The 144,179-nt window shown below is 37.9% G+C and overlaps 3 protein-coding genes and 1 long non-coding RNA gene across 5 annotated transcripts; 1 reads left to right on the forward strand and 3 right to left on the reverse strand.

Annotated features, from left to right (window-relative positions):
* Positions 1–47,071: 47,071 nt before the first annotated feature.
* On the reverse strand, positions 47,072–68,266 carry LOC127098772 (uncharacterized). Its single transcript, XM_051037363.1, has 3 exons — positions 68,107–68,266; positions 65,539–67,893; positions 47,072–47,172 (listed from the first exon to the last, which is right to left on the reverse strand). The coding sequence occupies exons 1-3, from the start codon at positions 68,264–68,266 to the stop codon at positions 47,072–47,074; spliced, it is 2,616 nt and encodes an 871-aa protein (XP_050893320.1).
* A 10,891-nt stretch (positions 68,267–79,157) lies between these two features.
* On the forward strand, positions 79,158–91,758 carry LOC127126906 (uncharacterized). The gene is made up of 3 exons (XR_007805149.1): positions 79,158–79,411; positions 83,646–83,741; positions 91,361–91,758. It is a non-coding gene; the product is annotated as an uncharacterized LOC127126906 (long non-coding RNA).
* On the reverse strand, positions 79,759–86,805 carry LOC127126899 (ABC transporter C family member 10). Of its 2 annotated transcripts, XM_051055930.1 has the most exons (11): positions 84,431–86,804; positions 84,017–84,337; positions 83,846–83,932; positions 82,837–83,421; positions 82,591–82,755; positions 82,115–82,409; positions 81,761–81,975; positions 81,139–81,444; positions 81,003–81,066; positions 80,669–80,908; positions 79,759–80,273 (listed from the first exon to the last, which is right to left on the reverse strand). In XM_051055930.1, the coding sequence occupies exons 1-11, from the start codon at positions 86,468–86,470 to the stop codon at positions 80,161–80,163; spliced, it is 4,431 nt and encodes a 1,476-aa protein (XP_050911887.1). In that variant the 5' UTR covers positions 86,471–86,804; the 3' UTR covers positions 79,759–80,160. The 2 variants fall into 2 exon arrangements, with proteins under 2 accessions (XP_050911887.1, XP_050911876.1); XM_051055919.1 differs by having other exon boundaries at positions 83,846–84,337; positions 84,431–86,805.
* A 46,198-nt stretch (positions 91,759–137,956) lies between the features above and the next one.
* LOC127098788 (uncharacterized) lies at positions 137,957–138,715 on the reverse strand. Its single transcript, XM_051037364.1, has one exon. It carries the CDS (start codon positions 138,713–138,715, stop codon positions 137,957–137,959), a length of 759 nt encoding a protein of 252 aa, XP_050893321.1.
* Between the last annotated feature and the right edge of the window lie 5,464 nt (positions 138,716–144,179).

The raw sequence follows: 144,179 nt of genomic DNA on the forward strand, positions 1-144,179 counted from the left end.
AGAAAAACTATGGCCAACACCAATGAAAGAGACAGCTACAACGCTAAGCCTCCAGTATTTGATGGAGAGAAATTCGATTACTGGAAAGATAGAATTGAAAGTTTCTTTCTGGGCTATGATGCTGATCTCTAGGACATTGTCACAGTTGGATACAAACCTCCTGTAACAGATGCTAGAGTTGCCCCCCAGAAGTAAAATGACAGATGATCAGAAGCGCGAATTCAAAAATCATCACAAAGCCAGAACGATACTTCTCAATTCCATATCCTACAATGAGTATGAAAAAATCACCAACAGGGAAACAGCTAAAGATATACTTGACTCCCTAAGGATGATTCATGAAGGAAACTCTCAGGTCAAAGAAACAAAGGCTCTGGCTCTAATCCAGAAATATGAAGCCTTCAAAATGGAGGATGATGAAGCTGTAGAGGTAATGTTTTCTAGATTCCAAACTCTTATTGCAGGTCTCAAAGTGCTAGACAAAGGATACACAACTGCAGACCATGTCAAAAAGATAGTCAGAAGCTTGCCAAAGAAGTGGAGACCCATGGTCACAGCCTTAAAGCTATCAAAGGATCTGAACAATATCAGCCTTGAAGAGCTTGTCAGTTCACTCAGAAGTCATGAGATAGAACTGGAGGAAGATGAGCCTCAGAAGAAGATGAAGTCTGTAGCATTAAAGTCCAGATCTGAAAGGCGCAAGTCTGACAGAAACAAAGCCTTCCAGGACGAAACAGAAGACGCTGATGACTCTGAACAAGAAGATTCTGACGATGAGGAAGAATTATCCCTTCTGACCAGAAGAGTAAAACAACTCTGGAGAAAGAGGAATAATAACTTCAAGAGACCAAGACCCAGAGGGGACCGATCAAAATCAACCTCAAAAGGTAAATCTAACAAAGATGTTACGTGTTATGAATGTAAAGAAATAGGTCACTACAGAAAACGAATGTCCCAAGTTAAAGAAAGACAGTTCCAGAAAAGAGAACTTCAAGAAAAATTTCCTCAGAACCAAAAAGGGACTAATGGCTACCTGGGATGACAGTGAATCTGACTCATCAGAATCAGACTCTGATGAACAGGCTAATATGGCACTCATGGCTACCACATCCAAGAACACTTCAGATGAAGAATCTGAATCAGAAGAGGTATTTTCTGAACTCTCTCGATCTGACCTAGAATCATGTCTTTCTGAAACTCTCAGCTCATATCAGAAACTCAAACAAAAATTTAAAGCTATAAAAGGCGTTCTTGAAGAAACATTAGAAGAATGTGGCAAACTTGAGATAACAATTTTAGAACTAAAAGATGAAAACAGAACATTGACATTAGAAAGAAATGCAACAAAGAAAAATTGCTCAAAACTTGAAGAAGCGTTATCTCAAGCTCCACAAACTTCAAACACAATAATTTATAAATATGAAAAATATTTTCAAAAGTTTCTGAAAAATGGGATAGGGAGGAGCATAATGGCATCCATGATTTATGGAGTCAGTCAGAACAATAGAAGATGAATTGGGTATGATCCTAGTGAAGATAAAACTTCTAATAATGATCAACCTAAATCTCCATTTTCATATCACCATACACATACACAAGACCAACAATTTAATAATGCTAGAAAACCCAAAGTGTTAAGAAACTCTGGGAAAACTAATCACAAAGGACCCAAAAGACTCTGGATACCAAAGGATAAGATTGTTTATGTTGCAGATATCTTATGCAGCAGAGTTAAAACACCAGTCATGGTACCTGGACTCTGGATGCTCGCGACACATGACGGGAAGAATGTCTATGTTCCAAAGCCTGGAACTTAAAGATGCTGGATTCGTAGGCTTCGGAGGAGATCAGAAAGGAAGGATCAGAGGCTCCGAAACTATTGGTAATGGTACTCTTCCCTCTATATCTGATGTGTTATATGTAGAAGGATTAATGCATAATCTGATATCAATAAGTCAATTAAGTGATAACGGATATGATGTAATCTTTAATCAAAAAACATGTAAAGCCATAGATTAAAACAATGGTTTTGTCCTATTCACTGGCAAGAGGAAAAACAATATCTATAAAATAAATCTTTCTGATTTAAAAGAACAAAATGTGAAATGTCTGATGTCTGTTCACGAAGAGCAATGGGTATGGCATAGACGCTTGGGCCACATTAGCATGAGAAAATTATCTCAGCTAAATAAACTTGAGTTAGTCAGAGGTCTACCTAAGATGAAGTTTTCTTCAGATGCTCTGTGTGAAGCATGTCAGAAAGGAAAATTTTCAAAAATATCTTTCAAAAAGAAAAATATTGTTTCTACCTCTAAGCCTTTGGAACTTCTTCACATTGATTTATTTGGTCCTGTGAAAATAGCATCAGTCAATGGAAAGAAGTATGGACTAGTCATTGTTGATGATTTCAGTCGCTGGACATGGGTAAAATTCTTAAAGCACAAGAGTGAGTCTCACTCTGTATTCACTAGCTTCTGTTCCAAAGTGCAAAACGAATTTGACTCTAAAATCATCAGAGTCAGAAGTGATCATGGTGGGGAATTTGAAAATAAATTTTTTGATGAATTATTTGACTCTAATGGAATATCCCATGATTTCTCCTGCCCTAGAAATCCACAACAAAATGGAGTTGTAGAGAGGAAGAATAGGACACTCCAAGAGATGGCCAGAACCATGATCAATGAAACAAATGTGGCTAAGCACTTTTGGGCCGAAGCTGTAAATACAACGTGTTACATTCAGAATAGAATCTCCATAAGACCTATTCCGGAGAAGACTCCCTATGAACCGTGTAAAGGAAGAAAACCCAACATTTCTTATTTTCATCCTTTTGGATGTTCCTGTTTTATCTTAAATACTAAAGAACATCTGAACAAGTTTGATTTCAAAGCACAAAAAGGTATTATGTTAGGATACTCAGAACGCTCTAAAGGCTACAGAGTATACAATACAGAAACCAAAATTGTGGAAGAATATATTCATGTTAGATTTGATGATAAGCTTGACCCTGAGAAGTCAAAGCTAGTTGAGAAACTTGCAGATCTGGAGATCACTCTTGCAGGTTCTGACGAGAAGATTAAAGCTCCGGAAGCAACTGCCATTCAAACTTCAGAAAGAACTAAATCCCCTGCAATCCCAAAGAAAGCTAAAAGTTGCCTCAACATATATGAAGAGTTGATTCTGGGAAATAAGGACGAACCTATCCGAACTAGGTCTGCCTTCAAGACTCCTGAAGAAACTCCTCTCGGACTAGTATCTCTAATCGAGCCTACTTCACGTGATGAGGCACTTCAAGATAGCGACTGGGTTCTAGCCATGCAAGAAGAGCTAGATCAATTCACAAAAAACGACGTCTGGGATCTTGTTCCTAAGCCCAGAGGCGCTCACATTATTGGAACTAGATGGGTGTTCAGAAACAAGCTGAATGAGAAAGGAGAAGTTGTCAGAAACAAAGCTCGACTGGTGGCTCAAGGTTACAGTCAACAAGAAGACATTGACTACAATGAAACCTTTTCCCCAGTCGCCAGGTTAGAATCTATTCGCTTACTTGTATCATTCGTTATAAATCATTCTATCAAATTGTATCAAATGGATGTCAAGAGCGCATTCCTTAATGGTTATATATCAGAAGAAGTGTATGTCAACCAACCTCCAGGTTTTGAAAACTCAAATTATTCAGAACATGTTTTTAAACTTAAGAAATCTTTATATGGACTTAAACAAGCTCCCAGAGCTTGGTATGAAAGATTAAGTAATTTTCTTATGGAACATGATTTTATCAGAGGGAAAGTTGACTCCACACTCTTTTGTAAAAACATTAATAATGATCTCATGATATGTTAGATATACGTTGATGATATCATTTTTGGTTCAGCTAACGCCTCTGTATGTCAAGAATTCTCTGAGCTAATGCAAGCAGAATTTGAAATGAGCTTAATGCAAGAACGAAAGTTCTTTCTAGGAATTCAAATCAATCAAACTTCAGAAGTCACATACGTTCATCAAAGTAAATACATAAAAGACATTCTGAAGAAATTTGAAATGGCTGAATGCAAACCTGCAAAGACACCCATTCATCCAACCTGCATTCTTGAAAAAGAAGAAGTCAGTCAAAAGGTTTGTCAGAAGCTCTATCGTGGTATGATAGGCTCCCTTCTCTATCTGACTACTACTCGTCCTGATATTCTATTTAGTGTTTGTCTCTGTGTCAGATTTCAATCAGACCCTAGAGAATCTCATTTAATAGCAGTTAAGAGAATTCTCAGATATCTAAAAGGAACTCCTAACCTGGGCCTGATGTATGAGAAAACATCAGAGTATAGACTATCTGGTTTTTGTGATGCAGATTACGCAGGAGACAAAATGGAACGAAAAAGTACATCTGGAAATTGTCAGCTCTTGGGAAAGAATTTGATATCCTGGGCCAGCAAAAGACAATCAACCATAGCCTTGTCTACTGCAGAAGCGGAATACATCTCAGCATCTCTGTGCACTACTCAGATGCTCTGGATGAAGAATCAATTAGAGGATCTGCAAATCTTTGAGAGTAACATCCCTATCTTCTGTGATAATACTGCTGCCATTTGTTAAAGCAAGAATCCTATTTTACACTCCAGAGCTAAGCACATAGAAATAAAACATCATTTTATCAGAGACTATGTTCAGAAAGGGGTAGTAACATTGAAATTCATTGATACAAATCATCAATGGGTTGACATCTTTACTAAACCCTTAGCTGAAGATAGATTCCTCTTCATCTTAAAGAATCTGAACATTCAAAATTGCCCTGAATAAAATGTGCCTCTGAGTTTGTAAAATGAGATTCTGATGTAAACACAATGGATTCCGCCTCTGACTCTAATACTCCTACCAAGTTAGAAGTTATCTGAGTTAGAAATCTCCAGGAACCAATCCCTTGGTATTCCTGAAGATCAGATAAAGCAAACACGTGGAGTACCTTGCGTCTGACCTTGGAACTTCTAGACAGCTGTCTAGCAGTAATCAAGGAACAGTCTCTTGAGATCTCCTCGAGCAGTGTACTGACTGTTGGGATTAGACATCATTAATGAGCTGTAATCATTTTCCCTCTAAACGTGTTGACTTGGCTTTTGTGCTAAACTTTGTTTTGTGTGTCGTTTTGCATGTACCCTAATTTGGGTATTTAAACACCTCAAATCACACATTGCACACTTTTCACTCTCACGCACTCATAAACCTCTGCAAGCTCAGCTCTCTCAAGGCATTCCTGCAGCATTCTTCAATCTTCATCTCAGCTATCAACAACATTCATGGATGCTCAACAACAATCTGTCTACAACTTCTCTCAACAAATGGATTCAAATGAACAAGCTCCAAATTCAAGCAACCCAAACCCAACGGTTACCGGTGTAGTCACAACTCCCATCTACAAAGAGCCTCACATTCTTGATCGTGAGCCTCACATCAATCTTGCAACGCCATTTGAGAAACTGGAAGTGTTATGTGAATCCTTGGTGGATTTTGACAACATGCGAAGAAATGGCATTGACCTCACTGAAGAACTCATAAATCAAGGTTGGGGAAATTACTTCAAGCGTCTGTATGGTCCAGTCTACACAAATTTAGTGAAGGAATTCTGGAGATTCGCTGATGCTGATGATCACTACATCGTCTCCTATGTTCTGGGAGTGAAATGGTGATAACTGATAAGTCCATTGCTGCTCTTCTGGGCATGGAGAAAGATGGAGGCAGAAGGATCTACAACATTAATCCTAGGGCAAAATATCTGTCCCATGAGATTAATCCAACCATCTTCAAACAGAACGCTGAAGGCAACCAATCCAAGAACAAGGAACTACATCAGAACCTCCGGGTCTGGCTGAAGATCATCTTGGCCACCATCCATCATCGTCCAGCTTCAAACTCTTCAGGCTACATCAACACAGACCAGAAGTGCATTCTGTACTGCATCCAAAAGGGTCTGAAGCTCTGCCTTCCAGCACTTCTCTTCAAGTACCTCAGAGATTCTGTACGAGATACAAGAAACAACATGAAGCCCAGAAACTACATTCCTCTCGGAAGGCTAATCTCTGACGTTTTGATCGAAAGTCGTCTCGTGGACCATCTGATAACATTCAGACTCATGGAAGACGTGATGATTGACATTGGAAGAGCTCTCAACGCCAAAAATTAGAAGAGCATGGGGATTCTAGATCAGGTGAAGTTCAAACCTACTATGGACACCTCCTGGGAAGCTCTCAAAGATCAGAGGAAGATCCCACATGAACTTTATCTATTCTCAAAGATCGACCCTCCAGAGGTAATCCTATATTACTTAGATGATCTGAGGAAACAGGGAGTGGATATCTCTGACTTCAACATCAGCCAACTACCAGCTGAGCCCCCGAACTTCATGAAGCATCCACGAGGACCATCTGAGAAGGCGAAGCAAGCTAAGAAGGAAAGACTGGGAGAGTCCTCCGGATCAAGACCTCCAGCACCTCTACCTGGACCTTCTGGTAAGTCCGTTTCACTCGCTCCCTCTATACAAACACATAATATTGCTTCTTCTTTCCCTCAACCCACTCCTATCTATACAAATTCAGAAACCCCTCCTTCAACCACCAGAACATCTCATCAACCATCCCAGAAATTTAACCTTGCCACCACCACCTTACCTCTTTCTGACGCAGAAATGCTGAATGAAACCACCTCACCATCTTCATCTTCTTCTCCAGAATCACCCCCTACTACAACATTTCATCAGACACAGAACACTCTGACCCCTCATCTCCCACTCTGGCCCAACTTTAAGCTCAGACTCTGGCCTCACAACAGCCAACATAAACCACACCTGAACCAGAAGTCACTTCACCACCCACAGAACAACCAAACCCAACACCATCTAACCCTCACCCTTCTGAACCAAATAACTCTGACACACACCCACCAAATACATCCGGTGAACCACAAACTCCCACTCTCAACCTAAGCCCTCCCACTTCTCCACCTCCACCCTCTGAACCAGAAAACACCCTACCAACCCTAGAGGAAGCAATAATACTATTTGCAGGAGCTTCAGTTGACAAGGTCAAAGTCTCTGACCATCAACTCTGGCATCAGTGATGATCCTTCAGCTGTTAGGACACATTGGAACAGAGTTATTGGCTGGATGACTGCTGAAGCCTTCAAGCTGAAGAGCCTCTCTGAGCAAGTCCGAAACGACTTCATTAGAGACGCTGAGTTAAGACTCCAGGAGCGTCTAGCCAGAGAAGCTGAGGAGAGAGCCCGAAAGAAGCAGAAGAGAAAGCCAAACAAGAGGAAATGCAACGGATTAAGGAAGCTGAAGCCAAAGCTCTAGCTGAGGCTGCTGCTGCTGCTGAAGCTGAAGCAAAAGTTGCTGCTGAAGCTAAAGCCGCTACTGAAGCTGAAGCTCGTCGTGATGAAGAATCTGCCAACAGGGTAGAATCGGATGCTCTGACTAAGTGGGAGTCTTCCATCTTTGTCCCTCTGGTTCTCAAGACACTTGAAGATCTTCAGAAGGAGAAGAAAGAAGTCCGAGCCAGATTGGATCAACAGGATTCACTAAATGTCAACATTCAGAATCTGCTGACCCAGCTGCTTCAGAGGATGCCTCCACCTCCAAACCCTTAGGAACCTAGGATTCCTTTTGATTGTTGATTTGTTTGTTGCTATCTATTGTGTTTGTTCTCGCTTTCTGCTGTTTGTGTTGTCTATCTGAATATATATATATATATATATATATATATATATATATATATATATATATATATATATATATATATATATATATATATATATATATATATTTATATATATATATATATATATATATATATATATATATATATATATATATATATATATATATATATATATATATATATATATATATATATATATATATATATATATATATATATATATATATATTTATCTTTCCTTCATTTATCTAAGTCTTTTTTATTCTGACAAAAAGGGGGAGAAGTAAAAATAGCTCTGATGAAAACATATCTAAATCCTTTAGTACTCTGCAAACATTGTTTTAACTGGTTCTATTCCTTTTTGACTTAGAAATTTGCAGAAGAGTATCTAGAAACATCATATCATGGAAGCTCCGGTAAGAACTTCTGAACTCCCAAACTTATCTCAGGGGGAGCTCACGTCTATCTGATCTAAATATTCTTATCTCTAAATGTTTCATCTCTTAAATAAGATTGTTTTGTCATCATCAAAAAGGGGGAGATTGTAAGAACAAAATTTATTCTACAATATAATTCCAGGATTTTGATGATAACAAAGGATGAAACCAAAAATGGCACCCTAACGAAAATTCTCTAAGTGTGCAGGACTCTGAACAACAACAAAGGAATCTGATCGTTTTATCAGATACGAACTCTGATCAGATACAAAGTACTAGAAGATCAGAAGCATCTGAAGAAGAAGTGCGCTCTAGAAGTTCTGATTCTGAGCAAAACAAGACAGTAGAAAGAACCAGAAGCTCTAAACATCCACTGGACTTAGTTCTGATGATCTAGAAGACCAGTACTCTTAGAAGCTCTGATGTAACCTCAACACAATCTCCTTCTGACACAGAAACTCCGAGATAACAAAGACTCTGATGAAGATTCTCCAAATCCAGAAAGAGTAACGGAAAGAATTTCTTCAAATGGAAAGAAAGTATTTTTAGAAAGAAGTTATTCAGGGAGACAAATTGGTTATGGCAAGAAACACAGAAGTAATGACATTGAATGCTCATCAAAGGCCAATATTTTGTCATCACTCCAACGGTCCTTTCACCACTATATAAAGGACAACCTACTTCAGTGAGAGACACAACAACACATAGAAAACTCTTTACATTCTCTCTTAGTTTTTCACGAGCTGCTGCTCATACGTGAAAACACTTGCTTGATTATTCTGCTGTAATATTTGCTTACTCTTAAAAGTACTCTCCATTACAAATTTATTTTTTTCTTGAATTGCTTTTGTTCCTCAAGTGACTCTGCGTAGTCTGTATACTTGGGAGGACTAAGAGATCACTCTCTTAGACGTTTGGTTGTATTAATCTTTCAAGATTAGTGAATTAAGTCCTTTTTGAAGGCAAAATCACCTTGGCAGGGTGGACTGGAGTAGCTTTGTGTTATAAGCGAACCAATATAAAATTCTGTGTGTTCTTACTTTTGAAAAAACTTTTATTTTCTAAAACAATTCAAACCCCCCCTTCTTGTTTTTCTCACCTTCAAGGGTACGCTGGGAGAACTCTTGAGTCTGACTCAGAGATCTATATTGTAGGTTAGGCATCCCAATGTTGAAATAGATCAAGATCTTGGCAATCATGGAGAAATAATGGAATGAAGTTCCTTTGTTGCAGTCTCTAATAGAGAACATTCGAGACACAAAGTAATTATCCTAATTAATCTGAATCTTGTTCAAAAGGATATAGACTAGGTGAATTTTCGCATTTCTATTCTTGAAAACCTGCCATTCTTTGGGTGCAACACATGAGAAACCAGTCACGGAAAAATCCTAGGAACCATCTTCAATTGACCAGTTGTTATAGGATCATAGCAATAATCTAAACGGGGAGCTTTAAGCAGCTCATTCAAATGAATGTTCCACTTAAAGTCATGATGAAGGTTGGTATCCGTCACCAACGGCTCAACATCAGTACCGACAATAATAATACCAAACAAAGACTTCAAAGGATCACGAGTAAACTCATAAATAGTGTTCCCTATGGTAAATTTGAAGGATGAACCACGCCTATCATGTAGCCCAGACTAGAACACACAAATGTGGTCTTCATTGTAGTTGTGTGAAAGCTTCATAAAGTAATTAATTTGTCGACGCTCAACAAGACTAATAACATTTGGAATATCCAAACAACTCGCCACAACAGACTTCCAAACATATTATTTCACAACAAGCCGATGTTGGTGTTTCTCTTTAATTTCCTCAACACACCTAGTTGAAACCAATGAAAATGGAGTTTCTGGAACATTAGAGTAAGTGGTAGCCTTACCCTTACCCTTGGAATCACCCTTAGTTCTTGCAAGCTTAGGTGCCATGGAGAATTGTTCCAACAAATTTCGCATGCCAAGTATTCGACGAAATGTGTGGACGAGAAGTGAAAATGTTTGAGAGATAAATGATTACCCACAAACCTAAATAAGTTAAACAGATGCAAAAACAAACAAATATGTGAAGGAAAACAAAAAATGAGTACAAATTTGGAGATTTGGAGAATTTGGGTGAATGAGGGTTTTAAAAGGGGAAATGATGATAATGAATGAGAATGCTTAATGATATTTTAGAGATTTGAATATGGATAGTATATGGTGAATGAATCTAAGAGGAGTTAATGCCAATTAAATTGTTAAAAGACTCAAGATGAATTGAAAAGTTGAGGAGATGAATTGCATGTATGAGGAGAGAATGAAAAATCAAGTTAAATAACACAAAAACGCCTTATGTGTCGACTTCTTGGAAGCATGTGTCGACCTGAAAAGGTCATGAGTTGACACATACTGAAACAATTTTAAAAATTTTAAAAAGTTAATTCTATGATCCAACCTATACAAACATGAGTCGACACATACTGATAGAAATTTGAAAATTTCTGAAAATTGTTTTCATGAACCGACCTATACATGTGTCGGCACGTGAAGTGCAAAAAGTGAAAAATTTGACACATTTAATTTTGGTTTGACTATGGAATACTCAAATTGATACATGAATAACTAGTGTATGAGAGACACATGCAAATGATTATTTTTCATGATTTGCTAGCCAATAACATGCAAATCCATAAATGTAAGCATGAAATATTAAAAGATATAGAATACATGTGAAGATATTTAGATTGAGGCCACTATAAACATATTAAATGAAACACACAATGGTTATCACTTGAAACTCTTGGAAATGAACACTCATAACATGTATCACACACAATATAATACATATCTTTGAAAAATAAACCGGTAAAAGAGAGTGTTGGTGTAAGCTCTAGAGGCCAATACTTTTGGTACTTGTATCGAATTATTTATTAATAATAAAAGGCTTTTTCTTTATTATGTTTGTCTAATAAAGTCCCTAGAATAGATGAAATTCTGGTATCAGATATGAGATGTCGAAGGTAATGTCACGACACTAATATCTGAACAATATAAACAGGATAAAAGATAAAGAACAATAGCACAAGTGAGACAAGCAATTGTTAACCCAGTTCGGTGCAAACTCACCTACGTCTAGGGGCTACCAAGCCAGGAAGGAAATCCACTAAACAGAATTAGTTCAAAGACTCTCAGTAAACAACTTCAATTTATAGTCTTTTCACCTAATCTCTACCCGTGTGACTTCTATCTAAGAACTCTTAGATAAGAGATCCTACTCACTCCCCCTCAATCACAGCAGTGATGTAAAAACAAATATTACAATGAAAGAAGACACTCTTCAAGAACACATACTTGATATTGCTTAAAAGCTTCAACTAAGCAAACACACACTCATGCTTCAAAGCTTTAGAATGGATAAATTACAACTCAAAAGTCAGTCCAATTCAATCATCAATGGATGAATGAATGGCTCACAATACACACGCTCACACAAGACTAAAACCCTTATTCTCTCTCACTATTTAGTTCGTTATTTCTTGTGTGTTAAAACCAGGTTTTCCATGCCCTTTATATAGAAGCGTTTGACTGGGCTTGGACATCATAAAACCCTAAAACTATTTTCCATTTGTATCTTCTTATGATAGCTGATCATATCTTGTTGGAAAATAAATCAATCTGGTTTTAATTACTGATTGAATGGCGCGTTCAATCTTCACATCAATCACACATAGATTAGCATAAAAAGCACAATCACAAAATACATAACATTCAGACTGAATGTTCTGTATACAGATGTCTTGATATCGGGTCTGACATCTCAGCTAAATCCTGCACAACCATATTTTAAACACCCTGCAGGAACCTGTTATCTCATGTCAAGACAACACTTGTGACAACTTGTGAAAACTCTAGGTTTTACCAAAATTGATGCCAACACATAGAACCAACAAACTCCCCTTTTGGAAAATTTTGGCTAAAACATACATCAGATCATTTCTTTCACAAGAGAATAATCACAGTATCAGTTCAGCAGCAGAAGTAATAAAACACACATTACTAGCTAAAATAGCAACTAGTAAACACATATGCGCTTGTGCTCCTCCTCCCCCTCCAGTTAGCACTAGTCTGCTCAACACAGACATAACACTTCTCCCTCTCTAACAGAACACTTCTCCCTCTCTAACATCACCTTCAACATCACCTGTAATAAACATATTATCTCCAACATCATTTGTAACATCACCTTCAACATCATTTGTATATAGTATAGCATAGCTACAACTACTTTAGCTACTTCTCCCCCTTTTTAGCCAAAAGAGACCAAAGAGACAAACTAAATGTCTATTAGTCAAACAGAATGTCACACAGAATGTCAAAGCAGATTGTTAAGTGTTACAGATCCAAGAACATACACAGCTTTACAAGCTGAGATAAAATCCATCAAACTAGAAAAATACATATTAAAGCAGCAGAACATAACTGCCAAAAAAACAGAACAACCATCACAGCACACCATCAGAAGAGTGGGGGACATCTTCAACAAAACTAGTTAGAGGAGCTTGCATCTTCATCAACATCAGAACCATAACTGCCACTTGTTTCATCTTAAGATTCAGACCTCTCACTAGAGGTTTGGGCTTCTGTTTCCTTGGCTTGTCCAACATTCTCTCTTTCAGCTTGCTCCAATCTTGCAATTAGAGCCTCCAAAGCTTCTTTCCTGGCTGTTGCTACCCTTATCCCTGTATCCAATTCTTTACAAGTTTCTTTCAGCTCAGCAATAAGACCACCTTTTGAGGCTGGCTTTTTCACAGCAGATGTCATGACAATGTCTTCGACATGACTGCCTTCAAATAATTTGTAATGAACTGATATAGGAGGTTTTCTTCTACTAGGAAGATCATTTGTACTCTGAATTCCAGGGTGTTGGCTCAGGATAATCCCACAAATCATTGAGGGAAAAGCTATGGGCACCTTTACTGCATTTGTAGAAGCATGTTTGACAATTTGTTCAAACATAAATCTACCATAATCAAATTTCAGCTTGGTTCCAACAACAAAGATGAACCTTCCAAGGGCATTTGAAATTGTAGAGATGTGGTTGGTAGGCACCCAATTTGCTGACCCTATCTTGTGCAATATAGCATATTTCACAGTCAGCTTCTCAGCAGGGAGATGCTTCTTACTAGGCCACTCCTTCACCTGTCTTGCAGTAATTTCCCTACAGACCTCATTGCCCGTGGCTTCCAGTTCATATGCACCTTCTGTTCCTCTTCCTAGAAACTTGTTAATCAAAGTTGGAGAAAATGTGATACACTCCCCTCTTACAAACACCTTACAAAATTCCTTGTTGTTTTTATCAGCAATGTCTTCAAGAATGTTGACCACAAATTCTTTAACCAATCCTTTATAACACTGAGATAACCCAGCAACAGTTTTCATTAATCCAACATTTTTAATAAGGTCCATGACCTCTTTGACCTCCACAACATCCTTGCCTAATTCTCTCTCCACCGCCACCCTTCTTTGGATTACAAACTTCCATTTTGCTGCTCCATCTTCAAGATGGAAAGAAATATTGTCCAGGTGTACAACAACAACTTTTATAAGGGACTTCCTAATAGTTGTCCTCTTGACAGGGGAGATCTCAGGGACATCTTCTTCAACATCTTCATCTGACTCAGAAATTTCTCTCACTTTTCTCTTCTTCACCTCAACTTTGCTCCAAGATTTTGAGGGGCCTACACCAGTAGTCTTCTTAGCAGTTTTGGCTGACATCATTTCATCCATAAACCTACCCTTTCTAGTCTTCATCCTCTTAGCCACACTAGGCTTCAAGTGATGAAGCAAGCTATCATCTTGATCACCCGAACTATCAACTTCTAGGTCAATCAACTTCTTTACAAAATCACGCTTCTTAGACTGTGAAGCATTGGCAGTAGGTGATGCCACATATTTCTTACCAGACACAGTTTTCCCTAAAGAGCACAAACCTTCAGCAGTCATATCCTTTTCAGACCTAGAGGAATCATCATCCTTCTCATTATGAGGTCCAACCTCAGAAGAGGCCCCCTTCTTGATAGAGGAGTAGAAACTCCCTTTATAGAATGTCCTTCATTGAGAATCCTAGTGACTAGGTTTCTTATGACACGATCAGTGTGATGCATGTCGTCCTTAGAACTAGGAGTATGAGTAGAGCTGGAAGGGATATTAGAACTGTTACCTTGAGTAGGGCATGCAGTGGCAGATGCATCCATGGGATGGTTGGAGTCAGGAGCTTCGCCTGGAATGACAGACAGGGGAATCACGTCTAAAATATGTTCATCAAGAAAGTCCATAGAAGGCGTTCTATCCTTGTGAGTAGGTTTGGTAGTTTTAGAACCAGATGGTGTTGGATGTTGTAACATCTTGTTGTTTTTGTGGAAAGGTTTCAGTTGACCTAGCAGAGGAGTTTGAGGAAGACGCAGGAAGTTGGAAATGTTTGAGTAGAGATTGCGTGTGAAAAGGTAATAGATGGAATTTTCAATACTAGGTGATGATTTTCCATAAACGGGGCACTTTATTTTAAGTAAGCAGACAATAATTTTATTACCTTCTCCACTCCAAATTAATTGCTACAAATTCTCATAAATACAAATTCCTAATTTCCCTCTTAGAAATTCATATTGATTTGCATCCAAGGCTTTTGTAAAGATATCAGCTAACTGCATTTCAGTAGCAACATGCTCTAGGACTATGATTTTATCTTCCATTAGTTCTCTAAGAAAATGATGACGAATATCAATATGTTTTGTCCTGCTATGCTGAATAGGATTCTTGGAAATATTAATAGCACTCAGGTTATCACAGTACAATGTCATGGCATCTTGTGTGACATTGTATTCAGTCAACATCTGTTTCATCCAAACCAGTTGAGAACAACTACTTCCAGCTGCTATGTATTCAGCTTTAGCAGTGGACAAAGACACACAATTTTGTTTCTTACTAAACCATGATATTAAGTTATTCCCCAAGAAGAAGCATCCTCTTGATGTGCTTTTCCTATCATCAGCACTTCCAGCCCAATCAGCATCATAGTATCCAGTCAGCACATATCCAGATCCATGAGTGTATAGCATCCCATAGTCACTAGTGCCATTGACATATTTCAGGATCCTTTTCACTTGGTTTATGTGACTGACTTTTGGTTCAGCTTGATATCTAGCACAAACACCTACAACAAAAGCAATGTCAAGTCTGCTTGCTGTGAGATATAGCAGACTTCCTATCATGCTTCTGTTGAGACTTTGATCTACACTAACACCATTTTCATCTTTAGAGACTTTCAGATGAGTAGGAGCAGGTGTCCTTTTGTGACTTGAATTCTCCATGCCAAACTTCTTGACAATATTTTTGGCATATTTGCTTTGAGATAGAAAGATAGAATCTTCCATCTGCTTAACTTGTAGCCCAAGAAAATAGGTTAGTTCTCCAACAAGGCTCATTTCAAATTCAGACTGCATTTGTTTCACAAAATGTTCAACCATCTTATTTGACATCCCACCAAACACAATATCATCCACATATATCTGAGCCACCATTAGTTTTCCTCCTTCATTTTTGGCAAATAAGGTCTTATCAATGCCTCCCTTTCTATATCCATTGTCAATGAGAAACATTGTGAGTCTATGATGCCAAGCCATGGGGGCTTGTTTCAGCCCATAGAGGGATTTCCTCAACTTATACACATGCTTTGGAAGATTTGGGTCTGTAAACCCTTTAGGTTGTTCAACATACACTTTCTCATTTAAGTAACCATTCAAGAAGGCACTTTTTACATCCATTTGGAACAGTTTAAACTTCAGAATACATGTCACTCCAAGCAATAGTCTAATAGACTCCAGACGAGCTACAAGGGCAAATGTTTCATCAAAGTCAACTCCTTCAACTTGAGTGTATCCTTGTGCTACCAATCTGGCTTTATTTTTAGTAACCACCCCTTGTTCATCAGATTTATTCTTGTAAACCCACTTTGTTCCAATAACATTTATTCCTTTAGGTCTTGGAACCAGTTCCCATACTTCATTTCCTTTGAATTGGCTTAACTCTTACTGCATGGCATTGATTCAAAATTAATCAGTTAAGGCTTCTTTGACATTTCTGGGCTCAATCTTGGACACAAAACAGCCACGTGAGATCACTTCCCTTGATCTAGTTGTGACCCCTTTATTTGGGTCTCCCATAATGAGATCTTTAGGATGATCCTTCTGAATTCTGATAGAGGGTCCCTTATTAATTTTGTCAGCTTTAGGTTCAGCTTGAGTGAGTTCACTCTCATTACTTTTGTCTGGGAAATCAGTTGGGGCATCATTTAGAGATGTCTCAACATCGTCTGTGACATCAGTCTGTTGATCATCAACCACAACATTGATAGATTCCATCATTACTTTTATTCTGGAATTAAAGACCCTAAAAGCTCTGTTGTTTGTTGAGTAACCCAAAAATATTCCTTCATCACTCTTGGGATCCATCTTCCCTCTTTGTTCACGATCAGTCAGGATATAACATTTACTACCAAAAACATGGAAGTATTTGACAGTAGGTCTTCTTCCTTTCCAGACTTCATATAAAGTAGTTGGAGTCCCTTTCTTCAAGGTTACTCTGTTGTGAACATAGCAGGCTGTGTTCATAGCTTCAGCCCAGAAGTGGTAGGGCAATTTCTTAGCATGAATCATAGCTCTGGCAGATTCTTGGAGAGTTCTATTTTTCCTTTCTACCACACCATTTTGCTGAGGGGTAATGGGAGATGAGAACTCATGACTAATTCCTTCAGATGAACAGAATCCAACAAATTTATTGTTCTCAAATTCTTTCCCATGATCACTTCTGATTCTGATAACCTGACTTTCTTTTTCTCTTTGAAGTCTTAGGCAAAGATCTTTGAATACCTCAAATACATCAGATTTTCCCTTATAAAATTGACCCAGGTGTATCTGGAGAAGTCATCCACCACCACATAAGCATACTTTTTCCCACCAAGACTTTCCACCTGCATAGGTCCCATCAAGTCCATGTGGAGAAGTTCCAGCACTCTGGAAGTGGTGTCATGTTTGATCTTCTGATATGACATCTTTGTCTGTTTTCCAATCTGACACTCCCCACAAACTCTTCCTTCATCAATCTTTAAGTTTGGGATTCCTCTGACAGCTTCAACAGATATAATCCTCTTCATTCCTTTAAGATGCAGATGGCCCAATTTTTGATGCCATGGCTTCACTTCTTCTTCTTTGGCTAGAGTACACATTGATGAATAACCAGTTTCTTGAGAACTCCACATATAGAAGTTGTCCTTGGACCTGATTCCTCTCATGATCACTTCATTTTCTTTATTAGTAATCAAATATTCAGTTTTTGTAAAGTTTACATTTAGACCTTGGTCACACAGTTGACTAATGCTGATTAGGTTTGCAGTCAGTCCTTTAACAAGTAGCACATTGTCAAGGTTAGGGACTCCAGGGAAGTTTAGCTTTCCAATCCCCTTGATTTCACCCTTAGCTCCATCACCAAAGGTTACATAGCTGGTGGCATGAGGATGAAGGTCAATTAGCAGGTTTTTTCTTCCAGTCATGTGTCTGGAGCATCCACTGTCAAAATACCAGTCTTCTTTGGCTGAAACTCTAAAGGAAGTGTGAGCTATCAGGTTAGTAGCACCAGTCCTAGGAACCCACTGTTTTTTGTTGACAGGGATGTGGTGTTTGGGTCTAGGTTGATGATGAGAAGGACTAGGATAGCCATACAACTTAAAGCAGAATGGTTTTATGTGGCCATATTTTCCACAGTAATGACATCTCCATCTTTGGTGTTTTCCTTTATGTTGTCTTTCCTTATGATGTTGTGACACATGATGTGACATCTTTGGTTTGCTACCAGTGTGACTGCCCTCAGGTTTGGATTCATTGAACCCAAGGCCAGACTTGTCTCCTGCCATTTTTCCAGTCTGGAGGATTTTGTCTAAGGTGTCAGATCCACTGTTTAGCATTCTGACATACTTTGTCATCTCATCCGGTTTGGAGTTCAAGAACACTGCTTCAATCTTCAACTTAGAGATGGTTTCCAAGTGTTCTGTCTTCTCATCCTCCAGTTGTGTTATCAATTTATTCTAAATTTCCACTTGTTGACACACTTCTTCACTTCTGTAACACAACTTTATGTAGGTAGTGGCTAACTCATCAAAGGTTACTTCATCATCACTTGAGTCTTCATCAGAACCCCATCTTTCATACAAGGCAGTCACAAGATTGGCAGACTCTCCTTCTGTTTCACTTTCATCAGACCAAGTAGCAGCAAGACTTTTCTTCTGTTTCTTGAGGTAGGTCTCACATTCAGCTCTAATGTGTCAATACCCATCACATTCATAGCACTGAACTCCTTTTCCTTGTTTGGACTTTTCATCAGATCTTGTCCTTCTTCCAGCATCATTGGACCTACTGATGTCAAATGAGTTGTTCTTGACATTAGACTTAGACCTTACATCCATCTTTTTCAGGAGTTTGTTGAACTGTCTCCCCGGTAATGCTACATCATTTGCCAGCTCTTCATCAGTATCTTGACCACTTTCTTCCTCTTTCTCTTTAGTGTTTGACATGAAGGCTATGCTTTTGACTTTATTTTCACATCCATCACTCATTCCCAACTCAAATGTTTGGAGGGGTCCAATTAGCTCATCCACTCTCATATTGCAGATGTCTTGAGATTCTTCTATGGCTGTCACTTTCATGGCAAATCTCTTGGGAAGTGACCTGAGAATTTTCCTCACTAGTTTTTCATCTGACATCTTCTCACCCAGGGCTCCTAAGGAATTAGCAATTTCAAGAATATTCATATGAAAGTCATGAATATTTTCATCTTCTTCCATCCTCAAATTTTCAAACTTGGTAGTAAGCAGCTGCAGTCTAGACATCTTTACTCTAGAGGTACCTTCATGAGTGGTTTTGAGAATATTCCAAGCATCTTTAGCCACCTCACAGTTATTCACCAGTCTGAAGATGTTCTTATCAATCCCATTGAATATAGCATTCAATGCTTTAGAGTTTCCAAGGGCTAGTTCATCCTCCTCCTTGGTCCATTGTTCCTCAGCCTTCTTATCAGTTGTAACTTCTCCTTCCTTAGTAATAACTGGATGTTCCCAGCCTGTTAGAACAACCTTCCAAGCCTTATTATCCAAAGATTTCAGGAAGGCTACCATTCGAGGTTTCCAGTAGTCATAGATTGATCCATCTAGAATTGGTGGTCTGTGAACAGATCCTCCGTCTCTATCCATAATACCAGAAAGTAACATCCCAAGATCTCACCCAGAACCAGAGCAGGATGCTTGCTCTGATACCAATTGAAATTATGGTATCAGATATGAGATGTCGGAGGTAATGTCACGACAATAATATCTGAACAATATAAATAGGATAAAAGATAAAGAACAATAGTACAAGTGACACAAGCAATTGTTAACCCAGTTCGGTGCAAACTTACCTACGTCTAGGGGCTACCAAGCCAGGAAGGAAATCCACTAAACAAAATTAGTTCAAAGACTCTCAGTAAACAACTTCAAGTTACAGTCTTTTCACCTAATCTCTACCCGTGTGACTTCTATCTAAGAACTCTTAGATAAGAGATCCTACTCACTCCCCCTAAATCACAACAATGATGTAAAAACAAATATTACAATGAAAGAAGACACTCTTCAAGAAACACATACTTGATATTGCTTAAAAGCTTCAACCAAGTAAACACACACTCGTGCTTAAAAGCTTTAGAGTGGACAAATTATAACTCAAAAGTCAGTCCAATTCAATCATCAATGGATGAATGAATGACTTGCAATACACACGCTCACACAAGACTAAAACCCTTATTCTCTCTCACTATTTAGTTCGTTAATTCTTGTGTGTTAAAACCAGGTTTTCCATGCCCTTTATATAGAAGCGTTTGACTGGGCTTGGACATCATAAAACCCTAAAACTATTTTCCATTCGTATCTTCTTATGACAGCTGATCATATCTTGTTGGAAAATAAATCAATATGGTTTTAATTACTAATTGAATGGCGCGTTCAATCGTCACATCAATCACACATAGGTTAGCATAAAAAGCACAATCACAAAATACATAACATTCAGACTAAATGTTCTGTATACAGATGTCTTGACATTGGGTCTGACATCTCAGCTAAATCCTGCACAACCATATTTTAAACACCCTGCAGGAACCTGTTATCTCATGTCAAGACAGCACTTGTGACAACTTGTGAAAACTCTAGGTTTTACCAAAATTGATGCCAACACATGAACCAATAATAGATGGTTTGTTTAATGTATCAAGTGTGACTTAATCATGAGATCACATTAAACATAAGGACACTATTCTTAAAGTATCCATAGTCGAGCTTTATTGTGAAGTGGGATAACATTAAAGCATTAAGACTATTATATATATAGACTGATGATCACATCTCATGGATCATGGATAAGGAGTTATCAAGTCTTAAACATAGGTATGAATATTAAGAGTAATATTTATACTGGATTGACCCGCTATGAGAATACTATATAGTATTTTATGCAAAGTGTCATAAGTTATTCTCATGGTGATAATGGTGTATACCACCCTTCGACCTGAAACCACTATGGACCCTAGATGTAGAGTCGAGTGCCTTATTGCTGATCAAACATTGTCCGTAACTGGATGACCATAAAGACGGTTGATGGGTACTCCACGAAGCATGCTAAGGGACATGAGTGACCTAGATGGAATTTTCCCATCCTGCGTAACAGGGTAAATGTTTATGGGTGTAATATTGAACTGGACAAGGATGACACGGTCTATGCCTTGTGTTGAATATAGACATAAGGGCAAAAGGGTAATTGTACACATAAGCATTATCACAAAAGGATTTGTCAGATCACATGACATTTTTGTGTCTTGGGTAGCAGTGATATGTTGCTAGATACCGCTCACTGTTTATTATGTTAAATACGTGATTTAGTATAATTGCCAATGCCACGAAAACCTACAGGGTCACACACAAAAGGACGGATTGATGAGAGATAGAGTAACTAAGGAATATCGTAATGTACGGTGCACTTAAGTGAATTGTAGAACATCGTAAGGTACAATGTACTTAAGTAGAATACAAAATATGGTAAGGTACCACGCGCTTAAGTTATTTTGGCATATTATAAGATCTGGGCCACATACACTTGAGTGGGCTTTTTAGCTTGCAGCCCACACAAGTGATTCTATAAATAGAACCCTTGTGTAGAAGCAATGGTGCAGTTGCAATTTCGTTTCTCTCTCTCTCTCTCTCTCTCTCTCTCTCTCTCTCTCTCTCTCTCTCTCACTCAAAGCCTTCATTCGTAGCAGCTAGCACTGAGATTGAAGGAATCTGTTCTTGTGGACTGAGTAGAGGCGTTGTCATTGTTTAACGTTAGTGATCGCTCCGTAGATTTGCATCAAAGGTTACAATCGCCAAAAGAGGTAACGATTCTATCATTGATCATACCCATTCGTAAGGATCACTAAAGGAGAAATTTTAAATTCCGCTGCATTTTGGATCGCTCTTCTCCTACAGTGGTATCAGAGCCACTTACGAAACCATGCATCTGATAGCTGTTTATTTTCTATATTTTCTGTATTAATACGATTAAAAGACAGAATGAATCAAAGAATAAATGAGTAATTAAATTTAGCATCATGTGTGTACGATTTGGATGATTGATGTTGACTATGCTTCGGAATTTGACATTAGTATGGTGAAGCAGCGATACATCGATCGTTCATAGGTTATGCAATTGAGATCGATCAAGTTATATATATGATATAAGTAATCCTGATGCAAAATACGGTATATATGATATACTGTTTCCGTTTCGTTCAATCAAACACTTAATGGTTGTTTTCCTTTGAGCGATCAATGGTCGTTTGCTTCTTGATCTGACATTAGTATGGTGAAGCAATGACGTGTTGATCAATCATACTGAATCAACAATCGAGGTGTGTTTGACGGTCTGAAATTGGTGCATTAGGGTTAATGACGGCATAGGGGTTGTGTTGTCAAAGAGTTATTCGATTAGGGTTGTGACTGCGCAAGAGTTGTACTTTAAAGTATCAAGTGTTGATGCGAAAAACGACGTCAATTTCAAATGAATTGTTCATTAAAAATTTCGGTCAGGGGCGCTGCCCCCTTGACCCCCGTCCGTTGATCGGTCAGCGGAACCACCGTCCGCTAACCGGGCAGCAGAACTCCCGTCCCGCTAATCGGGCAGCGGACCCCCGACTAACTCTGCGTAGTGTGATCGGTCGCCGAAATTTAATTTGGTTTTAATTAATTAAAAGAATTAAAATTAATAATAATAATGTATTTATTATTATTGTATTGTGGTGATCAGTTATAGCCTTAGTTTTTCTTTATTTTGTTTTGGGTTTTTAAAATACGACCTGCATGTCATGCCTCTCTTTTTATCTCTTAATGTAACTTCTTTTCTCATCTCTCTCCCTCGTATGTAAAATGAGTTTCTTTTATGTAATGTAATGTTATGAAGAAAGAGAAGAATTCAATATCAAAGGAGGACAACCTTGAAGATCTTGCTTGGAGAAGCTTAGATCGTTATTAGGTTAGCTTAGGTTCTCTCATTGGCTTGGGAGAAAAATTGTGCTAGGGGCCATAACTGTTTCATTATGTATGTTGATGCATGTGAATGTATATTGATGCATATGAGAGACGATTTATAGGATAAATAAGCCTGTGAGATCAGAATAATTGCAAATTCCCTCAAATTAAATATTAAGTTTATGCTTTCCAAGTTTTAGCAGTCATCAAGACTAGTATCGGATAATGTAGGTTTCGCCTACGCGAGGTGCATGTTCTATATTAGTAAGGTGCGATGGGATAATTGTAATATCCAATTGCTAAACAATGGGTCAAACTTAACTAAACAAATTATAATAAGATTATATATGTTTAGAAGCAAGAGTTGGAAATGATCCATGTGATGGATTGGAATAAGGAGCTATTCACCCAACTAAAATATTCGAGAGTTGTATTAGATACAATTGGAAGGAGTTCCTACCTAAATAACCTAGTTTTGTGTAATCCGCCTACGCGGACTTAAAACAAAGTGAAATGTGGATCTCGACCCACTAGAAAATCTTCCAACGGGATTTTCCGAATCAAATGGTGAGGGTCATTTGTTTTGAGTAAAATAGTGGGAGCATATTTAATTAAAGGCCTAATTAAATATGTTATTGATACTTATATTTTCATTATTTTCATGTAGATTACCATGACAACTAACACCTCTAACAACATTTTGCGATCAATCCTTGACAAGGAAAAATTGTCTGGGACAAATTTTCTGGATTGGCACCAAAATCTGAGGATTATCCTCAAACATGATAGAAAACTGTATGTCTTGGAGAAACCTGTTCCTGAAGAGGAACCTCCTAGTTCTGCACCTAAGGCAGAAAGAGATGCTTATAAGAAACATGTCGATGATGCCAATGAAATTGCTTGTCTCATGCTAGCTACCATGAACTTAGAGTTGCAAAAGCAACATGAAAACATGGCAGCGTTCGATATGATCGAACACCTGAAGATGCTCTATCAAGAGCAAGCAAGGCATGAAAGGTTTGAAGTTTCAAAAGCCCTTTTTCAAGGCAAGTTAGTTGAGGGAGCCCCTGTAGGTCCCCATGTGCTCAAGATGATTGGGTATGTGGAAAACCTTGAGAGGTTGGGTTTTCCCCTCAGAAAGGAACTTGCGACTGATTTGATCCTGCAATCGTTGCTAGATAGATTCAGCCAATTTGTCCTAAATTTCAATATGAATGATATGGACAAATCTCTTCCTGAATTGCTAGCCATGTTAAGAACTGCTGAGCAGAATCTGAAGTCAAAAGGGAAGTCCATTCTGATGATCGTAAATGGAAAGAGACAGAACAAAAGACCCACCAAGCAGGGTGATAAAGGGAAAAGAAAGGAAGTTGCCAAACCCAAACCCAAACCCACTGTTGCTGCTTTGAAGCCTAGTGGAGGCATAGCAAAGAAAGGCACCTGCTTCCATTGCGGTAAGACCGGACACTGGAAGAGAAACTGCCCAAAGTACCCGGAAGATAAGAAGAATGGAGTAGAGACTTCAACTTCAAGTATTTTTGTTATTGAAATTAATTTATCTACTTCTGCATCATGGGTATTAGATACTGGATGCGGTTCTCACATTTGTGCCAATGTGCATGGGCTAAAAAGGAGTAGAGATTTGGAAAAAGGTGAAGTTGACCTACGAGTTGGCAATGGAGCAAAGGTTGCTGCTTTAGCCGTAAGAACTTATGTATTGACTTTACCTAGTGGTTTAATAATTCAGTTAGAAAACTGTTATTATGTACCTGCAATTAGCAAGAATATTATTTCCGTTTCTTGTTTGGACAAGTTTGGTTTTTCATTTATAATAAAGAATAATTGTTGCTCAATTCATTTGAATGATATATTCTATGCTACTGCAAAAATGAACAATGGACTATATGTCCTTGATCTTGAAATGCCTATTTATAACATTAATACTAAAAGGATGAAACCTAATGAGTTAAATCCAACTTACCTTTGGCATTGTCGATTAGGCCACATAAATGAGAAACGCATTTCCAAACTCCATAAAGATGGACTCTTGGACTCTTTTGATTATGAATCATATGAGACATGCAAATCTTGTTTTATTAGAAAGATGACAAAGTCTCCATTCACAGGAAAAGGTGAAAGAGCTAATGATCTTTTGGCCCTGTATACATGCGTTTTTGACGCCATGAGATTTGATATGTAGAATGGTTCTTTCGACAGATGACGACATGAGATAAACGGTTTGGTTGATAAGTGTTGTTCGACACTTCGACAAAATTGAAGCTTCGACATTTCGACAAGGTATCTGCAAGTGGGAAGGCACTTTGACAGACATGGGGGATGTTGTAGTGTTTCGACAATTCGACAAAGCTTGGAGAAAGACGTGAGTTCGACGTAAACTGTAAATTTCAAATTCAGAAGAGTTGTGACGTTTGGCAGAAGACGCGTGGAAACACCTGGCGAAAAGAAAAAAAGCCGTTGTCACAGTTTTAGGATTTAGTAGTTAGTAACGGTTATGTTATTTGTATATAAATAGGGTAGTTGTTATCGGAAAAAGGTGTGAGAATTTACTTGTACAAAATTCCTGAAAACACTCAAAGTACCCGTGTGAGAGAAAAGAGTCATATTTGGAACATGTATGTGTAAACAAACACCAATTCCTTCAAAGTTTATTTCATAAAGTTTAAAGTTCTTTACACATCCCTTTTACGTTTTCCAGTCATTTATCTTTCTGCACTTTCTCTTTTTCGACACTTTACATTTCGTCAGTTATTTTCCGCCATTTACTTTATCTTGTTAAATTTACATCTATTTAACGTTTTAATCAACATATTTCGACGTAAAACACTTAGAGAACAAAAATGAAAGATATGAAAGTGGTTCTAGACATCTTCAAGACCATCTAGATCTGCACATGTCCTAGGATTTGTGTGGTTGATCCTGCAAGTAACCCAATTCTACAAGTTTTGGTAAACCAGAGGTTGTTCGCCAAAATACGCAGCGAACAAATTGGCACGCCCAGTGGGACAGTGCAGAAATCTAGAAATTTAGATAATTACTAGTCAAAGTTTGTTCTTCGTTGTATGAGACTGAGAAGCGGTAAATTAGCCGTATCCGACGTAGAAATACCTAAAAGAGCAAGAGTAAGGAAAATGGCGAACCAGCCAAATAATCCAAACGAATCCATCCCAGTATCCAACCCTGCCCCTTCGACAGAAGGCAATATAGGATCGGTCCGTGTGTCAGAGGTTGTACCTTCGTCAACAGGGTCAATGCCAGCGGTTTCGATATCGCAAAACGCGCCTAGTTCGTCCTTTAGGGCACAACAAATGCCCGTTGGGACACCCCCTCCTATGGGGAACACTTCTAGGCCTTTTGTAACAAATTTCACCATGCCTCCGCCTGGTAGGGAACAACCCTTTGGAATGCCAACTTCGGTAATGGCAAATTTACACAATTCCCCGTTAATATATTCGGATTCGATGGCCAACGTGTCTTCACCCTTACAAGGGTCAGGATATGGTGGAAACATGAGTAGACTGAATCAACCACTTTATGTGCCGCCAATAACAAATAATTCTGCGCAGGTAATTAGGCAACAAATGGACGAGAGTAATCATGATATGGTCCAAATGTTGACACAGCAAATGGGAGCGGTGTTTAACCCTCTAATACAAAACACCACCCAAACAAACCAATTATTGGCAGCGCAGATGACGCGCATTGCTGATTTCTTTGGAGTCCCTCAAACTCGACGCAGAGAACAAGTGATTCATAACCCAGTGGTAGCGGTCCAGGAAGAGCCTACGATAAACCAGATACCGTTGGATAATCCTCAAACAAACGTCAGAAACCAAGAGGATGTAGTCGAACAGCCTCGTGTCGAAATCCCTATTCCACAAGAGCCTAGAAGGATAGTAATCCAGAGAGGCCAAGACGCGGATGCTGTACTGCAACAACGGATACGGTATAATAATCCGCCTGTCGAAAACAATTTGGCAGCCATGGTCGAAACGATAATGGCACAAAATGGGATGAACATGGGTTTACAAAGGCCTAGTTACGCATCCCCACTATCGGAATATATTCTGCAAGAAGAACTGCCACCAAGGTGGAAAGTCCCTAAGTTCACAAAGTTCTCAGGGGACACTAGTGAGTCCACTATAGAACATGTAACACGTTATCTGATCGAGGCAGGGGAAATAGCCCGTAATGAAAATTTGAAAATAAAATATTTCCCTAGTTCCTTAACAAAAAACGCGTTTACTTGGTTTACATCTTTGCCTGCAAACTCAGTATACACGTGGACCCAATTAGAAAGGCTGTTCCATGAACAATTCTACATGGGACAAACAAAAATAAGTCTGAAAGAATTAGCCAGTGTTAAGAGAAAACACTCAGAACCGATAGATGATTATTTAAATAGGTTCAGATTGCTAAAGGCTAGATGTTTCACCCCGGTGCCAGAACATGAGTTGGTCGAAATGGCCGCAGGAGGACTAGATTATTCTATAAGAAAGAAACTAGATACTCAGTATCTGAGGGATATGGCACAATTAGCAGATAGAGTGAGACAGGTCGAAAGGTTAAGGGACGAAAAATTCATAGCAAATAAGAATAAAAAAGAGAGGGTAGCCTACGTAGGGGTTCGCCAAGATGATGAGTACGACGAAAACGAACCAAGTAACTTCGACGAACAAGAGATTGACCTAGCAGAACTAAAGCAAGGCCCACCTTATTCGTGCAGAGTACTAACTCCGTCGAACGGAAACCCAGTCGAAACCAACGATAAGTTCCCCAAAAGGACTTATACGTTCGACATCACCAAATGTGACGAAATCTTCGATCTGTTGGTTAAAGATGGTCAATTAATAAAACTACCAGGCACTAAAGAACAGCCTATGGAACAACAGAAAAAGAGAGGTTTTTGTAAATACCATAATTTTCTGGGCCATAAGACGTCTCGTTGTTTCCTTTTCAGGGATCTCGTTCAAAATGCTATCCGTGACGGAAGGCTGAAGTTTGGTGACAAACCAAAACAACAGATGAAGATCGATTCGAATCCTATGCAGGCAGTCGAAGCCCACTACGCTGAACCATCCATTGTGAACATGGTGGAGGCCGAAGTTGCTCCTGATGGCAATTTGGAAATAGTGGAGGCCCCTGGAAGTTTCGACGCAAATGTCAACATGGTCGAGATTGCTGATGATCTCGCAAGCCAGAAAAGAATGGAAACTACTGAAGGTTTCGACAAGAAGGACGATGACAATGCTGTCGAGAATGAGGAGTTTCGATAAAAGGAGAATTGGGACCGCTTGGGACAGCCAAGTGGGAAATATGATTATCTTGTGAAGTACAATGCGACGGCAAGCTCTCAGATCGACATCAACACAATCCAACCAAGCGGTTGGGGAGATGCTTCTTCAGACGACAACGAAGAAACAGTCGAGGCAATTGAGCATTCCCCTAATACGAAAGAGAAGGTTACTGAAGACCTCATTATTGAAAACAGGGCTGCTGAAGGCCTTGATTCTGACCAAACGAAGAAAGGTGATATCGCCAACTGCGTCAAAACTATGGGGCCTTTCAGTAAAGAAGTCACAAAAATCAAAGTGGAAGCCGCTAACGGCCCTTCGAAGCCCGTGATCAGTGGGATTCTGCGTAGGACAATGGAAGACCCCAGAAGAAATTGGAACAAATGATGTTGCAAACATGGTCCCAGGACCATATCTTGGTGCTGCTGCCCAGAGAAAGAGTTCGACCAAACACCAAAAGGCGTCGAAGGCGAAGAAGAGAGACTCATTAGAAAGATGAACGAATTAAGCATCGCCGACGAACGAAATGTTGGGGTAAATATGGTGGAAATATCTCAGAAGGACCAGGCCGAAGTGGGCGAAGATCGTCGTCGGAAAGAGTACCAAAGGCTGGCGTATCCTAGAGAGGAGGAAAACTTAATAGAATTCATCAAGAGGTGCCAAAGGACGAAAACCGAAGTGATGTTGTGCCCACGCTGCAGTGCAGTCTTCGACAGGAAGGCAGCAACCAACCTGGAAGCAGTAGATAAGGCCAAGAGGAAAGAGAATTGGGGAACAGTGAGATATGACCCAAGGAGAAGTGATCACCACCAGTGGGGGCACGGAGAAAGACGCCAAAACACCTATAAACCATCTGACAAAGCAACGGACGACAAATGGGTTCAACCCATTAGAGACGCCCAGGGGCAGAAGAGATGGGGAAAGTTTGAGGTTCAGAGAGGCGCGTCGATGGAAGGCAAGAAGGAAATGGAAAAACACAAGCCAAGACCATATCCTTCAGAGAATTACAAAGGCAAAAACCCCATGTCCAGATCCCAATGGAGGAGGTTCCAGAGGCAGAAGAAGGCAGAAATAGAGATGGCAAAAAAGAACATGAATGGAAAAGACGAAGCAGAATCTAGCAACAACCGTCAGACAAAAGAGCAGAGGAGAGACTCCCCTCCAGATCAATCCTAGCAGAGATGTCGAACCAGTGGCGTCGAAGCCGAAGATGCAGGAAGATGACGAAGTAACTGACAGTTTCAACTCTGACTCAGAATCATCCTTTAACGTGATCTGCAACGTGGTCTCTGTTCTCCCTAGAGACTATGATAGAGTCATGGAGGTCGAAGACGAAGAAGACGAGATGGAAAAGGAAACAATGGCACACAAGCCCGTCTGTTACTATGTGATGAATAACGGGTGCGTCGAAGAGCAGAACGCTTTCTTCGAAAGACCAGACGACTCCATGAAAGCGCATTTGAAACCTTTGTTCATAAAAGGTAAGGTGTAGAATATCGGTGTGAATAAGATACTGGTGGATGGGGGAGCGGCCGTGAATTTGATGCCCCATTACATGCTGAAGAAGATTGGAAAAGACGATTCAGACGCGAAACCTCACAATATGGTGCTGTCGAATTATGAAGGAAAAGTAGAAACAACTATGGGCGTCATCCAAGTAAACTTAACTGTTGGAACCATAACAAGGCCAACAATGTTCATAGTCATCACTTCAAAGGCCAACTACAACCTACTGCTTGGAAGGGAGTGGATTCATGGTGTAGGAGCCGTACCCTCTTCGATGCATCAGCGAATAGCCATATGGAGGCCAGACGGGATCGTCGAAAACATTGAGGCAGATCAAAGCTACTTCATGACAGAGATAAACAATATCAACAGCCAAAGCTTCGACAAAAACCTGGCTCACATACCTCCATGCAGTCCAGCCGAATTCGATTTAAAGGCGACAGACAATGCCTACTGCTCCATGTACCTTCATCCTACACATGGTTTCCAGTGGGATAAAGAAGTGATTGGCGAAACCTATATGTGGGGAACTACTCACATAGCGCCAACAGGATGGGGAAGCGAATTTGACGATGACGAGTGAACAGTCAGCGCTCGAAAAGATTACGGCTTACATAGCCGAAAACAAACTCAAAGAGGCCCTTGAGGCTGAAGTAAAATACATGGCTGTCGAAGCCAGCAAAGAAAACTCCAACAAACAATGTCCCCAAGAAGACGTTGCAAAAGATCCCGATAACAACCAAATGGGCGAATGGCAACACCAAAAGCTTGACGCCATTTATGACGACGAACCTCTAGGGTTCGAAAAAGATCCAGTATCGACTAACGAGAAGATGGTGGCGCAGGATCCATTAGAAGAAATAAACTTAGGAGTGGGGGCAGAGAATAGACCAACCTACATAAGCGCGAAAATGGACCCCCAGTTCAAGGTCGAGATAGTCCAGTTGCTGAAAGAGTTCAAAGACTATTTCGCATGGGATTATGACGAGATGCCTGGTCTTGACAGAAGTTTGGTCGAAATGCAGTTGCCGATAATGGAAGGAAAGAAGCCAGTAAAGCAAACTCCGAGACGCTTCGCACCAGAAATCCTGTCGAAAATAAAAGAAGAGGTCGAAAGACTTCTAAAATGCAAGTTCATCCGCACAACCAGGTATGTCGATTGGATCGCAAATATTGTTCCAGTAATTAAGAAAAATGGCAAACTTAGGGTATGCATTGATTTTCGAGACTTAAACTCGGCTACCCCAAAGGATGAATATCCTATGCCAGTGGCAGAAATGCTCATAGATTCTGCAGCCGGCCATGAGTACTTAAGTATGTTAGACGGATACTCTGGCTATAACCAAATCTTTATCGCTGAAGAAGATGTTCCTAAAACGGGTTTCCGTTGTCCTGGAGCAATAGGAACGTACGAATGGGTAGTAATGCCTTTTGGTTTAAAGAACGCTGGAGCAACTTACTAACGTGCTATGAATTCCATCTTTCATGACTTTATCGAAACTTTCATGCAAGTGTATATTGACGACATTGTGATTAAGTCTGTTTCAGGGAAAAGTCATATAGATCATCTTCGACAATCCTTCGAAAGGATGAGGAAGTTTGGTTTGAAAATGAACCCACTTAAATGTGCTTTTGGTGTGCAGGCGGGTGATTTCTTAGGTTTTGTGGTCCACAAGAAGGGGATCGAAATAAACGAAAACAAAGCGAAGGCCATAATGGAAGCGAAAGCGCCATCAACCAAAAAGGGTTTGCAGTCTCTGCTAGGGAAAATCAACTTTCTCAGAAGATTCATCTCCAACCTCAGTGGGAAGACACAAGCTTTCTCTCCTCTACTTCGACTAAAGAAGGAAGATTTCGCATGGGGGCAAGAACAGCAAGCGGCTTTCGACAAAATCAAGGAATACCTGGCTAGTCCCCCGATCCTGATGTCTCCTTGCAGAAAAAGAAGTATGAGATTGTACATTTCGGCATCAGACAAAACATTAGGAAGTATGTTGTGTCAAGAAGACGAGAATGGCGTCGAAAGAGCCATTTATTATCTCAGTAGAGTCCTGAACGATGCTGAAACTAGATATAGCATTATAGAAAAGCTATGCCTGTGTGTATATTTCTCTTGTATGAAATTGAAGCATTATATAAAACCTGTTGATGTATATATTTCCTCCCATTTCGACGTAATAAAGTATATGTTATCTAAATCTATTTTACATAGTCGAATTGGAAAATGGGCTTTAGCTTTAACAGAATACTCCTTGAAATATCTGCCTTTAAAAGCTGTGAAAGGGCAAGTGGTCGCTGATTTCATAGCCGACCATTCTATAAACGAAGATGTGGAATACGTCGAATTAGAACCTTGGAAATTGTATTTCGACGGTTCCAGTCATAAAAATGGAACAGGCGTGGGGATGTTGATTATTTCGCCTGACAGAATTCCAACAAGATTCAAGTACAAAATTGAAAGCCTGTGTTCAAACAATGAAGCAGAATATGAAGCTTTGATCGCTGGACTTGAAATCTTGTTGAAATTGGGGGCAACGAGAGTCGAAATAATGGGTGATTCCGAACTGGTGATAAAGCAGTTGACGAAAGAGTATAAGTGCGTGAAAGAAAATTTAATCATGTACTTTGTAATAGCCAATAGACTTCTCAAGGAGTTCGACAATGTCGTCTTCAGGCACATTCCCAGGTTGGAGAATCAAGAAGCGAACGATCTTGCTCAACTAGCATCCGGATATAAAGTGTCGAAGGAAAAGTTAGAAGAAGCCATTGAAGTCAGAGGAAGAGTCGTATCCACCAAGTTGTCCCCATCAGATCTGGAGTCAATAAGATTAGGATACGGTGACGAAGAAAACTTTGAGATATTCAACATAGATGATTCAGGAATTACAGATTGGAGAAAGCCTGTCAAGAATTATCTACAAGACCCAAATCAGAAAGCAGAAAGAAGGATAAAATACAGAGCTTTGAGTTATGTACTTTTGGGAAATGAATTGTTCAAAAAGACTGCAGAAGGAGTCTTGTTGAAATGCTTGAGTGAAGACGAAGCCTACATAGCCTTGTCGAATGTACACAGTGGAGCGTGTGGCGCACACCAAGCAGGTCACAAAATGAAGTGGTTATTATTTCGACAAGGAATGTATTGGCCAACAATGCTAAAGGACTGTGTCGAATTTGCAAAAGGGTGTCAGGAGTGTCAAATACATGCAGGCATACCTCATGTTCCTGCAAGTGAGTTGCATTCAATTATAAAGCCTTGGCCATTTAGAGGATGGGCTTTAGACTTGATTGGGGAAATTCGACCAGCCTCTTCAAAAGGACAAAGGTAAATTTTGGTTGGGATAGACTATTTCACTAAATGGATCGAAGCTATACCATTGGTAAATGTGGATCAAGAAGCACTCATAGACTTTATCCAAAAATACATAATTTACAGATTTGGGATACCTGAAACAATAACAACAGATCAAGGATCTGTGTTCACTGGTAGAAACATGCAGAAATTTGCACAAGAAACAGGTTTTAAACTCCTTACTTCGACACCTTACTATGCTCAAGCCAATGGGCAGGTTGAAGCAGCCAACAAAGTGGTGATAAATCTGATCAAGAAGCATGTAGGGAAAAAACCTAGAAATTGGCATAAGACTTTGGATCAAATTCTATGGGCTTATCGAACGTCTCCTAAAGAAGCAACGAATTCGACTCCATTTAAGTTGACTTACGGACATGATGCAGTTCTACCAGTTGAAATATATTTGCAGTCAGTCAGGGTACAAAGGCATCATGAAATCCCATCAGATATATATTGGAATATGATGATGGATGAATTGGTTGATCTAGACGAAGAAAGACTACGTGCGCTAGATCTAATAAGAAGACAAAAAGAAAGGGTCGAAAAGTTTTACAATAAGAGAGTAAAATTCAAGACCTTCTTAATTGGTGACCTTGTGTGGAAAGTAATCCTTCCTATGGATCGAAAGGATAAGTTAATGGGAAAGTGGTCGCCTAAGTGGGAAGGACCTTTCCAGATTTTGAAAATATTTTCAAATGGTGCGTATGAGATAGAAGAAATAGGAAAGGATGAGAGAATCCTAAGGATAAATGGCAAGTATTTGAAAAAATATAAGCCAATATTGCAGGAAGTAAGAATAATAATGGAATAATTGCAAACATGATTATGATAAAATTTACCAAATAAAAATGGCATTAAAGTCATTACAAAAGCCTTAAACGGCTGAGAATTGTTAAATCAATTCAACTACAAATTAATATTGGCAAATGTTTCCTTCAAAGTGGCGAATTTCTGCCTCTGAAATTGGAGTCGATGATCACAAAGACTTTTGTGAGTGGAAAGAGTCTCAATCTCTTGACCAAGTTGCTGGGCCTTCTCAGCATGTCGAATACCCACTCCCAATTCTTCGTCAATCTCGCTCTGCTTGGGCTGCTGTATGGATGCCTTACGTTTCTCCTCTTGAGAGATCTTTTCTTGGAGTGCTGCTATCTGTTTTTTCCATTTTTGGATATTGTCATCACAAGCAGCAACTTCTTTGACATAAGTTTCAGAAAGCTTTTGCAATTTTGAAACCTTGTCAGTCGAAGTCGAAACGGCATCCCATTCAGCAATTTGAGTTTCAGACTTGGAGGAGATTTGATTGGTGAGATCTCTTTGACGATGAAGATCTGCAGTGGCCAAGTCAATGAGAGTCATCAGCTCCATCACAAAACTTCCAATCTCAGCAGAAGCTTCCAGGACATTCACTTGCTTCAAAATTTTCTTAAGGTCAATGTGAGCAAGGGAATTCTCTTCCAAGACTTTAAACAAATCGACATTAAGGATTTTCGTTTTAATTTTGGTCAAGATGTTGCCAAGTGATGGTGCTTCAGAAGTTGCCCCAGAAGTGGTCGAACTACTCTGCGAAGAATCCTGGAAATTAAAACGGGTGCTAAGCATGGCTTTCAGATACTCCAAAGGTCTTTGCACTTTGAGATTTTCAAGCTCCTCGCGAGAGAAGCTGGTCGAACCAGTTGATTTGCCACTCCCTTGGGTCTGGTCAGGAGCAGGTGGAATGTTTCGCGCCGAAGTATGCTCAGCCTCTGTTCGTTTCGACTGGTTGTCCCCATCTCTGGCAGCTCCATCTTCAGGATCATCTTCGACCCCAACCTCCATGTCAATATCATCACCCTGAGGTGCAACATTTAATCCTGGATGAGGAGGAGATTCATCTTCATAAGCTTCACCCACTGTAGTGTCGAATTCTGCTACAGTTTGCATGTCATGATCACTTGTGGGGATATCTTCTTCTGGGGCTGTTTCCTCCAGAATTTTCTCAGGCGTTCTTTCGACAGCCACTTGTTCCTAAAAATAATTCTAAGATTTAGAAGAAAAGATGCAGGAAAGGTGAATATATGCTGTCGAAATAAAAATTACCTCAGGAATCTCAGTATTAAAGCTGGATTTCCCACTCTCCGTGTCTTTCGACTGAGGCTTAGCAGGAGGAGTACTGGCAGAATCCTTCCTAATTGGGTTAACGATGGATCTTTGGGAAGAGACCTTCGTGAGTTTCTTCTTCTTCTGAGGGGGAGGGATTAACTCTGGAGATTCGTCACCAGACTCTTCATTAGGGACTTTATCCTCGCCTCTCTCCTTTTCACTCTTTCTCTTTTGGATTGTTGGGGGTTTTCGACTTACCTAGTCATGCAGACCAAAGCCAGTTAGTTTTGAAAAAGGGAAGAGGAATAATAAGAATAGAAAAAGTTTTGTACCTTTGTCGAAGGCTTCTTAGCAGTACTGGGCGACGCTTCGACAGCAGCTTTCTTAGCAGGGATCTTCACGGCTAAGGAAAGAAAGGAGATTAAAAAACGAGTGTAAGAGATACATGATAATATAGTTAGAATAACAAAAAAAAATTGTGTTTTTCTGTGAACACCTTCAGGAATGGGATCCTCCACGCGAACGTGTTCTATTCCAATATGAAGGTGTCCTGGGTATTCGCCCAGATGATACTTAGTCGGAACCACACGCTCAGCAGGTTTTTTGTACTGTTGACGGAGAATTTTCATAAAGTCCCCACAAACAAACCAATCTGGAAATGGAGGGCTAAATGCCACCCCAAATTCAGCGGTTGGCAAAGGAGGGAATTTTGGTGGATGACAGCTGAAAGCCAGGTCATAACGCGCCTCTGGTCGAAGGTTTGAAGGCAATGACAGTTTTTCAAACTTCTCCGTCAGTTTGCGTTTCAATTCTGCTGCTGCTTCGTGTATGGTTCGACTAAGATCATCAGGTCTATACGCAATTTCGAAATACTTTTGAAATTTCTGTATTTCCCTAATGTGTCTTTGAATACCTTTTTTGGTCCGATCCTGCACAAAAGCAAAAGCATTTGTCAAATGTGTAGCAAAGGCAGCTACGTCGAAAAATCTGTTGGAGTAATAATCTTTCCACCATTCGTCAAACTCAGGAGTGCATAGGAATGATGGTCGAAATATAACTGGTCGAATGTCGAGAGAATCATCAGCTAGTTTCTTCGACAGCTCTTTGCCTTCGTCTTCAGTATGAAGGGAGTTATAAAAAATGATGGATCCTTTCTTGGGAAATATAGATCGAGGTTTTATCTGGATTAGGCCAAACTGTCTAGAAACAAGGTTGGGTTGATAAACTATCAAAGCAATTTGGTTTTTAGTGGTGTTACGGTAAGAAAAAAGGAGCCTAGGGGTTAAGAATGATTCCCAAACATTCAGAAATATATTTTCATCCTTTTGCATCTCCAAAGGCAGTTGTTGGGTAAACCACTTAGGTCCGATCTTTCTATCAGCAAAAGGTGCCATGGTCGAAGTAAATTGATACCTTTTAGCAAACATCATAACATAACTTTTAAAAGCTTGTCGAAGGCTGATTCCTTCATCAGTTGGCGTTATTAGCACTAACCTTGGCCATTCGACAGTCCTATTTTTTACTTCTTCTTCATCTATTTCTGGTGCTACGGGAAGATTGGCTTCAAATGTGGCATTGAGCCATAATTGCAAGAGCCAGAAAGGTCCTGATAAGTTGATTTTACCTTGGGTTTTGGTGTTTTTTAAAAGATGTACGCTCTCACTCAGAGACTCATAAAGGTTCGCCAGAATCATTTCGCTCAAGCATAGTTTTGTGCCTGCATGAAGCTGATTGGCTATGGTAATGAATCTCTTAGCAACCTGGAGAGAGCGAGAACAAAACACATATTTGGATAGCCACAGTGTTAGAAAAGCTATGTGTTCGACATCTGAAACTTCAGTGGTACTCTTGTCGTGATAATAAGACATGAATAAGGAGTAGGGGGCAAGGCTAGTCTCGAAAGCAATGGTATCTTCATTTAAGACGGTAGGGTCGAAATCTATACCATTGGGATGAAGACCAACAATGGCTGCTGCGTCGAAAAGGGTAGGCGTAACCATCCCACAAGGGAGGTGAAAGGTGTTGTAAGTACTATCCCAGAAGTAGAGGGAAGTTAAAAGCATATTTGGACAAATATTGGGTCCTACTCTCGACAACTGAATAAGGTCGAAAATGCCTACCTCTTTCCAAAAAGCCCCTTTAACTTTTTCGATTTTATCTAACCAAGATACGTAGTCAGAAGGGTCTTTCGACCATGGGCAAGTTCTAAATATCCTGGGATAGTTCAAATAGGCTAAGTCCAACTCTCCAATATCCGTCGAACTCGATGAGTCTTTTTGTTCTACAACTTTCTCTTTAGGCTGAGGTTTTCTTCCATCACCTATGGGTTTTGTGTGAAAGTAAGACGGAAAAAACTCTTTTAAGCGATCTGGTTTAATCTCTAAATTTGGAAGGGGACCTAACATAGCATGACAGTTTCCAGAAATAAGAACAAGGATTAATACCTGGGATTTATAGATGCATTCTTTCTCTTTCTCATTTGGAGGTTCTGGAACATACTGTTGATTTCCAATGGTCATTGGTCCTTTTAAATCATGCACAGGAGAGAAAGTTGAGTCTTGTTTCTTCTTGGAATGTTTGCTGCTTGAAGGTTTTTGAGGCGCCATTGTTAGGAAGAACTTAGGAATTTTTCTCAGAAGAGTATGAAAGCTTAAGAAATGGGTATGAAGAAATAATAATCTGAAGCGGAAAAGGGTTTAAAGAAAAGGTTTATGGGTATTTATAGGAAGAAGATGATGAAGCGCTTTAGAGTAGTAATGATGGTAGTGGGACACGTGGCCGATTCTGAGGGGAGTGTTAAGGAGGTGGAAGTTGAAAAGAAATCATGATGTGAGGTAATGATGGAAGTGGATTATGAACGTGGGCTAGACGTGACATTTTGGAGAAAGTGTAATGATGAATTTGTGTTGGAAATTGAGATTACCAGACTTGGATTTTATAAAGATTAAATGACATGGCATCAAAACACTGGTTGACAACAAATGACTGTTTCTCCAGAAAAACAATCGAAACGTCTTTGCTGGGGGGCAATTTGTATACATGCGTTTTCGACGCCATGAGATTTGATATGTAGAATGGTTCTTTCGACAGATGACGACATGAGATAAACGGTTTGGTTGATAAGTGTTGTTCGACACTTCGACAAAATTGAAGCTTCGACATTTCGACAAGGTATCTGCAGGTGGGAAGGCACTTTGACAGACATGGGGGATGTTGTAGTGTTTCGACAATTCGACAAAGCTTGGAGAAAGACGTGAGTTCGACGTAAACTGTAAATTTCAAATTCAGAAGAGTTGTGACGTTTGGCAGAAGACGCGTGGAAACACCTGGCGAAAAGAAAAAAAGCCGTTGTCACAGTTTTAGGATTTAGTAGTTAGTAACGGTTATGTTATTTGTATATAAATAGGGTAGTTGTTATCGGAAAAAGGTGTGAGAATTTACTTGTACAAAATTCCTGAAAACACTCAAAGTACCCGTGTGAGAGAAAAGAGACATATTTGGAACATGTATGTGTAAACAAACACCAATTCCTTCAAAGTTTATTTCATAAAGTTTAAAGTTCTTTACAAATCCCTTTTACGTTTTCCAGTCATTTATCTTTCTGCACTTTCTCTTTTTCGACACTTTACATTTCGTCAGTTATTTTCCGCCATTTACTTTATCTTGTTAAATTTACATCTATTTAACGTTTTAATCAACATATTTCGACGTAAAACACTTAGAGAACAAAAATGAAAGATATGAAAGTGGTTCTAGACATCTTCAAGACCATCTAGATCTGCACATGTCCTAGGATTTGTGTGGTTGATCCTGCAAGTAACCCAATTCTACAAGTTTTGGTAAACCAGAGGTTGTTCGCCAAAATACGCAGCGAACAGGCCCTCATACATACTGATGTATGTGGACCACTGAACATACCAGCCAGAGGAGGTTTTCAGTACTTCATCACATTTACTAATGATTTCAGTAGATATGGTTATGTGTATTTAATGAAACACAAATTAGAGTCCTTTGAAAAGTTCAAGGAATTCAAGAATGAAGTACAAAACCAACTAGGTAAGAATATTAAAACTCTTCGATCAAATCGAGGTGGTGAGTATTTAAGCCTAGAGTTTGATGACCATCTGAAAGAGTGTGGGATCCTATCCCAACTTACTCCTCCTGGAACACCCCAATGGAATGGTGTATCTGAGAGAAGAAATCGAACCCTGTTAGACATGGTCCGATCCATGATGAGTCACGTCGATCTTCCAAACTCCTTTTGGGGACATGCACTATTGACAACAGCTTACACACTTAACCGTGTTCCATCCAAAAAGGTTGAGAAGACACCATATGAGACATGGAGTGGTAAGAAACCACATATGTCTTACATGAAGATTTGGGGTTGCGAAGTTTATGTGAAACGAAAAATTTCAACTAAGCTTGAGCCCAAATCTTACAAATGCTTATTTATGGGGTATCCTAAAGAAACAATAGGGTATTACTTCTACAATCCTTCTGAGGGCAAAGTGTTTGTCGCTCTAACTGGAGTTTTCCTAGAAAAGGATTTTATTTCCAAAGGAATCAGTGGGAGGAAAGTAGAGCTTGAAGAAATTCAAGAATCACAAAGCATTGATACACCTATGGAGGAATTAGAGCAGGAAACACAAGTAGTTGTGGAAGAGAAACCTGCTCAAGTAGAACAAGACCAGCGTAGGTCAAACAGGATATGTCACCTACCTGAGAGATATGGATATCTCATAATTGATCAAGATGATGTATTACTCATGGATCAAGATGAGCCTGTGACCTACCTATAAGAACAAAATTAGTTCTACAATAGATTCCAGGATTTTGATGATAACAAAGGATGAAACCAAAAATGGAACCCTAACGAAATTTCTCTAAGTGTGCAGGACTCTGAACAAGAACAAAGGAATCTGATCACTTTATCAGATACAAACTCTGATCAGATACAAAGAACTAGAAGATCAGAAGCATCTGAAGAAGAAGTGCGCTCTAGAAGTTCTGACTCTGAGCAAAACAGGACAGCAGAATAACCAGAAGCTCTAAACTTCCACTAGACTCAACTCAGATGATCTAAAAGACCAGTACTCTTAAAAGCTCTGATGTAACCTCAATGCAATCTCCGATTGACACAGAAACTCCGAGATAACAAAGACTCTGATGAAGATTCTCCAAATCCAGAAAAAGTAACGGAAAGAACTTCTTCAAATGGAAAGAAAGTATTTTTGGAAAGAAGTTATTCAGGGAGACATTTTGGTTATGGCAAGAAACACAGAAGTAATGACATTGAATGCTCATCAAAGACCAATATTCTGTCATCACTCCAACAATCCTTTCACCACTATATATAGGACAGCATACTTCAGTGAGAAAAACACAACAACGCACAGAAAATTCTTTACTCTCTCTTAGTTTTTCACGAGCTGTTGCTCATACGTGAAAACACTTGCTTGCTCTTTTTGCTGTAATATTTGCTTACCTTTAGAAGCACTCTCGATTACAAATCTATTATTGCTAAATTGTTTTTGTTCCTCAAGTGACTCTGCGTAGTCTGTATACTTGGGAGGACTAAGAGATCACTCTCTTAGACATTTGGTTGTATTAATCTTTCAAGATTAGTGGATTAAGTCCTTTTTGAAGGCGAAATCACCTTGGCCGGGTGGACTAGAGTAGCTTTGTGTTATAAGCGAACCAATATAAAATCCTGTGTGTTCTTATTTTTTAAAAAGCCTTTATTTTCCAAAACAATTCAAATCCCCCTTTCTTGTTTTTCTCACCTTCAGTTGGTATCAGAGCTTCGGCTCTGTTATTGATTTTCTAATCAAACACTTAACAGTGTAGAGAGATCCAGAACGAGAAAAACTATGGCCAACACAAATGAAAGAGACAGTTACAATGATAAGCCTCCAGTCTTTGATGGAGAGAAATTCGATTACTGGAAAGATAGAATTGAAAGTTTCTTTCTGGGCTATGACGCTGATCTCTGGGACATTGTCACAGATGGATACAAACCTCCTGTAACAGATGCTGGAGTTTCCGTTCCCAGAAGTAAAATGACAGATGATCAGAAGCACGAATTCAAGAATCATCACAAAGCCAGAACGATACTTCTCAATGCCATATCTTACAATGAGTATGAAAAAATCACCAACAGGGAAACTGTTAAAGATATACTCGACTCCCTGAGGATGACTCATGAAGGAAACTCTCAGGTCAAAGAAACAAAGGCTCTGGCTCTAATCCAGAAATATGAAGCCTTCAAAATGGAGGATGATGAAGCTGTAGAGGTAATGTTCTCTAGATTCCAAACTCTTATTACAGGTCTTAAAGTACTAGACAAAGGATACACAACTGCAGACCATGTCAAAAAGATAGTCAGAAGCTTGCCAAAGAAGTGGAGACCCATGGTCACAACCTTAAAGCTTTCAAAGGATCTGAACAACATCAGCCTTGAAGAGCTTGTCAGTTCACTCAGAAGTCATGAGATAGAACTGGAGGAAGATGAGCCTCAGAAGAAGAACAAGTTTGTAGCATTAAAGTCCAGATCTGAAAGGCGCAAATCTGACAGAAACAAAGCCCTCCAGGCCGAAACAGAAGATGTTGATGACTCTGAATAGGAAGATTCTGATGATGAAGAAGAATAATCCCTCCTGACCAGAAGAGTAAAACAACTCTGGAGAAAGAGGAATAATAACTTCAGGAGACCAAGACCCAGAGGGGATCGATCAGAATCAACCTCAAAAGGTAAAACTAACAAAGATGTTACTTGTTATGAATGTAAAGAAACAGGTCACTACAGGAACGAATGTCCCAAGTTAAAGAAAGACAGTTCCAGAAAAGAGAGCTTCAAGAAAAATTCCCTCAGAACCAAAAAGGGACTGATGGCTACCTGGGATGACAGCGAATCTGACTCATCAGAATCTGACTCTGATGAATAGGCTAATGTAGCCCTGATGGCTACCACATCCAAGAACACCTCAGATGAAGAATATGAATCAGAAGAGGTATTTTCTAAACTCTCTCGATCTGACCTAGAATCATGTTTGTCTCAAACTCTCAGCTCATATCAGAAACTAAAACAAAAATTTAAAGCTGTAAAAGGAATTCTTGAAGAAACATTAGAAGAATGTGGAAAACTTGAGATAACAATCTTAGAATTAAAAGATGAAAACAAATCTTTGACATTAGAAAGAGATGCAACAAAGAAAAATTGCTCAAAACTTGAAGAAGCGTTATCTCAAGCTCCACAAACTTCAAACACAATAATTTATAAATATGAAAAAGCTTTTCAAAAGTTTCTGAAAAATGGGATAGGGAGGAGTATAATGGCATCCATGATTTATGGAGTCATTCAGAACAATAGAAGAGGAATTGGGTATGATCCTAGTGAAGATAAAACTTCTACTAATGAACAACCTAAATCTCCATTTTCATATCACTACACACACACACACAAGAGAAAAAATTTAATAATGCTAGAAAACCCAAAGTGTTAAGAAACTCTGGGAAAACTAATCACAAAGGACCCAAAAGAATCTGGGTACCAAAGGATAAGATTGTTTATGTTGCAGATATCCTATGCAGCAGAGTTAAAACACCAATCATGGTACTTGGACTCTGGATGCTCGTGACACATGACGGGAAGAAAGTCTATGTTCCAAAGCCTGGAACTTAAAGATGCTGGATTCGTAGGTTTCGGAGGAGATCAGAAAGGAAGGATCAGAGGCTCCAGAACTATTGGTAATGGTACTCTTCCCTCTATATCTGATGTCCTATATGTAGAAGGATTAATGCATAACCTGTTATCAATAAGTCAATTTAGTTATAACGGTTATGATGTAATCTTTAATCAAAAAACATGTAAAGCCATAAATCAAAACAATGGTTCTATCCTATTCACTGGCAAGAGGAAAAACAATATTTATAAAATAAATCTTTCTGATTTAAAAGAACAAAATGTGAAATGTCTGATGTCTGTTCACGAAGAGCAATGGGTATGGCATAGACGCTTGGGCCACATTAGCATGAGAAAATTATCTCAGCTAAATAAACTCGAGTTAGTCAGAGGCCTACCTAAACTGAAGTTTTCTTCAGATGCTCTGTGTGAAGCATGTCAGAAAGGAAAATTTTCAAAAACATCTTTCAAAAAGAAAAATATTGTTTCTACCTCTAAGCCCCTGGAACTTCTTCACATTGATTTATTTGGTCCTGTGAAAACAGCATCAGTCAATGGAAAGAAGTATGGACTAGTCATTGTTGATGATTTCAGTCGCTGGACATGGGTAAAATTCCTAAAGCACAAGAGTGAGTCTCACTCTGTATTCGCTAGCTTCTGTTCCAAAGTGCAAAAAGAATTTGACTCTAATATTGTCAGAGTCAGAAGTGATCATGGTGGGGAATTTGAAAAAAAAAATTGAGGAATTATTTGACTCTAATGGAATATCCCATGATTTCTCCTGCCCTAGAACTCCACAACAAAATGGAGTTGTAGAGAGGAAGAATAGGACACTCCAAGAGATGGCCAGAACCATGATCAATGAAACAAATGTGGCTAAGCACTTTTGGGCCGAAGCTGTAAATACAGCGTGTTACATTCAGAATAGAATCTCCATAAGACCTATTCTGGAGAAGACTCCCTATGAACTGTGTAAAGGAAGAAAACCAAACATTTCATATTTTCATCCTTTTGGATGTTCGTGTTTTATTTTAAATACTAAAGAACATCTGAACAAGTTTGATTCCAAAGCACAAAAAGGTATTATGTTAGGATACTCAGAACACTCTAAAGGCTATAGAGTATACAATACAAAAACCAAAATTGTGGAAGAATCAATTCATGTCAGATTTGATGATAACCTTGACCCTGAAAAGTCAAAGCTAGTTGAGAAACTTGCAGATTTGGAGATCACTCTTGCAGGATCTGACGAGAAGATTAAAGCTCCAGAAGCAACTGCCATTCAAACCCCAGAAGGAATTAACTCCCCAGTAATCCCAAAGAAAGCTAATAGTCACCTCGACATATCTGAAGAGTTGATTCTAGGAAATAAGGATGAACCTATCCGAACTAGGTCTACCTTCAAGACTCCTGAAGAAACTCCTCTGGGACTAGTATCTCTGATCGAGCCTACCTCCTGTGATGAGGCACTTCAAGATAGCGACTGGGTTCTAGCCATGCAAGATGAGCTAGATCAATTCACAAAGAACGACGTCTGGGATCTTGTTCCTAGGCCCAGAGGCACTCACGTTATCGGAACCAGATGGGTGTTCAGAAACAAGCTGAATGAGAAAGGAGAAGTTGTCAGAAACATAGCTCGACTGGTGGCTCAAGGTTACAGTCAACAAGAAGGTATTGACTACAATGAAACCTTTGCTCCAGTCGCCAGGTTAGAATCTATTCGCTTACTTGTTTCATTCGCTATAAATCATTCTATCAAATTGTATCAAATGGATGTCAAGAGCGCATTCCTTAATGGTTATATATCAGAAGAAGTGTATGTCAACCAACCTCCAAGCTTTGAAAACTCAATTTATCCAGAACACATTTTTAAGCTTAAGAACTCTTTATATGGACTTAAACAAGCTTCCAGAGCTTGGTATGAACGATTAAGTAATTTTCTTCTGGAACATGATTTTATCAGAGGGAAAGTTGACTCCACACTCTTCTGTAAAAACCTTAATAATGATCTCATGATATGCCAGATATACGTTGATGATATCATTTTTGGTTCAGCTAACGCCTTTGTATGTCAAGAATTCTTTGAGCCAATGCAGGCAGAATTTGAAATGAGCTTAATGCAAGCACTAAAGTTCTTTCTAGGAATTCAAATAAATCAAACTTCAGAAGTCACGTACGTTCATCAAAGCAAATACATAAAAGACATTCTGAAGAAATTTGATATGGCAGAATGCAATTCTGCAAAGACTCCCATGCATCCAACCTGCATTCTTGAAAAAGAAGAAGTCAGTAAAAAGGTTTGTTAAAAGCTCTATCGTGGTATGATAGGCTCCCTTCTCTATTTGACTGCTACTCGCCCTGATATTCTATTTAGTGTTTGTCTCTGTGCCAGGTTTCAATCAGATCCTAGAGAAACTCACTTAACAACAGTGGAGAGAATTCTCAAATATCTGAAAGGAACTCCTAACCTGGGCCTGATGTATGAGAAAACATCAGAGTATAGACTATCTGGTTTTTGTGATGCAGATTACGCATGAGACAGAATGGAACAAAAAAGTACATCTGGAAATTGTCAGCTCTTGGGAAACAATCTGATATCATGGGCCAGCAAAAGACAATCAACCATAGCCCTGTCCACTGCAGAAGCAGAATACATCTCAGCATCACTGCGCACTACTCAGATGCTCTGGATGAAGAATCAGTTAGAGGATCTGCAAATCTTCGAGACTCTCTCAAGGCATTCCTGCAAGCATTCTTCATCTTCATCTCAGTTTTCAACAACACTATGGATGCTCAACAATAAGCTGTTTACAACTTCTCTCAACAAATGGGTTCAAGCGAACAAGTTCAAAGCTCAAGCAACCCAAACCCAGCGGTTACTTGTGTAGTCACAACTCCAATCTACAAGGAGCCTCACATTTTTGATCGTGAGCCTCACATCAATCTTGCTACGCCATTTGAGAAACTGGAAGTATTATGTGAATCATTGGTGGATTTTGACAACATGAAAAGGAATGGCATCGACCTCACTGAAGAACTCAGCAATCAAGGTTGGGGTAACTACTTCAAACGTCTATATGGTCCTGTTTACACAAACCCTGTGAAGGAATTCTGGAGATTCGCTGATGCTGATGATCACTTCATTGTCTCCTATGTTCTAGGAGTCAAGATAGTGATAACTGAGAAGTCTATTGCTGCTCTTCTGGGCATGGAAAAGGATGGAGGCAGAAGAATCTACAACATCAATCCTAGGGCAAAATACATGTCCCAAGAGATTAACCCAACAATCTTCAAGCAGAACGCAGAAGGCAACCCCTCCAAGAACAAGGAGCTACTTCAGAACCTCCGTGTTTGGCTGAAGATCATTCTGGGTACCATCCATCATCGCTCAGCGTCAAACTCCTCAGACTACATCAACACAGACCAGAAGTGCATTCTGTACTGCATCCACAAGGGTCTGAAGCTCTGCTTTCCAGCACTTCTCTTCAAGTATCTCAGAGACTCTGTACGAGATACAAGAAACAACATGAAGCCCAGAAACTACATTCCTCTAGGAAGGCTAATCTCTGACTTTCTGATTGAAAGTCGCCTGGTGGACCACCTGTTAAAGTTCAGACTCATGGAAGATGTGATGATCGACACTGGAAAACCTCTCAACGCCAAGAATCTGAAGAGCATGGGGATTCTGGATCAGGTCAAAGTCAAACCTACTCTAGACACTTCCTGGGATGCTCTAAAAGATCAGAGGGAAATTCCCCATGGACTCTATCTGTTCTCAAAGGAAGACCCCCGAGATGTAATCCTTTTCTATCTGGATAATCTGATGAAAGAAGGAGTGGATATCTCAGACTTCAACCTAAGCGAGCTACCAGAAACTGCTCCAAACTTCATGAAGCATCCACGAGGACCCTCTGAGAAGGCAAGGCAAGCGAAGAAAGCAAGACTAGGAGAATCCTCCGGATCAAGACCTCCAGCACCTCTGCATGAGCCTTCTGGTAAGTCTGTTTCTCTTGCTCCCTCTGCACAAACACAACCCATTGCTTCTTCTCTCCCTCAACCAACACCTATCTACACTCATTCAGAAACCCCTCTTTCAACCACCAAAACTTCTCAGAAATTTAACCTTGCCACCACCACCTTACCTCTTTCTGAAGCAGAAATGCTGAATGAAACCTCCTCACCATCTTCATCTCCTTCTCCAGAATCACCCCCCTACTTCAACATCTCCTCAGACACAGAACTTTCTGACCCCTCATCTCCCACTCTAGCCCAACTTCACGCTTAAACTCTGGCCTCACAACAGCCAACACAAACCCAACACCAACCAGAACCTGAAGTCACTTCACCACCCACAGAACAACCAAACCCAACACCATCTGACCTTCAACCTTCTGAACCAATTACCTCTGAAACACCCCCACCAAACACATCCGCTGAACCACAAACTCTCAACTTAAGCCCTCCCACTTCTCCACCTCCACCCTCTGAACCACAAAACACCCTGCCAACCCTAGAAGAAGCAATAGTGTTGTTTGCAGGAGCCTCAGTTGACAAGGTCAAGTCTCTGACCATCAACTCTGGCATCAGTGATGATCCTTCAGTTGTTAGGACACACTGGAACAGAGTTATTGGTTGGATGACCTCTGAAGCCTTCACACTGAAGAGCCTCTCTGAGCAAGTCAGAAACGACTTCATCAGAGATGCTGAAGTAAGACTACAGGAGCGCTTAGCCAGAGAAGTTGAGGAGCAGGCTAGAAAGGAAGCAGAAGAAAAAGCAAGGCAAGAGGAAATTCAAAGACTTAAGGAAGCTGAAGCCAAAGCTCTAGCTGACGCTGCTGCTGCTGAAGCTGAAGCAAAAGCCGTTGCTGAAACTGAAGCTCGTCGTGCTGAAGAATCTGTCAGCAGGGTAGAACCGGATGCTCTGACTCAGGGGGAGTCTTCCACCTTTGTCCCTCTGGTTCTCAAGACTCTTGAAGATCTTCAGAAGGAACAGAAGGAAGTCCGAGCTAGGTTGGATCAACAGGATTCAGTCAACGTCAACATTCAGAATCTGCTGACCTAACTGCTTCAGAGGATGCCTCCACCTCCAAACCCTTAGGCACCTAGGATTTTCCTTTGCTGATTTACTTGTTGCTCTTTGATTATGTTTGTTCTTGCTTTCTACTGTTTATGCTGTTTATCTGAATATATATATTTTTTTCTTTTTTGCTAAGTCTTTTTAATTCTGACAAAAAGGGGGAGAAATAAAAACAGCTCTGATGAAAACATATCTAAATCCTTTAGTACTTTGCGAACATTTTATTCAATAAAATGGTTCTAATCCTTTTTGACTCAGAAATTTGCAGAAGAGTATCTAGAAACATCATATCATGGAAGCTCCGGTAAGAACTTCTGAACTCCCAGGCCTATCTCAGGGGGAGCTCACTTCTATCTGATCTGATAAATTCTTATCTCTAAATGTTTCATCTATAAATTGAGATTGTTTTGTCATCATCAAAAAGGGGGAGATTGTAAGAACAAAATTAGTTCTACAATAGATTCCAGGATTTTGATGATAACAAAGGATGAAACCAAAAATGGCACCCTAACGAAATTTCTCTAAGTGTGCAGGACTCTGAACAAGAACAAAGGAATCTGATCACTTTATCAGATACAAACTCTGATCAAATACAAAGAACTAGAAGATCAGAAGCATCTGAAGAAGAAGTGCGCTCTAGAAGTTCTGACTCTGAGCAAAACAGGACAGCAGAATAACCAGAAGCTCTAAACTTCCACTGGACTCAACTCTGATGATCTAAAAGACCAGTACTCTTAGAAGCTCTGATGTAACCTCAACGCAATCTCCGATTGACACAGAAACTCCGAGATAACAAAGACTCTGATGAAGATTCTCCAAATCCATAAAGAGTAACGGAAAGAACTTCTTCAAATGGAAAGAAAGTATTTTTGGAAAGAAGTTATTCAGGGAGACATTTTGGTTATGGCAAGAAACACATAAGTAATGACATTGAATGCTCATCAAAGACCAATATTCTGTCATCACTCCAACAGTCCTTTCACCACTATATATAGGACAACATACTTTAGTGAGAAAAACACAACAATGCACAGAAAATTCTTTACTCTCTCTTAGTTTTTCACGAGCTGTTGCTCATACGTGAAAACACTTGCTTGCTCTTTTTGCTGTAATATTTGCTTACCTTTAGAAGCACTCTCGATTACAAATCTATTATTGCTAAATTGTTTTTGTTCCTCAAGTGACTCTGCGTAGTCTGTATACTTGGGAGGACTAAGAGATCACTCTCTTAGACGTTTGGTTGTATTAATCTTTCAAGATTAGTGGATTAAGTCCTTTTTGAAGGCGAAATCACCTTGGCCGGGTGGACTGGAGTAGCTTTGTGTTATAAGCGAACCAGTATAAAATCCTGTGTGTTCTTATTTTTGAAAAAGCCTTTATTTTCCAAAACAATTCAAACTCCCCTTTCTTGTTTTTCTCACCTTCACTACCAAGAGGCCATAACTGGTCCCGAGTCTGAGAAGTGGCTAGAAGCCATGGAATCTGAAATGGATTCCATGTACACAAACCAAGTTTGGACCTTGGTAGAGCCTCTTGTAGGAGTTAACCCTATAGGATGCAAGTGGGTCTTCAAAAAGAAGACTGACATGGATGGTAAGGTACATACCTATAAGGCAAAACTGGTTGTAAAAGGATATAAACAAATTCATGGGGTTGACTATGATGAAACCTTTTCACCAATTGCAATGCTTAAATCTGTTCGGATTTTACTTGCTATCGCTGCATATCATGATTATGAAATATGGTAGATGGATGTCAAAACTGCTTTCCTTAATGGGAATCTTCTTGAGGATGTGTACATGACACAACCTAAAGGATTTGACATACCAGAAGAAGCCCAAAAGATATGTAAGTTACAAAGATCAATCTATGGATTGAAGCAAGCTTCCAGAAGCTGGAATATTCGTTTTGATGAAACAGTAAAACAATATGGATTCATCAAGAACGAAGATAAGCCTTGTGTCTACAAGAAGGTTAGTGGGAGCATGATCGTTTTCCTGGTATTATATGTAGATGACATATTACTCACTGGAAACGATGTCCCTACCCTGCAACAAGTAAAGTCTTGGTTGGGGAAATGCTTTTCTATGAAGGACCTAGGTGAAGCAACCTATATATTAGGAATCAGAATCTATAGAGATAGATCACAAAACTGCTTGGCCTAAGTCAAAATACGTACATAGACAAAGTGCTGAGACGCTTTAATATGCATGATTCCAAGAAAGGATTCATACCTATGCAACATGGCATGTGTCTATCAAAAACACAATCCCCTTCAACTAAGGAAGAAAGGGATTGCATGAATAAGATTCCATATGCATTTGCAATAGGATCTACCATGTATGCCATCTTATGTACTTGACCAGATGTCTCGTATGCTTTAAGTGCAACGAGTAGGTACCAATCTGATCCTGGTGATGCTCATTAGGTAGCTGTCAAGAATATCCTTAAGTATTTGAGAAGGATTAATGACTCATTCTTGATATATGGAGGTCGGGAAGAGTTGGCTGTAATTGGATATACCGATGCTAGCTTCCAAATAGATAAGGATGACTTTAGATCGCAATCTGGTTATGTGTTTTGCTTAAACGGTGGCGCTGTGAGTTGGAAAAGTTCAAAGCAAGATATAATTGTTGATTCTACAACCGAGGCCGAGTATATTACTGCCTCAAGTGCATCAAAGGAAGTTGTTTAGATCAAAAAGTTCATTAGTGAACTTGGCATAGTTCCTAGCATTGTGGATCCCATTGGTCTCTATTGTGATAACAATGGTGCTATCGCACAAGCTAAGGAACTTACACCTCACCAACGATCCAAACACATACTTAGGCGTTATCACCTCATTCGAGAGATAATATATAGAGGAGATGTGAAAATATGCAAAGTACCTACACTTGACAATATTGCTGACCCACAGACAAAGCCTCTTGCGCAGCAGAAGGATGATGGCCATACTAGATCTATGGGCATTAGGGGTTTGCCTGATTGGCTCTAGTGCTAGTGGGAGATTGTTGGTGTAAGCCCTAGAGGCAAATACTTTTGGTACTTGTACCGAATTATTTATTAATAATAAAAGGCTTTTTCTTTATTATGTTTGTCTAATAAAGTCCCTAGAATAGATAGTCTGTTTAATGTATAAAGTGTGACTTAATCATGAGATCACATTAAACATAAGGATATTATTCTTAAAGCATCCATAGTCAAGATTTATTGTGAAGTGTGATAACATTAAAGCATTATGACTATTATGTATATAGACTGATGATCACATCTCATGGATCATGGATAAGGAGTTATCAAGTCTTAAACATAGGTAGGAATATTAAGAGTAATATTTATACTGGATTGACCCACTATGAGAATACTATATAAAATGTTATGCAAAGTGTCATAAGTTATTCTCATGGTGATAATGGTGTATACCACCCTTCGACCTGAAACCACTATGGACCCTAGATGTAGAGTCGAGTGCCTTATTGTTGATCAAACATTGTCCGTAACTGGATGACCATAAAGACAGTTGATGGGTACTCCACGAAGCATGCTAAGGGACATGAGTGACCTAGATGGAATTTGCCCATCCTGCGTAACAGGATAAATGTCTATGGGCCTAATATTGAATTGGGCAAGGATGACACGGTCTATGCCTTGTGTTCAATATAGACATAAGGGCAAAAGGGTAATTGTACACATAAGTATTATCACAAAAGGATTTGTCAGATCACATGACATTTTCGTGTCTTGGGTAGCAGTGATGTGTTGCTAGATACCGCTCACTGTTTATTATATTAAATACGTGATTTAGTATAATTGCCAATGTCGCGAAAACCTACAGGGTCACACACAAAAAGGACGGATTGATGAGAGATAGAGTAACTAAGGAATACTGTAATGTACGGTGCACTTAAGTGAATTGTAGAACATCGAAGGTACGGTGTACTTAAGTAGAATACGAAATATGGTAAGATACCACGTGCTTAATTGATTTTGGCATATTATAAGATATGGGCCACATACACTTGAGTGGGATTTTTAGCTTGCAACCCACACAAGTGGTTCTATAAATAGAACCCTTGTGCAGAAGCATTTGTACAGTTGCAATTTTGTTTCTCTCTCTCTCTCTCTCTCTCTCTCACACACACACACACACACACACTCAAAGCTTTCATTCGTAGCAGCTAGCACTGAGATTGAAGGAATCCGTTCGTGTGGACTGAGTAGAGGCATTGTCATCGTTCAATGTTCGTGATTGCTCCGTAGATCTGCATCAAAGGTTACAATCTCCACAAGAGGTAACGATTCTATCATTGATCATGCCCATTCGTAAGGATCACTAAAGGAGAAATTTTAAATTCCACTGCATTTTGGATCGCTCTTCTCCTACAAAGACATCAAGGCTTGTTCTCTATCAAGATATAATTATTTGAGCTTCAAACATGCATCATGGTACCTTCTAATGCAAGACAACTCAAAATGGCATTTTTAGGGCATGATGGTTGGTCTTGTTTTGGCAAGTCTGTCCTATCATTTGGTCTAAACCCCACACCTTCCAACCTTTTTAAGATCTTCTTTGAGCCAAATGTCCTTATTGAATCTCTCTTCAACTTTTTTTCAAGGCCTAAAACCTAAATCATTAAGCAAGGACCTCAAATTTTTGATTGGTCAAGCTGGTCAAGATGCCTAGTCAGGCCTATAAACATGTCCATGACCTCCACTTTACATTAATGCCATTTCCATACCACAACTCCTTCTGACCTGGTTCTTTTTTCAAATTGTTAAGGGAATGGTAAAGATAAATTGTCCTAAGTTTCATGCAAAATGCACAATCCAATTTTATTTGGCCCAAGTTCAAAGTTGATGATTTATCATGGTGCAGACATCAGACCCGTCTTAGTCAAATTTTACATATTCATGCATTAAGTCCTCAAACCTTTTGTTTTCGATTCCTTATGATACCAAACATGTTGCTAACATTACAAGACCAAAAATGCAAGCCAATTGAGATGGAAAAGAGGTCACATGAAGCCAAACCAAGCCAAATTCAAAAAGTGCATTTTCCCCAAATGACACCAAACCAAAACTACATCAACATGTTTTGGGACCACTTTTGTCTCACCTAAATGATGCGAGTTGCAAAGCATACTGAGTGGAGAGGATTTTCAAGAAAAATCTCAACCACACTTGTTCAACAAGCTTCACTCTTTTTCATATTTTGAGCCTCACCTTTTTTTGAAGAAACCACCTCATATCTCCCTCCAAACCATTCCAACACTTTCCCTATAAATAGGGGATAATGTTCCACCATTTCAGCAAGCTTCAAGAGCCAAAAAACCTCTACCTCAAACTCAACTTTCATTCTTCAAAACAAAGTTTCGGCTTTTGAGTTCCAAGCCACTTCAACCCCACTTAAGCATCCCAAAAACTTCACACAACATCCTTCAGGCTTTATGAAACTTGAAAACCACTTGAAAACACCTCACCTGAGCTACATGAACACGTCAGAACCTTCATCAAAAACTGATTCTAATAAGGTAGTTAGATTTATCATTTTCATCAAACAAGTTACCAACTTACTCCATTTCACTCTAAGATGTTAAGCCATATGGTTTAAACCTCGATTGCTCAATGCCCAACATTTAATTTTACTTTTAGGGTTGTGTTGTCGTCTGAGTTCATGTGAAATACTCCACACTCAGAGCCAATCAATGGCTTATGAGTGTGGAGAAGGCAACAATGACATGAGTGGAAGAAGAATCCATGGTTGATTCCTTCAAAAATCTCGAGTTGCAGATTTCAAATTCTGAGTTTCCAAGGTTGAAGACGACCAAGTTTCAGTTGCTTCGCGCGTTTTCATTTTGTTTGAATTCAAAAAATGTGGTTGTCATTTTCTGATTGGTGGGTGCGTGTGATGTGGTATCTGAGTGTTTGAATGCTCTTTGGTCAACGTGCATTTTGGTGTTGCCTTTTAATCTGGCCATCAATCTTGCATACTTTCAATTAAATGAATTGATCTAATGGTTGAGTTTTGTGCGCGTGTTATTACTAATTTATTTATTTTATTTATTTCTCTGAAGCGCATTCACTTTCACTAAGAGGAGCTTGGCCCAGTTAAATAGGGGTTGACTCATGACCCCAAGGTCAGGGGTTCAACCCCCAGTGCCCCTATATGTTTTTCTTTTCTTTCTTTTTTCCCCTTTTATTTTCATATATTCTTCATTTTAACTTATTTTCTTTTCATTTTCATTTCATATTTTCTTTCACTTATTTTATTTTTAATCCAATATTTTTATGAATACCTTGAATTTTTTCACCCATATATTTTATTCACCCATTATTTATTATATCTTGACTATTTTTATTGACTTTTTTATGCCTTTGTTGTTGATTGGTTCATTAAATCTATTGATCATGGTCATTGGATTTTAGGATGGATAAAATCTTCAATACTTCAAATCTATCAATGAATGATCAATGGATCATTCATGATACTTTGGGGTATTGATATATTTCCCCTACTAAACCATATTTAAACCATTTGATGCATAGATGAAACCCTACTTGTGATCCTATCTTGTTGATCCTTTTGATTGTTTTTGCTTTCATTGACCATTGACTCCCTAACACTTACGTTTAAATGCTTAACTTGTACATGAATCAATCTTTAACTTGTAACTATTTGGGCGATATAATCTTCCATTTGTCAAATCATTGATAGATGGACTTGGGGTTGCATAACTTTCTTTGGTTCAAATCTATTGTTAGATGATCATGGATCATCTTCAATATTTTGCATCAATGATAAATTATCCCTTGATGCGCCATATTTTGAGTCCTTTGACTTGTGGATAGATAAGCCTTAGGTAGTTACATTGTATATTTATTTACTAACCACTAACTATTCATTGTTAAACCTTTATTATTGTTAACCTTGTTTATCATCTTGTGATTTACTTTATTGCATTGTCATTTACTTTCAAGCACCATTATCATCATCATTGTATATATATATATATATATATATATATATATATATATATATATATATATATATATATATATATATATATATATATATATATATATATATATATCATGCATATTTTTCACTGTCATTTATTTATTGTCATCATAATCAAAAACAACAAAAACATGATAAAATTATAAGACCAAAAAGATGCATTCATCTGTAACCAACTTTTGGACTTAGAGAATTTCATTTAGGACCCTTGCTTGGAGACCTTGTGCTAATCTCTTGATACTTTTCCCTAACTTGGATTTTCATTTGTAACTTACAATCTTATTGTAGGAATGACATCATGGTACTACCCTATGGAGACATGCTTTGTAAACCCATTATCCACTTGTTATAATAGGTAACTTTGCACACATAAGGTTTTCTCTTGGGCTGCCTTACAATGAGACCCTTTATTTCTTGCTTGGTTACTTTGTATATATTCATGTACATCACAATTTCAAAATCAAATACAATAAATGTAACACCCCTTTTTCTACCCCAAATTATTTAGCATATAATCAAAGTAAATAAACACGCATATAAGAAAAGGGCGTCACATCGATGTTTTCAAAACTTAAAACTTTCGAAAACCAACAATACACCTGGTCAATCAAAGTAACACATTTCAATCATCATGAATATTCAAACATATGCGTTCGCAGCGGAAAATAAAGAATACTCATGTATTTCATGGAATGATTCATGTCCCATACCATGATCATCATAATCACTTCCAAATAAAATAAAACAATTAATGACATAAAGCATGTCAAAATAAGATACGAGTTCAATACCACTAATCTACCCAGTGTTACATGACCAGAGCATTGACTCATTACCAAATTTCAAACTAAATACGGAACTCTCCAGCTAATCTTGAGCGAGCTACCGTCCACCTACTCCAGCAATACTACTCTGTAGTATCTGCACGACACCCATGTAAGGTAACATTCAAACAGAAAGGGTGAGAATTCCAAATCATTATGAAATAGCATAATAAGGCACAATGAATTAAAACACAATTTAAGAATTCATCACACTTGGTATAATATTATATCAATGATATTATCAGACAATCATTCCACATAATTCAAATGTACATCACACTCACATCAATACACACATTCAATGATCACATAACTATAGACGACTCAATGCAAGACAATGTGACTCTATGCATGTGGTACCGCAATGTGAACTCAAAGTTTTACCGCTTTCCGATTCAATATCTAGAATCCAAGCCACACTTCAGATCCGGACAAGACCAAAGCCTACGTTTGTTTCCAATGAAGGATCACCGCTTAATACTACGCCTAATCCCAATCAAGGATTAACGTCTGCTACGTCTGTTTCCAATTAAGGATCACCGCTTAATACTACGCCTGATTCCAATCAAGAATCAACGTCTGCTACGTCTGTTTCCAATAAAGGATCACCGATTGACCATGCTATGAATGAATGCACACATACCAACACATATGCAATTAAGACCTTCTATACCGTCTTAACATCCCACATATCACCATAACTCATATTTGGTACATATACATATTCATCATCACACATCATCTACTATTTCATATACACATCCATAACCATAAATCATTCACAATTCAATAATGGTATACATACACATTCATACAATATTTTATTTTCATCATGATAAAATTCATGGCATTTATAAATCACATAATATCTTATAACAGGGAACAATAATAATAATCCTTTACGTTATCTTTAGTCAGGTTATTTCACAATCAAACATATCAACCATGTTTAACACCCATCAAAATAAAATTCATAGAATTTGTAAGACGCATAATACATTATAATATGATATTATAATAATAGCTTTTTTCATTATCTTACCAATGCATCCGTCCGCATTCAAAACGGAGCTATAATGCCCAATTAATTCATTAATCTATCTTAATCAAGATTTAGATTAATATTTATTCATTGCATAAGTATTCAACAACAACCTCTCTAACCTAGTGGTAAGGCATGTACAGTTTCAGGGAGGTCCTGGGTTCAAACCCCATTGATGACAAATTCTGTACAGTCTTAACGCAAGACAGAACCTTAAAATCTTTTCATAAAACCTTAAAACCTATTATATAGAAATAATATATAATAGACAAAGATAATATATATATATATATATATATATATATATATATATATATATATATTTAGATAAATAATATATTAAAACACATGTCGGCAAGTCGGAACTTTGCCGATTTCAGAGATAAGTGAAGAATATTACCTTGTGTGAAGAGGATGAACTTCTGATCGTTCAAATGATCGACCGAAAGCTGGAAACCGTCACCGACGCAGTGCTGGCTGCCTTCGTGAGTACCTGACTTCAACGTCGCTTTTGATCGGTGAAACGACGCCGGAATGAAATGAACCTTGGATATTTGTAACCTGGACTCAACGAACTTCAAAGATATGAAATCGGTTTTGTGTTTCGGTGAATAATCGGGACGATTTTGGGTTACCGAAAATGAAGAACAAGTGAAATACGGTAATGCTTTTGGAAAAATATTTCTTTTCAATTCTCTGTTTCTCTCACCACACGTTTTTTCCTTACTGATCCACCCTTTTCCCCTTTTTCTTACTAACAACATCTATATATATATATTTAGATTACTTAAACAATAGGAAACCTAAAAAACATCTAACATAAATTAATAATATATATTTAGATTACTTAAACAATAGGAAACCTAAAAAATATCTAACATAAATTAATAATATATATTTAGATTACTTAAACAATAGGAAACCTAAAAAAATATCTAACATAAATTAATAATATAATTTATATATTATATAATAATAATAATAATAAACTAATATAATATTAATCCTAATTAAATAAACTAATTAACAACTAAACACAATTAATATTAAGCACAAATAATTTTAAACGACACACGATTAAAATACGATAAAATCGAGCGACACGAACGCGATAAAAACGATGACAATTTGCACAGCAAAACAGACAAATTGATAAAACCAATAAACCAGTAAACCGGTAAACCAGTAAAATCAACAACACGACTCAAACAGACTCGATTAAATCACACGGCACAACACGTAATTAAATAAACAACCCTAGGCAATAATAAAATCAACACGACATCACGAAAACGCTGACAAACACAATCACAAATAATCGGACAATACGAAAACTCTAATTTATTCGAAATACAGTCAAAATACCGACAAACAAACAATTAAATAGATAAAAACGCACAAAACCTAATCGAAGCGATGCCACGCACAAAAGAGATAAGCGAGATAAATACGAGGCAACGATATCGGCCAGGTTTTGCTAAAACAACGAAATACAACGCGGTAAGCAACGAAAACACACAAAACCTAATCAAACCAGTTGTCATGCGAAGTTTAAGAAATTGAGATGAATACGAGACAACGAGATTAATCAGGATATGGTCAACAAAACCAAAGTCAAATTTTGGGGTGCGACAGATGCCCCTATTTAATTAACTTAGGCCAGATAGCCGGAGGCTATCGAATGGCGTAAGGTAATTAAATATGACAAACGCCACAAAATTTGACCGCAAATGCATGTATGCATGATGCAAAAGACAGACAGACACAGAGACACAGGAGTGCAAACTCTACTGGGGAAGGACATACACCGACTCAATGCATGAAGGTAAACACTGAGAATACTCAGCTGGGGAAGATTCACTACCTATTCATAGATGGAAAATAGGAGGAAAAGAGATATCGACTCAATGTTGACGATACATCACTATCTCATAGATGAAAGTGGGAAAAGATCAATATAACAAGAGTACTGATGTGACAGTACATTACCAACTCAAAGATGGAGGTAACAGAAAAGATGAATACCAACTCAAGGATGAAGGTATAACAAGGGCATAATAAGAATCGAACTGCGTTAACTCATGGTTGACAGCTCACTACCCACTCATTGATGAGGTAAACAAGACATGCCAACTCAAAGTTGAAGGCAAGCTTCAAAAGATTGATAATAACACTGCTAGGGAAATCAAATTCCAACTCATTGATGATGGTGTAGATGAAGAATCAGATCTAAGGATCATTGTGCAGACTTACAGTTGAATGCACACTACCAACTCATTGATGAGGTAGACAGAGAAATGCCGACTCAAAGTTGAAGGCAACCACCGATTCATTGACAAAGGTGTTTAAAAGAATTTAGAACATATTCTCCTGGAGATGTTTATCATTACCGACTCAAAGATGACGGTGGAAGGACAAAATATACCTAACTCATAGATGAAGGTACTCCATCAACTCAAAGACGAAGATGGAATCAGAAGTTATCTGTGCAGACTCAAAGATGAAAGCACACTATCAGTTCAACAAGGATCAAACATACCCTCTCATAGATGAAGGTACTCCATCAACTCAAAGACGAAGATGGAATCACAGGAAAATGTGCGAACTCAAAGATGAACGCATACTACCAGCTCATAGATGAGGGCTCACTATGTACCTAAATCATAGATGAAGGTACTCCATCAACTCAAAGACGGAGATAGAAACATAAGAAAATTGTGCTGACTCAAAGACGAAAGCACGTTACCAGCTTAAAGATGAAGGTAACAAGATAAAGTGTACCTAACTCATAGATGAAGGCATTCCATCAACTCAAAGACGAAGATGGAATCAAAAGAAACATGTGCAAGCTCAAAGATGAATGCACACTACCAGCTCATAGACGACGGTACTTCACCAACTCAAAGACGAAGGTGGAATCAAAAGAAATCTTGCTAACTCAAAGATGAATGCATATTACCAGCTCAAAGTTGCAGGTACTTCACCAACTCAAAGACGAAGGTGGAATCAAAAGGAATTTGTGCTAAACTCAAAGACGAAAGCACGCTACCAGCTCAAAGTTGCAGGTAGAACCATGGAACTTTCTGTGAGGATGTTATCAACTCATAGATGGAGGTAGTAATTAATTTATCCGAGGGATAACAAAGGTTACCACTCATGGATGTAGGTAACTCAAGTTTGTAATGGGTACCAACTCAAAGATGAAGGTATAAAGGACTTGGACACAATATCTGTCATGTCTGTTTTACTGAATGAGAGTCACAAAGACTATATTGTTGCCTTCTTTTACTGGCAATTTCTGAGCTTTATCTGGAGACACGAGGTTCAATCTAGGATAGAACTAGAATGAAATGGTCAAACAAGACTTCAACTGAAGAGGAATGAACTCATCAGGATTTACAACTGAAACAACCATCTTCCACGAGGCATAGATCTCTGTGGGGAACATGACCAATAAAAGGTATTTTGCTGCTTATGAGGATACTCTATATGGAGAGATTGACTCAACCCACAATATAAACAAGGAAACAAGGTGCATATGAATGCAAGCATGATATGTCATAGATATGCATGAATATTTAGTAATGAATGCATGATGGACAGACAAAACTAGGAATAACTAAAAATGTTAACAGCTGCATAAGGATTTGCTGGAGATTTGCACTGAGACTCGCTGGGGAGTAGTACAAAGACTTGCTGGGGAATTGGTACAAGAGCACCATATCCAGGTTTCTTTAAAAGTCTGTCTCTGCTGAGGATTCCGTAGAAGAATGGAGATGCCTTCTACTTCAAAAATGCAGGAGATTCCCTGTGGTTCTTGAATTTGTGAGGTATATGAGGATTGGACCTTTCTGAGGACTCCGCTGGGGATACAAGGTTTTATCCTCTGGAAATAAGATGATATTGTAAGAGAAGTCCTGCAATTCTTGAATTTGCTTAAAATGCAACACACTCTTCTTTACTACAAAACATTACTGAGGAGGAGACATATCCTTCTATTGAATGGACAGAGAACAACATGAGATTCCCTGTAGTTTCTGAATATCAACTTTCTTCACTCGCTGAGGGATGGAGACCTCTGTATTACTCCTGCTCGGGGAAATCAAAGCTTCCTTCTCATCCTCTGCTGGGGACATTGCTGATCCCTCCTTAATAAATTACTGGGGAAATACCTGTAGTAATCCCATAGGCCAAATCTGTAACTTAATACCTGGATCAAAGTCTTCATGATCAATTAACCGGGGAGTCTTCATGCCCCAAGTGAAGGGAACAATCTTCTTGAAATATTTCTTGCATGATCTCTTGAGGAAAACTAGGAAGCAAAACTGGGGATATCCAGAATCACAACCTCTGCTGGAGAAATATTACTGCCAAGACACCTGTGGAGATCTTTTCATCATATACATATGAGGATAGTAACATGAACATGTCTAGTTGGAATCACATGATTTTAGAATTACTGGGACCGCATGTCTCAATCCTTTATTGATGTCCACAAATCAAAGTAAATAATCTTTATAGTTTTCAAAAACTGTTTTTAATTCAAAACTTTTGTTTCAAAACATATCTGTCAAAGTAAAAGAACTTTCGTAAATTGAAATGAAAATTAAGAGTGCCAAGAAATATAGAAAGGCTCAAATTGATTTGATAGGATGGTAATCAGCCAACAGCATGATTCCATATATCTTTACAAATTGGAAAATGGTAATTTCGTGGAAAAAGGGTACGTTGAACTACAATGACATCATTCTTTCTTCCACTTTTGAAACCTGTATTGCAGCCTTAAGAAAGTTGGAGAACTGTTGAAAATATTCTGATACTTCAATGATCTTGTCTCCGTTATGCAGTTACTTGCCTGAAATCCCTAACTTTTGCCTAGATTGCCCTTTCGGGTTTTCAATCTACCGGGATAATATTTTCTTTGTTTTTATGTCTCTAATTTTTGCCTGGACCGCCCTTTCAGGTTTTCAGTCCACCGAGACGCTCATTTTTGCCTAAGCCGCCCTTTCGGGTTTTCAACTTAGCGAGCTGTTCTTTTCATTTTTTAGGCGAAGTATTTCTTGACTGCATCTGTATTCATGGGACGTGGAAGCTCTTCACCATCCATGTTTGTAAGAATTAAAGCACCGCCTGAGAAGGCTTTCTTGACAACATAGGGTCCTTCATAGTTAGGAGTCCACTTGCCCCTAGAATCATTGTGAAATAGTATCATCTTCTTGAGTACAAGGTCACCCTCTTTGAATTCTCTCGGCTTAACCTTCCTATCAAATGCCTGCTTCATTCTCTTTTGATATAACTGTCCATGGCACAAGGCAGTCATTCTTTTTTCTTCAATCAAATTCAACTGATCGTATCTGCTTTGACACCATTCAGCCTCTGACAACTGAGTTTCCATTAGTATCCTCATTGATGGAATTTCAACCTCTATCGGTAACACAGCTTCCATACCGTATACTAGTGAAAATGGGGTTGCCCCAGTTGAAGTACGGACTGATGTTCTATATCCGTGTAGTGCAAAAGGCAGCATTTCATGCCAATCTTTGTAGGTAACAACCATCTTTTGAATGATCTTCTTGATATTCTTATTTGCAGCTTCAACTGCCCCATTCATCTTGGGACGGTAAGGAGAAGAGTTGTGATGCTCGATCTTGAAACTTTCACATAATTCATCCATCATTTTGTTGTTCAGATTGGAGCCATTGTCAGTGATGATCTTGTTTGGAATGCCATATCGGCAAATGAGATTATTTTTGATGAATCTGACCACCACTTGCTTTGTCACCTTTGCATACGAAGCTGCTTCCACCCATTTGGTGAAGTAATCAATTGTCACGAGAATGAAACGGTGTCCGTTGGAAGCTTTGGGTTCAATCATACCGATCATGTCAATGCCCCACATTGAGAATGGCCAAGGAGCAGAAATCACATTCAAAAAGGTTGGTGGTACATGAACCTTATCAGCGTAGATCTGACATTTGTGACACTTCTTTACAAATTTGTAGCAATCTGATTCCATGGTCAACCAGTAGTAACCAGCTCTCAACATCTTTCTTGACATAGAGTGGCCATTTGCATGAGTACCAAAGGACCCTTCGTGAACTTCTTTCATCAACATTTCTGCTTCCTTTTTGTCAACACATCTGAGTAAGACCATGTCATAATTCCTCTTATAGAGCACATTCTGATTAAGGAAGAAACTGCCTGACAATCTTCTCAAAGTCTTTTTATCTTTTTCTGTTGCTCCAAGAGGATACTCCTGAGTCTGAAGGAAATGCTTGATATCGTGGTACCATGGTTTATCATCAAAACTGGCCTCAGCTGTAAACATATGTGCTGGTCTATCAAGTCGCTTGATCACAATTCTGGGTACTTCGTTTGGAAAACCCACTTGATACATTGAAGACAACGTAGCTAGAGCATCCGCCATCTGATTCTCATCCCGAGGAATGTGATGCAACTCAACCTTGGTGAAGAAAGTCAACAATCTTCTTGCATAGTCTTTGTATGGGATCAAGCCAGGGTGGCGTGTTTCCCATTCTCCTTTGATCTGATTGATAACTAACGCTGAGTCACCATAAACAGTAAGATTTTTGATGCGGAGGTCAATGGCTTCTTCAAGACCCATGATACAGGCTTCATATTCAGCAATGTTGTTTGTACATTCAAAACAAATTCTTGCCGTGAAAGGAATATGAGAACCTTCTGGAGCGATAATGACTGCACCTACTCCATGTCCATAAGCGTTGGAAGCTCCATCAAATACTAAACCCCATTGAGAATCTGGTTCAGGTCCTTCTTCAGGAAGTGGCTCTTCACAATCTCTGGATTTTAGGAACATGACATCTTCATCAGGAAACTCATCCTCATTATCATTGTGATATTCAACGGGTTGGTGAGCAAGGTACTCGGCTAACACACTGCTCTTGATAGCTTTCTGGGTATGATACTCAATGTCGTATTCTGATAACAGCATCTGCCATCTTGCAATCTTACCAGTGAGTGCAGGCTTCTCAAAAATGTACTTGATTGGATCCATTTTGGATATCAACCAAGTGGTGTGACTTAACATATACTGCCTCAATCTCTTAGCAGCCCAAGCCAATGTACAACATGTCTTCTCGAGTAAGGAGTATCGTGATTCACAGTCAGTAAATTTCTTGCTTAAGTAGTAAATGGCATGCTCTTTCTTTCCAGTTTCGTCTTGTTGACCCAGAATACAACCCATAGAATTCTCAAGCACTGTCAAATACATAACCAACGGTCTTCCAGCAACAGGTGGTAACAAGATAGGAGGCTCCATGAGGTACTCTTTGATATTGTCAAATGCTTTCTGACAATCCTCTGTCCAAACACAATTCTGACTCTTTCTCAGCAATTTGAAGATAGGTTCACAAGTGGCAGTCATGTGAGAAATAAACCGGGATATGTAATTCAATCGTCCTAGAAAACCTCTCACTTGCCTTTCTGTTTTTGGTGCGGGCATCTCTTGGATATCTTTTACTTTATCTGGATCAACTTCAATGCCTTTTTGGCCGACAATGAAGCCCAAGAGTTTACCTGACCTGACGCCAAATGTGCATTTGTTCGGATTGAGGCGAAAACGGAACTTCCTCAATCGTTGAAACAACTTCAATAGATCTACTAAGTGACCTTCTTCTGAACGAGACTTTGCGATCATGTCATCCACATAAACCTCAATCTCTTTGTGCATCATGTCGTGAAAGAGCGTTGTCATGGTTCGCTGGTAAGTAGCACCTGCGTTCTTCAACCCAAACGGCATCACTTGATAACAGAATGTTCCCCATGGTGTTATGAATGTAGTTTTTTCCATGTCTTCGGGAGCCATTTTGATCTGGTTATACCCGGAGAATCCGTCCATGAAGGAGAATGTGTCAAACTTTGCTGTATTGTCTACCAACATGTCAATGTGAGGCAGGGGGAAATCATCCTTTGGGCTTGCTCTATTTAAGTCACGATAGTCGACACACATTCGTACCTTCCCGTCCTTCTTAGGAACTGGCACAATATTTGCTATCCACTCTGGATACACTGAAGTGGCAAGAAAACCAACATCTATTTGCTTCAGAACTTCTTCTTTAATTTTGACGGCCATATCTGGATGTGTTCTTCTTAATTTCTGTTTGACCGGTGGACATTCTGGCTTCAAAGGTAGCTTGTGCTCTACGATGTCAGTGTCGAGACCAGGCATATCTTGATAAGACCAAGCAAACACATCTACATACTCTTTCAACAGGCTGATCAATTGCTCCTTGACCTGTGGGGATAACAATGCTCCAATTTTGACTTCTTTCACATTTTCTTCCGAACCCAAGTTGACTGTTTCCAAAGGCTCCTTGTATGGCTGAATAATGTCTTCTTCATTTTCAAGCTGGCGGGCGACCTCTTCTGGAATCTCATCCCACTCTTCCTCTTCAGCTTCGAATACAGAATGTTCAAAGTTGGGAGAGGGCATGATGTCATTGTGTTCAACGGGTTTAAGTAACCTGTACAAACAATTGTTTTTAGAGGACTGACCATGACATGCAAAAATGTGTTCTTTTTAAGGTTTTTTTTGTGTTACCATTTTTCGAAAAAGCTGAAAAGATAAAAGGACACAAGTGTATAGGAACACAAAAGATCTTTTTCATGGATAGTACGTTTTTGACAAAAGTGCCCATTTTACAAAATTAATGCTTCGCGCTTTGGGCTAAAGCGGAAGATTTTTGAAAACTGAAAAGCTTAATTACTTTGATATGTGGACACAATGTGGGATGTCAACTGCGGTCCAGTTCTTCATAACTACTCCTGGTGTCACAAATCTGGGGCCTTCGTCTTCTGTCTTTCCCTCAAAAGTATCCTCCTCAACTGCTACCATGTTGATAAACCCACCGCTGTGAAAGATATCTTTGAAAGGTCGCACCACTGAAGTCTGCACTTGTTTTTCATCAACAAAGCCTAATCCTGCATGGTTAACGTTTTCTGGCAACTCTATCACCTTGCCCCACATTTCTGTAGGACCTGTCTTGACAATCTGCTGGGCGTCTTTGAATGACGCGATTGAACCTTCACTTTTCTTGTAATCATCGATGGTCAGGGCCTGAAATGGAGTTTGAACAGCCGTTTCGTCTGCTTCTATCACACTAAACGATGAAAGGTGGCTAATCAGCATAGCCTGCTCCCCATTAACCGTCACTATTTGCCCATTCTTGAAAAATTTTAACTTCTGGTGTAACGTGGATGTAATGGCACCCGCCTCATGAATCCATGGGCGTCCGAGCAGACAGCTATAAGCTGGCACTATATCCATAACCTGGAAAGTGATCTGGAATACATGTGGTCCAATACCAATAGGCAAATCAACTTCTCCAATGACTGATTTTCTTGATCCATCGAACGCTTTCACAATAATTCCACTGTGCCGCATTTGCCCTTCTTTGTACTTTAGCTTCACCAAGGTAGACTTGGGCATGACATTCAGAGATGAACCGGTGTCAATTAGGATATTAGACAAAGAATCCCCTTGACAATTGGCTGAGATATGGAGAGCGAAGTTGTGATTCTTTCCTTCTTCTGGCAGTTCTTCATCACAAAAGCCTATGCCATTGCACGAAGTGATGCTGCCTACAACATTGTTGAACTGCTCTGCTGTTATATCCTGTTCTACAAAGGCTTGATCAAGCACCTTCAGTAGTGCTTCTTTGTGGACAGCTGAATTCAATAATAAGGACAGGATCGAGATTTTTGACGGTGTCTGTAGCAACTGATCTACCACTTTGTAGTCACTGAGCTTGATAATTCTAAGTAGTTCATCTGTTTCTTTATCAAGGGTTGAATTGCTTGTTTGCCCTTCTGCTTCTCTTGTCACTGGTACCACGACTACTGGATCTTTCTCAACATTTCTACTTGGGATAACCGGCGGAGCGAACACGCGGCCACTGCGCGTCATTCGGCTATTTGCTGCGATATTGGTAACTGAGGCTAAGGTTTTAATCTTGACCTCTTTACCGTTCTCAATAATAGTTGTTGCATAGCGGTAGGGGACCGCTTTATCTGAAGTGTAAGGCATTGGGCCCGGAGGGTAAATCACCACTGGCTCCCTCGGATGATAAGCTATCTCTACTTTCTCTGGAATGTTGAAGCAAGGAATGATGACATTCACCTCTTGTTCTTGTGATTCTGGAGAACTCCCTTGTCTAGAAATCTGAATCAAACCCTGCTCAAGGACGCCTTGCAAATCATCTTGAATCTTTCTACAACCTCTTGAATTGACTAAACATGTACCACAGATCTGGTGGTCATGTTGGAATAGACCATGAGCACATAAAACAGAATGAATTTCAACCAAAGACCGCCGAATCTCCTCTATCTTCGTAACACGTTGTTCATTGAGACAAACTTCTATATTGTTCACTGATGAAGGACCATGACTTGGCATTGGATTGTCCTTCACATTGGGACCCATGTTCTTGAAGGTCAGGATGCCTGCTCTTGTCAACTTCTGTACTTCCAACTTTAAAGCAAAACATTTGTCTAAGTCATGACCTGGAGCATTCTGATGAAAGGGACAAGATACCTCTGGCTTGTACCACCAAGGTAGCACTTCTGGTACAAGAGGTCGTGGTCGTGGTTGCACAAGGTTTTTAGTGATCAAAGCTGGATACAATTTTGCATATGACATTGGAATTGGATCAAAATTGGTTCTTCTTTGCTGCTGTGGTGGACGTTGTTGTAACTGATGTTGATGTTGTTGAGGTTGATGTTGTTGCTGATACCGAGTATTCTGTTGGAAGCGGTTGGTACGCTGCTGAGGGTATTGAACTTGAACTGGAGCGGAAGTGATTACTGGAGTCACGGCTGCTATATGTTGGTCTTGGGAATGGTAAGGATAATTGATCCTTCTTGGATGATCATAGGACACAGCATTAGTTTCTTGTTCCTTCTTTTTCATAAAACCGCCGTACCTCTTTGCCCCGCTTGAAGATGAACTTCCTTCTCTGACTAGACGCCCTTCTCGAACTGCTTCCTCTAAACGGACTCCCATGTTTACCATGTCAGTAAAGTCTGTAGGAGCGCTTGCAATCATCCTCTCGTAATAAAAAGTATCAAGAGTCTTTAAGAACACTTTTGTCATCTCCTTTTCTTCCATAGGTGGAACAACCTGTGCTGCAATTTCGCGCCACCTTTGCGCGTATTCACGGAATGTCTCCTTTTCTCTTTGTTGCATGGACCTCAACTGATCTCGGTCTGGCACATTATCAAGGTTGTATTTGTAATGTTTGATAAAGGCCTCGCCTAAATCGTTGAAAGTCTTGATCTGAGAACTGTCTAATCCCATATACCAGCGTAAAGCTGCACCGGTAAGGCTGTCTTGAAAACAATGAATGAGCATCCTTTGGTCGTTGGTGTACATTGACATCTTTCGCACGTACATAACCAAATGGGTCTGTGGACAAGAACTTCCTTTGTACTTTTCAAATTCTTGTAGTTTAAATTTTGCTGGCATCCTTACGTCTGAAACCAAACACATATCATTTACATCTCTGCCAAACAGTTCTTTCCCACGAAGAGCTTTTATCTCTTTCTGTAATTCCGCAAACTGATCCTGGAATTCATCCATTCTATCATTGAGACCAGGATCCTCACTTGGGGTAGGGCCGTGATAGACAGGTTCTCCTAGGTGAGGAGTATAGTGAATAACAGGAGGCACATTAGTGAAGACAGGAGCATTTGGTGGAACGAACTCTTGTTGATATCTATCTTGATTAAGATCCCTGGGTATTTCCCAAGGACGGGATGTTGTGATGGTAACAGAAGTGACTGGGACAGCGTTGATTTCTGAAGCGATGACTGTAGTGACGGGTGCTGCTGTTGTCTGATTCTGAATTTGAGGTTGATTCTGTGCCGAAGTCTGTCCTGAATTATGAACTTGAGCCCTAGCCTGGGCTTCCTCTGCTTGTAGACGGGCGGTTAACATTTGGTTGCGCATCTCTGCTGCCTGTGCTTGCGCCTGGATCTGTGCATCTTGTGCTTCGGCAACCTGAGCTTGTGCTGTTTGAAGTTGAGCAGCTTGGGCTGCTTGGTTTGCTATCAATGTCTCGACCATAGCAGAAAGGCGGTCAACCTGAGCTTTCAATTCTCGGTTCTCGTTATCTGTTATCTCCATTCTTCTTTTGTAGTTGGCTCTTGTGTTGTAATTATGTGTCAGCTTGAAATGGATCTGCTTGCGGGAAGCAACTGTTAGAAGACTGGACCAAGACAGACAACCTGTATGCACGTGATGCATGGATATGCAAAATGAATGATTTTCCAAGGAACTCTAAGTGAAGGAAAAGATAGAATTGCAAACATTTTTTATAACAAAACAAAATTTTCATTTTAAGCATTTTTATCAAAATATACAAAGTTATCAACCCAAAATACAACCAAGAAAACCATTTAAGGACATGTGTCATCAGGACGAGCATAAACAAGTAGGAGTTGTCCTTCAAGTCTCTCAATTCTTTCTTCGTAGGCCTTCTGCATAAAAGCTTTCTCCTTCACCAAACTGTCTACAAGACCTTTCCATGCACCTGAGGACTGTGGAATCTGGGAGTAATCTGTTGTGCCTGAGGAAAATAAATCCTCTTGCACCCTTGGACGTTTACCTGCACGATCTTCTCCACTCCGCTCCTTTAACTGTCTCTGAAGTTCTTCATTTTCCATTTCGAGCACCTGGGCCTTATCCTTCCAAGCGTCTCTCTCTTTCTTGACCCTCTCCAAGGTGGCTTGGAGTTCTTCTTTGTCATCTAGCGGAAGGTAGGGGGTCTTCAACGGAGCGGGTTTGATAGGATCATGATGTGGGTATGGCATTTTCAACTGTATAGCTCTGGCTCTGATCCACTGGAGGTACGGCTCATAGGAGGTACAATCTTTCTTACCCAATTCAAGTCTCCCTTTGCGACAAACACGATGCCAAGCTCTTACTACTCTCTCTTTCATGGTAGGGTCCTCCTCGTTATCCCTCAAGAAAATACCTTCTAAAAGAATGTTAGGAGGCTTGTTCTTCATAGGGTAACCGAGTTGTCTCCTAGCAAGTACTGGATTATAAGAAATGATTCCCTTTGTGCCCATGAGGGGCACATTGGGGAACTCCCCACAACTATCAATGATCTTCACATCGTCTAAAACTCTACTATACCATGCAATATCTGACTGGGTAAGAGACATAATCCTCTGTGACCACTGAAGTCCTGACTTGCGATCCCAAACAGTAGCTGACTTAGGAAGATGAGAGACAAACCATTTGTAGAGTAACGGTATACAGCAGACTATGGTTCCTCCTCCTTTCAAAGTACGGTAATGGATGGAATGATAGGTGTCTCCGAGCAAAGTTGGAACAGGATTACCACTTAGGAAGATGCGTATAGCATATGAATCCACAAAACCTTCAATATTAGGAAATAGTAACAAACCGTAGATCAACAAGGCGAACAGATGCTCCACAATAATATCACAACCTTGACTGGAAAAATAAGAAACCTTCCCCATTAAGAACTTGGCAGTGAAACCTGGAAGTCCTCCTTTGGTGGTGAAGTTATTCTTGAATTCTGACTTCTTCATGTACAACACTTTTGCAAGAGAACTGTGCTCGGGTAACTTTTCTGAACCAGAGAAAGGTACTGTATCAGCAACTGGGATGTGAAGCAACTGGGCATACTCTTCCAATGTAGGCATGAGTTGATAGTCTGGGAATGTGAAACAGTGATAGACTGGATCATAGAACTGTACTAATGTCTGCAATAACCCTTCTTCCATCCTAAGTGTCAATAAAGATATAAGTGCCCCATATCTGTCTCTGAAACCAATAGGATATGCGATCGAAGAAACCAGTTTCTTTAGTTCATCTATCTTTGGATTGATGAGATTGTACTTTTTCACACTTCTCCGTCCAAAATCCATGTTTCCTGCAATATTTGCAATCCTCACTTTAAGTTCCTTGGAAAAAGGTTGAAATGATGGGAATGAATGCATGTCATGCATGAATGCAACAAACACAAACATGGTCAAACAATACAAGGCTCAAAGTTCATCACCAGCATGGAGTTTAGGACAAAGCCCCAAGATAAGTTCTAAGGTTCACCTGCCAAACGGGTTCTAAAAGTTCCCAAGGTTATGGATCCTTCTTCGGATAATACCGGGTTAAGCAACTGCTCGCTTTCCAATATTATTCTCAAAAGAATCTCGCTTGAGTGTGATATCGCGTATCAACCAAACCAGACTTTTGGTCCGAAGTGGTCACCGCATCACATCCTAAGTAAGGCCAAGATGGGGTAAAGGTAAACTAAGGTCCTTGGCTTCACGGGCCCGTCGAAAGCAACAATGCCTCACAAATGACTTGTTTAGCACTATCACCCTCAAAGAGGCCTCCACCAAGCGGACAAAGGCTCAAGTCAACTCGGTAAGGATTGTCTCCTATCAAGTCAACCTGAATTATCATCCATCCTATCTCAAATGTGCCCCAAATCCGGGTATAGGATTTATCACAAGTATCCCCCAAAACCCAAAATAACAAACATTACAAACAATACAATTTAGCAAATATTCACAAAGCAAACATATAAACAAGCAAAGATAGGCCAAACCCTCAAATAAGTTCAATCATATGTCCCCAGCAGAGTCGCCATTCTGTCGCGGCGGGATTTTTCACGAGATTAAGTATTGATTGAACTTAACCCGTTTGAAAAATATTTTAAATGCAAGAGTCGCCACCGTCTTTTATTTTATCCAAAAAGAGGAAGGGAAAAATAACGATAAATCCCTTTAGAGTTACGGGTTCGGGGGTTGGTTATGCAAAGGGAAGGTATTAGCACCCTCTACATCTGTGGTACTCCACAGGAACCTTTTTGCTTATGTTTATGTGAATGCTTTGCTTTTTTCGCTTTGATCGTTTGATTGGGGAGATGAGAAAAGAACTTGATTTTTTTGCTTTTGGACTCGATAAAGTCGTAGACTTCATGCCTACGTATCTCCAAGGCGCAATGGAGAAATCAGAATCCACGTAGTTCTCCCAAAAGAAAAGGGGAAAGTCTGTTTTGTGGATTTTAGATTGGCGTGTCTTGCCATCTCTTGCTCGACCTAGGCGGGAGGCTTCGAGACTGACACGTCCTTTTGAAAATGTTTTTAAACTGAAAAGCCAAAGCTGGCAAAAGATTTGAATGAGCCTAAACCCTGAAACAATAAATAAATGGGCTCATTATAAGGAAGCCCAAGAGTAAGCTTGTGAGTGTGTGAAAAGGGTTTCTTAAACGGCGACCGTTGGAATCGCATCGGGTTTCTTTTTTTTGGATTTTTCGATTTTTTAACATAAAACGTGAACAATACGATTAAACACACAATACAGAACATAAAAAATGCGAGAAAGTAAATTATTACAACACAGTTAGCTATGAATAGTTAGTATTACGAATAGTTAGTGGAGTTAATCGAGCTGAAACTGAAACGAAACGGTTAGTAACAACATAAACAAATATATAAAAAAAACAATATAAACATTTACTTTAGACAAAATAAACATTTGATATAAATAAACATTTAATTAAAATAAACATTTAAACAAATAATTAATTTAACTAACATTTAAATAAAACATATATGCAAAATAATAAAAAGATAAACAATATTTAGTAAACAAAAGTAATATATATATATATATATATATATATATATATATATATATATATATATATATATATATATATATATATATATATATATATATATATATATATATATATATATATATATTTTAGACAATAAATATATAGTAGACAAAATAATATATATGTACATTTAGACAAATAATATATAATAGACAAAAGTAATATATATATATATATATATATATATATATATATATATATATATATATATATATATTTAGATATATAATAGACAAAATAATATATATATATATATATATATATATATATATATATATATATATATATATATATATATATATATATATATATAAATAATATATTAAAACACATGTCGGCAAGTCGGAACTTTGCCGATTTCAGAGATAAGTGAAGAATATTACCTTGTGTGAAGAGGATGAACTTCTGATCGTTCAAATGATCGACCGAAAGCTGGAAACCGTCACCGACGCAGTGCTGGCTGCCTTCGTGAGTACCTGACTTCAACGTCGCTTTTGATCGGTGAAACGACACCGGAATGAAATGAACCTTGGATATTTGTGACCTGGACTCAACGAACTTCAAAGATATGAAATCGGTTTTGTGTTTCGGTGAATAATCGGGACGATTTTGGGTTACCGAAAATGAAGAACAAGTGAAATACGGTAATGCTTTTGAAAAAATATTTCTTTTCAATTCTCTGTTTCTCTCACCACACGTTTTTTCCTTATTGATCCACCCTTTCCCCCTTTTTCTTACTAACAACATCTATATATATATATATATATATTTAGATTACTTAAACAATAGGAAACCTAAAAAATATCTAACATAAATTAATAATATATATTTAGATTACTTAAACAATAGGAAATCTAAAAAATATCTAACATAAATTAATAATATATATTTAGATTACTTAAACAATAGGAAACCTAAAAAAATATCTAACATAAATTAATAATATAATTTATATATTATATAATAATAATAATAATAATAAACTAATATAATATTAATCCTAATTAAATAAACTAATTAACAACTAAACACAATTAATATTAAGCACAAATAATATTAAACGGCACACGATTAAAATACGATAAAATCGAGCGACACGAATGCGATAAAAACGATGATAATTTGCACAGCAAAACAGACAAATTGATAAAACCAATAAACCAGTAAATCGGTAAACCAGTAAAATCAACAACACGACTCAAACAGACTCGATTAAATCACACGGCACAACACGTAATTAAATAAACAACCCTAGGCAATAATAAAATCAACACGACATCACGAAAACGCTGACAAACACAATCACAAATAATCGGACAATACGAAAACTCTAATATATTCGAAATACAGTCAAAATACCGACAAACAAACAATTAAATAGATAAAAACGCACAAAACCTAATCGAAGCGATGCCACGCACAAAAGAGATAAGCGAGATAAATACGAGGCAACGATATCGGCCAGGTTTTGCTAAAACAACGAAATACAACGCGGTAAGCAACGAAAACAGACAAAACCTAATCAAACCAGTTGTCATGCGAAGTTTAAGAAATTGAGATGAATACGAGACAACGAGATTAATCAGGATATGGTCAACAAAACCAAAGTCAAATTTTGGGGTGCGACACCATGGACGTGAGGGGTGCTAATACCTTCCCCTTGCGTAATCGACTTTCAAACCTATTATTTAGTTGTGAGACCAATCCATATCCATATATACACTTTTTTATCATTTTTAAGGGTTTTATCGACTATTTCCCTTTTCCTCTCTTATAGGAATAAATAAAATTTGGTGGCGACTCCGTTTTCCTTTTCTTTTAAGACGCATTCCTTTTACAGTCAGTCAGTTCAATCGTGGTAACGACAATGGTAATGGGAAATTTATATGAATTTCCATTAGTTACAACATAGGCTACCATCCGCTGTAAGTTCTAGGTCCCAACTTTTTACTTCGGTTAACGATGACTGGATTGATTTATTGCCATCTGAGATCTAACTGTGATGAAGTAGGCTCAAGGTTGCGGTCAAATTCTTTTATCCCTAACTTTTTCCTGGACATTTTTCTCTTTTTTTTGTCCACCGGGATACTCATTTTTGCCTAAGTCGCCCTTTCAGGTTTTCAACTTAGTGGGCTTATGTATATTTTTGTTTGATCCCTAATTTTTGCATGGACAATTCTTTTTTTTGTCTATCGAGATACCCATTTTTTCCTAGGTTGTCCTTCTGGGTTTCAATCTAGTGAGCTCTTCATCCATTTCATTTTAGGCATAATATTTTTTGACTACGTCGGAGTTCACGGGAAGTGGAAACTCCTCCCCATCCATGGTGGTGAGGATTAGGGCTCCGTCTGAGAAAGCCTTTTTGACGAGAAGGGGTCCTTCGTAGTTGGGAGTCCACTTGCCACGTGGATCCGAGTATGTTGGAGAGTATTTCCTGAGCACGAGGTCACCTTCTTGGAATACCCGAGGGAAAACCTTCTTGTCAAAAGCTTTCTTGAGACATCTTTGGTATATCTGACCATGACAGAGAGCCGTCAAGCATTTTTATACAATGAGATTAAGCTTATCATATCTAGATTGGATCCATTCGGCTTCATCAAGTTTGGGTTCCATAATAACTATGAATGACAAAATTTCCACCTCGATTGGGAGGACAACTTCCATGCTATATACGATGGAGAATGGAGTTTCCCTAGCAGAAGTACAAACTGAACTCCTATAGCCATGAAGTGTAAAGGGAAGTATTTCATGCCAATCTTTTTAAGTCTTGACTATTTTATGGGCAATCTTCTTGATGTTTTTATTTGTTGCTTCTACAATGTCGTTCTTCTTGGGCCGGTATGGTGAAGAGTTATGATGCTCAATTTTGTATTCTTGACATAGCTCTTCATCATTTTGTTGTTCAGGTTACTGGTGTTGTCAGTAATAATCCTGCTAGGAACTTCGTAGCGACAAATTACGTCTTTCTTGATGAACCTTGTAACCACTTGTCACGTGACATTAACATATGAAGCAGCTTCGACACATTTTATGAAGTAATCAATAGCGATTGGAATAAAGCGATGACCATTGGAAGCTTTCGGTTCGATCACCCCAATCATATTAATACCCCACATAGAGAAGGGCCGAGGAGAATTCAAGATGCTCAATGGATTTGGCGGCACATGGACCTTATCAGCATAGATATGGCACTTATGATATCCCTTGACAAAGTTGTGACAATCAACCTCCATGGTTGTCTGATAATAGCTAGCTCAAATGATCGTTTTAGCCATAGCAGGCCCTTTAGCATGGATTCCTTCACATCCTTCATGGATGGACCTTATGGTCGTGTCTGCTTTGTGTCTATCCACGAACCTGAGGAAGAAGAATCATAATTCCTTTTGTAAAACGCATCCCCGTTCAAGAAGAACTTGGCAAAAAGCTTTCTCAGAGCCTTCTTATTAGTGATTGACACATTCTTGGGATACTCTTCTTTCTCTAGATACCTTTTAATTTCATAAAACTAAGGTGATCTTCAGAATCTGCCTCAGTCAATAGATAATTTGAATAGAATGTGCTTCATTTTTTCATTTGACCTTGAACATGGATGCCAAGGTAGCCAAAGCATCTGCTAGCTAATTCTCTTCCCTAGGGATATAATGAAAAGTGATCTCATCAAAGTAGGGAATCAGCTTCATGACATGCTTCTTGTATGGAATTAGCTTTCTATCCCGAGTTTCCCAATCTCCCTTGGTCTTACTGATTACTAGAGCTGAATTACCATAAACCTCGAGGGTTTTGATTCTCAGATCAATGGTTGATTCAATTCCGAAGATACATGTTATATATTCTATCATATTGTTAGTGCAGTCAAAATATAATCTTGCAGTGAATGAAAGGTGAAAGCCAATTGGAGAAGTAATGATTGCCCTAATCCCATGACTTTGAGCATTTGAAGCACCGTCGAACACAAACGTCCATCGTGATCCTGGTTCGGGTCCTTCGTTAGGGTATGAAATCTCATAATCTCTGATAAACAAGATGTCCTCATCTGGAAAGTCAAACCTTATTGGTTGATAACCCTCCACAGGCTGATGAGCAAGATAGTCAGATATCATACTCCCTTTAATATCTTTTTAGGTAACATACTGAATGTCATACTCTGTTAGTACAATTTTCCATCGAGTAATTATTCTAGTGATAATAGGCTTTTCAAATATGTACTTTATTGGATCCATTTTAGATATCAACAAAGTAGTATGGTAAACCATATATTGTCTTAGGTGTCGAGCAGTCTAAGCTAGAGAACATTAGGTCTTCTCTAAGAGTGAGTATCTGGTCTCACACTTAGTTAACTTCTTGCTCATATAGTAAATGACATGTTTTTTTCTTCCTGTGTTGTCATGTTTCCCAAGTACACATCCCATTGATTCATCAAACATAGTAAGATACATGATCAAAGTCCTACCAGGAACAGGTGGTATTAAGATTGGTTGTTCTTGCAAGTATTCTTTATTTTTTCAAATTCCCTTTGTCAATCTTTGTTCCACACGATCGTTTAATTCTTTCTCAATAACTTGAAAATTGGTTCACAGATAACCGTCAAATGGGAGATGAACCTTAAGATGTAATTGAGTCAACCCAGGAAGCCTCAGACTTTTTTTGGGATCAACTTTAATGCCTTTCTGAACTAACAACGAAATCCAAGAGTTTACCAGATCGGACCCCAAAGGTGCATTTTGCAGGATTCAACCGCAGCTTGAACTTTCAAGTCTGGAGAATAGTTTCCTTAGATGATCTAAGTGCTCATCTTCAGTTTTGGATTTAGCAATCATATCGTCCACATAAACCTCAATCTCTTTATGGATCATATCATGGAAGAGAGTTACCATGGCATGCCCATATGTTTCCTCTGCATTCTTCAAACCAAATGACATGACTTTGTAGTAATAAGTTCCCTAAGGCGTGATAAAAGTTGTCTTTTCCATATCATCTGGAGACATCTTTATCTGATTATACCCGGAAAACCCATTCATGAACGAGAAAACAGAGTACTGAGCAGTGTTATCGACCAAGATGTCAATATGAGGCAAAGGAAAGTCATCATTTATGATCGCTTTATTGAGATCTCTATAGTCTATGCACACCCTGACCTTCCCATCTTTCTTCGGAACCGGGACGATGTTGGCAACCCACTGAGGATATTCAGAAATGGCTAAGAATCCAGCAGATGCAAAAAATATTTAGGTAATATATGTATAAAATACAAGTACAAAAAAATTCAGGTTTGTAATATATGGAAAAATAAAATAAAACTAAAAAAATAAAGTATTTCCCCATGGTTATTTAAAATAACCGTTGTAATAAGTAGATCACTAATTGATTAGATACCATACAATCACTGGGTTTCAAACCCATGACCTTTATATATATTGCATAACAATGGTTTATTCTAACTATTGTGATATATAGCGCAATACCTAGTTTATCACAACAGTCACACGCCCGCGGTGCAAAATAACATACTTACAACCATACCCTATCCTCACAATGGTTGGTCAACTTGATGGTATCCCTTTTCCAACTGTTGTGAAATGAATTTTCCGTAGTATTGAGATCACAAGACATTTTAGGTTTGCCTCAAGAAACCTATATCAACAAAGTTTTGGAGAGATTTAGGATGAAATATTATTCACAAAGTGTAACACCTATTCTGAAGGGTGACAAATTCAGTTTGGATCAATGTCCAAAGAATGACATTGAACGGGAACAAATGAAGAATATTCCATATGCTTCTTCTGTAGAAAGCCTTATGTATGCTCAAGTTTGTACCAGACTTGACATTCCATATGTTATTGAAGTATTGATTAGATATCAAAGTAATCCAAACATTGCCCAATGAAAAGCTACAAAGAAGGTTATGAGACACCTTCAATGAACAAAAGGATGCATGCTTATGTTCAGACGAATAGATGAATTGGAGGTGGTTGACTACTCTGACACTGACTTTAATGGCTGCATGGATTCAAGAAAATCTACTTCAGGATATGTTTTTATGCTAGCTGGTGGAACTGTGTCTTGGAGAAGCACCAATCAGACATTGACTACTACTTCCACTGTATAGGATGAGTTCGTATCGTGTTTTGAAGCTACATGTCGTAGTGTTTGGTTGAAGAGTTTCATATATGAGCTTAGAGTTGTCGGCTCTATTTCTAGGCCACTAAAATTATACTGTGACAATTCAACTGCTGTTTTTATGGCTAAGAATAACAAAAATGAAAGTCGAAGCAAGCACGTCGACATAAAATATCTAGCCATAAGAGAATGTGTTAAAGATGTTAAAGTGGTCATCCAACACATTAACATTGATTTGATGATTTTCGATCCGTTGACTAAAGGCACGCCACCAAATAAATTCAAGGATTATGTAGAAAGCATGAGACTTGGTTATATGATGTAATATTTCATTGTATGGTACATTATTATTGAATAAACTCTTATTCAGTTTGATGTTTATGCATATGGTTGTGCATATTCATTTAATTTGTTGAGAAATATTATTTGCATGGATCTAGAATAAACTTATGGTTTATTCACTAAATAATAAGTATTATTAGTAGAGAACTTAATATATAGGAATTCATGGAAGATAATACTCGCTCATAGAGAACCTATCACAATGATTCATATATTTTGTTTCTTTTATATTAACTGTTTCATTATATGGGCCAAATAGGTGAATGTGAGATTATTTTGATATTAATTACGATATCAATAGAAATTAAGAGTATTTCTATATTAGTGAGATGATATTAGTGAAAATAATCTCCCCATTATGTGATCCATAAGAAACACTTTTAGAACAAAAATAACGTACATTTAATGTCTGAAATCATGGAATTGTTATTCTACCCATTTATGGTTATGGGGTTATAAATATAAACATTGAGGTCCCTAAGCTTACTCACACATTCAACAACCAATACCACAAAGGAGTGAGAGAAAGAGCTTATAAGAATCTCGAAACAACTTGTCGGAGTCGAAGTTTTAAAACTCCTTGGTAAATAGAACAATGGCTGGAGGTAACTCGATTCCTTACGCTTACTTTAAACGTGTTTGTATATTTAGAACACCCTTATATGTGTAAACAAAATTTTAGAATTACTTTACGCCATGGCCGCAATTTGACAACACTGGATAGAACATTATGACAAAAGTTGATCCATGTAGCCGATCCCTCTTAGTGGGATAAAGATTGGTTGTTGTTGTAGTTGTTGTTTAATTTCTAGTGTTATGTGTATTGTTGCTTCTAATTCCATGAGAAAAGGATCAAAGAAACATGATATTGTCTTTTACTGCTATGTTAGGTCGTCGTTAGTATGATAGTTTCTGATAGGAACCAAAATCTGAATGGAAAAGTGAAATTAAATTGACACTGAAATCTGATCTGTATTTAGATGAAGTGACCTTGTTTCAAACTTACAATATTCAACTAAAAAAATATAGGAATAAAATTATGACTGAAACACTATTCAAAGTTAGATGTAAAGATAACGGAAACTCTTGAGGAAAGACCAATGCCTTCACTCTGTGGCGCCCTCTAGTTCCACAAAATTCCAGCCAACTTGTTTATTTCCTTTTCCATAAACTCACAGATTCTTATTCATGGGGCTAATTTCATTTCGCTACAATCTCATAGGCCTCGTGTTTCATCCTAGCAGAACACATTTCATATCCTGCCCATTTTCTTAACTTATTGCTCGTACAAAAGAAAAAATGAGAGTGGGAGAGAAACAATAGTGCTTTGCTGGCCTAAAAAATATTGGTAACTTCAATGCGATTCTGCAGACTGAAAATGAGACCAGTATTCTTTAACAAGCTTCCTGAACATCGATTCTTCTCTCTTCATCAAGCTCATTGGCTCATCATACTCCGCCAGTTTTCCTGTAAACACAGTCAGTGGCTTGCTTATCTTTGAAGAAAACAAGTAAATGATCTAGCATATCCTTCACTTTTTTTTATCACTTTAGGTGTGAAAACCAAATGCTGCATATTTTACGTGTTATCTTTTATGTGCTCTACAAGGTCAAAATCTTAAATTAAAAAACCTCATTACCCTCTAACTAGGTAAATGCAATCATATCCTCTACTCAACAACAAACATGTTTGGTGTGTCAGATAAACTATATTGTTTGTAGCCTTACCTTGTTCAAGAATTAGCAACCAGTTATGTATCATAAACATAATAAATGGCTATGGAGCTATCAATGAGTTTCCAAAGAATTGTTAAATGAGATAGAGGGAGTGAGAGATAGTAACACTCCAAAAAAAAAACTTACCATCACTTATAGCAAGAACCATAGTGCAATCCATCACAGTTGGTATTCTATGTGCTACTGTGATCACCGTACAATCTGCAAACTCAACTCTAATAGTTTTCTGCACAATCAGGTCAGTAGAATTATCGATTGACGCAGTTGCTTCGTCCAATACTAATATCCTACTTCTCCTCAAAAGAGCACGCCCCAAACAGAATAACTGCCTTTGTCCCATACTCCAGTTTGATCCATCTTCAACAACTGAGTAACCATTTTCCACTTGTCATTAATAACTTGGAAAAAATGCACTTCCAGCATAGCTATAAGCCTATAACAATGAATCTTGAAAATGTACCTGAAGAGTTTAAACCTTCTTTTTTCCCTTGGACAACTTCTCGTAATTGACACTGCCTGAGAACCTTCATATTGATCAAGAACTAGTCAACATTTTATATTCAAAGAAAAGATAAACAAAATTAAGCTTGTTTTACCTCCCATATCTCTTGATCAGTGTGTTGAGATAAAGGGTCCAAGTTAAATCTTACTGTCCCATTAAAAAGAGTAGGATCCTGAGGTATAATCCCAAACCGTGACCTCAAATCATGAAGGCCAATAGATGAGATGTCTATGCCATCGACTACAATTTTTCCTTCGGCTGGTTCCACAAGACGAAATAAAGCCCCAATAAGAGTGGATTTCCCACTGCCTGTTCTGCCAACAATACCAATCTTGTGACCTGCCTTAAATGTGCATGTGATCCCATGAAGAACAAGTGGTCCGCCATATCTGTATCGTATCTGGTATGGACAATATGCTTAACATTTTTAAAAAGTATAAACTAACATATTGATTCCCAAATTTGTTTCAGAGTATATCAAAATAACAAAAACATCATTGAGTGTGTTTTTTGTTAGTAATTTCAGAGATCTAACTGACTGATAGAAGAAACATTAGAAGACCAAACTAACTAATAAAATACACATTCAAGGATCAAACTATATTCAAGTTTGTTTTTTTATTTCTAATACATTAAAGGACTATAGTGATAATGATTCACACATTCAGGAACCAAAATTATTTAATCCAATTTTAAAATTAGTACTAATTAATTACCTTCAAGTCATTTATTTCTATTGTGCCCGAAGCTGGCCAATTCAAAGGAGGGCGATTTCCATTTACTATTTCTTCGGCCTCACTTTGTATATGCATGTATTGATTTAGCCTCTCTACTGATATTATGTGATTAGCAAGAGTGCATTGATTTTGAACTGCAAATACTAAAGCACCGTTTAGTGATAGGCCATAAGATAGAGCCATGCCAATAATTCCTGGAATGAAGGAAGATGAAATTTAGAAACTTGCATTAAGATATATAAGTTACTTTAAATGAGAAAAACTAGTACTTTTAGGATAATTACAATAATAGTAATAATTACATTTCAGAGATAATAAAGACCAAATTTTCACCTGAGGGGAAAGTTCCAGGGGGTAGCATAACCAGGCAAAGTGTTGTAGCGGCGAGAACAACCGCACTGATTGTTTCTAACCGTTGGATCAACCACTCATTTGAGGCAAAACTATGAAAAAAAGCAGTAGCATTATTATCAATTAGATTAAGGTTCTTTTCAAAAGAACGACCTTCCTCCTCAAAAGCCCTTATTGTTACAGCTCCAGCAACAGTTTCGGCTACATGATTTGCTAAAGAGGATTTTGTTGTGCCATTCAACCGCATCACTTCTTTTGCTGAGGCAAAGTAGTATCTCTGCTTAAAACACAAAAATGCACCTTACAGTACTTTCCTTCCAACAGGGAATGGTTTAAATTATTTTAAAAACTATTAAAATGTTTCAAAGTTTAATTTAAGACTTGTGTATATACTTAAAAAAGAATGACCATTGTTTACTTAAATTTGATTGCTTCCTTAAAATGAATTTGTTTAATACCTGCATGTGAATAGCAACATAAACCATTGGTATAGCCACTATCAAGACTTGCCATGTGACAACTGCCAAAACTATAAGATTAGAATAAAGACCTATAGTGCCAACAACGGCAAAACTGAGGCTAAATGGAATGTCAAGATCCACAATACTCAGATCAGATGATACCTATACAGAGAAATAACAATTAGAACTTCATTTCTTCTGGTATGTTCCTTAGGAAGAAAAAGTATAGTTTATTAAGCTTACCCTACTAAGTACCCTTCCCAATGGTGTAAAGTCATAAAATGACATAGGTGCGCGGAAGAGGGAGTTCATCAACTGTGAAAATAAATCTTTTGATGATTGAAGACCCAAAGTAACTAAACATTGACATCTGATGAACATGAAAACTGATGAAAAAACACCAATTAGGAAATAAACAAAAACCAGTTGCAATGTGCTAACAAGAGGATTGTCAACATTAGAAGCCATCCATGAGTTTTGCAATATCTGACAAATCATAAAAATAAGGTAGCAAAGGGAAGCCATAGAGAGTAATATATAGCCTTTCATCCGATTCAGATATTGTAAGTAAGGCTTCATTCCCATGTCTCCCTTCCCTCTCTCTTCTTGCTGAATTAATTGATTTCCATTTGGTGCTTTATACTGCTTTAACGCGGAAGCTTGCGTACTCTTTATGGAAGTTAAACTTTTTTGGGAAAAAGTAGCACTCACAAGTTGGTCAGAACCAGCAGTCTCTTTGTGAGCATTGACAAGACCATTGAATTCTTTGCTCGAGGTCAATAACTGGTGATATGGACCAGCTTGTTGGATTGCCCCATTAGACATCAACTGTAAATAACATAAAATAAATGTTTTAACAATAATTTTGTTATAAATCAGCCATATTAATGAATGCCTCACAAGAGTAGTTGAGCACTATGATTAATTTATGGGCTCCAAATCATTAGCACGATAAATTTTCTGATGATTTGTCATACTTTGTTATCAGAAAAGGTAGCTTAAGAAGTATATGTGATCACTGGAAATGTTTGACACTGTCTCTTGTTATGTAGGTGGATTAATGGTGTGTGAGAGGGAACATTAATATGTACAGGAGGAAGGATCATGTCATTGCATATATGAAGGCTCGAAGCTTCCATCACTATCAGGTTCAAATTTGTATGATAATATATTTGACAAGGTCACATCATTCACATGTGCCACGTATTTCAATATTATGACATAACCAATGCCTTAAGATGAATGAGTTTACCAAAATAGAATCAAATGCTGGGAGGAAATCGACTTGATGAGTCACGAGTAAGACTGTTTTTCCTTTGAGTCCTTCCATGATATAGTCCTGCCAAGTTTCAAAGCCATCTTTAGTAAAAAAAATAAAAATAATGGTTACAAGATGTAGTATGAGAAGAAAATATGTCATTACATTAAACAAATTTTTTGCAGTATGTGCATCAACAGCACTAAACGGATCATCCAATAGATATATATCAGCATTCTGATAAAGAGCACGAGCAAGTTGAATTCGTTGCTTTTGACCTCCACTTAAATTAACTCCCCTCTCACCTATTTCGGTGAGGTCCCCATAGGGAAACAACTCAAGGTCTTTTACCAATGAAGACTTTTGAAGTGTTTCTTGGTACCTTTGATCATCCAACTCAGATCCAAATAAGATATTATCTCGTACTGTCCCTGTTTGTATCCACGCTGTTTGAGAAACATATGCAAACCTCCCATGAACATCAATCTGTAATTAGGAATATCATCAAAGTTATAAGCAATTAGAGTATCACATGATTTAGGAGTGTATTGTAGGAGTAATAAGGGAATAAAAACTTACAGTTCCCTTTGTTTTAGAAACTTCTCCAAGAATTGTTGTTAAGAGGGTTGATTTGCCTGAACCAACTTCTCCACAAATAGCCACCTTTTGTCCATGTATAACGTCCAAGTTTATGTCCCTTAGTGTTGGCTTTGATGCATCATCTTCCCATGAAAAGTCTGCACATTTTATTGAAATTGAGTCTTTGAGGTTCTCACTGAAGCACCTTTTCCTCAAGTTTTCACTCTGCAGTTCTGGTGCATCAAGGAAATTAACTATCCGAGAAAATGCAACTTTTGCCTGAATGATCGCTGCAATAATATCCGGGGTGCTTGAAATTGGTTCTTGAACAAGGCGCAAAGTTGTCACGAAAGTGAAAACAGTACTTGCATTCAAAGGAACATTCAAGAAGTAACATGCGAAAAAAGAAGCAGCAGACGCCAATATTAACGAGGTCCAAAAGAAAAATATATTATATGCTCTTCTTAATTGCACTACCGATAGCAATTTGAGCTCCACATTTCTTAAGGAATCTACAACATTTTTAAAATGTGTTTCCCATGCATATAGCTTCAGGACTTTCATATTCACGAGAGCCTCAGAACTAGCCTTTAATCTCTTATCTTGTGCTACCATAAGTTTGCTTTGAAACTTGTGTTGTAACTTCGCTAGTGGAGCGTTGCTAATCACAGTGAGAACTATCACTGCCAGTGATGCTAGTGTTGCTAGTCCAATTGTGCGGAAAAGAATTACTAAACCAATACCTAACTGGAGGATTGTTGTCCAAATCTGGTGAAACCAGAATGGAAATTCTCCAATTCTATAAGCATCCACGGTTGTATAATTCAGTATCTCACCACTTGAGTGAATCTGTCTAGCAGAATTGGATAGCCTTAAAATTTTCTTATAAACGGCTGCAGTAAGTAGAGATCTAACTTTCATTCCAACTAGTCTACTGCGGAAATACCATTGTCTTTGTGATAAGGATTCTATGATCTTTATAAAGAAGATTGATATGACTAATACATAGCCTTCATATTTGAAACTTTTATTACCTTCTGCAACCAATATAAATTCATTCAGAAGTAGAGGACCTGAAGATAGAGTGAGTACCTTGAGAAAAGCCAAGAATCCTGTTATCAGAATCTCGCTCTTGTGGCACAAAATTATTGTCCATAAAATCGACGAATGTGGTGACGGTTCATGTTGTTTTTGTTTGTTTAACCTTCCTACAAACGATGAATAACAACTTTCTGCGTGGTCCAACTCTCTTAACATTGGGATATCCTCGTCTAGAAGTGTTTTCTCTCGACCCGTTTTCATCAAAGGATTCAACCACCAAAATGAAATATTACTAAAGAATCCAGCTTCGGAAAATGGGGTTACAATGCTAACAGGCTCATCTTCATTGAGTTGGTCATTTAAAGGAGCATAGAGACTTTCACCAATTTCCCTGTCAGCATCTTCACATTCACATGCTTTGTATGTGTATGTGCATAACAACAGTAACATTGCTCCTGGAAAAGATAGAACATATAAAACTGCCTCAAGAGACAGTTTGCCGCTGCCAATTGAATTAGACACGAATAACGCACATAATATACCAGAAATAGAGAATGTGAGAACAGAAAACATCCAAAACCATGCTCTTGAGAGTTGTTTTATCTTAAGACTTACAGTAAAACTTACTGACAACCATGTGAATCCATGGAGGAGTTCTAGCAACCACCCGTTAAGAGGAAAGGCACTGTCAGTTTTCCTGAACTTCTCGAGTAAAACCCAAATTCCTAAGCATAAATGCAACAGCCCAAGAGAGCCATTGGTTATGGTTGAAACAATCTGCAACTTTGAATATCTTACCAGACTCCAAAACGGTGTCGTGGAAGACTTCAGGATCATGATGAATGACAACACTATCAACAGAAACACATCAAAGCAGCTTACAAACACATGGTTGATGCATGACGATGGATCTTTCAAGAGTTTCATATCATAACAATGCTTTCCTCCATTATCAGAACAACCAGACTCCCCACAAATCATGCTCCAAAAGTTATTCATCTCTTAGCTTCTCTTTGCTGCTCAATGGGAACATGAAACTATAATGTGTTAGAAAAGAAAAAGAAGAAATCAATATATAGACTTCATTCCCTATAAAGAAAAAATAATTCAATAAAGTATAAGTATGGAATGAACGTGTGGTGTGATAATAGAAAAATAATCTAAGCAAAGATCACATGATCTTTACAATTAAAAAAATCATGCCAGCACTCCTCTAATTTAAAAAGACCACACCAACTTTGTTACATTAATAACTAAGTGAGATGTGTTTGTCTTTAGGAGAATTTTTTTTGAGTTCATAGCTTATAAGTTATGTAACAGATAACTAACATTTTCTCAGGAATATATAATTTAAATAGTTCATTATTTATTATTTTCTCTTTCAATTTTATTGTTTTTATATTAAATATAAATATATATATATATATATATATATATATATATATATATATATATATATATAATATATATATATATATATATATATATATATATATATATATATATATATATATATATATATATATATATATATATATATATATATATATATATATATATATATATAACTTGTTAAGTATTTTTGTGCCAAAAATAGTAATTCAGTCATTTATTTTATCCAATTAATTATTTATTTTAATTTATATTTCTTGTTTTTGTTTTTAATAAAATAAGTTAGTGAGAAAAAGATGGGTTAAATAGTTAGTAGGGGAAAATCTTGGATTTTTTTAATAAGTTAGTGCAAAAAGTTATTTTTTAATCACATTATTAGTAAAAGACAAATAAAAAACTAAATAAAGTAAAAGAAATTATTGCTATTATAATATTGTTGCTGGGAAAATCAAAAATCAAATAAAGTAAGGAAAATTAATCCATTTATTTACCCACGTTATTGGCTATATCATTTCTAATTTCCATATTGTTGTAATTTTTAATCAAATAATTAAAAGACAAATAAAAACCAAAGACTTAAATGCAGTTTTTTTTTTCCATATTCTAATTATTTTAACTTTTTAATACTCCTTTAAAAAAACCACCAATCTTTTGGTTTTTCTATTCAATATTTTCTTTTCTTGATCCCCTTTAGATTTGTTTTATTGGTTTTTCTATTCAATATTTTCTTGATCCCCTTTAAATTTGTCTATTGACACTTCATTTTATAATGGCACCACGTCATATTTTAAAATATAAAATTAATTTAATAATATTATTTAATTAATAATTTTTTATGCTTTTCGTAAGGGTTGAACTCATCTACTTTTAATCTACTTTTAATATATAAAAGTTAATTACCACCATAATTACTTAATTATCCTAATTACAATCCACAATACAGTTACTTTCATGTTCCTATAAGTAATTTCGTACTAAACTCTATTTAATTATTACTAAACTCTATTTCGTACTAAACTCTATTTAAACTCTATTTAAATAAATTATCTATCTTTAAATGACAAAATGAATTTTTTTTAATAATAAATATTACCGTTATTTTATTGTTGTTGCAATCTTATCATTCCAAAATGAAATCAATATTCTGAAATCAAATTAATTATTATTATAGTTTTTTTTGCCAAATATTATCGTTACTTGATTTTCTTTAAATGACAAAATGATTTTTTTTAATAATAAATATACTGATTTTTTAAGTGGTCTTTCTGAGATGTCAAACCGAGAATATGAAAAGAGGGAGAAGTAATATGAAACGGTTTGATGAAAATTAGGGTTTTTTTATAAAGGTGTATATAAATTTGATAGAGGTGTGTGGCAAAATGCTGAAAAGGATCCAATCTTTGATGTTACACATATATAACATCGTTTTGATTGTATAATTATATGTTATTAAATTATAACTTTAAATTAAAAATAACTATTTAATATAGTTGATTAATATTAATTGAGTAATTTAATATTATTGTTAATTTACCTATCAATTAATTATTATTATTGTTATTATTATTATTATTGATATTTACCCGCCATATATGATAAGAATATTTTTAAAATTTAAATAGTATATTTATTATTTGATTTGATTTGATTTAATTGAGATTCAAACTCTATAAATTAAAATCGGTTACTTATTATGAACAATAATATAGGGTCATTCCAATGTCAATCTATTATTAATTGAATTTTACATAGATGTACTTTTGCAATAACACGTTGACATATTGAATCTTATACCGCTGTTATCTTTCAACAGAATAATTATAGTAAATACGTACATTCTGTATACTGAATTATAATAAAAATGTATTAAAATCAAAAGCAATAAAATTGTTTACAGTAAATAAAAACAAGGATTTATTAAATTTTTCATTTTATTAAATTTTATCTCTATTCTTTAATTTTTAAAAATATTATATATTAATATATTCAAATTAATATTCAATTATTTTGTGTTTTATTTTATAATGTATTTATATTTTATTAATTTTTTATATACTAAATATTTAAATATTATTTTATATAACTTAGACATGTATTAATATATTATATTATTTATAAAAAGTAATATAATATTTAAAAATATATTATATTTAAAATAATATAATTTTTCAATTGTATTTATAATAAATATTATAAAGTCTTATTTGAATTTTTGTGTAAAAATTAATATAAAAAATAATATGTTTAAGGTTGAATAATTCAAAAAATATAAAACAAAATAATATGTTTAAGGTTAAAATATAAAACAAAATATTTTACAAAATAGGAGTAACATATAATTTAAAATGGAAATAGCAATTTATATTGATTATAAATAAATTATATAAATATTGAAGAATATAATTCATATATTTAAGATATTAAAATTTAAAATAAAAGTTTAGTGTCTTTCTCTTATGATCTAAGAACAATGACTCATTAAATATATGATGAAATAAATTAACATGAAGGGTCTGTGGTGCAATGGTAACGTGTTTCACTATTGATCCAAAGGTTGTGTTGGCGCCTCCTCTTGGAGGGCCATGCAGGCGCCAGCTGTATTGGCGCCTCCTCTTGGAGGGCCATGCAGGCGCCACAAGCATTTGTGCCTCTTCATGAGGCCCAATGCATGTGCGCCAATGCATCTGACGCCTCCTCTTATTTTTGGGGGGTGCGTCAACTCCCCCGGCGCATCCTCCCCCAAACATGGTTATTTTGGAAAAAAAATTAAAAAGTTGGTTATTTTCGTATTTTTTTTTGAAAAACATGGTTATTTTAAAAAAAAAATCAAATAATTTTTTAAGTAGAAATTATTAATGTTTTTTCAAAATAAAGTTGTATTACAAATAGTAAAATTAAACAATCTAAAAAGATTCTATACATACATTTCAAATACTTTAAATGACAAATTAAAATATCAAAATATTGACCACATATTTAATATTCTAAATTATCAAAAATAAATAATAATGTAGATAATGAAATAAACGGGGCATGTTCGGGGGTGGATACTAGTGTCCCCATTATCCGACACATCCCTATATTTTAAAATCGGGGAAAACTCAAACCTGAATTCAAACTTAGTTAAAGCGGGTTTTCTCCGTCAACTTCGAAGTATCGGGTGGGTATCCGCGGTACCTATTGTTTGTACTTTTTAATCAAATGATTAAAAGACAAATAGAAAACAAAATAAAGTAAAAGAAATGATTGCTACTATAGTGTTTGTTGCTGGGGAAAGTAGAAAAAATAATCATTTACCCACGTTGGCTCCAATCATTTCTAATTTCCATATTGTTTTACTTTTTAATCAAATAAATAAAATAAATAAAAAGCCAAATAAAATAAAAGAAATTATTGCTATTATAATGTTGCTGGGAAAATCAAATGGAGAATAAAGTATAGAATTTTTATTACTATTTTAAAAATGAATAAATAGGATGTCGCGGATTCGAATGCACATTATTTGTATTTGATGGTTCTATACACTTATCAATTTAAATGCTTTAACGTCTCTAATTATTTTTAATTTTCATGAAAGTCTCAAACAATTTAGAGGTATTGTCCTAATTTACAAATTAGTCATGTTCAATCAAATATTATGTTTTTTTTTTTAATTCTATCTAATTGCCAGGAATGTTTTTTCTTTTATGATGAATCTATTTATTTTTTTACTTTTGGTTTTTTTGGATGTTCTATGAGAAATACAATTGAATTTTTATTTCAAAGTTTAAAATATGTGTTATAGATAAAGGTTTCAAAATTTTATTAAAATTGATATAGTAGTTCGAAAAAAGTCAAATTAATTAAAAAAGTTTTGATTTTAATACAGTTTTAATTCTTTACTTTTAAATTCTTTATTTTTTTAGTCTCCTTTAAAAAATATTAAGTTATTGGTCCTTACTTTTCATTTTCCTTGGATTTTTCCCCCTCCTCCATAAATGTATATATCGACATTTCCACTTATGACATGGCATTGATTATATGGATTAATTTTGAATTGTTATTTAACATGTCATATTTAATTTAATTTATTATTTTCTTATTTATATTTTCATTATATTTTATTATTTATTAACTTTATTAATGTTGAATCCTAACATCTTCTTATTCCATCATATTCTTCCCCATTCTCATCATTGTAAAATCCAAATAATTTCAGTTGCACTCTTCGCTAAAAAAAAACTCATATTTGTACTTTACTTTCGCTCATCACCATGTTTTAGTATTCAAAATCAATCAATCAACTTATTTCACGTTCCATTCAGGGTGAATGCAAGTGTGGACTTGATTCTCCATTGGTGACGGTTTTAACGGTTTTGATAGTTTCGAACCAAATCTTCATTTTTATGGGTGTGAGATGTATAAGATAATGTGTATATTTCCATTGTTGTGTTATTTTCATGAACTTGAGTTTTGTTGCATTTCCATAAATCTCTCAGTATTTTCTTCTAATTTTAGATGCAGGGATATAAGTGATGTAATCACTTTGTCTGGTTTGATGAAGAAATGTCTCCAAGAGCTAAGGAATTAATATCGTTTATGCACGAAAAGTTAAAACAAGAAAAGGTCAATGTGAATGATGCCAAATTCAAAGAGGAGTAACTGAATTTGAAGATTAAGTTTTTAAAGATGATGATTAAGTTTACTATGGTAATGGCATTTCTATTATTAATTAGATTAGTTATATCAAGTGTAATCAATTAATTAATTAGGTTTAGTTGATTATGTTTAGTTGACTAGTTTAAGTTGATTAGGTTTGGTTTAGTAGGTTTAGTTGTTCCATTTTGTTGTTGAATGAATGAAATATAATGTTTCATATAATTGTTGAATGAAAATGAAGCATTTTGACTAATAAATTTTGATAAAATTTTGACCTTATTTTTGCACATAATGTAATGTTTTATGACATCATTTTGATTATATTTTGCACAAACAAATTTGCATCAAAACCATTTGACAGGTATGGTCTGACACGAGTCACAAATCTGGTATGCCTTAGGTCACAAACCTGGTCTGCCTCATGTTGCAAACCTGGTCTGCCTCAGTTCACAAACCAGCAAAAAAACAATTTGTAAAAGTTGGAACAACTTGACATATAAATAAACTTGAACAGTTTGACAGTTAAGGAAATTGGAACAAATTATAGCAATATAGACATCGGTACAATACATGTTCATGATATAACCTTGTTCATGACAACAAGATACATATACAACAAAAGCTTGTTCATGATAGCAAAAGATTGTTCATGACAACAAAATAGATAACATGTTCCTAAAAGCAAAAGCTTGTTCAAAACAGCAAAATGCATAAACATTGTTCATGACCCAAAATACGTAACTATTCTTGTGTATGTGATGACACTCTGTCATTGCTTAAATTTTACGAGTATTTTAGATGAAATCAATGAATTTTTAGTAAAAGAGAAGTTAATATGATGAAGAAATGGGCAAAATAGCCAAGGGAAGAAATATTGGGGACTTAGAAAAATTATGAAGAAAAAGTAAGGAAAAATGCATAAAATCCACTAGAGTTCTCGCGATCGCGATGCCCTCATCATGGACGCGATGGAAAAGTATCACTGTCGTGATACTACTCATCATGGTCACGATGGTACGCGTGTCAGACACACTTTTAGTTGTTTTAAGCATTGCAATCGTGATAAGGCAGGCACATAGTGGTCACGATGGGACGCGTGTCATACACATTTTTGGCTGTTTAAATAGAAGAGGATGCTACTTTTTTTAGGGTTCTAGTTTTGATACGGGAAAGTGACGACAAGGGATTATCAAGCACGATTTTGGAGAGCTTTGGAGTCATTAGAGACATATTTTCTCCATGTGTTTTCATGTACTCTTCATATTAACTCATGGTATTTCATTGTTTAATTATGAGTGATCAGATTTCTCTTGATTAGGTCTTAGGAGATGAACTTGATTTAACTATGTTGGATCTTGTGATTGTTTGATATTATTTGAATGTTTTGATTAAATAATTTTTATTTAATTGCTTTTATTTTTAATGCTCTTTATGTGTTGATGAGCGCGCAAAGTGAAATTAGATGAGTAGGGATTATGGACCTAAGTCTACCGATCAAATATAGAGCAATTGTTCAACTTAGTAATTAACTAGGAATAGGTAAGTTGTGGCTAGAGAATTAACGCACGTAGATCGCCTAGTTTTACTTTGAAATCATATAAGGAATTAGAGAGTTGTTGTTTAAATTAGTGAGTTGTACACCAAGGAATTGGATAGAGTGATATTGTTAATTCTCCGTAAAATTATGAGTCAGTTGCACGACCATCAACAGGGGAAAATTAAGGGATTCGAATAAGATCTAATCACTTTCTCATTATCTTAACTTTTATCAAATATTATTTGCGTAATTATTTTCCACAAAAACCAATTTGAAAACCCCCTGTAGTTACTTTAAATTGCGCGATTACAACCTTGTCAAAATAGTACAATCCTTGTGGAGACAAATTTATTTTTATGACTTCTATCGTATTAGTACACTTGATAAAGTTATTTCAAAACAGTTAACTACAGCCGTCATTGTTCATGTCAATGTTAATCAGGTTCAAACACTACGGTGTAATTTTTGTGAGTAGGGGCATGCTAATGGCAACTGTGTTCAATAGGGATATACAAAAGAGGCTTATGATATTATGTTATTCACTAGTTTAATTTACTGCATCTTGCTATTTTTAAGTAGATTATTAAGAGCATAATAGGGTCTTTTGTTGGTTAGTTTTAATGTGTTTGTTGCTTGTGTAGAGATAACTTTTGATGAGTTCTGACATGACAGTTCTGGATAGCGCTTTAACCTCCAACTTTGAGAAAAGAGCAGGGTGTAATAGAGATGCAATGGAAGATACAAAGAGCGTAAATTCATAGTTTTAGATCTTACGTGATGCCAATCTGCAAAATGGAGTGCGCTTGTTTCAAAAAGAAAATGGATAAGAACAAGGAGCTAGAGGATAAAACTCTGCACCATATTACACCCACTACAAAACCATGTTATTGCAAATGACAAATGTGAGATGTAACACCTCAATTTTTGAGTTATTATTTTAATTGATTTAATTTTATTTTTAATTTAATTATAATGTGGGACAATTGAATTAATTTGGGAGATGGAGGTGTGTGGCCTTGAGGTGAGAGTGTAGAGAGTAAGTAGAGGTTATTGGAGTTTATTTAAAATAATTAGAATTTATTTTAATAATTAAAATAATACTATTTTAGTGGGTTTATTTAATTAAAAATAAGAATTTAGATAATTTGGGTTCAATTTATAAACTAAGAAAAATAGAGGGGAGGAAGGAGTAAGAGTAACTTTTAGTAAGGGAAAGAACTATAATTTTAATTAGATTGCCCTAACTTATAAACTAAGAGATAAGCTAGGTTTAAGGGATTTTCTATCAGTACATGAAAAGAGAATTAGAGGCACAAGGGATATAGAAGGTTAGAGCTTTGGAGAGAATGGAAGAAAAATCAAAGGCCATAATTTTTCTATTGCTGATAAGAAAACCAAGTAAGGGGAGAACTATATCAATAATAGGTATATGTATGGAGGGTAGAGTTGAGGAGTCCTTAACCTTCATTAGGGCAATTGAAATTTTAATTTAATTATGAGTTTGATGATGTTATGAGGTTATATCATGTCTTGGATGTGGAAATTTGTGCACTAATATGTGGGTAAATTATGTTTTTATTGTAATATGTTCACCATTGTTGGGGTTTAAAGCTTTTGGGATGAACATGATAATATGGGATTAAGTGATTAAATATGTTAAAACTATTGAATTAATCTGTTATGAATGTATTATAACATGTATGATGTATTATAGGTCTAATTTGAGAGTTTGGAAGATCCCATAAGTCTCCACTTTCAAAATCGCGTTTCTAATGTTGCAGCAGGTCACTGACGGGCGTCAGCTTGGTGATGCCCAGGGCGTCATTCCCTTTGAAGCATTGATGGGTAGCCCGTCATGGCTCCCGGTCGTGTGTGTTGATGCAGAGTGTCACAGTGGTGACGGGTTGGCTTTTGATGTTGATGATGGGTGTCACGCCGTTGATGCCCAGGGCATAATGAGCCTAGGAGTCGTGCAGTTGGTTTGTTTGTTTGTAATAAGTTTCCGAATTTGATTTTTATTAAATTTTGTTGATTGATGATGTATTGTTATCTACTTGTTGACATTGTTTTGATGGAAGTTGATGATTAAATGTAAAATTAATCGATTTTATGAAATTGTTGACAAATGATGAAAATATGTGAAAGTGATAATGATGTTGTGTTGAATATTGTGAGTTATGATATTGATATGCTACTGTATGAGTATGATAAATGATGATGATTTATGTGAAGGAGAATTACCATCCAAGGCGCAGCGGAATTTAAAAATTTCTCCATTTAGTGATCCTTGCGAATGGGCATGATCAGTGATAGAATCGTTACCTCTTGTGGCGATTCAAACCTTTGGTGCAGATCTCTTGTAACGATCAAAACCTTGGATACAAATCCACGGAGCGATCACGAACGTTGAACGATGACAACGTCTCTACTCAGTCCACACGAACGGGTTCCTTCAATCTCAGTGCTAGCTGGTACGAATGAAGGCTTTGAGTGAGAGAGAGAGGGAAACGAAACTCCAAGTATTTACTTGAGTTTCAGTCTGAGTGACAATGCTTCTACCCAAGGGGTTCTCTTTATAGAACCACTTGTGTGGGCTTCAAGCTAAAAAGCCCACTTAAGTGTATTTTGGCCCATATCTTATAATATGCCCAAAATCACTTAAGTATTTGGTACCTTATCATATTTCGTATTCTACTTAAGTACACCGTACCTTACGATGTTCCTTAGTTACTCTATCTCTCATCAATCTGTCCTTTGTGTGTGACCCTGTAGGTTTTCGCGACGTTGGCAATTATATTAAATCACGCATTTAACATAATAAACAGTGAGCGGTGTCTAGTAACACATCACTGCTACCCAAGACACGAAAATGTCATGTGATCTGACAAAACCTCCTGTGATAATAATTATGTGTATAATTATCCCTTTGCCCTTATGTCTATATTGAACACAAGGTATAGACTGTGTCATCCTTGTCCAGTTCAATATTGGGCCCATAGACATTTATCCTGTTACGCAGGATGGGCAAACTCCATCTAGGTCACTCATGTCCCTCAGCATGCTTCGTGGAGTATCCATCAACTGTCTTTATGGTTATCCAGTTACGGACAATGTTGGATCAACAATAAAACACTCAACTCTACATCTAGGATCCATAGTGGTTTCAGGTCGAAGAGTGGTATACACCATTATCACCATGAGAATAACTTATGACACTTTGCATAACTTTCTATATAGTATTCTCATAGCAGGTCAATCCGGTATAAATATTACTCTTAATATTCATACCTATGTTTAAGACTTGATAACTCTTTATCCATGATCCATGAGATGTGATCACCAGTCTACAAACATAATAGTCTTAATGCTTTAATGTTATCCCACTTCACAATAAAGCTCGACTACGGATACTTTAAGAATAGTGTCCTTATGTTTAATGTGATCTCATGATTAAGTCATACTTGATACATTAAACGGACTAGCTATTCTAGGGACTTTATTAATCAAACATAATAAAGAAAAAACCTTTTATTAATTAATAAATAATTCGATACAAGTACCAAAAGTATTGGCCTCTAGGGCTTACACCAACATTATGTTTATGTTATTGTGGGATGATAGTTTGGGAGGGGAACTGTTATCGTTGGGTCAATGCATGTTTTATTTATTATCGGGAGAGGATTTTAAATATTATGTTGTCGTTGTAGTGATGTGTTATGACATGCATTCATTATTTCGTTGTTGTTGATGAAAGAGGCAAGTTAAAATCTGAGCAGAATGGATTGGTGACTTTTCCTGAATCCGAGCAGGGCGGATTCGAGGTTCGAGCAGGGGGGAACCTAGTTCCTGAGTGAACCAATTGATTATGATATGGTACCACATGCATATGAGTCTAGTTAAAGTTAAAAGTCTCATAGCATAATTAAATGATGAATATATGATTGTTGTGTATGCTGATGGATTGGATGTGAGAATGATGTTGTTTGACTGTTGTTGAATGCGTAGATGTTTGAATTCTACCTTGCAGCTTATGCTGTTAATTTATTGATGTGAATTCTCACCCCATTTGCTTCAATGTTGTACGCCATGGACATCTTGCAGATAATCAGGATTAGAAGTCACTGTTATGAGTGAACAATAGTTTTTCAAAGTTATTTTTATTTAGTTTCATTGTTTATTTAGTGGCTATGCTGTGATCATCTAACATCGGGGATGGGACGCTCATTTTAATTGTTGATTTTGAATAAATGCTTTGAGGAGTTTTTATGATGTTATTTTGAAGTTGAGAACAACATGATTTTATCGAGTTTTTTAATTTTATTTTTTGCTACTATTTGAATAAAGTTGAGATGTTTTGAAGTTGGTAACAGTTTAATTAGCGTATAATGCTTGCTATATAAGTTTCGGGGTTAAGGTTTTACATGAGACATCACCTCCTAAATGTCTGCGCCACTAGCCTGCCACAAGACACTTTGTCTCTCACATGGTGATTGTACCTGGCTCTACATTGGTACGAAATGGAAGAATTGGAGAGAATTATGTTGATTCCTTTGGGCCAAAATTACAAATATCCACAAACCCATGATCCAAGACAACACCAAAAACCTTAGATGGACGTTATAGTACCTTTTTTTCCCAATGCATAATTATAATTAAATCAAAGATTTTTCACAACATTCACACATAGGATGTTACACATCTCGAAACACACACACCTAATGATCATGTAGCACTTAATTTAAATAAACATGAAACACAATATTTCAATGCACACAATTGCACTTAGGATGTTTACACGACATCAATTCATATGATCTATACTTGAGATGTTTACACGACACCCAAATCATATGATATCATGGCGGCAAAATCATAAATAACACACATACACACCCATTTAAATCCCATATAAACTTCATATTATAATTAAAAGCATCGCCTCATAAATCTCACATACTTCATAAATTAGATTAAAATCATGTTTAATTGTTAAATCATACCAACATCATTAAAACAGTACTTAACAGTATTCAAAATATCCAAGGAACTCGAAAAATCAAAATCGTCCATTTATCATCATCAAAACAGGTATTTAAACCTACTTAAGGCTCATGGAGGGTTACACGTCACGGGCATGGTGCCCGCCATGGACATCACAACACAAACATGTGACTTGCGTGACGACCGACTCCAAAATTGAGCCTGGGCTTTATGACGGGTTACCCGTCATGACCATGGCACCTGCCATCGACCTGCAAAATGCAGAATTTTGTTTCTGCTATGGAGTTCACATCAGAACTCTGGTTTTACTCAAATCGATCAGAAAGAAACCAGAAATCAACGTATTAACATTACTCAACCTATATTTATCAATTATCAAGCATAATCATCAATTATTCACCATTTTTATCATGAATCCAAAACCTTCAAAACTAACCAATGGTGAAAACATATTGACACATAAAAACAAAAATTACCCTACACACATGTACACAAATTTCATCATGAAAAACAGATTGAAACACCAATTGATTACCAAAGTTCATATTCACATATAATCACAACAAAACATGCATAATCATACAAAGCCTATTGAAGGTTAAGGACTCCTCAACTCTACCCTTAAGCATATACCCATTATTGAATCAATTATCCCCTTATCCTAATTCCTAGCAAGAAATCTAAACCTAAACTAGTTTGAATGTTCTCCTTTCACCCAAATTCCAAGTTCTCCCTCTAGTCTCTTTTCCAAAAAAAACTTATGTACTAATAAAAACTACTAAACTTAGATTATGTTCCTAATTTATATCATTAGGGTTAATCTAGTTGAAATTACAAACTCACCTCTCACTTACTAACGTCCTCTCTCCTTCCTCTCCTATATTTCTCATAATTCACACTTTGGTCCCAAACCTTCTATTTTTCCATCTTAATTAAATAATTCAATTAAAATACTATTATTTAATTATTAAAATAGACTCTAATAATTCTAACCCACCTTTACCAATATCTAATCACTCTCCACACTCTCACTTCAAGGTCACACACCCCTAACACCCGTATTAATTCAAATTATGACACATAATAATTAAATTTAAATAAAACTAATTCACGACTAAACATATAAATTAACAATTCAAAAGTTGGGGTATTATATTCTTCATGAGTGTGTATTGTGAAGTTGTCAAGAGTGGGAGTGTGAGAACTGTTCATTATATGTGAATGGTCGGAGTATTTCAAATCAATCTTTTGTTGAACAAGAAAGTCTAGTATCTTGATTCTCACCAAGGAATAAAGTGAAGAAGTGAATGTTGTCATGCTACTAATTTAGGAAGTTGAGGTTGTGATAGGAAGTTTACCCAATATTTCCACAAGTTGCATTAGCCATGACCAGACTCACTCAAAAGGAGATTCCTTTCAACCAGTGTTCAGATTATGGGCAGAGTTTCTTTAAGCTAAAAGAAAGTTGACTACCACACCTGTGTTGGTTTTGCAGATCTCAGTAAATCTTGTGAAGTGTATTTTTATGCTTCTAAGAGAGGACTAGGCAGAGTCCTGATGCAAAAGGGGGGGGGGGGGGGGGGGGGGGGGTCAAGTGTAGTGTATGTATCTTGACAAATGAAAACTTATGAAGAGAATTATCCAACGCATTACCTTGAGTTAACAATTATTTTTTTTACCTAGAAGGATTAGTGAAGTTGAATTAAATATCATCAGAGTAGAGAAGTTAGAGTGGTGAATGCATTAAGTAGATCATAAATGTATAAGGCTGGATTATGATGTTGGAGTATGATTGTGAGAAGAATTTCATAATCTAAATTTTTTGTTGCATAGACTCCGACTAGTGTATTGATGGTAAAATTTGAATATCACTTATGTTTTGAGAGAAAGGACTTATCATAATCCATTTTAGATAAGGGGGGATTAGAAGATACTTACATAGTGGTGATCTCGAGGAGATTCATTCAGTGCCTTATTAATATGTTGGCAAGGTGTAAGTGGTTAGTTATAGCATGACATTAGATAGTTCGCTTAAATGCATGGCCTTGGAGGCAGACCCCATGGTAGTGGTACCAGATGTACACAATGCTACCATACTCTAACGACATGATTAATAAGTTATCCTTCCAGGAGAGAAAGTGGTAATGAGATGTCCCTAAGGTTAAGTGTGTAACATGGATTGTATATTTGTAAGAACACGAGTTAGAATTTCCATGAGATGGAGCAGGACGATCTAAATGACTATTTGAAGGTAGGAAGTGTGATGTTACTCTAAGAAGTGTAATTGAATTGTGTGACTCTGTAGGTAGTGTTAGAGACTCATATTTTCATCCTTTACGGGTTAAAATCCCATGGAAGCATTGTCTCGTTGATGCCTCAAAGTTCCTTAATGGTATTATTTCATGAGTTAGTTAAAACCCCGTGCCAACAGAACCCACGAGTGGGTCAAAACCCTGTAGAGGATTTGAAATGGAATATAGCAATAAGAATCAGTTATTGTTAGACTAATTTAGATTAATTGCAATCAACATAAGACATCCTGAATGTTGTACACTCTTATGTTTGTAGTCGTGCGACATATGCGTATCTATCTTTAGTAGGCATTAGTCATATTCTCAACCTTTATGTGTCGGTAATAAAGTTTTTCTACCGGTGGATATCGGTAAGGTTCTAGTACTATTTTGAGTGGTAGTTACTTTGGGGGATCTGTGTGATTTTCTATGAAGACTGCAAGCTAACTACTAGTGCATTTGAATCCCATGTGTTTCACATTGTTGAATCAAAGTAGCACAATGGAAAGTGAAGAATGGGAGAGCTCAGTAAGGTTCATGGAGGATAAGAGATATGATTGCTCCTAGGAATGGAAGTAAGGCACTTCTGCACTTAGTACATAGTTTTAGGTCAAGTGAAGTTTGATAAGAATACCAGTAGTTAGATTGTAAGGTCGCATGAATTGTTGAAGGATTTATAAGAGAAGAATCATTAGTATTGCTTATAGGCAAGGAATCAATGATTAAAGCCATAAATATTTGAGAGTGTTGGCTATCCGATCAAGATAAGGTGCAGTAATTATGGAATTTGGTTAACTTAGTGCAAAGAAGAATGAGTCGCGGACTCCGGGTAATTCTGTGACCAAGCAGATCAGGATGGCGTATTAGAAGAGGTAAGATGTAAAAAGGTTAGAAGATAATCTAGGATTGGAAATAAGAGTATAACTAGATCAATAAATATTGAGAAGTCACAAAAGAATGAACATTTCCAATGAGAAGGAAGCTGGAAGATTAAGTATGTTAGAGGGTTGAACCCAAACAAGTCAGGTGTTGACCTAATGCAGTGACACAAGAAATGTTTTGTTTCTTTAATTAGAAGAAATTCAGGGACAAATTTCAATTTAAAAGGGAGAGAATGTAATATCCCATATCATCTTAAGTGCTCTATTAGTTGTTAGTTATTGTCAGTTGGGGCATATTGAGTTCTTGAATGCTATATTAGTTGTTAGTTGTTTCCAGTTGGGACAAATAGAGTAATTAGTGGATTCCGAAGAGATTAACTTTACTCAATTAGCTTGATGTCTGATAGTTGGTACAAGAAATGAAATTTAGTATTATTGTTAAATGATAAGATGGTACTAAAAGCAAACATTGACCTAGATATTTTACTTTACTCTCTACACTACCAATCCATTCTCCTTTTGTTAGTAAGAATAAGAAGAAAAGGAAAAGAAGAGGAGAAAAGGGGAAGAGAAGAGAAAGACAGAAAAAAGAGAAGATAAGGGAAAAGAAGAGGAAAACTTGGAAGAGGCAAGATCAGGCTTGGATCATCAAGATATCAACCCAATATTTCATCACCTTCATCTTGATTAGAGGTGGGTTCCTAGTTAGACTTAGCTTGGGGGGTGTCGCAACGCGAAAAACAACCGGCGGAAAAAAACTGTTTACAGAGCCGCCACCGACGCTATTCGTCCTATGACGGAAAGGAAGCGCAGGACTAACCTAAGAAAGGGAAAAGGAACGGTCTTACGACCAGAGATTACAAGGTACGGGAGTCGGTTACGTAAGGGGAAGGTATTAGCACCCCTCACGTCCGCCGTACTCGACGGGATCCACGCTCAAAAGAATAGGAAAAGGTTGTTGATAAACTGCTCAAAGAAATGCGCACACTGGAATAGTAAACAGGTGAAAGAAGATGGAGGAAGTGGACTCGGCAGGATGTCGCATCCTGGGCCTACGTAGTTTGTCAGAAACAAACATTAGAGTCAACGTAGTTCGGGGAAATGGGGAACATGCTCGCTAGGACATCGCATCCTATGCCTACGTATCTTCTCTATCCAGAGTAAGAATCAGAGCACTCGTAGCTCGGCTAACACACGCCGAAACAAACACTAAAAAGAGACGCTGAGACGTCAAAAGAAACACTCAACAGGAAACAGAATGCCAATCCATGGACTTACACCCGACTCCTGACAATAACCAAACAAAAGGAAACAGAATGCCAATATATGGGCTTATATCCGACTCCAAACAATCAACACAAACAAAGAAACAGAATGCCAATACATGGGCTTACATCCGACTCCAAACAACTAACACACGCTAACCAGCGAACACCAAAGAAAAAGGTTATCAGATTGACAAACTAATAGGGAGTCTGGAACTCGAGCCTAATAGTTGTCACACAAACACAAAGAGACGCTGAGACATCAAAAGAAACAAAAAAAGGTTGAACACACACAAAACAAAAGGGTGCCCGGAGAGATCTCGCTCGATCTCCTGCCTACGTATCTCATCTGGTATGAGAATCAAGGCGATGTAGTTCCCCTTAACAGGGGAGAAACTCTCTCCTAACCAGAGACCATGGAAATAACAAACTAAAAGGGAGAATAACTCGAGCCTAATAGCTGTCATGCAAACAAATCCCTAGGTTGAGGTCTCTAATCATGCATCTAACTCACACAGGAAGCAAGTCAGTTCAAACAACAAATAAACACCAACACAAGTGAACAAGCATCACACACTATATACATACAAGAGGCCCAAACAATGGGTAGGCTTTAGTCAAGAGGGGTCATATCAACCTCGACAAACAAGCCAAACTGTAAGGGTAAACAAAAGCTCTTAACCACTAACATTGAGAGTTAGGGTGAGCAGATCAAAAAGGTAATGAGGATGAGACCTCATGCTCTTAACCCTGGCCAGGGTGAGATCAATGACAAAGAAAGCATGGGGATCCAGAAAGAGGGACCCTATTCCACTTGACTGACTCTATACAAAGATCTTGGGTACATGTTCCAGAGCATCAGCACGTAGTGCAAGCATAAAGAACGACTCACTGAATAACAGGGGATTGATTGCTAATCCCTTCTATCTGTCAATTGCCTCTTCACTTAGGAGGGCTTATCAAGTAACATGCCTCACTTGGAGGTCTTTGGCACAAATGTAAACAAACACAAACAGAGCCTCATAAGGAGGACTTCAGCCAAAATGCCTGCCAAAAAGGTGACAGGACTTCCAGACTACATGGAGTAAGAAGGCTAAACTACCTCAGTGGTGTATCAACCACACTCCAAAGCTTAAGCAAAAGCAAAGCTAGCAAGCAACTAATGTACCTGTACAAAAGCTTAACAGTTAGTATCTCAGACAAACAATCAGAAAACAAACAGTGAAACCAATCAACTGCTGCACAATTCAATAAGCAATGGTCAAGCAATCAAATGAAGCAATGAGCTCAACTCATCAACTTAGAATCCTACAAAACACAAAGAAGTCAGAATACAATCCAATTTGCATCTCAAAAGGTGAGCAACTCAACCATTAATGCTAAGTGTCCAAAACCTGAAACACAAATCAATGTTAGTTCATGTACAAAACACTAGTACAAAGACTAGGTTCAAAACCAAATCAAATAATGAAAACAGAACTCAATCTTTTGCACAATGCAAGTTCAAACAATCAAGAAAATGTCCTCAAAAGGACCAGCACCAATGCATAAGGTAAATGCTTCAAACAATTCATGTCATGCAAAGACAAACAATGTGCACAAAGTGGACATCCAACTTAGAAAATCCAAATCAAAACAGAAATGCATCTAATGGCTTTGAGATTTTTTATGCAAGCTACTCATGTTATGAACAAACATCATGCAAAAAATCAAATCCAGAAGAGCTCAAATGGTATATGAACAAAAATGCACAAATGCAAGGCATAAAATGTGACACAAATTGTCACAACATATCTTCATGTGTCCAAAACAGTGATAGCATGTGATAAAAATTCCAAACCAAAGCTCAAAAATCATATCACATGTGAAGATCAAGCATACCAAATTTCAGATCAATTGGATCAAAGATGAGCATTTCACAAAGCATTTAATGCAGCATATCAATTTGGCATAAGGTTCAATCAAAAATCACACATTAAAAATCCAGAAACAAACAATTCATGAAATTAATGCTATAAAAAAACTAGAGATCAAAACAAGAATGTGAAAAAAAATTGGAGTGAAATTGGATCATTTTTCAATTTTTAATGATTTTTTTAAAGTTGAACAAAAATAATATGAAATAATAGGAAAATGAGAGGGAAAATGGAAGTTTGAATTAACTCAGCATGTGCACAAGCTGGGAATCGAACACACGCCAGGCAGGAGAAACGAGAATCCAAATTAATATTCAGAAAATGCATTAGGCAAGTATCGAACGCGCGCTCAAAGGCTCCAAAAGCGTTCATGAAACGTTGCGTTCCATTAAAACGCGTGGCAGCCACATCACCGGTCAATGCACGCGTGGAACGGTCAAGCAAATCCAAGCCAATAGAACAACCATTCCAGCGCTCACGTGGAAGCGTACGTGGCCAAAACCCTAGGCAATATAACCAGACGCCGGAACAGTAGTTCCGGTCGTCTTCTCCGACCGTGTCCACGACGGAGCTTCAAATATTTTTCCAAAATTCATCGTGCCATATACCAATGGAAAGCTCTCCTCACGTAGATCACAAATATCATATTATCTAATCCTAACTCTTCCTAACTTTTCTGGATCGAAGAGAAACATAATTGACATCAAAACTTCAATTCATCACCACATGCTCATTTCTTCACCAAAATCAATTCTAAACACATCAACATGCTCAGCATAACAAGATCTACACGATTATCACAAGAAATTGGCAAAAGAAAGAGATCGAATTCAACCTACTTGAAAATGGCAGTTGATGTACACACGTGTTCAAGCCTTCAAAATCTCCAGATCTACTCCACTGAACCTCTATAGAAGCTTTAAGCACAAATCACCACTTGAAACCACCTAGATCTAACTGAATTTCAAACTTCCATTGACATGTTCATGTGCTTGAATGGCTCGAATTCTAGTTCAATTGTCCAATCCAATGGTTGAATCTTGCTTAATAGTGCATGATAATCAAGAATATGCAAAGAAATTGAAGAGTTATGTGAAGAAAAATGAAAATTGAAGAGAGAGAAAATTGGAGGGAAAATGGAAAATTCTAGATCTCAAATTCTGTTATGAGCAAAAACAGTTAGGGTTTGGCTTTTATATGGTTCACTAATCACAATGCTAATCCAATTTAGGCCTTGTTAAACATGATTAGTGAGAATTGAAATGTCTTGCAAAAATGGCAAAATGAACTTGCATGGCCATGTCCCACGTGAGAATCCCATGCAAAAGGTTCAAATTCACTTAAAACCAACCAATAAACACAATGGAAGTGGTATTTTACTTGAATGATCAACCAAATTTGAATTATCAATTTTCCCTCCAAAATGCACATGTATGAACAAATGGTCATGTGATCTTATTTCATGCAAGGCAATGGTTGATTTGGAAAGTCTTGGTCACAATGAGCATTTTGCAAAAAGAGTGGACCAATTTGGAGTTTTGGATCAAAAGTTATGCCATGTCGAACTTCCATGCATACTTTGTGATCATTTGGCCATAACTTCTCAACCAATTATCAAATGATCATGAAATAGGACTTTTTGAAAAGGGGAGAGAAAGATCTTAAACTTTCATGTTCACAAAAAATCCATTTAAATCCTCTTTGATGTTGAAAAATCAAGTTGAATGTGAACCAGAAACTTGCCATTTTGGGAAACTTTCAATTACAGGTCACTTTCCTTTTTTGGAAACTTTTGCCATGGCTTCAAAATCTTCAAGATAGATGTTTAGAATGACAAATGGACCTCTTTTAAACATGATTGAGGTGTTGAAACTCATTTCCCCACCTCATAGCCCTCAGTTGACTGCACAGTTTACTTTCTGGTCCTCAGATGACCTTGACATGCCCTGATCAACTTGAGCCTATACCACTTGAGGAAATTGCTCAAAAATGAAACCCTAGCTCATATAAGCCCAACATAATGATCATGTGATCCTCTTCATCAGCAAATACCTCCTTTCTTTGAGAAGCCCTGGTTGAAAGAATGTCATTGATTAGGGTTGACCAGAGGTCAAAACCCTAATCCAAAGGAACTTGAGGATGAATCATGAAACCCTAATTGAAGTGCAAACCCTCAGATGGTTGATCATCCATTTAGAGAAACCCTCAGGCTTGAATCATGTAACTTCTCATCTTCTGAAAAGACTTTGGAGGATGACTTTCTCATTTTCGGATGATATGCAAAAATGCAATGCCTAATGCTCTAAAAATGAAATGCAACGTATCAAACTAGTCTCCAAAGAGGAGGGAAAATTTTGAGGTGTTATAGGGGGGGGGGGGGAATTCATGAAAAGGGAAACTATGGTTTTATGAAAAATTGAGCCTGATGTATGTTATCTTATTGTTTGCATATCTATTTGTGTCAAACCATGGTATTTGGTGTTGTTGTATGTAATATGATAGTGTGTAATAAAGTGTTTGGCTTAAATTTCTTTCCTGTTACGTTTTCCCACTAACTAAATTCTGCTATTCTTGCTAAGCGAGATAGATGCCTCGCTGAGTAAAGTCTCGCTTAGAGCTCGCTCTCTCATCGCTAAGTGAGATAAAAGATTTTGAGAGGAAATGCCTTTCTACCTGGCCTCACTAGGAACTCGTTTCACATCTCACCAGGGCTCGCTAAGCGAGAATGTTCAGACTTTGAAAAGTTTTTTATTTCCTTATTCCCACCATAGAACGAGATTCATAGTTCTGATTAACACGGATTCGAATACATTAGAATAACATTAAATTCATGATATGAAGGCTTGTGTATGTTATGACATGATTAGGTATGGTTTGGATGGGTAGAGGTAGAAGAAGGTAGGTCTAAGGAAGAGATTTTGGTGTTTTGTCCTATCTGTTTTGTTGCACGATGTCGCATCTCGAAAAATACGATTCCTCGCGATGGTCACGGAAAAATTACGTTTGAACAGAGTCGCCACCGAACTTTATTTATCCCAATGAAGGAATAGGGAAATATCGATAAAACCTTTAGGAAATGGAATAATGGTCGTCGCAACCATATCCGGGTTCGGGAGTGGATTACGTAAGGGGAAGGTATTAACACCCCTTACGTCCGTTGTACTCAACGGGAACCTTTTAGTTCTAATATGAGTTTCGAGTGTTAATTTATGTTTGTTTATTTTATTCGAGTTATAAATATATTGTAAATAGAAATGGATGGGAACCTCAGAAAGGAAAAGGGGAGGTTTTTTATTAGTGTGCTCGCGAAGATACAGCAATCTCCTGCCTACGTATCCTTATGGTGCAATAAGGAAGTCAGAGCATTCGTAGTTCGGGGAACTACGGTTGGTTGGTGTCTTTTAGTGAACGACTGCTTAGATCGCATCCTAAAGGCTAAACGTTGGCTTGTCTACTCTCGGCGGAGGCTTAAGCATTAGTTTGTTGTGCGCGTCAGAAAGGATTAAGCAGTGTTCTTTCTAAAAAGAGTTTTGGTCACACGGGGATGACAAGTTGAATTAATATGTTGGATGTTTTGATTGTTTGAGATGTTTTTGGTTAGATGACGACCATTCGGATAGTCGAGTAAGACAACTCGTATCCTAATAGTCGGGAAAGGGAGTAGAAGACTCTAGACCACTTTCCCTTTCATACTTAATTATAGAAAGGATTTGATAATAATTAAGGTGTTTTGAATGGATGACGAATACTCGGATAATCGAGTAAGACAACTCGTATCCTAATAGTCGGGAAAGGGAATAGAAGACTCTAAACCGCGTTCTTTTTCATCTGAGTGATTATGAAAATAGGTTTGCGTATGGTTGACGTATTTTAGAATGAACGACAAGTACTTGAATGACTGAGTAAGACAACTCATATCCAAGCATTTGAGAAGGGGAATTGAAAACTCAAGACCATCTCTCTTTTCGTACAGTTTTGATTGATTTATTGATTTGCGGAAAAATGACAATTGTTCGACTAACCGAGTAAGAGAACTCGTATTCAAACAGATGAGGAGAGAAGTTGAAAACTCAAAGTCATCTCCCTTTTCATTTAGCTTATTATGAAAATAATTTGATTTAATCGGGTTTAGAAGTTTGTAACGAAGTGACGAGTGTTTAACTGACCGAGTAAGAAAACTCGTATTCAAACAATCGAGGAGAGAAGTTGAAGACTCAAAGTCATCTCCTTTTTCATTTCATTATTATAAAAGTGTTTTGATTTAATCGGGGTTTATGCTTAAGTGGATTAGAGATGATGACCATTTGACTAACCGAGTAAGAGAACTTGTATTCAAATAATCGAGGGGAGGAGTTGAAAACTCAAAGCCATCCCCCTTTTTATTTCCAAATGAAACAGTATTTGATTGTGATTGTTTATTTTAATTTGATTTGGAAAAAAGTACCACTTGACGTTGGATCAAGAGTTTGCTTATTGATTGCGAAAGAGTAAGCGTTCCTAATGCCTAAGGAAGAGCTATCAAGCAATAAAAGATAAAGAAAGCGAGAAAAAGCATACATCTGAAAGGGGAGAGGGTACATGTAAAGTACAAGGGAGTGCAGAAAATAAAAGTCAATCGAATGGAAATTCTAAAGATTAAGCTCTATCTAAACATAAATTAGAATTAAGGTTAACCACATGAGAAATAATAGATAGGTTGATTGGAGAATTCTATAAGTCCTAAAACTAAGGGAGCATGCAAGATTAGTCTATTTCTAACATTAGGGGTGAAATTGTCCTTTGACAATTATGAATAAATTTCTACTTATGAAATTCTAATTAAAAACAATTAAATTCTAAACTAAATTTAATGTTTCTAATATTTCTAAATCCAACTCTTCAAAAAATTATAACCTAAATATAAAAATTCTAATGAACCTAAATTCCTAATTATTTCTAATATTTCTAATACTATTTCTAATCCTAAAATTATTTCTAATTAATCCTAATCATAACTAATTTAATCTAATTAATACCTAATCATCTAATTAAGCTAAGTAACCTACATTAACTAAACTTAATCAACTAGTAACCAAAAACAAAGAAATAAGCCCAAAGAAGTTGAGAATGGGCTCAACAAAGGATAGCAGAGCCCAATCGGATGGGGTGCAATAGCAGAGCCCAAAGGCCCAAGTCTCATTAACACGATTTGGTTTCACAACAAAGCTTCAGAGCATACCTTCAAACTTTCCCCGGAATGAGCGATTGTGAGACCTCACGGACCAACTGAAGTTGCTCGCATTAACCTCGCATCATTGACGCTGGTGCATCGTCGATGAGGGAGAAGGATCACCTTCAATCGGTAACGCGTGGTCGACGCAGAACAAGAATCAGTCTCAATCGAAAATCCACCGTCGACGAAAAGCGAGAGTCAATCTTCAATAGGAAATGCGTTGTCGATGAAAATTAATCGTTGACGATGATTGGGGTGGAGCGATGCGTCACCGCTTGAAGTGGAACGTAGAACGACGATGCTCGAGTCGAAAGATGAAGAGCGGAAGCTGTAAGACCCCAATTTTGTCCCTAAGATCCCTCATGGCATCATATCATAACATTTCATTGCCTCAAGGATCATTGTGCACCTTGCTTCCTTCCCTATGGGTTGGTTATCTTTTTGAGAGTGATTCTTGATCACCAAGTATGTTTGCATTTGTATGTCATTGCTTTTCTTTTTATCACTAACCAAAAGTACAAAAATATGTCATCTAACCTTTGTCTTGCAGATGAAGCAATCACAGGTCAAGACAGTCAAAGGCAGTCATTGAGCAATAGATGGTGGTCATTCTTGAGATGTGGACCACACAATCATTCACAAGAGTTCATATGAGCTATGATGTTTTGTTTAAAGCAAAATCCCAAGTGGTAGAGGCTTAAATTTCATCAGAACATTTCCCAGTCATTTGAAGACCTAGAAAGTCAACTGCAAAGTCAACTGTGGATTTGGAGGTGGGAAATGATTAGAAAAACTTCATTCATGTTCAAACAAGTCTCATTTGACATTTCAAACATTCACATTGAAGAATTTAAAGTCAGGTCAAAACTTTCCAAAAATAGAAAGTGACCTATAATTTGAATTTGCCAAAAATGGAAAGGTTTTAGTCCAACTTCAACTTCAAATTACATCATCAAGAAAGCTTCAAATGAAATTTTGTTGAACACGAAAGTTGTAGATCTTTCTCTCCCATTTCAAAAAAGTCCAAGATCATCAATTTCTCATGTGTGGTTAAGGAGATATGATCAAAACATGGCAAAGTGTACTTGAAGCTTCAAATGGACATAACTCTTCAACCAAAGCTCCAAAATGGGTGGCTCTTTTTGCATTATTCTTCTCTCGACCTCTAATTTCCAAATCATGCATCACATTACATAAATTATCATCACATGATCATTTGGTAGTTCATTGGTTTTTGGAGGGAAATCATGAAATTCAAATTTGGTGCATTATTTGAACATTTTGCTATTGCCATTAGCTCCAAAATTGGATTTTAAGTGAACTTAAAAGGAAATTCGTGTACTGTTCATGCATGCACTCCATGCACAAGGGTGAAAAGACCAATTTGCACATACACCTCATTTTTGGTTAATTACATTTAGCTTTGGCTTAAGCATGATTAGAACAGGCTTAGCATTGCATATATAAACTAAAACCCAACTGTTTTCAGGAGGGGCAACATGAAAATTCAGATCTAGATCCAAAAATTATTGAAACTTTTCTCTCAATTTTTTTTGCAATTTCTTCATACAAAACCATATTCCATTGCTTGATTCTGGATCCTGAGGTGTTGTTAAGCAAGATTGAACGTGGAATCAAGAGAATTGGAGCCACCTTGAAGCATGCTCGAAGCTTTGGATATCCATGGTGATTTCAAATTCTGTTGAATGCAAGCACAATTGAGCTTCAATCTTTCTTCCAATCATCTGTACAAGCATCATAGAGAAGTTTCTGATCATTTCAAGCCTCGAACCAAGCCAATTCCAGTTGTTGCTCTTCAAGAGGTACATAAGTTGCTTTAAGTTCATTTGAACTTTGCTTTTGCTTGGTTGCTTAACCACTCAGGTATAACCTCTAATCTTCATGTAGTCTGGAAGACCTGTCCTGTTATGTGGGCAGGCACCTGTCTGAAGTCCTCCTTAAGAGGCAATGCTTGTGTTTGTTTATCTTTTTGTGCCAAGCAGGAAAGGTCCTCTTATGAGGCAATTGGCAGAAAAAAGAGATGTGTAATCCATCTCCTGCTATTCAGTTGTGTCATTCACCTTGCTCACACCATGTGTTGATGCATTGTGAATACTAACCCAAGATCTTATAGAGTCAAATCACTTGTGGAGAAGAGTTCCAACTTTCTGAACTCCCACACTTTCTATTGTTTAAAGCTCTCCCAGGCCAGGGATAAGAGCTATGAGGCACACCCCTCATCTCTATTTCATCTGCTTCACCCTAACTCTCAATGTTAGGGTTAAGAGCACAACATACCTCATTCTAGTTGGCTGAAAAGCCTAACCTTGTTTGAGCCTGATTGATTGTATATAGTGTGTGCTAATTGACTTGCTTGTTTGCTTGCTTGATTCATCTGTGCATATTTGCTTATGTGTGCCTTTGTGCATTTATCATCATTAATTGTACATCATTGCATGATCATTGTTCATATCTTTGTGACACCTTTGATTGTCCATTGAGGAGTCAATTGTAAGTCCATTTATTGGCAGTTGTTTCCTATGATCTGGAAGGAGTTGGGACTAAGACCATTGATTGGCATCCTATTTCCTTGGAGTCGAGTGTAAGACCATTTATTGGCAACTTGCTCCCTCTTGCTTATTGCATTTTTTGTTGTTTGTTGTATGTGAGGAATCAATTGTAAGTCCATTTATTGGCATTTGTTTCCTATGATCATTCCTTGGAGATTGGAATAAGTCCATAGATTGGCATCTGGTATCCTTGTTTTGTTTTGTTTAGGAGATTGGTGTAAGTCCATAGATTGGCATCTGGTATCCATGTTTCTTTTTTGCTTTAGGAGATTGGTGTAAGTCCATAGATTGGCATCTGGTATCCATGTTTCTTTTTGCTTTAGGAGATTGGTGTAAGTACATTGATTGGCATCCGGTATCCATGTTTTGTTTTAGGAGATTGGTGTAAATCCATTGATTGGTATCCGGTATCCATCTTTGCTTTGTGAGATTGGTGTAAGCCCATTGATTGGCATCCGGTATCCATTTGCTTTGTTTATTTGCTTATTGCCCATTGCCTTTTCCAAAGGAATCACTTGGATCATCTACATATGATCTCAAGAGGTGAACATCTAAGAAGTTTTACTTCCTCACCCTCCCACCTTTTGTTTCTTTGAACCTCCATTTGCATGTTAACCCAAAACCTGAAAAAATATTGTGCAAAAATTTTCATTTCTTTTCAAACTAGAAACCTAGGCCTTAAGCCTTTGATTTTTTCAAACTTCATTTTCATAATACTTCTTTTGAATTGAATTCTAATCATACTTTGACCATCTTTTGTGAATAAATCCTAATTGGTTAATTTCACTCATTCAATTGTTTTGTGGCTTTGTCCATTCTTGATAAGTTTTCATACATTAGCCATAGGTTTGATTTATCCTAGTTGGTTGATGTTAATCTCACCTTTTGTCCTTAGTAATTGAATTGTAAGACTTCCTTGCTTATTATAGGGTTAACCCCTCACTAGCAAGTTGAAGCTTTTCTCACATGGTGGACTTGTTGTTTGTATAAGGTTGAGTTTTCTCCCGTGGATAACGAAAGACCTTAGGGCTTTTGTTTTAAAATGAATCCACTCATATTTTGGAAATCTTTTAGCCGAACTACGGCGTTTTGATCCTTACCTTCCATGGAAAGGTACGTAGGCAACGGGTTCATCCGTTCAAACACAAAAATAATAACTTGTATATTCTTTTCTCATCCCTTCAATCATGTTTGCACAATAAATATTTCATAAACAAATAACCTTTCGTACAACAAGTGTGAAAAGGGCTCCCTAGGAGTACCTAGGACGTTTTAGGTGCCTAACACCTTCCCATTGCGTAATTAACCCCTTACCCAGATCTCTGATCTTTTCATTAGTTTTCTATGTGTAAAACTTCTTAGGCTTTTGTTCGCTTTTTAGCCATTCCTTTGGATAAATAAAAGTGCGGTGGCGACTCGATTCTTTGTATGCTTTGCTTTTGATTTAATCAATAAATCATAAAGTGACGAATACACCGCTACAGAAGCGAATTAATTCCGAAAAGGTATCGTCGAGTTTTTTCGCTTCTCTCTTATGCTTCTGTTATTTCTTTTCTTTTCCAACTCTATTTCTCCTCTTCTCCTTCGATTACTGATCGATTCTGTACTGCGTTATTGCGTGTTAGGCTGGGAGATTGTTTGAGCGAGATGAAAAAGGTGAGGATTCAGTTGCGGTAGTTGTTGTGAATCGTCGGTGAAGGATTACCGAGCGTCTCCGTTTCTGTTATTGTTGTTAGCGATGAAGATTGAAAGTGGAATCACACAACAAATTGAAGAGGAAGTTTTGTCGTCGGTGATGGAACTGGGAGGTTCTGTGAGTGGTTAAAGTGGTGATGGCAACGGTTAAAGGTGAGGAAAAATGGAAGTGTGGTTCTGTTATAGGGTTTTTGTAGACGATGATGGAGATTGTGGTAGCAGAAGCGTTGATATTTGTTTCTGCCTCATCGATATCAGTTTGAACATCCACAGGAAGAAAAACTCAGTCGATACCAACCTGCTTAGCTTGAGCAAGGAAATCAGAAACATTCCTTAGTTTATCCACAGTAGAATCAGCTTGATATACCACATACTGCAACGTTGATGTCGTGCTGCGATGAAAACTACCTTGGGCAAAATATAGAACCGCACATCCAATCATTGTTGTAATTGTGAACGATATGAGAAGAATAAGGGAAAATGTGTAGCATGTTGGAGAATAACCATAAGGCTCGAATTTACGACAGAAGTAACAAACAATGAGAAGCAATAAACAGAATCCAAAGCCTAAGAACCATATTGCTGCAATGCTGAATATAGGAACTGATGTGTATGCCACTGAATCCCAATAATGATGGTCACTGATATTCCATCCATTAGTGTACTCATTGAAGCCGTCTAAAGGATCTTTTCTTCTTGTTCTCTCAGCAACTAAGGGAAGTGGTGAGTTTCCATATGTTTCAGGTTGAGGTTGAGGTTCAGCAGCAATTGCATCATACCGAGAAAATGCTACAACTTTTCCATCATTTGGTTTCCCTGAAGTGAAGTGTGGGTGGAAGCATACGAAGAAGAATGTGAGAAGGAAACAGAAATGAAGTAGCTGGTAACTAGTAAGCATTATGGTGTTAGAGAGTAAGGAACATGAAAGTGGAGAAAGAGTGATGTTTGTGTGTGGAACCTAAACTCAGTGACAATGGCGAATGGCAGAGAGAGAGAGAGAGAGAGGACCACTTGCCAGCTATGTACCAGTAACAAGAAGATAAGATTGCCACATGGCACTTGGCAATTGGATTGAAAGATATATTTTTTAATATTTTCTGATTTTTTATTTAACTATTTATTTAAATTTCTATTTTATGATTGGATATTAGAAATGAGTATGGATTGCTAACATGGGCCTTTGATTAATTTGAATCAATGATTCAGATTGAATCAAAGAAGCACACAAAGAAACACATCTTTTTAAATAAATTAAAATGCTTATAATATTATTTTTATATTATTTAATCGTTTTAAAATAATTTAAATCAATTGAATCAAATAAAATTCACAAATTTTTAAATAATCATGATAAAATTAAAATAATAACATGGAAAATTTTATTTATTCAATCTGACTATTTTGACGAAAGAACAAAATTAAAACGACTAAAGATGAATAAAAGTTGGGCAAAAATTTGCTCGAAAAATTAAATCGAATGCATGAAAATGATCAATGCAAAATATACTTATTGAAAAAATAGAGCGTTTCTTCAAATTCTGAAATAAGTTTGCACCAGTTAAAAGGTTCAGGCGGGTCAAAACGCAACTGAAACAACTGCTGAAAAAATACAACGAGCACACCAGGTTAAACTTCATGAACCGTAGATTAATAATACCGGCATCTTCAATTTTAATTTTGAAACTTTTTATCCGCTGATTTTGTTCGTACTTGAGGAAATGATTCAACCGATATGTCTGTGTTTTCAATAAATTTATTCTGACTGATATTTTAGTTATTATTCATGATGGAATGCATGTCATGCTGTGCATATGATGCAAATTAAAAATGAAATCGATTTTACAAAAATTTAAATATGCCCAGACAAAATTGGGGTATGACAGCTGCCCCTATTTCATTATCTTGAACTAGAAGGTAAAAATGACAACAGTCTTCATACATTCGTAGTGGAAGATAATTAAATACGAAAAGACCCAAATTTTGTCTTTTTGAAATGTAAGGAAGAAATGCAGAAAGTAAATGCAGTGAGAAATACAGTAAGAAAAGTTATCAAAAGGTAAAATGAGACAACCGAGACTCTCTGGGAATCGTCAGAACAATATCTTGGATGTCATAATCGAGATATTCCGGTAATGGAATGATACCTCAACTGCATCTAAGACTTTCTGGAAAATCAGCAGAACAGTCTCTTGAGCTGAGCACAAGGGATTTTCTGAGTATCAATGAAGTAGTATCCCGTATGATATAATCGAGATATTTCAACAAGGGAGTGATACCTCAACCGTATCTAAGATTCTCCAAGGATACTTAGAGGAATACCTCTAAAAATTGAAACCTGAAATGAGACTCTTCATATTGATGAAGCAGCATCTCAAACAGTAAAAGTGAGATTCTCTGTATCGGGTTGAAGCAGCATCTTATATGATAGAATTAAAATATTCCAGCAAGGGAAAGATACTTTAATTGAATCTAAGACTCTCCGAGGATATTAGAGCAGTATCTCTAAAAAAAATCTGAAATGAGACTCTTCATATTGATGAAGCAGCATCTCAAACAGTAAAAGTGAGATTCTCTGTATCGAGTCGAAACAGCATCTTATATGATAGAATTAAAATATTCCAGCAAGGGAAAGATACTTTAATTGAATCTAAGACTCTCTGAGGATATTAGAGCAGTATCTCTAAAAAATCTGAAATGAGACTCTTCATATTGATGAAGCAGTATCTCAAATAGTAAAAATGAGATTCTCTGTATCGGGTCGAAGCAGCATCTTATATGATAGAATTAAAATATTCCAGCAAGGGAAAGATACTTTAATTGAATCTAAGACTCTCCGAGGATACTTAGAGCAGTATCTCTGAAAACAAATGAGATTCTTCAAATTGATAAAGCAATATCTCAAACAGAGAAATGAGATTCTTCAGATAAATGAAGCAGTATCTCAAACAGATAAATGAGATTCTTCAGATAAATGAAGCAGTATCTCAAACAGACAAATGAGATTCTTCAGATAAATGAAGCAGTATCTCAACTGTTCGTCTGTTGGGGGAATATTTTAGAAAAGACTCCTTTTGGAGGAGATTTACTAGTCAAGCTTTGCAGGGGGAAAGCTCATAATAGACTTTTTATGGTAACCTCTGCTTGGGGAGAAATGCTAGCAAAGGAAATGCTGGGAATATCATTATTAATCATAAAGTTGAAAAAATGATTTGCTAAGAAATAATTCCACGAGCACATGCAGGATAATAACTTCATTTGAAAATGAGAAATATCCAAGATATACATGAATGGCCTTGGATCCTGGTATTTTATATTTGATTTTTGTATGATATTCCACTTTAGGTGGGAATTCCATGCATGGGATGATGCATGGGATGTATGCAAGTATGCAATTTGCTGGGGATATTTGGTTGTGCATGAGAATGCAAAATGTTTTTTATTTATTTTGTATAAGGTTATGCATAAGTATGCTGATGATTGATATGACTGCGTTTTTTTGAATTTTCTATTTGATAGGAAATTATGCATGAAATGATGCATGTGATGCATGTGGGAATGCAACTGGGTAATTGGATGTTTTTGTAGGGTTTTATTCTTGACTGCTAATGAGGTTGGACTTTATATGGGCAAACTGCCAGATGAGAACTCGTGAAGGAGATTGAACTGCCAGATGAGGACAACACTTGAAGGATATGTTACCAGACGTGAACTGGTGAAAATAATTGAAATGTCAGACGGGACTGAATTTGTTTTTGTTTATGAGACAGGAACTGATTTTTAAAGTAGGCTACCAGACGAGAACTGGTAAAAATAATTGACTACCAGACGAGAACTAGTATCGAAATAGGTGACCTACCAGATGAGAACTGGTATTAAGAGATAATTTACCAGACGAGAACTGGTATTTGGCAAATGATTTGTCGTACAAGAACTGATTTTTTATATAGTTTGCCAGACGGGAACTGGACTTTGAAATAAGTTATCAGACGAGAACTGGACTTTGAAATAAATTGTCGAACGGGAACTGGGCTTTGAAATAAATTGCCAGACGGGAACTGGTTTTTTTTTAAAGAGGTTTGCCAGACGGGAACTGGTGAAAATAAATTGCCAGACGGGAACTGGGCTTTGAAATAAATTGCTAGATGGGAACTGGGCTTTGAAATAAGGTTTGCCATACGGGAACTGGGCTTTTGAAATAAGTTGTCAGACGAGAATTGGACTTTGAAATAAATTCCCAAACGGGAACTGGGCTTTGAAATAAATTGCCAGACGAGAACTGGACTTTGAAATAAATTGCCAGACGGGAACTGGGCTTTGAAATAAGGTTTGCCAGACGGGAACTGGGCTTTTGAAATAAGTTGCCAGACGAGAACTGGAGTTTGAAATAAATTTCCAGACGGGAACTGGGCTTTGAAATAAATTGCCAGACGGGAACTGGACTTTGAAATAAATTTTCAGGCGAGAACTGGACTTTGTAATAAATTGTCAGACGGGAACTGGGCTTTGAAATAAATTGCCAGACGGGAACTGGGCTTTGAAATAATTTGCCAAATGAGAATTGGAATTTGAATTTCCAAGCGATGTTGGGCTTTGGCGTCAGATTTTGGGTTTCAAGGCTTTTTGATGTCAGGTTCATGTTATGGGTTATGCCTGATAAATGACATGATATGCATGGCTTTATGCTAGAGCAAAGCGACATGACAAATGCATGATGATGATTTATGTAATGATTGGAAGGTTTCCAAAATGCCCTTGCGCGGGTATTGGAAGAGAAGGTTCTTTGCAGAAAGGCTTCTGTCTGCCAGATGGTTATTTTATGGGGTGGTAGCATGATTCCCCGACACTCATCTTGAACTCTGCAGTTGATGACGTGCGAAAAAGGTTTTGCTTGAACTGCTTGAAAACATGGAGAGGACTCACTCCTGTATGGCTCATCTTGCCCCAATGTGATGGGTCTATGCAAAATGTTTACCTCGAAAGGATTTTGAAAGAAATTGTACCATAATTTGGAAATGGGTTGCCCTAGAATTTTGATCCATGAAAGGATTTATCCTTGGTTAACCGACTCTTGGACCAATTGACTTTTCTGTGCTCTTGAGGTAGCTTGCCCCGGTATGAGCGTTGAAGCGATTTAACTCACCCTAACTGAACATTGAAGGGGTCTGCCCCTGGCCAACAGAACCTCTAGGTGATCTGCCCTTAGTTAATAGAGTCCTGAGATGATTTGCTCTGGATCAACTTGATTCTTGAAATGATTTGCACATTTATTAACAGATGTTGGAGACTGTTTAAGACTGACCAATTCTTGGAGTAATCTTCCTATGATCAACTGATGTTTAGGTGGCATGCACCTGATTCGTGGGTTATGAGGTAGTCTTGATTCGGGTTAGCACTAACAAATGTCCAAGTTCCTCGGATTGTTCCTTATTGTTGGAATTTCCCTGACGTCAAGTACTGTCTTGCAGTTAAAATTGTTTGTTCAGAAATGGTAATTTTAATGCGATACTCATACAAGTTTTGAAAAGAATTATTATTGAAATGATGTGATAGTGTGTGACGAGTGGACCATGAGTCCAAATGTAATGCTGATTTAGCAATTTAAAGTGTGAAAGACATAGTGAGAGTAATGACATTGATGTTGAAGATTAGCAAATCTTTAGGAGTCAGTTTACGTAACTTTGCTGTAATATGCTTTCAGAAATAACCCTACCTCAATTAGGTCTTTTGAGGGTTGTAACGTGGCTTGGTTCATGGCTATTGAAACAAAAGGATATAAGGCTCAAAGTTGTTTCTGTACCCACCCTTCTTCTTGATAAACTCCAGTCCTATGTTCAGTTAATTCAACATACACATTCGTCTTTTAAGAGAGTTTGCATGTGTGAGATCTCTTGAAATGACAGACACTTTATTTTGCTCTTCATGGATATTAGTGACCCTTTGATTCTTGATATGGTGGTCACCAAATCTTGTTTTTATTTTGTTGAGGGTTTTCGTGACCTCCTTTGATTTTTGTTTTGATCCCTAACTTTTGCATGGACCGCTTTTTGAAGCTTTAGTCCATCGGGATTGCCCTAATTTTTGCCTAAGTCGCATCTTTGGGTGTTCGACTTAGCGGGCTTTTTTTATTTTATTTTTTAGAATTGTGGCTGCCAAGTCATTGGTCATTTGAAGAATAATCCAACATAACCTTTGGATTTTGCATGGTTCCTTCTACAGTTCAGGATGTGTGCGAAGAACATCATGTGGTTGATCCACAAACGGGATGCTTCGTCTTGTAATTTGAATGTGTAGTCAGATTAACTGAACACTACCCTGCCCCAGGTTTAATGTAAGGTTTTTTAGATCCGAAAGAAACTCTTACTTCTAGGCTCGAAGTGGTTGACTAGGGATTAACTCCTTATCTCTCCAGTGTTTGGGGATTTGAAACAATGCATGTACATCATCAGTAGGATTTTATCCGAAAGCATACAGTCAGCAATTATGGGTATTTTGTTTTCGTCATCCTCCCTCAAATCTTTTCTAAAACAAAAGTTGTGATAAAGAAAAGTGAATGGGAGAAATACTGATGTATTTTTTTTTGTTTTTGATATAAGAGAAGAAAAATTAGCGAGTGCGAGATGATTAATTCAAAACATGCATCATTACTTCATCAATATTACCATTAAAAACAACAATGTTTAAACACAAGCAGCTTTTAACAACAAAGAAACTACAAATGCAAAAATAGAAACAAATCAGTCCAACGATTGCCAGTGTTGAGGATGTCTTCCAGTCTGAACTACTGGCATTAGGAGATACTCTATGAAATCTTTGAACCCATTCTGACGAGAGGTTAACGTGCACCAACATGATTCCTTCTGAAAAGGATATGTACCTTTTGTCGATCAATTGTTGCACTTTAGGCTTGAAAGCATTGCAGTCTTCAGTTGAATGTTCTATTGTTCCGGCATGATATCCACATTGCACATCAGGATCATATCCAGGTGGGTATGGTTCTGACAATGGCCTGAGAGACTTGGGCTCCACTAGCGAGCTTTGAATCAGACATGGCAAAAGTTGACTGTATGACATAGGGATTGGATCGAGAGGAGCATTCCTTCTTTCCAGATTGTTTCGAGGCCTATGCTGGTTCAGATGTTGATTCTGATATCCTTGACCATGAGATCTTTGATTTATATGAGGAACAGTCCATGGTTGCTTGAATGGTGCTCTAGGCCTTGCTGGTTGCCTATAAGGATAACGTGGTGTTGGAAATGGTGATTGCTGAGAAGGTGAAGAACCATAAGGTCTGGCTGGTGCATCGTGAGAATACCCAACATCTGCCATGACTGCATTTATTTCATTATCCTCTTCCTTTTGGGAATCACCGAGGGATTCTGTCTCGCTAGCTTGGTTGCTCGAGGCACCTTGGATTCTTCCACTTTTTAGGGCGCTCTCGACGCGTTCTCCAATTGTCACTAAGTTAGCGAAGTCTGATGCTGCGCTGCTAATCATCCTTTCAAAGTATGAACTTTGCAGGGTGTCCCTGAATAATTCCATCAATTCTTTGTCTAAGAGTGGTGGCTCAATGCAAGCCGCTAACTCTCTCCATCTTTGGGCATACCCTCTGAAGGATTCATTGTCTTCCTGAGATAAGGCTCTTAGCTGCATGCGGTCGGGAGCTATGTCCATATTATATTTGTATTGCTTCAAGAATGCGTTAGCTAGGTCCAACCATGATTGAATACGACTCCTTTCTAACTTCATGTACCAACTCAACGATGCCCCAATCAAACTATCCTGAAAACAGTGAATCATTAGCTTATCATCGTGGGCATGAGAGATCATTTTTCGACAAAACATCACCAAATGGTGCTTTGGACAGCCATCCCTCTGTACTTCTCAAATTCCAGTACTTTGAATTTTGGGGGTATAACCAGGTCGGGTACCAAACACATGCCTAAGGCATTCAGTTCAACCATATCTTGCCTTTCTATGGCCTTGAGTCTTTTCTATAGCACGCAACATCTTTTAGCAATCTCATCATCTTGTGGTTGTTCAGCATTAACCACTAGGCTTGTTCCATGGGAATCTGGCACGGAGAATGCAAAACTGTGATACTCAACAACATCATGACGTGAGGAATCTTGAACAACATGACGTTCTTGTACAGTAGAGTTATCAACTGGGGTTTGCACAAGCTAAGGTTGGGTAAGACCATTTACTATAGCTAGCATAACATTCTCAACAACTGCAGTCTGCTGAATGTTGTTTTCCTTCTTTGCTAAAACTATCATAGCCTCCACAAGTTGGTCTATCTGGTTTTTTATCGAGTCCACATCTCCTCTTAATGCAATATGACTTTTCTCCAACGGATCCATAATCTTTCAAGAGCTACTTCAAGTATGATATAAGTGTCGGGAATTCAACTGCGGGTTATGGACGAAGGATGGATGAGTTTTTTGTATTTATTTTTGTGTGGAAAATGATATGAAATTTATGATGATGAATGCAAATGCAATGATATGTGTATGAAGGTAGTGACATGTTTAGGATCACAGGTTCAAAGTGTTCTCAGATGGATCAGAATAACGGGTGAATAACAGGTATCTCTGAATAATGTAACCCCAGGGGTAGGCTCTACAGTTGGTAGGTTCCTAGAGTCATGGATATTTATTGAGGACGTCACTGTCGTGACGAAGACTCGGCGGACAATAGTATCCTTAAGAAGATCTCGTCTAGGTGAGGTCTTTGTATTATCCCAACAAGGAAAACTCCATGAGGATTCTACTACACGACTCTCGAGTCCAGGGTTCTAACGAGGTTCTCAGAGTCATAGATCGAGGTTGGAAATATTACTGTAAGATAGTAATACGTTCAATGGATCTCATCTGATTGGGGCTTTCGTATTAACCCAACAAGTCTGAAACTTCGTAGGTTAATACTACATAACCGCCGGATATAGTGGGTTAAAAGGTCCCTAGAGTCATTGATCCAACTTGAGAATACTATCATCGTGACGAAAACTCGTCGGGCAATAATATCTAAAGAGAATCTCCTCTAGGCGGGGTCTTCGTATCTTCCCAACAAGGAAGACTCCTTGTGGGCGTCCACTATGCAACCACCATCTTAAACTTATGGTTTTTCTCAGACTCGGGTGGAGAGCATATCTCACAAAGTATCACCAACCAGAGAACCCCAAATAAGACATAATCAATAAATCGCAATACAATAATTATGACAGAATAAAAATAACAAACAAACAAACAAGATTAATACACAATACAGATACCGAACTAAATTAGGCTTCACTCTCTTTTGCTTGGAGCCTTCCCCAGCAGAGTCGCCATCTTTCACATCTCGAAAAATCTGATTCCTCGCGATGGTCGCGGAAAAATTACGTTCGAACAGAGTCGCCACCGAACTTTATTTATCCCAATGAAGGAATAGGGAAATATCGATAAAACATTTAGGAAATGGAATAATGATCGTCGCAACCATATCCGGGTTCGGGAGTGGATTACGTAAGGGGAAGGTATTAGCACCCCTTACGTCCGTTGTACTCAACGGGAACCTTTTAGTTCTAATGTGCGTTTCGAGTGTTAATTTATGTTTGTTTATTTTATTCGAGTTATAAATATATTGAAAATAGAAATGGATGGGAACCTCAGAAAGGGAAAGGGGAGGTTTTTTATTAGTGTGCTCGCGAAGATACAGCAATCTCCTGCCTACGTATCCTTATGGTGCAATAAGGAAGTCAGAGCATTCGTATTTCGGGAACTACAGTTGGTTGGTGTCTTTTAGTGAGCGACTGCTTAGATCGCATCCTAAAGGCTAAACATTGGCTTGTCTACTCCCGGCGGAGGCTTAAGCATTAGTTTGTTGTGCGCGTCAGAAAGGATTAAGCAGTGTTCTTTCTGAAAAGAGTTTTGGTCACACGGGGGTGACAAGTTGAATTAATATGTTAGATGTTTTGATTGGTTGAGATGTTTTTGGTTAGATGACGACCATTCGGATAGTCGAGTAAGACAACTCGTATCCTAATAGTCGGGAAAGGGAATAGAAGACTCTAGACCACTTTCCCTTTCATACTTAATTATAGAAATGATTTGATAATAATTAAGGTGTTTTGAATGGATGACGAATACTCGGATAATCGAGTAAGACAACTCGTATCCTAATAGTCGGGAAAGGGAATAGAAGACTCTAAACCGCGTTCTTTTTCATCTGAGTGATTATGAAAATAGGTTTGCGTATGGTTGACGTATTTTAGAATGAACGACAAGTACTTGAATGACTGAGTAAGACAACTCATATCCAAGCATTTGAGAAGGGGAATTGAAAACTCAAGACCATCTCTCTTTTCGTACAGTTTTGATTGATTTATTGATTTGCGGAAAAATGACAATTGTTCGACTAACCGAGTAAGAGAACTCGTATTCAAACAGATGAGGAGAGAAGTTGAAAACTCAAAGTCATCTCCCTTTTCATTTAGCTTATTATGAAAATAATCTGATTTAATCGGGTTTAGAAGTTTGTAACGAAATGACGAGTGTTTAACTGACCGAGTAAGAAAACTCGTATTCAAACAATCGAGGAGAGAAGTTGAAGACTCAAAGTCATCTCCTTTTTCATTTCATTATTATAAAAGTGTTTTGATTTAATCGGGGTTTGTGCTTAAGTGGATTAGAGATGATGACCATTTGACTAACCGAGTAAGAGAACTTGTATTCAAATAATCGAGGGGAGGAGTTGAAAACTCAAAGCCATCCCCCTTTTATTTCCAAATGAAACAATATTTGATTGTGATTGTGTATTTTAATTTGATTTGGAAAAAAGTACCACTTGACGTTGGATCAAGGGTTTGCTTATTGATTGCGAAAGAGTGAGCGTTCCTAATGCCTAAGGAAGAGCTATCAAGCAATAAAAGATAAAGAAAGTGAGTAAAAGCATACATCTGAAAGGGGGGGGGGGGGGGGGGGGGGGTACATGTAAAGTACAAGGGAGTGCAGAAAATAAAAGTCAATCGAATGGAAATTCTAAAGATTAAGCTCTATCTAAACATAAATTAGAATTAAGGTTAACCACATGAGAAATAATAGGTAGGTTGATTGGAGAATTCTATAAGTCCTAAAACTAAGGGAGCATGCAAGATTAGTCTATTTCTAACATTAGGGGTGAAATTGTCCTTTGACAATTATGAATAATATTCTACTTATGAAATTCTAATTAAAAACAATTAAATTCTAAACTAAATTTAATGTTCCTAATATTTAACTCTTCAAAAAATTATAACCTAAATCTAAAAATTCTAATGAACCTAAATTCCTAATTATTTCTAATATTTCTAATACTATTTCTAATCCTAAAATTATTTCTAATTAATCCTAACCATAACTAATTTAATCTAATTAATACCTAATCATCTAATTAAGCTAAGTAACCTACATTAACTAAACTTAATCAACTAGTAACCAAAAACAAAGAAATAAGCCCAAAGAAGTTGAGAATGGGCTCAACAAAGGATAGCAGAGCCCAATCGGATGGGGTGCAGTAGCATTGAGGGAGTGTACACGCAGGCTAAAATCGCTTGGGCCAAAGGCCCAAGTCTCACCAACACGATTTGGTTTCACAACAAAGCTTCAGAGCGTACCTTCAAACTTTCCCTGGAATGAGAGATTGTGAGACCTTGCTCGGGAAAATAGCAAGTGTACTATTTTGCCTGTTATAGTAATAATGGGAAAAATCCTCGAATGTCGATCTCAAGGACTGCATGTAGTATTGAGTTTAAATTATCATTCAATTAAACAAAAAGTATTAATTTGGGTTTTTTGAGTGTAAAAAAAGAAAATAATAAAGCAATAAGAAAATAGGGGTTTCTGGAGAAAAAGGAACAATGCCAGGGAAGGTGTATGATTTATCCTTGTAATTACTCTGAGTTACTATTGCATCAACAAATATCAATTACTACCAGTTCTCAAGGGTATTTTCTCCCAAGTCCTTGATGAGAAAACCTTTAATCAATCTACCCTCATTCCTATGTCCATAGCCAATGAGTGTGAAGTTAAGCTGTATAATATCAAGAATGCTCTGGTTTATACAGGGTATCCCTAGTCCTAGGTGATATCTACTGCAGAGTAATCTGATGAAAACCTTATCACTGGTGGTCAAGCCTAGGTGATAACCATAGATCAATCTCGATTGGTTCGAAAGAGAAAGCAATAAACACATCAAAAGGTTACCGTAAATAAAATATTATAAATGCAAATGTAAACTCAAATTCATTACAATTCTAAGTCAGGGACACCCCCTAGCATTGGGGGGTTTAGCTACTCATATTGTTTAAAACCAATGCAAGATAAAAATTACACATTACAAGTAATTGGATGACTTTGATCTTCAATCGCTCCCGCTCATGAATCTCTTCAGCTCTCCAAATGCCTTGATCTTTGTAATACTTGATTGCTTCACAGTATTGTGGTTTGCTGTACTCTAGGATGATTTTTCCTTTGGTAGAAGACCTCTTTTTATAGTGAAAGTTCCCAGCAGCAGTTGGACAGGTCCAAAGATGTCTCCACAAAGCCCGAAGAATGAAAAGCCCGGAAAAATTGGAAATATTGGGCTTGGGCTGACACGGCCCGTGTCAGCTGACACGGGTGGCCGTGTCAGCCTACTGTCTTCCCTGACACGCCCATGGCAAGCTAATACGGGGGTTGTTTCTGCCTGACACGGCCTGTGTCAGCTGACACGGGTGGCCGTGTCAGACTACTGTTTTCTTCTTCTGTTTTCCTTTCCCTGACACGGGCCGTGTCAGGTGACACGGGTGGCCCTGTCAGGCCTCCTGTACTAGGATTTTCTGCTCTTTTTCGTATCGGACTCTCGCACTATCGTGTTATGAGTTCTCCGGTTCTTCTACCTGGATCTGTCTGACAAAAACACAGTTATTCCACGCATAAAATCAAAATAAACAAAATAAAACATAATAAAGATTAAAAATGCGTAAATGACATAACGGAAGTAAAACTACTCGAATTGTACCTTAAATGCGTGCACAGTGTGTCAAATGTCTCTGTTTTGCGTCGGATCAGTAATGAAAACTTACTATAAATGGTGACTGATCACAACCCCAAACTTAGCTCATTGCTTGTCCCAAGTAATGTTTCGGTATCACTCCCCAGAATTCTTTATGCTTTCCACCACTGATGAGATCATTCGCAAACGTCTTCCCCTTTTCTTCCACAAGTCCCACCCATCTTCGTAAGTCATCATTCACACTTCCACTTTACAGCACCGTTTCACCTGTCAGCTTATTTCACATTCTCACCAATGCTCTCGGGGTTAACTGTTTACACTCATAATTCAAAGTATGCAATATCACTCACAAGTTTGAATAGTCTCTCTTTTCTCATCACCTACACATAACACACACACTTTTGAGGTCTTTAAGGTTGTAGCTTGGCTTGGGTTAGGGTATGGATTCAAAAAAAAGGACAACAAGGGGCTTTTGGCTCAGATTCAATGTTACATCCTATATTGGCTTCTTTTATTTCCTCGGTTTTCTTTTCTTATTTCTTGAATTTTTACTGATTACCCTTTTCCGTGCTTCTTTCTTTTGAATCATCGAGTACTTGATTTTTATTTTTCTTTCTTTTTCTCGATTCATCACTTTTTCTTTTTCTATTGTTTTTGCATCTTCTAGGGCTTTGATAGCTTTTGGGGTTTTTTACCCCAAACTTAGCTTTTCAACATAATTGGAATATGTTCTCATGACTCTGAGCAGGGTGAGGAAGTGTTTTTGGCCAATGGTTACATTCATGGTGTTTTAAACAAAAAAAATGGATATAGGCTCAAATGGGGTTAACGAAGGATATAATAATGCGGGATGGCTAGAAAGGCTCGGGGTTAATTATAAACAACGTGCCTCAGTGTGTGGATCATGCAGTGACAGTCCCAGAGAGTCTACGCAAATTAAGAGTGATAAAGACAAACCTGAATGACGCTCATGATGATTAATGTGTTTGGCCTTTTCTGACTCACTTGGTTTGGTTCAGCTTTGACAGGATCCACAGTGCTTCTTAATTTGGTGCAATTGCTTTCTTACTTCGGAGTGTGCAGGATACTTGTGTCGATTAAGCTGTATACGTTGCGTCCGATCTTTACTTTCAGCAGTGTCACTTTCTGGGGAGATCCTTCATAACAAGCCATGGTGAGTGGTGTGATCTTTCATCCACTTCTCACTTGTGATCATTACTTTTCCAACCTGTCAACACATACTTGACACACACACTTGCAGCATAATGTACATTCACCAGACAAATTCAATACAAAAAAGTACAAATAACACAAACAAATTGCAAATGAAAGACATAAAATCTCCCCCACACTTGAACTCAACATTGTCCACAATGTTTACGAACAAGCACGGATGAGGGAACTTACAGAGTCCTACTGAGGAGGCGGTTGCAGGAAATGCAACATCAACTGTCGCATCATGTTGCTCATGTCATCCAACATCGCTCCCTAACGGGCTTGCTCGATGCCTTGCCTTTGCTGTTTAGCCCTCAAGTCACCTATTTCGGTCTGTATCCAGCCCCATTGGTCAGTTGACCAAGAAGGGGAACCTTCCGCCTGTTGGGTGGGTTCCTGAGGTTGTGGAACAAACTGCTCAGTCGGTGCTTGAGGATATTCTTTTTCTCTTCCTTCTTCCTGGTCATCTACAAATTGGTCCCCTGCATAAAAATGGTCAGTGTCGTGGCCCTCATCCGCATCGGGATCGGTGCTCACATACAACCAATTCTCACAATCAGTGATAGCTACTCTGTCCGGATCCGGCAGAGCGATGATAAACCGTTTATGAATAAGGACAAAATAATGGGTAGGGGCAACCACAATCATACCTTGGGCAATCAGAGCAGACATGACAATTTTAGTATTACCTGCGATTGGCGTGTCCTCGAGTAAGACAGCCTGATACCCGAAATGCAATGCAATCTGGGTGATCATACTTCCCACAGAAATGCCGCCGGAGTTTGCTCGGCCGACTCTCCCCAGGTAGTCTGCTGCAAAGGCAGCTACATTGATGGTCTTGTTCTGAGCCATCGAGTACATGAAGAATAGCTCTCTCTGAGTAGCTACTCCGGTGTTGTCGCCTCTACCAAACAATGTGTAGGCTAGACCTTTTTGGGCGTACCTGAAACAGGGATTCTGGATGCCCGATGCTTTTGCACCTTTGGAGGAGTAATCCATCCTCCCAATTATGGCGATCCAGAAATCCTTAGGAGAAAACCCGTCTGGGACCGCTCCGGGTCCGTTCAGCGGGAGGCAGAGTATAGCAGCTAACTCCTCAACATACAGTTCATGGTAATTGTTAAACAACCGGAAGCGTAGAGTACCGAAATAATACCTGATTGCGTTAACCCACCGTTTTTCGAGCTGAAACTCCAAGGTGCTGAGAAACTCGAGAGTAATGCGCTCGTAGGTCGGCACCTCCAAACTCATAAACTTTAGCATGCCCAAGACGTGGAACATGCGGTCTACCTCAATTTTCAGCCCTAGATCAGTCAGAGTCTTTTCACACATATACCGGGTCGGCGTGAGCTTGCGTTTCCGGTGAATTTGGTAACATCTCTCTTGCTCCAGGTTGTCAAACACAATATTGTGCGGATTAGGATTCCGGCTCGGGCGCTTTCGGGACTTTGCCATCTCTGCACGTTGTTGCTTTCCGGTAAGGATTCTATTCAAGGACATTTTGGACCTGCAAAAATAGTAAAATTCCGAACTTTCAAGTTAGAAAAATCTAAAACCGTGGTTGCGACCGGGACGGTGAGGTGAGAAATATTTGTGAAGGGTGTTTGGGCTATAGGTGAGTGGAGCTTGGTTGCATGTGAGGTTTTGTGTGGTGAGGTGAGTGAGTGTTAATGGAGTTTGTGAGAGAGTGGGAGAAGAAGATGACAAAGTATGAGAGAGAAGGATGATAAATTATGATAATGATGAGTGTTAAGGGAAAAAACAGTGGTTAAGAGTGGTTTAATGAGGTGGGCCCCACAAAAATTTAAAATTTTCAAAAAAGAATCAAAAAATTCGCACGCCTGACACGGTCGTGTCAGCTGACACGGGTGGCCGTGTCAGGCTACTGGTTTTACCCTTTTTCCAACTTCTGTTATAGTGGTCCTAACACGGGCCATGTCAGGCCACTGTTTTTCATCCTCAAACTTGTTTTTCTTACAGTGCTCCTGACACGGCCCGTGTCAGCTGACACGGGGGGCCGTGTCAGGCCACTGTTTTTTCCAAATATCCTTTCCAGCTTTCCTCTTCTGACACGGCCCATGTCAGCTGACACGGGTGGCCGTGTCAGGCTGTCCTTTTGGCCGTTCTTAGGTTTCCTTGTCAGGTTAACCGCAGGTTCCGCTGGCTCCTTCCTGTGGGACTCTTGTATACCTATAGACACAAAAAAAAATGCTTAGAAATAAAAAGCGTGGGTTGCCTCCCACGAAGCGCTTCGTTTAACGTCGCATGGCTCGACGGTTCTTCGTCTACTTAGGTGAGACGAACTTTTTCTATAGGACCATTCTCCTGGTCTTGTATGTAAGGTTTCACTCTCTGCCCATTTACCTTGAACGTGTCTCCGTTCGCTGGATTTCTTAGTTCAACGGCTCCCTGGGGAAATACCTTTTGTATCTCAAAGGGTCCCGACCATCGGGACCTCAGTTTCCCTGGGAAGAGATTCAACCTTGAGTTGAATAATAATACCAGTTGTCCTTCCTGAAGGTCTTTCTTCTGAATGCGCTTGTTATGCCAGGTTTTGGTTTGTTCTTTGTAGATCTTGGCATTCTCATACGCTCGATTCCTGAACTCTTCTAGCTCTTGTAATTGGAGGATCCTAGACTTTCCTACTTTGGCCAGATCATAGTTGAGGAATTTGGTGGCCCAGAATGCCCTATGCTCCAGTTCTAGTGGCAGGTGACAAGCTTTACCATAGACTAACTGATAAGGGGACATACCTATTGGTGTTTTGAACACTGTTCGGTATGCCCAGAGTGCGTCATCGAGTTTGATTGACCAATCCTTTCTAGAGGCACTGACAATTTTTTCTAGGATTTGCTTGATCTGCCGATTGGATACCTCAACCTGTCCACTAGTCTGAGGGTGGTATGGAGTGGCTATTCTATGCTTTACATTGTATTTTTGCAGTAGGTTTTCCATCAATTTGTTTAGGAAGTGGGTACCCTCATCACTAATAAGTGCTTTTGGTACCCCGAACCGTGCGAAGATACAATTCTTGAGGAAGTTGATCACCACCTTTGCATCATTCGTGGGCAGTGCAACTGCTTCCACCCATTTTGACACATAGTCCATATTAACTAGAATGTACTGTTTTCCGAAGGACGGTGGGAAGGGTCCCATAAAATCTATCCCCCATACGTCGAACAGTTCGACCTCTAACATGGCATTCTGAGGCATCTGATTTCTTTTAGATATGTTTCCTGTTCTTTGACATCGGTCGCATTCTTTTACCACTACTTGGGCATCTTTGAACAGTGTGGGCCAGTACAATCCAGATTGGAGGACTTTGGTTGCGGTTCTGTCTCCGCTGAAATGTCCTCCATATTCGGAGTTATGACATGCTTTTAAAATGTCCCTCTGCTCTTCCTTTAGAACACATCTCCTGACTAGACCATCTAATCCTTTTTTGTAAAGGAATGGATTGTCCCATACATAGAACCTGCAATCATGCAAAAAAAAATCGTCTGTTAGAGTCAAAGTCACCAGGTATCAGTCCACCTACCACAAAGTTCGCGTAATCGGTGAACCATGGGATATGCGTAACGGCTAGAATGCGTTCGTCCGTGAACTCATCTTTGATGGGGTGTGAGTCTTCAGTTTCTTGAATCAGAGTCATCCGAGACAAGTGATCAGCAACAGTGTTTTCACTACCCTTTTTATCTCTGATTTCCAAATCTAATTCTTGTAAGAGGAGGATCCATCGCAGCAGTCTCGGCTTGGATTCCTGTTTTGCAAAAAGATATTTCAGAGCAGCATGGTCAGTATAAACAATTACGTTTGATCCCAGCAGATAGGATCTGAATTTGTCAAAGGCGTATACCACCGCCAGGAGTTCTTTTTCTGTGGTAGCATAGTTCATCTGAGTAGGGTTGAGTACATGGCTTGCATAATAGATCACATGCAAGAGCTTCTTCTTGCGTTGCCCTAGTACCGCCCCCACTGCGTTATCACTTGCATCACACATTATCTCAAAAGGAAGAGACCAATATGGGGCAATAACTATGGGTGCTGAAACCAGCTCTTTTTTTAAGGTCTCGAAGGCTTTCCTGCAGTCTTTGTCAAATAAGAACGGGGTATCGTTTACCAGCAGACTAGTCAATGGTTTTGCAATCTTGGAGAAATCTTTAATTAACCTGCAGTAGAAACCTGCATGTCCTAAGAAGCTTCGGATGCCTTTTTCATTTACTGGTGGTGGTAAGTTTGCTATTACCTCCACTTTTGCTATATCCACTTCGATACCCTTGTTGGAGATCTTGTGTCCCAATACGATTCCTTCCCAGACCATGAAGTGACATTTTTCCCAATTCAGGATCAAATTTGTTTGCTGGCATCTTTCTAAAACAAGTGATAGGTTAGTCAAACAGTTATCAAATGAAGAACCGAACACCGAGAAGTCATCCATAAATACTTCCATATGCTTTTCGAGCATGTCAGCAAAAATAGAAGTCATACACCTTTGAAATGTGGCTGGTGCGTTGCACAAGCCAAATGGCATTCTTCTATAAGCAAAAATACCGTAGGGGCATGTGAATGCAGTCTTCTCTTGGTCTTCCGGAGCAACTGCAATCTGGTTGTACCCTGAATAACCGTCTAGGAAATAATAGTACTCGTGTCCTGCTAATCTTTCCAGCATTTGATCAATGAATGGTAACGGGAAGTGATCCTTCCTTGTTGCCAAATTTAGCCTTCTATAATCGATGCACACTCTCCAACCTGTAACAGTGCGGGTTGGAATCAACTCATTCTTTTCATTCTTTATTACCGTTGTGCCCCCTTTTTTGGGTACCACGTGGACTGGACTTACCCAAGAACTATCGGAGATAGGGTAGATTAGACCTGCATCCAAGAGTTTTACAACCTCTTTGTGCACCACTTCTTTCATGGCTGGGTTAAGTCTTCGTTGCGGTTGCACTACGGGTTTGTGGTCATCCTCCATTAAGATCTTGTGCATGCAAACAGTAGGGCTTATACCTTTTAAGACTTCAATTGCCCATCCAATTGCACCCTTGTATTTTTTTAGCACTTGAATTAGTTCTGCCTCTTGGACGCTCTGTAGACTAGCATTAATGATGGCTGGACATTTTTCTTCAGTGTCTAGAAATACATACTTCAGATTTGTTGGCAACTGCTTCAGATTCACCCCTTTTTTGGGTTCTTTAGTGACATCGGATGGTGGTGGCCTTAGATCTTCCCATCGGTGTGGTCTAGATCCAATCCATTCAGGTTGTTTTTCCATAAGAGCAAGCACCTCAGATTCTTCTTCATCTTTATTACTTTCAAAAATGGACAAGCTTAAGACCCGGTTTAGAGGTGACTGGGGTCTATGTTGGTCATTTTCCTGAGCAATTACTTGGTCGATTATTTCTATAGTGTTGCTTGTGCCGACATCATCTTTGTATTGCATGGTATTCCTCACATCTATCTTTAACTCTTCATCATAGACCTTAAGGGTCATAGTTCCTTCCTCAATATCTATCATACATCGTCCTGTTTCCAAAAAGGGTCTTCCCAGTATGAGAGGGATCTCTTCATCCTCCGGCATCTCTAAAATGACGAAGTCGACTGGAAAGACAAACTTGTCAATTTTCACAAGAACATCTTCCACAATACCATAGGGTCGCCGAACTGAGCGATCCGCAAACTGAAGGGTCATTCGAGTGTCTTGAACAGAACCGATGCCTAGCTTCTTATAGATGGATAGTGGCATCAAACTTACACTTGCTCCTAAGTCAATCAGAGCCTTCTTGAATTTTCGATCACCAATAGTGCAAGGAATAGTAACCGATCCCCTGTCTTTCTTTTTCACTGGTATTTTCATGCCCTGGAGAATGGCACTGCATGTTTCAGTCAGGATGATCGGTTTAGTATCAGTGGAACGCTTCTTGGAAATTATGTCTTTCATGAACTTGGCATATATTGGCATTTGTTCCAATGCTTCCGAAAAAGGGATATTGATTTCGAGTTTCTTGAACATTTCCAGAAATTTCTCGAAATTCTTCTCATGTTGATTCTTCTTCTTCTGTCGTGGAGGTTAAGGAAGTTTGATTATGGGTTTAGGAACCTTTTCCTTATCCTGGACAGGAGGTGGTATTGCTTCTTCATCTTGGACTTTTGTTTCCTTGATTTCTAAATCCACCTCTATTAATCCCTCTTTTTCGATATCATTAACCTCGGTTGACTTTCCACTTCGGGTTGTGACAGCGTTAACAGTGTTATGTTCCCGCGGATTTGTTACCGTACCACTAGGTAGGGTTCCAGGGGCTTGAGAGTTGGATGCTAACTGTTGTGCTGTCTGTCCCATCTGAACTTCGAGATTTTTGATGGAGGCTGTGGTGTTTTTCTAATTAGTCCTTGTCTCTTCTTGAAACTGTATACTATGGGCTGCCAACTTTTCAATGGAAATCTCCCAATCAGCCTTTTTAGGTGCCTGTTATTGTTGGCGATACTGAGTCTGATATTGCCATGTACCTTGTTGTGGAACATTCCCTCTCTGATCTTTCCAGGAGAAGTTTGGATGATTCTTCCAACCTGGGTTGTAGGTATTAGAGTAGGGATTATTCTGCTTCAAGAATTTGATCTCTTCAATTTGTTGGGGAGTTGCAAAGCAATAGACAGTGTGGTGAGGTCCATTACAGATTTCACAAGTGCTCTCTTGAACTGGTTGAACTTGTGCTATCTGTTGGATACCTATATTCATAGCTTTCAACTTTTTGTCTATTTCGGCAGCAACAGTGTCTTCCAGACGGATTTTATTTGTCTCCAATTTTCGATCAATCACCCCATCTAGTTTACTGGTACACCTGTCATATAGCTCTAGATGCTCATTCGCAGCTATTGCTTCAATAATCCTCTTGATACCAGTGGCTGTTGAGAAATTTGTTGAGCCATCGGCTGCTGTATCAATCAACTGCTTTGTCTTGATTTTCAGCCCATTAACGAACATCTGCATTTGTTCTGTCTGATCTATATTATGAGTGGGACACGCAACTAAGATCCTTTTGAATCTTTTGTAAGTGTCTCCCAATGATTCACCATCCTTCTGTTTGAAATTTAGAATTTCATACCTTTTTCTCAAGAATACTGATGATGGAAAATACTCATTTAAGAATGCAGTTTCCATCTCCTCCCAGGAAGTGATACTACTGGCAGGGAGAGAATAGAACCATTCTTCCGCGTCTTCAGCTAAAGTGAACGGGAACATTCTTAATTTTTTTGCTTCATCAGTGTGACCATCAATTTTCAAGGTGGTGCTCATGGTCAGAAATCTCTGCAGGTGTTTGTTAGCATCTTCATTAACCTTTCCGGTGAAAGGTTTTCTTTCCAATTGATTGATCGTGCTAGGATGTAGTTGAAAATTTGTCACATTCACCGGTTGGTTAACTATGGTCAGTCGACCACCCGGTGCGTTTGCACCTCCATAATCACCTAGGAGTCTCTCTGAAGGTGGAGGAGGTGGGACTGGAGGAGGTGGGATTGGAGGAACTTCAGCCATTGGTTCCTTGACTTCTGGTTGATCCGAGGTACTTTCTTCTGTAGAATCCACTCTTTGTTCTCTGCATTTTCTGTGAAGGGTTCTCTCGATCTCTGCGTCAAAAAGAATTTCAGCTGAGGGTTTTCCTCGCATATACTGGTTAGTATAGTATAAATGACAGAAATATAATTTTATTGCAGAGCAACAAAATTTTAATTGAAATAAACTTTAAACTCTATATTTTTGGCAGTCCCCGGCAACGGCGCCAAAAACTTGATCGGGAAAATAGCAAGTTTACTATTTTGCCTGTTATAGTAATAATGGGGAAAATCCCCGAATGTCGATCTCAAGGACTGCATGTAGTATTGAGTTTAAATTATCATTCAATTAAACAAAAAGTATTAATTTGGGTTTTTTGAGTGTAAAAAAAGAAAATAATAAAGTAATAAGAAAATAGGGATTTCTGGAGAAAAAGGAACAATGTCAGGGAAGGTGTATGATTTATCCTTGTAATTACTCTGAGTTACTATTGCATCAACAAATATCAATTACTACCAGTTCTCAAGGGTATTTTCTCCCAAGTCCTTGGTGAGAAAACCTTTAATCAATCTACCCTCATTCCTATGTCCATAGCCAATGAGTGTGAGGTTAAGCTGTATAATATCAAGAATGCTCTGGTTCATACAGGGTATCCCTAGTCCTAGGTGATATCTACTGCAGAGTAACCTGATGAAAACCTTATCACTGGCGGTCCAGCCTAGGTGATAACCATAGATCAATCTCGATTGGTCCGAAAGAGAAAGCAATAAACACATCAAAAGGTTACCGTAAATAAAATATTATAAATGCAAATGTAAACTCAAACTCATTACAATTCTAAGTCAGGGACACCCCCCTAGCATTGGGGGGTTTAGCTGCTCATATTGTTTAAAACCAATGCAAGATAAAAATTACACATTACAAGTAATTGGATGACTTTGATCTTCAATCGCTCCCGCTAATGAATCTCTTCAGCTCTCCGAATGCCTTGATCTTTGTAATACTTGATTGCTTCATAGTACTGTGGTTTGCTGTACTCTAGGATGATTTTTCCTTTGGCAGAAGACCTCTTTTTATAGTGAAAGTTCCCAGCAGTAGTTGGACAGGTCCAAAGATGTCTCCACAAAGCCCGAAGAATGAAAAGCCCGGAAAAATTGGAAATATTGGGCTTGGGCTGACACGGCCCGTGTCACCTGACACGGGTGGCCGTGTCACCTGACACGGGTGGCCGTGTCAGCCTACTGTCTTCCCTGACACGCCCATGGCAAGCTAACACGATTGATGTTTCTGCCTGACACGGGTGGCCGTGTCAGGCTACTGTTTTCTTCTTCTGTTTTCCTTTCCCTGACACGGCCCGTGTCAGGTGACACGGGTGGCCGTGTCAGGCCTCCTGTACTGGGATTTTCTGCTCTTTTTCGTACCGGACTCTCGCATTGTCGTGTTCTGAGTTCTCCGGTTCTTCTACCTGGATCTGTCTGACAAAAACACAGTTATTCCATGCATAAAATCAAAATAAACAAAATAAAACATAATAAAGATTAAAAATGCGTAAATGACATAACGGAAGTAAAACTACTCGAATTGTACCTTAAATGCGTGCACAGTGTGTCAAATGTCTCTGTTTTGCGTCAGATCAGTAATGAAAACTTACTATAAATGGTGACTGATCAGACCTCACAGACCAACTGAAGATGCTCGCATTAACCTCGCATCATTGACGCTGGTGCGTCATCGATGAGGGAGAAGGATCACCTTCAATCGGTAACGTGTGGTCGACGTAGAACAAGAATCAATCTCAATTGAAAATCCACCGTCGACGAAAAGCGAGAGCCAATCTTCAATCGAAAATGCATTGTCGATGAAAATTGATCGTTGACGATGATTGGGGTGGAGCGATACGTCGCCGCTTGAAGTGAAACGCAGAACGACGATGCTCGAGACGAAAGATGAAGAGCGGAAGCGAATCAATTCCGAAAAGGTATCGTCGAATTTTTTCGCTTCTCTCTTATGCTTCTGTTATTTCTTTTCTTTTCCAACTCTATTTCTCTTCTTCTCCTTCGATTACTGATCGATTTTGTCCTGCGTTATTGTGTGTTAGGTTGGGAGATTGTTTGAGCGAGATGAAAAAGGTGAGGATTCAGTTGCGGTAGTTGTCGTGAATCGTCGGTGAAGGATTACTGAGCGTCTCCGTTTCTGTTATTGTTATTAGCGATGAAGGTTGAAAGTGGAATCACGCAACAAATCGGAGAGGAAGTTTTGTCGTTGGTGATGGAACTGGGGGGTTCTGTGAGCGGTTAAAGTGGTGATGGCAATGGTTAAAGGTGAAGAAAGATGGAAGTGTGGTTCTGTTGCAGGTTTTTTGCAGACGATGATGGAGATTGTGGTAGCAGAAGCGTTGATGCGTTGATATCTGTTTCTGCCTCATCGATATCAGTTTGAACATCCACAGGAAGAAAAACTCGGTCGATACCAACCTGCTTAGCTTGAGCAAGGAAATCAGAAACATTCCTTAGTTTATCCACAGTAGAATCAGCTTGATATACCACATACTGCAACGTTGATGTCGTGCTGCGATGAAAACTACCTTGGCCAAAATATAGAACCGCACATCCAATCATTGTTGTAATTGTGAACGATATGAGAAGAATAAGGGAAAATGTGTAGCATGTTGGAGAATAACCATAAGGCTCGTATTTACGACAGAAGTAACAAACAATGAGAAGCAATAAACAGAAGCCAAAGCCTAAGAACCATATTGCTACAATGCTGAATACAGGAACTGCTGTGTATGCCACTGAAGCCCAATAATGGTGGTCACTGATATTCCATCCATTAGTGTACTCATTGAAGCCGTCTAAAGGATCTTTTCTTCTTGTTCTCTCAGCAGCTAAGGGAAGTGGTGAGTTTCCATATGTTTCAGGTTGAGGTTGAGGTTCAGCAGCAATTGCATCATACCGAGAAAATGCTACAACTTTTCCATCATTTGGTTTCCCTGAAGTGAAGTGTGAGTGGAAGCATACGAAGAAGAATGTGAGAAGGAAATAGAGATGAAGTAGCTGGTAACTAGTAAGCATTATGGTGTTAGAGAGCAAGGAACATGAAAGTGGAGAAAGAGTGATGTTTGTGTGTGGAACCTAAACTCAGTGACAGTGGCGAATGGCAGAGAGAGAGGACCACTTGCCAGCTATGTACCAGTAACAAGAAGATAAGATTGCCACGTGGCACCTGGCAATTGGATTGAAAGATATATTTTTTAATCTTTTCTGATTTTTTATTTAACTATTTATTTAAATTTCTATTTTATGATTGGATATTAGAAATGAGTATGGATTGCTAACATGGGCCTTTGATTAATTTGAATCAACGATTCAGATTGAATCAAAGAAGCACACAAAGAAACACATCTTTTTAAATAAATTAAAATGCTTATAATATTGTTTTTATATGATTTAATCGTTTTAAAATAATTTAAATCAATTGAATCAAATAAAATTCATAACTTTTTAAATAATCATGATAAAATTAAAATAATAACATGGAAAATTTTATTTATTCAATCTGACTATTTTGACGAAAGAACAAAATTAAAACGACTAAAAATGAATAAAAGTTGGGCAAAAATTTGCTCGAAAAATTAAATCGGATGCATGAAAATGATCAATGCAAAATATACTTATTGAAAAAATACAACGTTTCTTCAAATTCTGAAATAAGTTTGCACCGGTTAAAAGGTTCAGGCGGGTCAAAACGCAACTGAAACAGCTGCTGAAAAATACAACGAGCACACCAGGTTAAACTACATGAACCGTAGATTAATAATACTGACGTCTGCAATTTTAAATTTGAAACTTTTTATCCGCTGATTTTGTCCGTACTTGAGGAAATGATTCAACCGATTTGTCTGTATTTTCAATAAATTTATTCTGACTAATATTTTAGTTATTATTCATGATGGAATGCATGTCATGTTGTCCATATGATGCAAATTAAAAATGAAATCGATTTTACAAAAATTTAAATATGCCCGGACAAAATTGGGGTATGACACACGAGGGAGATTCTTGCTTAGCGAAATCTGCTGATATGAGAAATTCAACAATATTAAAAATAGTGTATCTTGAGTTTCGTAACTCGAAATGAGACGCGGTTGGATCCATTGGAAAACTCATCCAACTCTATATCCTTTAATGAAGTAAAATCATGCATGTATTGTCGCAACCTGCGAAAAAAACAATCGGCGAGAAAGAAATGACAGAAGAGTCGCCACCGTGCGTTATTTATCCCAAAGGAGGGAAAGGAAACGCTCGAAGTAAACTTGGAAAAAGGAAAGGAAAAGACAAGGTCTCGCAACCAAATCTTGGGTTCAGGAGTCGATTATGCGAAGGGAAGGTATTAGCACCCCTACGCATCCGTAGTACTCTACGGGATCCACTCTTGTTGTTCTTGTCTAAAGGGTGCAGGTTTATCTAATGTACTATTTACTAAAAGAGGGGTCAAAAGAAAATGACTGGCACGGATGTCGCATCCACTGCATACGTATCTCATCTGAATATGAGAATCAGAGTCTTCGTAGCTCGGCTATCTATGGGTTAAAGAGGAGTGTGCTCGCTAAGACATCGCGTCTTATGCCTACGTATATAATCTGGAATGAGAATCAGAGCAAAACGTAGTTCGACTAACTACGGGTTTTGTGTTTTTTAGATGAACGATGTTACTACACAATCTACCAGATGCTCGACCTTTGGAGACTTACTCGCCTGTAGTAGAAGGAGTTAACGTATTCCTAGGAGAAGAAAAATCAATGAGTTCGTTTGTGTTTTAGGAATGCTCATGAAAAAAGGAAGTCCTAGACGAAGGAACCGTGCTACCTTAATTGACATGCAGACGAGAGACTATATGAAGCCTAGCAATCCTATGGGTGAGACGATCACACCACACAAAACATATAGCATAAAATAAACACACCAACGAGGGGGTTCAATCATACATGGGTAGGGCTTTAGTCAAGAGGGGTCATATCAACCTCGACAAACAAGCCATGGAAAGGTAATCAAACGGGCTCTTAACCACTGACATTGAACGTCAGGGTGAGCAGATCAAAAGGGTAATGAGGATAAGACCTCATAGCTCTTAACCTTGAACAGGGTGAGCTCATGACAAAAAATGGGGATTCAGAAAGGTGGAACCCTCTCCACTGACTGACCGGACAAAAGATCTTGGGCTTTTGTTCTGAAGCATCGACACGTAGTGCGAGCATAAAGAACGACACACTGAATAACGGGGGATTGACTACTAATCCCTTTTATCCGTCAATTGCCTCTTCATGGAGGTCTTTAGCACTGGTGCCTCTTCTTGGAGGTCTTTGGGCACAAAAGTAAACACACAAAAACATTGCCTCCTATCGAGGTCTTCCAGCTAAGAAAGCAGTAAATGCTGAAAAGATGTAAAAGGGATCAAGAGATCTACCACACGGATAAAGATCCGAAGTAACAACAACTCAAGAGATAAGAAACCCAGAGGTCTCTCAAGCTAGCATCATCAAAGAAAACAAGTCAGCAAAGTAATCTGGATAAACCTCCAAATGGTATCCCACAAATAAAGTGGAATACCAAGCAAGCTATCTCTTCAGGAGTCATGTGAGCCCTCACAAAAAAACTCAACAAACAGGTTAGAGAAACAAGATGGGGTGCAATCAAGAGTTGCACCAAATCAAAATGTAACCACATGAATCATGTCATTAAAGTTCACAAAAATTCACAAAAACACCCAAGGATAGGAGGCCTAAACCTCTTGTCAAACAAATGCATCAAAAGGATATCAATACGCAAAATCAGGGGGCAAGGATCCACACGTCAAAACATGACATACGTACTAAAACATGTGCCCCGGTGCAATAGAAAACATGTCATAACAAACACATAACAGATTGGAGAGCAAACAGAAAAAAGCAACTACTGTCGCGATCGCTACTACTTCGCTTAGCGAAGGCTTAGCGAAGCTTCGCTATAGGTTCGCTTAGCGAGGTGCTAGCGAATGCCTGCGGGTTCTGGGTTCTTCTCTGATAACAGTACGATTTCAGAAACCCCAAACCCTATGGTATCCATTTCAGAAACTGAGTGATCAAACATTCAAGGTATTGTTACACATTCATGCATATCTAAACCCACATGTAAAACCTAACTATACCCACTCTCCCAGATTCAACCATAATACCTCATGCTTTAGGAATTTCAAATTAAAAGCGTAAAGTAATGGGAATAAGGCAAACCTGATTGGAGAGATCAAATGAAATTGAATTGCACCGTTGGGTTTGCAGAACAATCTTAGGGTTTATATGAGATGGAATTGGTAGAGGTGATCCCTTCAGTCTCTAGAGGCTGCTCTGAATTAGTTAGAATCTCTCTCTAGGATAATAGGAATAGAATAGGGTTTGGCTCAATGAAATTTTCAGAATTTATCCTCTGATTTTCGTGGCTTTGTGGGCTCAAATGAGAGAGTCCAAGTCCAAAATCCTTTCTGTTATATTTTTTTATTTTCAAAATGCGTAGGCTTCGCCTAGCGAAGAATCTGCTCGCCTAACGAGCATGACAGTTCAGACTCCAGTGGCTCGCTAGGCGAACTCTTCTGCTCGCCTAGCGAGCAGGACAGTTCAAGTCATCTTTTCAAATTTGTAACCCGCGCAGTGGACCTTTGTTCCTTCAAGAGTAGTATGTCGAATGATGAATAGGCCTCATTTGAACATGTTGGAAGTACCTCCAGTCACTCTCTAACCATTTGACCAACAGTTGACTTTTGACTTTTGATATCCAAACTTCTTGGAAAATAAACTCTTGGAGCTAATTCTGATTGTCATGAAGAAATGCAATATGAAATGTTAAATGACCTAAAATGAATGCATGAATGAGGGGGGAAAATTTGAGGTGCTACAGCTGTCCCTATTCAATCAACTGTGAACCTGAACGGATGAAAGCAACGGCTATCAGACTTTCAAGGTAAATAGGGATTGAATACCAAAAGAACCCGAGAATTTGCACTCTGTAGGGGATGAATCAAGGAAAGCGAGGCCATTTACCGATGGCGGCTTCAAAACAGATTTGATATTTACCGATATCAAAGAAAGCAAGGCCATTTACCGATGGCGGCTTCAAAACAAAATTTGATATTTACCGATATCAAGGTAAGCGAGGCCATTTACCGATGGCGGCTTCAAAACAAATTTTATATTTACCGATATCAAAGAAAGCGAGGCCATTTACCGATGGCGGCTTCAAAACAAATTTGATATTTACCGATATCAAATAAAGCGAGGCCATTTACCGATGGCGGCTCTGGGGAAGAACTTGATGTTTACCGACATCGAACAAAGATGTTCACAAGTGAAACAAGACCAGACATTTACCGATGACTCCACTGGGGAATTGATATTTACCGATAACTCCACTAGGGAATTGATATTTACCAATATCAAAGAAAGCGCTACAAGACCAGACATTTACTGATGACTGGGAAGGAACTCGATGTTTACCGACATCGAACAATGACAAGTGAAACAAGACCAGACATTTACCGATGACTGGGATGGAACTCGATGTTTACAAGTGAAACAAGACCAGACATTTACCGATGACTGGGGAAGAACTCGATGTTTACCGACATCGAACAAAGATGTTGACTTCACTGGGGAAAGAATACATTTATGAAACGAAACCATTTATCGATGGCGAAAACGAAATACTCGATATTTACGGATAACAAAACTGCTGGGGAATCTTGAACGACAAAACCATTTACCGATGGTTAACAAGCGGCAGATGTTTACCGACATCGAACAAAGATGTTTACCGACACCAAAAAAAAGGAAAGGACACACACGGGTGTTGACAGAACGATTTTTTGTAGACACTATGAGAGACATGCCATTTACTGATGGCCAACGATTGGAATTCGACATTTACCGACATCGAAAGATGATGCTTACCGACATCAAGGAAAGCACAGACATTTACGGGGATCAACACGACACTTACTGGTAACGCAAGGATGACATTTACATATGTCAAAATAAGGCACTTGTTGGGGACTAAATCGGAAGGGAATCAAGCTTTCCTTTCACGGGCTGGTGAGAAAATAAATCTCACTAGGGTTATCGATTCTGAATGTTGCCAAGAGCAACTGCTGCAAATGTGCTACACTGATGTTGAAAAATGATCTGTCTCTTTTGGGGATATGATCCAATCTGGTTTAATACATGTATGCATATGTTTGAGTTTTCCATGGCGTAATGCTCCATACCGAATGGAAATGCTACGCGATTTGAGAATGCGAATGCAAATGATGATTACTACATGCAATATGCAAAGGGAGGGAAACTCCTGCTGGGAAAGCAAATGATCACTTTACTGAGCACACAATTTCTGATTCGATCTTCCAAATCTGTGAGGACATACAACAATTCTGCTGAGGATGCTTACTGATCTGACATTCTCGGAATGGTAGAGAAACCAACTCAACTGGGGAGTCACTTGTTGGGAAAACACC

This window comes from Lathyrus oleraceus, chromosome 1 (genome assembly GCF_024323335.1).
Source record: "Lathyrus oleraceus cultivar Zhongwan6 chromosome 1, CAAS_Psat_ZW6_1.0, whole genome shotgun sequence".
NCBI classification, from domain to species: domain Eukaryota; kingdom Viridiplantae; phylum Streptophyta; class Magnoliopsida; order Fabales; family Fabaceae; genus Lathyrus; species Lathyrus oleraceus.

What these genes read in the sequence shown, in the direction of transcription:
- LOC127098788 (XM_051037364.1), bottom strand. Translation starts at nt 138,715, where the DNA reads ATGCTTACTAGTTACCAGCTACTTCATCTCTATTTCCTTCTCACATTC.
- LOC127098772 (XM_051037363.1), bottom strand. Translation starts at nt 68,266, where the DNA reads ATGGATGAATTCCAGGATCAGTTTGCGGAATTACAGAAAGAGATAAAA. An exon ending in ATTTGAAAAGTACAAAGGAA is followed by an intron (nt 67,894 to 68,106) that starts GTTCTTGTCCAC and finishes ATAATGTGCCAG; the next exon opens with ACCGAGATCAGTTGAGGTCC. An exon ending in CAAAGATATCTTTCACAGCG is followed by an intron (nt 47,173 to 65,538) that starts GTGGGTTTATCA and finishes TTTGTGGTTCAG; the next exon opens with AGGGTGGAGGTGGAGAAGTG.
- LOC127126899 (XM_051055919.1), bottom strand. Translation starts at nt 86,470, where the DNA reads ATGAATAACTTTTGGAGCATGATTTGTGGGGAGTCTGGTTGTTCTGAT. An exon ending in CCCTGGAACTTTCCCCTCAG is followed by an intron (nt 81,976 to 82,114) that starts GTGAAAATTTGG and finishes CCTTCATTCCAG; the next exon opens with GAATTATTGGCATGGCTCTA. An exon ending in CTGATCAAGAGATATGGGAG is followed by an intron (nt 81,067 to 81,138) that starts GTAAAACAAGCT and finishes ATCAATATGAAG; the next exon opens with GTTCTCAGGCAGTGTCAATT.